The sequence below is a fragment of the Scleropages formosus genome, chromosome 15, assembly GCF_900964775.1.
Source record: "Scleropages formosus chromosome 15, fSclFor1.1, whole genome shotgun sequence".
Classification (NCBI taxonomy): domain Eukaryota; kingdom Metazoa; phylum Chordata; class Actinopteri; order Osteoglossiformes; family Osteoglossidae; genus Scleropages; species Scleropages formosus.
In genome coordinates, this window is record NC_041820.1 from 18,624,695 (window position 1) to 18,767,966 (window position 143,272).

At 44.8% G+C, this 143,272-nt stretch overlaps 6 protein-coding genes across 12 annotated transcripts in view; 3 read left to right on the forward strand and 3 right to left on the reverse strand.

Moving 5' to 3' along the window:
* Positions 1 to 1,184, reverse strand: part of si:dkeyp-72h1.1 (LBH domain containing 2) — a 9,950-nt gene extending 8,766 nt beyond the window's left edge. The window contains exon 1 of the mRNA XM_018727479.2: positions 928 to 1,184. The gene's annotated coding sequence lies outside the window, so the exon portion shown is untranslated. The remainder of the gene's footprint in view (positions 1 to 927) is intronic.
* Positions 1,185 to 17,834: 16,650 nt separating this feature from the next.
* cdc42bpb (CDC42 binding protein kinase beta (DMPK-like)) lies at positions 17,835 to 67,779 on the forward strand. Of its 5 annotated transcripts, none has more exons than XM_018727631.2 (38): positions 17,835 to 18,703; positions 33,541 to 33,632; positions 37,581 to 37,664; positions 38,599 to 38,694; positions 40,684 to 40,832; positions 41,079 to 41,172; positions 42,758 to 42,958; positions 43,534 to 43,782; positions 44,147 to 44,390; positions 44,473 to 44,583; positions 45,043 to 45,176; positions 46,217 to 46,459; positions 47,204 to 47,314; positions 48,413 to 48,660; positions 48,919 to 49,024; positions 49,127 to 49,251; positions 49,339 to 49,444; positions 52,264 to 52,412; positions 53,350 to 53,447; positions 53,641 to 53,720; positions 54,703 to 54,753; positions 56,108 to 56,185; positions 56,325 to 56,402; positions 56,628 to 56,733; positions 56,942 to 57,078; positions 58,137 to 58,276; positions 58,707 to 58,788; positions 58,874 to 59,090; positions 59,548 to 59,610; positions 59,821 to 60,417; positions 60,669 to 60,766; positions 62,227 to 62,311; positions 62,670 to 62,790; positions 63,587 to 63,704; positions 64,048 to 64,239; positions 64,766 to 64,874; positions 64,990 to 65,060; positions 65,879 to 67,779. In XM_018727631.2, exons 1-38 carry the CDS (start codon positions 18,529 to 18,531, stop codon positions 66,008 to 66,010), a joined length of 5,370 nt encoding a protein of 1,789 aa, XP_018583147.1. In that variant the 5' UTR covers positions 17,835 to 18,528; the 3' UTR covers positions 66,011 to 67,779. The 5 variants fall into 5 exon arrangements, with proteins under 5 accessions (XP_018583147.1, XP_018583148.1, XP_018583150.1 ...); XM_018727632.2 differs by having other exon boundaries at positions 64,051 to 64,239; XM_018727634.2 differs by lacking the exon at positions 64,048 to 64,239 and having other exon boundaries at positions 17,836 to 18,703.
* A 3,831-nt stretch (positions 67,780 to 71,610) lies between these two features.
* Positions 71,611 to 74,846, forward strand: LOC108919431 (DNA excision repair protein ERCC-6-like; the record flags this gene model as incomplete). Its single annotated transcript, XM_018727395.1, has 2 exons — positions 71,611 to 74,226; positions 74,796 to 74,846. Coding segments are annotated over 2 exons (2,667 nt in total), but the record flags the coding sequence as incomplete, so codon positions are not given.
* A 1,169-nt stretch (positions 74,847 to 76,015) lies between these two features.
* LOC108919574 (neuroblast differentiation-associated protein AHNAK-like) lies at positions 76,016 to 95,358 on the reverse strand. Of its 2 annotated transcripts, none has more exons than XM_018727641.2 (4): positions 95,329 to 95,358; positions 95,083 to 95,233; positions 94,819 to 94,991; positions 76,016 to 94,696 (listed from the first exon to the last, which is right to left on the reverse strand). In XM_018727641.2, exons 1-4 carry the CDS (start codon positions 95,341 to 95,343, stop codon positions 76,751 to 76,753), a joined length of 18,285 nt encoding a protein of 6,094 aa, XP_018583157.2. In that variant the 5' UTR covers positions 95,344 to 95,358; the 3' UTR covers positions 76,016 to 76,750. The 2 variants fall into 2 exon arrangements, with proteins under 2 accessions (XP_018583157.2, XP_029114608.1); XM_029258775.1 differs by having other exon boundaries at positions 95,083 to 95,236.
* Positions 95,359 to 117,169: 21,811 nt separating this feature from the next.
* Positions 117,170 to 122,264, forward strand: LOC108919394 (uncharacterized). Its single transcript, XM_018727358.2, has 6 exons — positions 117,170 to 117,264; positions 117,821 to 118,279; positions 118,741 to 118,895; positions 119,412 to 119,550; positions 121,648 to 121,731; positions 122,077 to 122,264. The coding sequence occupies exons 2-6, from the start codon at positions 118,016 to 118,018 to the stop codon at positions 122,197 to 122,199; spliced, it is 765 nt and encodes a 254-aa protein (XP_018582874.2). The 5' UTR covers positions 117,170 to 117,264; positions 117,821 to 118,015; the 3' UTR covers positions 122,200 to 122,264.
* Positions 122,265 to 126,451: 4,187 nt separating this feature from the next.
* LOC108919597 (SERTA domain-containing protein 2) overlaps positions 126,452 to 143,272 on the reverse strand; it is a 16,925-nt gene continuing 104 nt past the window's right edge. The window contains exons 1-2 of one of the 2 annotated variants that reach the window (XM_018727699.2): positions 135,611 to 135,796; positions 126,452 to 130,964 (exon numbers count right to left, since the gene is read on the reverse strand). In XM_018727699.2, the coding sequence (XP_018583215.1) occupies positions 130,172 to 130,960 (789 nt within the window). In that variant the 5' untranslated portion in view covers positions 130,961 to 130,964; positions 135,611 to 135,796 and the 3' untranslated portion in view covers positions 126,452 to 130,171. Of the gene's footprint in view, positions 130,965 to 135,610; positions 135,797 to 143,272 lie in introns of those variants that run through there. The other variant, XM_018727698.2, reaches the window with a different exon arrangement.

A 143,272-nucleotide genomic window follows, 5' to 3' on the forward strand; every position in this document is an offset into this window, starting at 1 on the left:
CTTTCAAGGAGGCAAGTTAAAAGAGACAGATGTTGCCTCATTCAGGAATGAGCGCACTTGTCATGCTGTCCCCGCAGCAGTTGCACATTCCCTTGATGGAAAAAGCCGGAAATCTCAAGGACTGCCGGGGACAATTCTTAACCGGTCAGCTGGTTTTGAACAAATGGTCATTACAGCAAGGAGTGGGCTACAGAGGAATAAATCGTTTCTAAAATGATGGAAACGGTTCCTCTCTGTACGTTACGGAGCTCTGGGGAGCCCTGAGGAGCTCACACTGATCATGCGAACACACACACCAATACACACATGTCACGGTCAGAGACGGATGTGGACCAGCAGCAGCAGGAAGGGTGTCTCAGCCCATTCTCGAACCCTACCCTCCACACCATTGATCTGGGCTCATTCCTTCACATGATTTTATGTTCACACTGCTGGCATTTCAACTTTCACATCTCAGCTCATTTACATGATCAAAGTACTTTGCTTTTAACACCATGGGCTCCAGAACTGTCAGAGGGATTCCTTCTTCTTGGAAGTGAAAATGTGTCTGTGGAAATGACCACGGCATGTGTCTACAAGGTGTGTACAGCGATCAGGAGACTGGAACTTCCTTCGGGTAATTAACCATTCGGGTAACATGATAATTAACAGTTTCCAAGTGAAGGCGCACTCAGTATTTACTTGGATACCACAGTATTACTATAGTACCATACTCATACTGTAAGTCACCCGACAAAAAACATCATCACAGCTCGGAAATAACATTTCATTTGTCTCCTCAACAAAACGATCCGTGCTAATTCGGTGTAATCAGTTTTCTTTAATGACCATGCTGGTGGTGTAACACACACAGCGAAACAGAGTAAAAGCCGCGGCTGTCGGGTTTCGGCGCGTCTCCAGCTCGGGGCGCCAAGGCTTTCCGCTTACCTGTGGCTCGGGGTCCCTCCGAGTCCGGCTTTCCGTCTCTGCGAGCCTCTCTCGAGGGTCTCTCTGTGTCTGTGTGTGTGTGTGTGTGTGTGTGTGTGTGTGTGTGTGTGTGTGTGTCCGCCACAGCGCTGTACTCCGGGTAAAGACGCGGCTCCGCGATCCAGCCGAGATGTGAGTGTCAGAGAACAGAGATTCTCCTAACGTGTGTGTGTGAGCGAGTAAGGTGAGCATTCAAATGACAGACACACACACACATAGAGAGAGAGAGAGAAAGGGAGAGAGAGAGAGAGAGAGAGAGAGAGCGTGGGACGGAGAGAGAGAGAAAGCTAGGGAGAGGGTGAGAGAGAGACAGAGAGAAAGAAAGAAAGAAAGAAAGAAAGAAAGAAAGAAAGGGAGGGAGGGAGGGAGGGGGGAAAGAAGAAAGAAAGAGAGAAAGGGAGAGAGAGAGAGGAGGTGAGGGATGGAGAAAGAAAGAAAGAAAGAAAGAAAGAAAGAAAGAAAGAAAGTGTGAGATGGAGAGAGAGAGAGAGGAGGTGAGGGATGGAGAGAGAGAGAGGGAGAGGAGGTGAGGGCGTTAGAGGGTGATAGAAAGAGAGAGGGGGAAAAGAAGGAAAGAGAGAGAGAGTGTGAGATGGAGAGAGAGAGAGAAAGAAAGAAGAGAGAGAGAGAGAGGAGGTGAGGGATTGAGAGAGAGAGAGAGAGAGAGAGAGAGAGAGGGGAAAAGAAAGAAAGAGAGAGAGAGAGAGAGGAGGTGAGGGATGGAGAGAGAGAGAGGGAGTGAGAGGGCGTTAGAGAGTGACATGAAGAGAGAGAGAGAGAGAGAGGGAGAGAGAGAGAGAGAGAGAGAGAGAGGAGGTGAGGGAGAGGAGGTGAGGACGTTAGAGGGTGACAGAAAGAGAGAGAGAGAGAGAGAGAGAGAGAGAGAGAGAGAGAGGAGGTGAGGGAGAGGAGGTGAGGGCGTTAGAGGGTGACAGAAAGAGAGAGAGAGAGAGAGAGAGAGAAAGAAAGAAGAGAGAGAGGAGGTGAGGGAGAGGAGGTGAGGGCGTTAGAGGGTGATAGAAAAAGAGAGAGAGAGAGAGAGAGAGAGAGAGAGAGAGAGAGAGAGAAAGAGAGAGAGCACACACAGATGGAGCTATTTTCTCCAGTTAACCTGGTCTGTGACCAAAAAAAAAAAGGCTCAGAGCTCAGGCTCTCTGTCAGAAATTGCATAATGTTGCATCTCTGTTGTGGAAAATTCAAGTTCATCTTTGTCAGCTTTACTTCTTCTTTTACCACATTTCCTCTGTCGCTGTGCTGTTTACACTGGTTTTGTTTCAAGGTGAAAGGCGATGAGTTCATCAGGATAAATATACTTCTCAGATGTCCAGCCATCCATCCATTATCAATACCTGTTTGTCCGGTGCAGGGTCACGGTGGTCCAGAGCCTATTCAGGGTACAGCCTGGACAGGATGCCAGTCCATCACAGCTGGCACGTCCACTGAACAATCTGTACAGATAATCAGAACCCATACCAGCTGCCCAATTCTTTTCATTTCTGCACGAAAAGTTAAATCACTGATAATTTGATCATTGGGAAAATGACGTGTGTCTCCCGTGAACTCATATTATTTGTGTCTTCACTTGGTGTAGCTCGTGTCAGGCCTCATTTTCCAAGCAGTTACAGAGAAACAGAAAAACTGTACAGCACAATAATCCAGAAATAATCAGTGCACAAGTTAGTCTCTGCAATCATCTTGCCTCATTTTTAGTGCACTGAAGATATAAAGGAATATTAAAAATTATTGGTATCCTGCAGATCAATGATGAATCCACATTTTATTTTCAGAATACCGTCAATGTGTCTGATAGAAAAGAAGGTATAACTCGTCAGGGGACCTTCTGTGACAAAAGCGCATTGCTTATAGTAAAGGGTGTTGTTTGGTGCCTGGGACACAAAGACTTCTTGTTATTCTGCTCTCTACCGAAAGGCATGTTTGCTCAATATCAGAATGCAAATTTCACCTAGCAGGAAAAAATAGCACTTAGCAGGAAATGTGTCAGCGGGTGTGCCTCTTGAAGCAGTGGCATCAGAATATATACATACTTTTTAGCAAGTCTAATCCAAAAATATTTTCTTTCAGCATTCACAGTTTTAAATTTATTCAACTACATCCAAGTCACTGACAACCGGTGTCATAAAACTCGCTTTTTGACATGCTCAGCTGTACTAATTCCATTAGCTCAAAACATTCAGCCTACCCGGCTCTGCCAGGCCCTGTCTTCTCGAGTGTTTGGATTTAATACTGCATTTCATTTAGAAAAGAAATTCAAACTGAAAATAAAATTAAATTTACCCTAACTAACCTGAAGGAAAACTGATTTTACGTGATATGTCTTATTGCCACACCAACATGGTCCAGACATCCTGTCTAGTGGTCAGGAGGCAGAAAGCCAAACATGGTAAAATAAAATGAAATATACACACACCCACACACACACACATTGCCTGAAACCACTCGTCCCAAGCGGGGTCACGTCGAGCTGGAGCCTAACCCGGCAACACAGGGCGTAAGGCCGGAGGGGGAGGGGACACACCCAGGACGGGACGCCAGTCCATTGCAAGGCAGCCCGAGCGGGACTCGAACCCTAGAACCACCAGAGAGCAGGACCTGGTCAAACCCACTGCGCCACTGCACTGCCTATAAAATAAAATAAAATAAAATAAAATAAAATAAAATGATAAAATAACCCGAGACTCCAACATCCAAGTGCACATATATTTCCTCTCCAGGAGCAGATTTTAAAACCGCACTTCTATAAAATGTGTAAGTTTTTTAAACGAAACACCAGTTTACAGGAGTGAAATATGCGTTCATGTATGACTCGCGGTGCTGGCAAGGTGGGATCTTGGGTCTGGTGTCAAAGATGTGCCTGACATTAGTGTTCCCCATGTCCAAGGTATTTCACAGATGCTGTTTTCAAACCATCAAATGAATACTACCTGGGTGCAGCCTTTGCTTCCTCTGTCAGTCACAGAAAAATGATAAACTTCACTGTTTCTCTTGTCTAGAATCCTTGAATTTGTATCCAAGAATTACTAAATTTGACCACTGTCATGCTCTTCTTGCTTGGGGTCCCAAACAGATCTTAAGTAAAATACAGTGTACCTAGAGTACGTCAGATGCATATGATGTAAAGGTCATATTTACTGTTACGGTCATCATTCTGACCTCCCATTAAGTTTCAGTTTGTGTCTGGAATCTGTCTGGTTACCTCCAAAGCAGCAGATGAACAGGTTCATCAGTGTCTGGCTGACTCAACCACTCTGATTACCTTTGTTCAGAATGTCCTGGCGGTTATTATTAGTGTTCTTTTTACCAGCCTCCGAACCGCTTCATTGTCCCCTGACACACCGTTGCACCTCTCACTGTGTTTTCTAAGCTTTGTTTGAAAGCTTTTCACTTAATGACCAATGTAGAGTGCTCTCTCCTGTTGATCACAGAGTAAGGATGAGCCACTGATGTATTCATCCAACTAAATAAGTCATGAGCTCATGTATAAATGCTTAATAAGTACCTGTTGATCCTATTTCAGTCACTGGGACAGACTGATTACAGTTTGAGGAAAATCAAATGTGACTTCCTATTTGGCTTGGGGTCTTTATTCCGCCGGGTCTCCAGGTACGTCCCTGATCCATCTGCTTTCATCATATGACCCAAGTCAGCTGCGGAGCCACATTTTAGATCTCTGCGATCACAACTACTTAGCGTTCTGCGTTGCATTGGTTTTAGTCATCGTTCACAAGTCTGGACTACACCACCACCGTGCCCCTTGTGAGTCGGAGGCGTAGAGATTCAGATTCTTTCTTGGTCGTCGGTTGCAAAGTAATGGAGCAAGGTTAACTTGGCTTAGGGATACTTTCGCAGACCCTTAGGAACTCACAGCCTTCTGCTTCTCTCTGCTCATCTTTGCTCATGTCTACTGAGAAATACTGTATAGCTGCTGCCCCTGAGGTCTGACTCGTAGTTCCAAGGCTTCCAAAGCTCACTGTCTCATGACTGGCCTCTGCTGACGGTACACAAGTCAACACATAGTCTTCAGCGCCATCAACACCGGATCTGCTTTGGTTTAACGATTTGCATGCTGCCAACCCTGGCTATTTTCAGTTTTTTACTTGTATAATACATTTGCATTACATTTACATTTATTCGATTAGCAGATGCTGTTCTCCAAAGCAATGTACAACTCAGTACGCTTTTTCTCAATGAACTTTCTTAAAGTATCGTGTTGGTTGTTTGTGTCTGCTGAGCAAGTAAATCAAGCAAGCAAACGGATCTACATTTGGACCTATTAGGTCCATGTGATGTGAAAACTCAAGTCGCATTTGAGATCCAGGGTTATGAGCAGCTAAGGTGAAAAAACCCAACGTGAAGGGTTCATGAACGTGAGGAAATGATTGGATGTGTGCCAGTTTACCTTTCCGAAACCTCACAGATTCCAGGCATGAACTCATCCAGTCGGTCAATACAGCCAGGTAAACGCCTACGTGCATGAATAGCCCTGCCACCCCACACATACACACACGCAATCTCAGAGACCGGAAAATTTTCTGACCGATCTTCTTTCAGTGCATGCAAGCGTTAAGTGAACAGCGCTAGAAGGTAAGCAGGAAGGGTCAGCTGTGTGTACGCATCTTTCTGCAACCGGACCAATCTGCCTGCGCGGTCTCAGCTCGTGCCACCACTGGCAACAACCCAGCTGTGATGTCATGGCAAGAGCTTGCAAGTGCTGAGAACGTAACCGGAGAGAATGTGCCACTCCTCTTCTGACGGCTTCTTTAGGCTTCTTCAGGAGATTAATTGCATCTGATGGGACTCAAAAGATGAGCTACCACTGCTTGGCAAGTAAAATTTTCCAGCCTATCCGTGACTCAAGGGCCAGGGGGCGATACAGAATGGCTGGCCACGCTGACATATACACCTCCGGCCAGTAAATCTTTAACCAGATCGCCTATTCGGAATTTCTCAAATGTTCCATCATGAGAAATGACAAGGGTGAAGAGGATGGAGGGGAGTAATTAATCTCCACCGACAGGGGCAGCAACACCTGAGACAAAGCAAGACATCAGTTACACTGTGCCGCTGGGTGTTCTCGAGTGACCCGACCCTAAACCCACGATTGGTAACTGGGGACGACTGAGTCTAAAATAAAGCTGGCACTCTTCCTCTTAGCGTGCATAGGCAGTGCGGGGGTCTGGTCCAGCAGGGGTGGAGGTTATTATCTGTGAGTCAGCCAAGCAAGTAAGAGAAGCGGCTCAGCTGGCGCCCTTTCTCCAGCGTCCACTCCTGATGCCTCGCTGTGTTTTCTGTGCATTAGTCCAAATTGCGGAGGACGGTAGCCCCTCGCTAGGCAGCCAGAAATAGCTTTTTATGTTCAATCAGAGCCTAATTGAGAATGACCAGTTGTGTGAGCAAGACACTGTTTTTTATTTCTGCACAATCATACCACCAATTACATTTCACCTTGAAGGCAGGAGCTTTTGGACAAGACTTTTTTTTTTTTTTTTTTTTTTTAATTTTATTGCGGCTGCCTGCTTGCACTGGACCACGGATGCTGTGCGCTGCAGTTTAGCTGTCTTACAGCTCGCTGGAATGACCCTTACAGAGAAGTTTGTTATTGTGAAATCATGTCTCTTTGCCTTAGGCCTCTCTCCATTTGGGGTGGTATTAAAAGCAACTGGTGACCAGGGGATGCAACCGAAATTCCCGTTTGTGTGTCGGGGAGCTGTGGGGCACTGCTGCAAACACAAGTCAACACTTGTCATCGGGAGCTCTAGGCATTCATCTTTTTTAGCAGAAGCTGTTTACTCCCGAAGAGGACGTCACTTGATTGTGTTATTGTCCTTTTTCCGACATTGAATGTGTTGCTGTGATTCATAGGAACGGCCCACAACTTCATTGACATTCATTTCTCAAGTGGCGGTCTCACGGTGGTGAGAGCTTCGCTCCGCAGCGATTGTTTCTCGGTCAGTCCGATTGGTGCCGCTCCAATGAGGACTCTTCAGCCCACAGAGTGCGAGCTATTGTTTCTTCCACCGCTGCCCTCCCCTCTCCCAAACACCAATGCAGCGTGCAGCATTTTCCATTAAGAACTAGAAGATGCACGAAATCCAGAATCCACCCCTCGGCAGCGCCACGCGCATAGCAACCGAAGGACTCGATCGAGCAGTGTAGGCTGGCACGATGTGGAAGGCTACAGACTTCAGAGAACGAAGTCATGACGATGAGCTGGCAAAACGATGCATTTATTAAAGCCGTGACCATATGTCAGAAGGGGGCAAGTGGAAATTCCACAACCTCTCTGGTATGAAATATATTAAAACAGTCAAACTCGTCCTGCATCTTCGGTTTTCAGCGGGATTCAGTGTCTGCCAGAGTAGACTGCCGTCTGCACCTTTCTCATGAGACGATTGATATATTGGGGATTATGAGCATGGGAAGTATTTCCCAGTATCACAACTTCTGTGACATCATCTCCCTAACGGATCCCTCCCAAAAACACACAGGACACAATCTCAGAAGTCCTCCGTCAGGAACACCGAGACTGCTATGAGAAGTCAGCGAGATGCCGTTGACAGGTCTGGGTCCCATGCTGGCTGTGCCGTAACAGTTCAAACGACTTCGGAACCTGGGGCTCTGTTCATTACCGCAACACCCGAATAAACACATTTCCCAGAATAATGATTTTGAAATAATTTGGGCATTAATTGAACTGCAGGGATCCGGTCAACAATTTACCAGAGAGCCACAGAGCTCATGTCTTTTTGATACTGACTCTTTTACAATTAATTGGGATCTGGTGGCAATAGTTACAGGAGGATCCTGTTTTCACACATTTGCCCTCAGTGCTGTGACCCTTGTTATTCATCCCACGGAAACCTGTGTGCACTGTTATTCGTTCAGGGTTATACCTGTGCAGTTAAATCCAGCTGAAGGAAAACACCAAGCTTGTAAATCCACACGTACAATACGTCAAACCCTTTTTTTTTAGTTTTGATCGATCCTTTTATTTGAGAGTTTGATTACTGGATTTTCCTAAATTGATTTTCATATCCTGCTCTGTGGGCAGTTTCCAGTGAAGCAAAGTAGATCGTACCAGGGCTTAGCTGACTGGGTACTACACGTCATGGCAGCACAAGGACACCCAAAGGGACTTAACCAGGCTTTCAGGACAGCACAGACCTGGGCCGTCCAGTCAGCGATCTGCTCAGTGGACTCTGCCACCTGGATATCTTCTCCGTGGCTTGGCATCTCTGCGAGGAGAGAATTAATCGCGGTGACAGCATGCAGCTTTTGAAACACAGGTGTTCTTTTTCCCTTTTTTTATTGAATGATGCAGCATTTTCCATTAAAAACAGTTCGACAGAAGGGGAGGGGCCAGGGAGTGGGTGTATGTGTGTGAGCGTGGCCACAACACGGAGATTTAAAATTCAAAGCTATGAGCCACGATGTTACCTGAGCAGGCGCTGAACAATAATGCTTAGTCACTGCGTCTTGTTTTCAGTAGTCATAGTTGCTTGTTACCAACAGACCTTTTTTTTTTGTTAATACCACTTTATAGAAGGCAGTAATTCCATTTATTTATTTAACAGACACTCTTCTCCAAAGCAACTTCCAGTGAACTCTATGTAGTGTTACCCTGCCCACACACCTTGTTCCCCAAGGTGACTTACACTGCTAAATACACTACTTACAATGGGTCACTCATCCATACATCAGTGGAACACACACTCTTTCTCTGTCACTCACACACTATGGGTGAACCTGAACAGTATGTCTTTGGAGTGTGGGAGGAAACCAGAGCACCTGGAGGAAAACAACACAGACATGGGGAGAACATGGAAACTCCACACAGACTGAGTGGCGTTCGAACCTATGTCCTCTTGCACCACCCAGACGCTGTGAGACAGCAGCGCTACTTGCCGTGTGGCTGTGCCACCTACATTATCCATGAAGCTACATATTATGGCTATACATATAGGTAAAAACTGCAAGATATGTCTCTTGTGATAAGAATATATGCCCTGATCATGAACAGTATCATACACTATCATGCTTACTATACATGTCCATAGGTATTACTTGACACTTAAAGTGCCACCCCATCTGTTGTTCATAAATCCCTCTTTCTGTAAATCAAAAATCAGTGCCTATAACACTTTAGTTATCTAAAAATACTGACATCATTAAAACGTACATTCTAATCATGGGCCACACACTGCCAGCCCCCGTGATCCTCTGATTGTGTTGCAGCCCCCCCTCACAGTGCCTTGGGATTCTTCTCCCGTGTACACTCTAAATTGATTATTGCCTTAATGGCATCTGCATGCTTTTAGATACACTCCCTCCGAGCTGCCAAGGTAATATCAAGTCATTCTGTGTCATCTTAGCAAATCTGATATCCGGTCAAAATTCCCACGATTAAGGCCCTTCTGACAAAAAGTAATTCAGGGCTCCAAGGCTGCCGTCTAAATCTCTGACATCAAGCGTTGCTTCTCTGGCAGAAATATACGGGACACAGAGACTTCGGAATTCAGGCAATGTCCAGGATCGCTGCAGCTCTTTTTGCCCCCTGACCCAGGACATCGATGAGCGTTGTGCTGAGCAAAGCATCATTGGTTCCCTCAGCATCACTGCTACCTATTATACACATACACACACACACATTTTCAGAACCGCTTGTCCCATACGGGGTCGCGGGGAACCGGAGCCTACCCGGCAACACAGGGCGTAAGGCCGGAGGGGGAGGGAACACACCCAGGACGGGACGCCAGTCCGTCGCAAGGCACCCCAAGCGGGACTCGAACCCCAGACTCACTGGAGAGCAGGACTGTGGTCCAACCCACATGTACCTCCAAAAAAAAAAATTACTAGGAAGGTAATTTGGAATCATGGATGTGCTGATGAAGTTTTATGCAGCCACTCGTGTGATGAACATTGATTCATATGGTGGAGAGAAACTAACTGCACTTAAGGATCACACGTATGCATCTAAGCCTCTCTTCTTGCTAATATAATGCAAACATTGTATTTTCTATGAGACGCATGTTGCTTCGGAGAAAAGCGTGTGCTAAAGGAATAAATGTAAATATAAATGTACCTGATGTGAGTGAGGTCGGGATTGGATGCTCAGATTTATCATGAAACAGAGCTGTGTCTGAAATACTCTTATGGCCACTTCTTTGAAAATACAAGACATACGTATAACGTAAGGATGAAGGGCAAATGAGTTGGAAGCTTTCTAAAGCACATAGCTTTGACCTCTATTACATTTTTGTCAGTAGCATTAGCTGATAACGTCTATAATCCTGATAAATATTTCACAATGTATTCAACAGTGTAATAAGATCCCGGGGGGTGTGAATGTCTTTAAAAAAATATGCATTTGAGCAACTAACAATATTGTGACTAAAGCTTTTGTAGGAGAGTGCAAACACTATGCGTCACACACCACAAGTATTTATTCACATTCGCATTTACTCGTCACCATTCCAAGGTCCTGTGAATCAGCGCGAGAGAACGGCTCACGTACTGCTGAAATACTCACAATCGATTTCTGCGGCACACTTCGATGTTAGTTCTTATTGCCTTTTCCTGTCTTAATTTCTGTTGTTTTGTATTTACATTTATTCATTTAGCAGGTGCTTTTCTCCAAAGCGACACACATCTGATACACACACACATCATCTGAAACCGCTGGAAGGCTGGAGGGGGAGGGGACACACCCAGGACGGGACGCCAATCCATCACAAGGCACCCCGAGCGGTACTCGAACCCCAGACCCGCCGGGAACAGGACCCAGTCCAACCCATTGCACCACCATGCCCCCTCTCACAGAAAATACAATTTGTGAATTACATTAGGAGAAAGAGACATAGCTTCAGACATGTGTTTCTTAAGTACAGTTAGTTTGTTTCTTTCCACTTGATGCACCGATGTTCATCACATGAGTAGCTGCGTAAAACTCAGACTAGACGAATCCTGATCACCTCCCTACAAATTTTTTTTTAGGTACACAAACATTTACGTACAATACAGGAGTAGTGACTGTGTAAAGGCTTATCTGGGCATGATCATAAAGTTACGGTGCATGAACATTTACACCATACATGACCTTGAGAGATCATAAGCAGAGTGAGTCCGGAAGAGGTGAGTTTTCAGACCCTTTTAAAATGTGGACGGAGATTCAGCAGTTCCGAGTGAGAGGGGGAGGTCGTTCCGTCACAACGGAGCCGGAACCGAGAACCTCCGTACTTTACCTTTCGTGCGCCGGGCCACCAAGCAAGCGGATGTGGAAGAGCGTAGCAGTTTGGTTGGGGTGTACAAAACCGAACTGAATGCACCTCATAGTGATATTAATTTGGGAAGCTGTATTCAACGTGCAACAGACCCATTTAAGAGACTCGGCTCACTGACGCATAAAACACAAAAGCAACAGCAGAGCACAGCAGTACGAGACGTTTGGACAAATGAGCCGCACTATCAGTCTTCTCCATCCCATGTATTTTTGGAACTCGGGCTTGCTAGCACGATGTCTTATCAGGACGACAGATTAGCAGTCACTTCCTCAACTTGTCGCGGAAGGACAGAGCAGACTAATGAGAAGTGAAGGCAGCGGCTTGGTGGAAGATGTCGAACTTGCTCAGGCGCTTAATAACAGGGTGTCTCTCAAAGTGACACGGTGCTTGGAAGAAGCGGGGCCTCTGGACTCCGCAGAGCCGGGCACAGTCAAGCTGTTCTTATTCACAGGCTACAGCAGGGTCAGCTGGGTGTCAGCAGGGTGCAGAGAGGTTAAGGGACTCATCTTGTAACCAGAAGGTTGCTTGTTTGAGTCCTGGGGGGGGTCGTGCTACTGGACCTTTTAGCAGAAAGCCAAACTGAACAACTTCGGTGAAAATCCCGTTGTATACGCATGTAAATGTGCGAACTGTGGATGCTGCCTTGTGCCAGTAAAGTCGTGCAAAGGCCCGCAACTTTTAACTTAAACTGCGTGCAATTTGGGAGGCATGGTGGTGCGACTCCCGAGCTCTCCTTTAAGACATGGGTTCGAATCCGGCTCGGTCTCTCAGGAGTTTGGACGTTTTGTCCATGTTCACAGGGGCTTTCTTTCTTGCTTGCTTGCTTTCTTTGCAGGGATTCCTGGGCCAGACCCCAAACCCCCATGACCCAGATTGGACAAGCAGTTGCTACGGATGGATGGATACAATGAACCAAAGCAACAACATTTGTGGCTATGAAGTCATTATTTTTAAACATCGCTGCATGTAAAACTTAATCCTTTTCTCACTCAAATAGTCTCCTTACAAGTGTATTGGTTTACCAGATGCATCAGATTTACCATCAAATACCTCCATCTGGGGGGGGTTGCAGTGGCGCGGTGGGTCTGGGGTTCGAGTCCCGCTTGGGGTGCCTTGTGATGGACTGGCGTCCCGTCCTGGGTGCATCCCCTCCCCCTCCAGCTTTATGCCCTGTGTTGCTGGGTTAGGTTCCCGCTCCTCGTGACCCCACATGGGACAAGCGGTTTCAGGTGATGTGTGTGTACCTGCATCTGTCAAAAATGTATCTATTAAACGATTGCTAACATATGGTCAAAAAGTGGCTTGAAAGCACAGAATGGATCCTGAATTATAACTTTCTCCTGCATCTTCTTTGCTTACATCAGTGTTCCGCAATCAGTTTTTACTGTGTGACAAGGCCATTGTGGAAAAGGAACATTAAAATACTGGACTGGTAATCGAATTGTTGACTGTAAGTTGCTTGCAGTGTGTCTGTTTGTGAGCAAATGAGTGTGTGAATGCCCTGCAATGGACCAGTGTCCTGTAAAGGGTGCATCCTGCCTCATGCCCTGTGCTTCTGGGACATGATCTTGATCGCTGCAACCCTGAAACCGCTGCAACACACTGGCTGAAACCGCTTGTCCCAAGTGGAGTCGTGGCGAACCAGAGCCTAACCCGGCGGACACACCCAGGACAGGACGCCAGTCCATCATAAGGCACCCCAAGCAGGACTCGAACCCCAGATCCAACAGAGAGCAGATACACAATAAACACCTGTGCAGTATGTACAGTTTTGAAATAATGCAATATACAATATCCATTGTTAGTGGTAAAGCGCGGTGCATGGGAGGTAGAATGGGTTGTGCGTGTGGTGGTGTTATTAGTTATTTGTTAGAGTTCAACAGTCTGATGGTCTGTGAGAAGATGCTGTCCCTCAGCCTGCTGGTACAGGATCTGATGCCGTGATACCATCTGCCTGATGTAGCAGCGAGAGCAGTCCATGGCTCAGGTGGCTGGAGTCTCTGATGATCCTCCGTGCTTTCCTCACACCCCGCCTGGTGTAGATGTCCTGGAGGGAGGGAATATTTTAGAAAAATATTCCAGATTCTCGACATTGTCATATTTTGGCACCAGGTCCAAGCACCGAATATTACAGGACCTTTTAGGAGCTGATGTTTTCTAGAATGTTTTGATATTTTCTAGAATGTTCTGGTGCATTCTAGAATCTTCACATGGCTACAAAGTACCATACATACCACTTTGGACCCAAAGGTTGCTGGTTCAATCCCCCTCCAGCTGTAGTACTGCTGAGCAACGTACTTACCCTAAATTGCTCCACCTTATTCACCAAGGTGATTTACACTGCTAGATACACTACTTACAATGGGTCACTCATCCATACATCAGTAGAACACACTCTCTCTGTCACTCACACATTACAGGGATCCTGAACAGCATGTCTTTGGACTGTGGGAGGAAACCAGAGCACCTGCAGGAACTAGACACAGGGAGAACAGGCAAGCTCCACACAGACTGAGCAGGGACTGAACCCACATCCTCTTGCACCACTCAGGTGCTGAGACAGCAGTGCTACTCGCTGTGCCACTAAAACTACCCAGCTGCATAAATGGGTAAATAAATGTAACCTTAACATTGTAAGTCGCTTTGGAGAAACGTGTCAGCTAAATGAACAACAATGGGCTGTAGAAGAACTAGTGGGATTTTTGTAATCAGTATAGTGTGTGAGTGATAGAGAGAGTGTGTTGCACTGATGTATGGATGAGTGACCCAGTGTATTTAACACTCTAAGTCACCTTGATGAATTAGGTGTGTGGGCTGATAACACTACATAGAGTTCATTGGAACTTGCTCGGGAGAAACGTCTCTGCTAAATACACACACACACACTGAAGCTACTTGTCCCAATCAGGGTCATCGCAAACCGGAGCCTAACCCAGCAACACAGGCTGTAAGGCCAAAGGAGGAGGGGACACACCGCGGACGGGACACCAGTCCATCACAAGGCACCCCAAACGGGACCTGAACCCAAGACCCACCGGAAAACAGGACCTGGCCAAACCCGCTGCACCACCACCCCACCGAGCCACTGCACCCCCTCCTCTGCTAACTAAATAAATGTAAATGTAATCTCGAATGACATAGTCAACCCAAAAAATTCTATTTTTCTGACTAATCATAGTCAACGCAAAAATCAACATAACTAAGAAATTGGAAAAATTTTGTTGCATTGTGTAATGAATGAATGAATGAATGAATGAATGAAAAAGCTCTCCTCTTATTGGTCGTACAATCCACTAGAGGGCACTAAGGCTAAACACCAACAGCCTGAGCTCACTGACCTAAAATTACAGCCACACCAGTGTACAGTCCTGGCCACTAGATGGCATCATGTCCAAACATCCAATCTGTTCAGTTTGGATGTTTGCAGTAAAAAGAAGTTCAAAAGTCAATACAAGTCCATGCAACTGGGTTGCTGCACCACTGTATAGATGCCCTGGCCAGGATTCATCAGTTCAAAACCTGACCCCTTTGAACCTGAAAATTAAATAAATGGCTGTTTGGCCTCCTACACAAAACTGATGAGCTGCACCTGAAACACCTGAACTGTTTATATCTGCGGTGGAAGTTCTAATTAGAACTGGTGTCATACTTGCCTTACTGCCTAAGTCTTAGTGACTTAGCTTGTGATTTTCTATTTTACGTTCAGCCCTCGTTTCTAACTTGGAGTTGTGCTCGTGGGGAAAAAGATGTGCACAAAATTAGCGCAGAATGTAGACAATATTAACAAGGTGTATACCTAATTAGATCTCCTTGTATTGACAACAGTCGCAGTGTCCACCTCCCACCTGTCGAGTTAACATGATAATCTGCAGCTCCCCTGGCGCGTGGCCACGGCTGCTGACTCAGAGCATAACGTGTAAACAGCAGGCCGCCCCACCCCACGCTGCCGCTGCTTATCCCCTCGGTCGAGCTGGCGAGGATATACAAAGTCCAAGCCAAGCTGATAGCAGGGCCTCAGAAGCACTGTGATGTGAGACAAGATGACAGAGGCGCAAATAAACAGAAGGACAAAAATGATCAGGTCACAGCCAGACAAGGGCTCCCACCCTTTAACCTGAGTTTTGCAAACGCGTTCTGCCGAAACCAGTGTCAGCCTGGGAAGCCAAACAAAAGGGAAACTAAAAGGAAAACCACCGTTACTACGTTACATTTAACTCGGTTGCACTGACAGGTACGCAAACCCAGAGGATGTTTTTGAGGCAGTTTGTGTACCATCCACTCCACCATCCCCTTGATGTGATGCAGTGGTTCTTCTGATTTACATTTACATTTATTCACTTAGCAGATGCTTTTCTCCAAAGTGACTTCCAACGAACTCTATGTAGTGTTACCAGCCCACACACCTTATTCACCGCGGTGACTCACGCTGCTAGATACACTACTTACACTGGGTCACTCATCCATACATCAGTATAACACACTCGCTCTGTCACTCACACACTAGGGGGAACCTGAACAGTATATTTTTAGACTGTGGGAGGAAACCAGAGCGCCCAGAGGAAACGCACACAGACATGGGGAGAACATGCAAACTCCACGCAGACTGAGCAGGGATCAAACCCACGTCCTCCTTCACCACCCAGACACTCTGAGACAGCAGCGCTACTCGCTGTGCCACCGTACCACCACTGATTGTGTGTTTCGTCACCACTCTGGTGTCTCACCTTGCACTGTGTCTACCACTCGTGTCCATTATCACAGCCTTGCTTGTGAGTTTTGACTCGAGGCCAAGGCACAGCGCTCGCTCTCTCTCCATCTATCTACTGCGCTACCCTTCACTTGTGTCAGTCAAGCTGGCCTGCAGCAAGGAGCCTGGCAACCAGAGCTCTGCGCTGACATTCGGGAAGCTGCCATGTTCCACTTTCTGCCCCCGTAACCTGAATAAAAGACACTGACAATGACAGAGAGTGGAAAGCCGAGGCCGAGCTGCGGACCGTAGCTGTCAGGGATGGACGCCAGGCCCCCACCCAACCCTGCAGCGTGTGTGGAAGTCTGAACCGGTCTTGACTAGTGTGGGAAGCTTTGTGAGAAAAACTGTGTGCACTCTGCGTGAACCACTAGTACAAAAGCAAATGTCTGCATTGCGTGAGACACTTTGTTGAAGTTTCAACCAGAGTTATAATGTGCCAGGCTGGAGTTTGTGTTTGTGTGTAAGTGAGGGAGGGTTAAGTGCAATGAACACAACTCTTGATTAGTGGTTCCTGAAAACAAGGGGGGGGGGGTGAGTGTGAGGATGATGGAAGAGTGGTAACGCTGTGATTGCGGCACACAGCATGTCCTATCATTCATCTGCCCAGCGCATGACATCTTGCCTCTCACTCTGAGTGAGGGAACGGCAGGGCCACCCTGCAGGACTAGCAGGGAGGTGTGCAAGACACTTCCCGTTCGCTTAACTCACGTGGGGTTCACCAGAGACTGATTCGGTTACGTTTGCTCCACTTGACTGTCAATCGGCCTAAAAGAAGAAAACAACGTACGAAGGCAGCGGGCATGCAGTGAAGCAGAGCAACAGCAATGCGTACATTGTGCCTCCTGGGTCTCAGACTGAACATTGTGCTTTTCTCAACGGGTGGCAGTTACGGATGCGGCAACAACGAGGATTGCTGAAAGCTCAATGGCCACATTGTCACGTCACATTTGCCAGTGTGCTAGTGCACGCCTTTGACCCTACCGATCTAACAAACAAAGGCCATCTAGAGAGGCCGTCTATTTGCAGCTAACTTCGCAATGACAGGTTGTTAGTTTGGACAAACGTGTGAAGGTAATCGTGTATAAAATCTTGTTTTACTCATGACAAACTGCAAACAATGTTGTGTCAAGCAGGTTTCTTTGCTCTCCAGTGTTTGCCTGCCAGATCTGTGTCCCTGGTGTTTGTTTGCGCCGAATGACTCAGTCAGCGGGAAGTTAGGCAAAGGTGTGCAACAACATGGTGCATCTGCTGTTTGGAACCAGACCTTGATGTGTTGTGCACGGCTGATAAAAGAGTCTACAGGGGGATTGTGGTTTTCTGGATTCAGGTAATGATTAAAAAAAACCAAGAAGACATTGCGCAGGCTGTTTTCTGCTGGATATACATTCAAAAGGAACAATTTGTAAGTGTTTTTTAAAGTAATATAAAGTGGAAAAAATCTTTGCTTTATTATCATTGTTTAAGCACATATTGTCAGTTCAACCGTGTCCTGTATGACTTATCCCTTATGATGATTACACGTGAAAGAAAGTGCAGTGATTTAGTTTGTCTGTGGGAGAAAGATCATTCAGGTAGTCTCCCAGCAAGTCATACTTTTTGAGTGTCATTTCTAAATAAACAAATATATTCAATGGGGGAAGGAACGGGACAAATGTGCATTGCTTTGACTACAAGGTTGCGTCTTCGCTATATTGCCGGTGTGTTTGTGTCGCTAGCATCATCCAGCGATGAAGTCAGTGCCAGCTGTATCCCGGCGTTTTTTACACGGCGCGATGACGTCATTAGCGTCAACCGCGTTTCCGGTGGGCAGGGCTCCGCGAGCCCGGTCCGGATTCCCTGGAAGATTGTGAGTGCGCGAGAGTGAGGGAGCGAGCGCGGGGCTGGACGGCGCTTCAGCCATATTCCACACCTCTAGCCAAGGCTCCGGTCGAGAAAAGGCAGCTCAAAAGCTATAAAAGAAACTGGAGCTGACAAAATAAAGAACGCGAATTACACAGTGCGGGATTTTGCGGTGATTTGCTCGGATTAATTGGCACTCCGGATTGCGGCGAGCGGACGACGGCGCTGAGCCTGAAAAGGGGCGCAAACGACGAGACGAAGTAGTGCAAGTGCCTGTTTTTTGGCGGAAGGCGCAGACCGAGGCCGATGGGAGCAGCTGGTCGTCCGGTACGGGGAGAAGGAGCGTGATGGCGGCGGGAGCGCTGCCGAACAACGGGGTCGAGGCCACAGAGTGCCCCTTTAACAAGATGTCGGGTTCGTTGTAGCTGAAGGAATCAGTGCGGGATTTCAGCGGCGCTCCACCTCGGACTCATAAGCCGCAGTTTTGTAGTGTTTGTTGTTTTCGCCCGGGACTCGAGGAGGAGAAGCAGGAGGACAAGGAAGGAGAGAAGCAAGCAGGGGCCGAGCTGTCGGAGCTCCTCGCGGGAATATATTTGTTTTCTGAATATTTCAGTGTCATTTCTGAAGCGACTCTCTAAGACTAAGTCTTAGTTCTGCGGGCGTCGGCCAGTCAACATGTCGGCCAAGGTGAGGCTGAAGAAGCTGGAGCAGCTGCTCCTGGACGGCCCGCGGGAGGCCGAGGGCCGCCTCAGCGTGGAGACCCTGCTGGACCTGCTGCTGTGCCTGTACCACGAATGCAGCAACTCGCCGCTGCGGCGCGAGAAGCACGTCTCCGAGTTCCTCGAGTGGGGTGAGTGGGCCTGTGGGCTCCCGGCGAACGCCGTCGTCGGCGTGGAGGTGATCGCTGTGGGAAGTGTCCCACGGGACGGCAGAGGTGGTGACTGCTAGTGCCACTACCCATTTCCCTTCCAGTGTGTGTGTGTGTGTGTGTGAAGGTCCAGGGTTCGAATCCCACTCTTGCTGTAGTACCTCAGCCAGGGGCTCATGAATTGATAGAGTAAGAACATCCTCTGCATAAATAAGCAGCTTAGAATACAGATCTAAGCGTAAACGGTCTCGGAGGAAGGCGTCCACCAAAGCAACAAGTATGTGTGAAGCCTGTGGGAACGAATGTTTCCTGCACGAGGCCAGCTACTTACATGTGCTTTGTCTTGTAGTTAAAATTAATCTTGGTGTAACTTGTATGGCAGGATCAATAATGTGTGAAGCCAGCCTTTGTATTGCAGGTGGGTAAATGTGTTAGTGTGTGTATGTTTTCTTTTCCCAGGTAGAACGCGAGGCTATTTGCACGGGTGAAGGACATGCCATGGCCGTAGTCTTGTTTCATGGTCTGTCAGGTGCACGCTTTACGGTGTTTTCTTTTACCTTGTTTATTGCCATACGAAGGAGGAGACCAAGAACGGGAGTGACCTCTGTGATACGCAAGATCACACTAATTTCCTGCGACTCCCTGTGTGGGACACAAGGTGATGGCTTTCCTTGTCAAATTAAACATGGTCAGACTTGTTGGTGATCACTTTAAGAGGTGATCAGCCTGTACAGAGAAGTCTTGCTAGGCCAGCAATGGAACTCATGTTATCATTGTCACTTACATTTCCTCAGATGAATAAAATTGATGGACCTGTTTGCCGGTCAAATCAAAGCCGAGCTCGTCTTTGAGAACACAGCCATTCTCTGCGGTGCTTTTTCTGGGATCTTGGGGTATAAGTTTGTATGGTTTGTCCTGTAGTAACCCCCACCACTCCTTTGGTCCCAGTGCAGTGACTGGCCTTAGCTTTACAGTCCTACAGTAATGAAAGGATTCGCTTCCAGGAGTGTCTTACTGACGTCATTAATGGGATTAAAACCTGAATGGTTAACTGTTGAGTTGCATCTGTTCTTCTGGTGTGGGCGTTGCTTTGGGCCCCTCCAACACCTGACCCACAGGGTGGCATTTCTTGGCTACATGGAAAAGGCCACTTTTTGCAGGGCACACTCATGCCTCCCTGAAGGGAGAGAGTGCTCTGGTGCTTTTTTTTGGGGGGGGGGCGGATGTGCTCATTTGTAACCGAGTGGAACTGGAACGCAAAACCCCGCCTGCCTTCTTGCTCGCTTGCATCCTTAAGCCCTCTGTTAGGACCTGCTGTGTGCTGAAACTGAATTGGTTCCCATTGGTCCCCTCATGTCAGATGTGATCAGCCCCCATAGGCCTGTAAGGGACAGTCTGAGGGGAGTGGTGCACTGTGTTCATTCTGTGGATGAACACTATGGAGGGCAGGATTCGATTGAGTGCTCTGTGTGCTGTTAATCCTCCCTGGTTGAGTTCTTCTGCACTTCATTGGGAGAAAGGATCTTGAGGTAGACTGTTCTCTAAATTGCTTTGCTACTATATATAGCAAGATGCTCACCTACAGAGCCATCAATACATTACATAGGTGTTATAAAATGCAGGTTTGGATTGGGGCAGTTCTGATTTTGTCATAAGCTGGACTCTTAGCCTGGTTACAAAAATGTTCAGTGAACAACTTCTGTTGGATTACTCATGTATATATTTCAATATGTCATTCATGCTAAAACACAGGCTTCAAGGAAAAGAATGGTGTCTCTTTTCATTTGGTTTCTTTGAGTTGAAGCACTGTGAAATGCTATGGAAGAGCACTCATCTGTTACGGAGCTTCCTTATCTCTACATGATGTAAGCTTGCATCTTTGCAGGAATACTTTTACGTAGGGGTTCCTAGGTCAGAGACAGTTCTGCTGTTGTGCCTTTGAGAGGTTCTCAACATGAACTGCCTGAGCATACATGGGTAATAGTATGCGCTGTTACTCGCTGTGGGCCGAGGGCTCCCCCAGGTACATAAATACAAATATTTGGGCCTTTACAGAGTTTCCCCCTCCCACTGCTTTGTGCTTTCCACCATCCTGAGGCACAAGCTTGGTGACCAGCCGGCCATAATCTGAGCTCAGCGAGTAACCCTCCAAGTTCAATTGAGGGAGAGGTGGGTAATAGGGCTGATCGTATGAGGAAAGTTCTGACTTGGATCTGGATGAGCAGCTTTGTTCCTGGTTCTGGTTCACCATATCCAGTCTTTGCACTGCTGCTCTTCCACTTGCTGATCATATTAAGGGGAGTACAAATTGGTGACATTGTTGAGAAGTACTAGGCTCTTGCTGATATCAGGATCAGCCAGTCATATCTGCAGTTTGATTCAGGCTGGTGGGAGTGGTCGAGGATGGCTAATGTTTGTCAACTGTAACAGGTGGGTACCAACAGAGTGCCAAACACTCCTTGTCACCATTTCTCAAGTCTTATCTGAGTCCTCGTTTCCGTGGCAACAGATGCTGCCAAAGCACATTGCCGCATAGCGACGTGTTGTCTCTGCTTCGTGTTGACTCCTGTGGCTCTTGCTCAGCCGGAGAGCGGAAGAGGCTCTTCATAGGCCTCCTGGAGACTGTCCAGGCTGCTACACCGCAACTCATGTTGCAGACAGACAGAGGACCTGCTGGCTCCACTCTTGGTTTGAGAAGTCCTCTGTGAGTCCTGTCCTCTTAACTGAGTTCATGTTTGTGTCCACTGTGACTGTCTGATGTCCGTACCCATATTCTTCCATTCTAATGCCAGGTTAAATTCTGTTCAGTAAAAAGCAAAGATGGGCAAGTGTTGAAAGATCTAATTACTTCAACATTGTGCCCCCCCCCCCAACAGTCATCTATTCAATCTGCTTGTAGTGCCTGTAATAAAAGCTGTTATTTGCAGTGTGTCATTGTCATTTCCATGTTGGAAAGATCTTGCTTTGGTCGTTATCCACAGCAGTTTTTGTGAATCACTGACAGTGACTCCCCTCCCACCCATGCTGTCCTAGTACAGTGCTGAAAATGTCAGTTCTTTGTCTCCAAATGCCTCTGTTCGACTTAAGTCTTTACTGTGAGTAGCCTTGTGCTATGTGTCCTCAGCAAAGATGGCTAAACATGTCATATTCTGTACACCTCGGTAATCTTCAGCAAGACTCAGTGGAAACCCACCAGGGGGGGAAAAAAAAAGTACCACAGTGTTACGGAATGGGACTCTTGACCCTGAGAACGTTTGTGGCGATCAGAAGGAAACAGCCTGGGCGGCCCCCGCTCCACCCTCCTCTTCTGGGATTTGCACCAATCCATGTCCAAGAAATTTTGTCCATTTTTTTTTTTTTTTTTTATAAATATGTGGCAGAGGAAGACATTCTACAGTCAGGTTGTAGCATTGTAATTTCTTGGAAGAAGTCTTGCCCATGTGCAAATTGAAGTCTTTTCAGAAAAGGGGGAAAAAAAACCTCCACATCTGACCAAAACCTGCATGTTTATTGCATGTAGTGTCTGCTTCTTCTTAAAGTTGAAAATGCACACAGCCTTTAATGAGCACGCTGATGCAGCTGAAAAGGTCCTCAGCCAGCCGAGACCTTAAAATCACAGGAGTTCTTGTGAAACCAGCAGGCAAGCTGCTAGGACCCTCTGTCAGCACAGGACAAGCATCTTGCTTGTGTAATTGAGCTATAAATGATTTCAGGGAATTTACCTGGAATCATGCCAGTTTCTCGTTACAGTTGCCTACTAATTGCCTGCTGGTAGCTAGATCCCTATAAATGGTACAATTTGCTATGTGCATGAAGGTGCTGAGGTTCATGATTACAATTCAGTTTCGAGTTAGGGCGCAGGTTAAGTCGGGGGGTGGGCGACAATGTTTCACTGCAAAGTTTCCAGGCATGGTGTCTGACAAACTGAGTGGTTTCTGTGAATAAATCTTGTCTATGGAAGACCCAGTGAGCTGACACATTCATTTAATGGGCACTTTTATTCTAAGAGACTTAGAATGTTAGGTTTGTACATGAAACTCCCTACAGTTTAATCATTTGTATTGCTGTTTCCCCCCCCCCCCCCACTAGCAGGGTGTACCATGATCAAGAGTACTGCAATGGGATTTAAACCTGGACACTTCAACTACAAGGCAATGGCACTAACCACTACACAATCTGCTACTCTGGTACTTGTACCATGTAGCACTACAAAATAATTTAGCTGGTGCAGAAAAAGGCTGCTGCTGCAGTTGCACTCACACATTTCATTATAACTACTACTTGCTCTGATGTAGTGTCACCAGAGGTTATCAAACAGATTTTGAGGGTATCCTAGTGAAATATTTTTCCAGAAAGTGGCTGTAAGCAGTTTAAGATATGTTTAAGCTTAGTTTTGGACTGTGTTACCCCTTATGGCCCACAGCGTTGCTGTCCTGATCGCAGCGGATTGTAAAAACAGCAAAGGTTCCGATTCCATAGTTTAAGAGCTTTTGAACTGGCTTAGGAGAATCTGACAGCCCTGCTGCTGAACACTTTACATAACACAGCAGTGCATCTGTAGGCTTAGAAAATGTAGCAACACGACCCTGCTTGTCAAGGAATGCCCATTTAGAGTTGAGGGAAAAAAACACTCTCGATCTACAAGATGGAGCAGCCTTTAAAAGGCACTCCGCATCCCTGGATGTGTCTGACTCAGGGACAGTTCCTGTGCTGCCCAGCACTGATTTCCTCCAGGAATCAGAGTCACCAGACTTGCTGACCGTGGCGTGACCAAAGAGAATTCCACTCATTATTGTTAATTTCCTCCCGCTTGGCCCAAACTGCAGAGCTGTATGGAGCACCCACACCCTACTGCAATGGTTCACCACAAGGCCCAGGCATGACATGGATTAGAAGTTCAGCTGGACTCTTGGAGCTCCAGGTTTCTTCTGTCAGACACTAAAAGCTGTCTAGTGGAAATGTTTTTGGTAACACGGGTAGCTTCAGCACCCCACACCCCCCAGTACTGGCCACGCCTCAACAGCCAGTGCTGTTTTTCTCTGCTTGTTCAGGTTGCCAGGCAACAAGGCCCCTGTGTCTGGCTCAAGGTCACTCTGCACAGTAGAGCTCCAGCTGACCTTTGACTCGTTGAGTAGCGCCTAGTGTGCTGGGCTGTGGCGGAACATGTTCTCAAGTCTGTCCATATTTTGCCGACGAGGTTTTGCAGCAGCCCTTCCTTTTTGATGCTTGATCTCTCAGGAAGCAGCTCCTTCATAGAGCCTTGGGCTGGATGGGTGGGACTTTCTGGGGGGGCGCGGTTTGCAGTGTTGGTGAGGGACTGATTTCCTAGATATTCAAACGGTACAAGTAAAGCAACTGCTTTTAATGTTGTCATTGGCTTTCTTGTGCAGACATGTCTGTCAATAGCATTAGCAGTCTCTGAAATGAGTAAGCGGTGAACTGGAACCCTGGCCAAAGGGGTGGAGTGAAAGCATTGGGCAACCAGCTGCCCCAGGCACTCAGGGAAGGCGTTCACCTCCCACTGCTGGGCGTCGTCTTGATAAGGTGCCACTTGGGAATAGCCCCATTAGAATCCTTTGCGAGGCTTTAGGGCGTGTGTGTGTGTGTGTGTGTGTGTGTGTGTGTGTGTGCGGGCGGGCGGGCGGGCGGGCAGGCACATTGTCTGCATGTTTGAGCTTCTGGTTGACTGTCCCTAGTGCATGAGCTCAGGAAAAGACAGCTGCTCAAAGGAAGTGTGTCAGTTGCCCCAGGCTGCCCTCTAGCTACTCGCTGAGCTTGTTGTATTGTCCCCTTAAGCTCTAAATGCAACCGGAATAGCTTCCATAACATGTCTTATTCCAATGGTTAATGTGTTTAAAAAAAAAAAAAAAAAAAACAAATGTTTTGCTTTTATGAAAGTGGCTACTGAGAGTGTTAATACTATAATGTATTTTGAAAAGACCGAAGAGATTAAACTGACTCGTGCCTATCCCAGATGGTTCCCTGATAGTAAAAGGTTGAATTATTTCATAAATAAGCCCACAAAGTCTTGGTGTTCCTACATGTGGACTGCTGAGATGCCAAGCAAGATAGTAATAGCAGTTCATGATTATCAACCGTGGTGTTTTACTGCTGCTGATGCAGGTGGTGTTTAGGTGTACTCTTCTGTGCCTGCACTTTATGCTTCTTACCTAATCCTGGAATTCTGCAGCAATGAGCACCTCCAGGGTGGGTTTTCCTAGCTAGAAATAAAGCCCTCTGTTACTGGGTGTTTTGAATGCACCCCATAAGTCACTGTCAGGAGAAATGACCATTGTGAGAAAGGATCTATTTTGCTGCTTGAAACAACTGTCCTACCCCTCCCATTCATCACCTCTGCCAGAAGGTTCTCATCGCCACGGGTGCAGCTAGGGAAGCTGGGAGCTGCTCACGCACACTCAGGATGAGCTCTGGATTCCCCATTGGGGGAAGTGGGCAGGAACGTGATGGATTTCCTCTCAACACCAGATTACAGACTCAGTGAAGAAGCAGAACTGAAGGTTGCTGAAATTTTGTGGATGCATTAGATGGTCAGCAGGACCTCTTACAGATTTTCTGTTTTTTTTTTTTTTTTTTTTTTTTTTTTTACTATTATTGGCAGAATAATTGATGTCAAGTATCATTTTCAAGGTTACAGCAGAGCCCTCTGAGCTTGAATCTGTGACCTTTGCCTTGCCATTAGGCATCTGACCTACAGTCAGAGTTAAATCAACTTTCTTCCAAGCAAGTTGGCTGTCCTTCTCTAGACAGCAGCTTTCAATGACTGACAGTGTAGTAAAACAGGGCATGTACAGAGAGACGCCTGGAAAGATTGAGTAGAATCCATTTTTGCTCAGTTTTTTAGGACGCTTCTTAATTTAGATACAAGTTCTCTTGTCGGACATCTGTCTCTGGGGAAGCAGTTCACAGTTCCATGTAGTCTTTTTCAATAGAGAAAGTCTTTAGGGGTGCTTGGAGGTGCTGCCATCTCTATGGAAAACAGCCATTCTGTGATACACCTCCCTGGCCAGGTGTCCAGATGGCCAACTATAAGGTCTTCACTGCCAGTGACCTGACTCTATCTACCTTATAGCTCCAATTCTTATGCATAGCACATGCTTTTCCTCAGAGAGACTTACAAGACTTCATTATGTATGCTTTGTTTATTCAGACGGATGTTATTGGAGAAGTTCAGGTTATGTACCAATTCTCAAGGATCTGGCAGCAAGTTGAATCTACAGCCTTTTGTCCTGGATTCTGCCAGTGACACCCAGCTCCTGACCACTGCATGGAAGAGAAAGCTGTGAGGATCCTTGGTCATGGATGGGGGTAGTGGATGGTGGCAGGATGGAGCCCAGCAGGGGGTTGCTAAATGGCCTGTTCAGTGGAGACAGGAGGAGCCGGAAGGGATGCACTAGAAGCATGGCAGCTGGCGCTGGATAATAGATTAACCGCAGGCAACAGAGGATTGGACCCCTCTGCTTTTAACCACAGCCACCAGCTTGCCCCCCACCACCACACCCTACTCTTATCGCTTATCCATGCGCAGACAAAAATTGATGTCCACATCAATGTTTAATGACCCATTTGGGTACTACACTCTGATGGGCTGTTTGCAGGACCAGTTGGGTAGTGATCATTAGTTGGACTCGAGCAGGTCACACAGGTTAGTCTTGCTCCACCAGCAGACCTGGGATGCTTCTGGACAGTGACAAGTTCCAAACACAAATGGGAGGTCTTGTTGCACTGCCTTCTCTTCAGGGTGGAAAGGTTAACATCAGACTTTTTGCCAGTTCATGTACTGCATCCCTCCATTTCAACTTCATGTTCACTCTGTCTCATGCCTGGAAGATAAATGGCTCCTTGCTTGAGGCACACCTGTTCTTGCTCAGTCAGTCGCATGGGTCATTGCAGGTCAACAACCTTCTGAAATGGAGAGCTGTTTCTTTGTGTTTGAAGACTCATGCTTAGGCACAGGACCAGGGTTTTAACTGTGCCCTTTAATTGAGAGCTGGTTGGGATGGGTGACGATTCCAAACAAAAAGGAACATTGGCGGAGCTCACCAGTGGAGGCAGGATGTGCTCTCTGCCCATTTCTTCTCTGAAGATCTACCTTTTTATGGCAGGGGTGTATAGTTCGGGGTATGTGCTGTTAAGGGAGGTGTGGAAGAGCTGTGAGCTCTGAGGTTGACAGCTGAGCATTACATTTGTTTAATTAGCAGATGCTTTTCTCTAAATCCACTTCCAATGAACTCGAGTATTACCAGCCCACACACCTTATTCACCAAGGTGACTTACACTGCTAGATACACTACTTACAATGGGTCACTCATCTATACATCAGTGGAACACACTCTGTCACTCACACTATGGGTGAACCTGACTAGCATGTCTTTGGACTGTGGGAGGAAAGCAGAGCAGCTAGAGGAAACCTACACAGACATGGGGAGAACATGTAAACTCCCCACAGACTGAGCCTATGCTCTTTGAACGAATGAAGGGATCCACGTCTGTGCTGTGAGACAGCAGCGGTACTCGCTGTGCCACGGTGCCGTGCCACAGTGAAATGAGGTAAAACAGCCTACAGTGATGCAAGACATGGCCCCTTTGTTTGTTGAAAATAGAGAGGATTGGTGGAGAGGCAGTCCATTCCACCCTATGATGTTAGGACGATGCATACGTTCCAGCTGCGCAGGACTCGTTTTAAAGTGGTCCAGTGAATTAACGTTCACGCAGACATTGATTCAGAACTTTTGTGTCATAGAGGGTAGGAGGTAGGGAGTTTGTCCTCAGTTCTGTGTCTTTAAGGTTCCCAGGTCTGCTGGCAGGGCTTTGAGCTCCTTGAACCGTGGTTCCCTGCTGTTGTGCAGCCGACAGAGCCCGGGCGTCCTGCTGGGACCCAACCCACACTGTTTCATTTAGCCGCTCAGTCGGCACTTTCATCCAAAGCTGCTTATGGCATTCTATTAAAAAGCAGAATATGTTTTACTGAAGCAGTTCTGGTTGTGGGCTATGAGTAAGGGTACAGCAACTGGGTGTATCTTGATATTATGATGTGCAGCCCCCCACCATTTGCAGGAGCTAACTTACGGTGATTGTGCAATGGAGTATAGACTGGGGAGTTAGTCACAGTGATAGTTTATCAGGGTCATATCCCAAGACAAAGTCAATCTGGTTTAAAAATCAGCTTGGTGGAATCAGGTATCAAGTCATAAGCCTGCTGCCCTGGATAATGCCATCTCCAAAGAAAATGAATAATAAATGGATGTTGCATGCACATTAACAGTGGACATTTTGGGTTGATCTTCAGCCACATTCCGGTGGTCTCGCTTATCTTGACTCTCCCTTTTTGCATCCTAACTGCCCTGTGCCCCACCACTTTTGTCACAAGGATCAAGATAAAGACATGAAGTCAGCTGGTTGTTCTTCCTGCCTTCTAGAGCTTGTTCTATGTGAAACCTCATGCCTGGTCAGTCATCTGGGATACGCCAGGGATTCCAATGGCTCTTTGCTTTCTTTAACCTCCAGGCCTCCATCACACTTCTATACCATGAGTGTGTTTAGCATAGGAGGAGCAATACTGGCCTTTAACTTCCAGGTTCTTCTCTGTTGTGGCCCTGTTCTTTTCCTTGCTTACCTATTTTTTAAACCACAGAATGATATAATGTCCAATCAGAGATTAAACCAACATTCTTGGTTGTGAAAGCAAAACATTGTTCTGTTTGACTGTGGCAAATGATGCCAGCTTTGCTCACTGGTTTTGACCCGAGAGAGGTTCCCACAGAGACTGCAGTGTTAGGATGGTGACACCATGACCTCTGCAGGCGGGAGACAACAGCCCTCTCTCATGCCGCCACAGACAGTTATGATTCCGTCCGAGCTGGGCCTTTTTTTTTTAAATTTAAAAAAAAAGAAAAAAAAAAAAAAACTGTTAGGGGAGTGGTAATGCCTGCTTGGTGGTCATGCTGATTTATCATGGAGAGATCACTGAGTGAGAGGCACTAAGGTCTCTCACCACACTAAGTGCAAAATTACAGTGCTTAGATGTGCAGTAAATAAGCAGTACAACTGAAATGGTACCCTTACAAACACTGAAATGAGGACAGGGTCTATTAGATTTACAGTCCAGCAAGGATGACTCGCAGTGGCATCTAGTTACGCTGATGGGAGTATTCCAAGTGGATCCGTCTCATTTTCCATACGCACGCAGTCAGAAGCTGCTCGTCCCACGGCAAGCCGGAGCCTAACACGGCGCAAGGCTGGAGGGGGAGGTGACGCACCCCGGACAGGACACCAGTCTGTCACAAGGCTCCCCAAGCAGGACTCGAACCCCAGAGCTACCAGAGAGCAGGCCCTGGCCAAACCTGCTGCACCACTGTGCCCCCCTCTCATTCTCCAGACTTGCTAAAATAACATATCTCATTCATTTGGAATTTTGAAAAATTTCCTGCATGCATAAACAATTTTTTTAAAGTTTATATCGATCTTTATAGTCGAGCTTGCTGACTATAAAAATAAATTGTTGTAGAGTGTCAGTTGTAGTTTGGTACTTTACAGCTGTTGGATGATTCTAGAATGCACCAGAACATTCTAGAACGCATCAGATCTTAAGACATTGGAATTTTTGGTGCTTGGAACCGGTGCTAAATTTAGGTAATTTTGGAATATTTTAAAAAAAAAAAAAGAAAAGAAAAAAACTGTCATAGTATGAACTAACACCAAAAGTATGTTTAATCTAACAAAATTTATATGGAAAATGCAAAAAATCAATTATGTATTTAGAAACTTAAACAATACTGTTGATTTTTCTGATTGAAATCAGGTTTAGGTCAGCAGTGTCAAATGCCCCACACCCTCTTAAAAAATCAAATTCCAGAATTTAACCCTATGGACCTGTGTTGTCCATCCTTGATCTAAGTGTTTACATTGACCATTTAGGTTTTCCTCATGCTGTCACTTTGTGGTTGGGTCACCTTTGTGGGTTAAATCCTGCAATGAACTTTTGATCTGGGAAATTCTCATAGACTTTGCTGGTCTCATTTGGTTGGTGGCGGTGAACAGATATGCTCCACATCGGGGGTGGCAGAGATCAGTGGCAAGGTGTCAGGTCCAGGTGTTGGGTCTATTTCTGTGCTGTAATTCCAACCCAGAATGGTCAAGTGACAGACAATGTGTGAAAATGATGGTTAGGTTATAAATAGAGAATGCCAACTGCCTGTGCCGTTCTGGTCAATGTGCAGATTATTGGGAAATTATGGGGGCTACATAGTGTCCAGGGTCCCACGGCAAGAGTGCATTCGTCCTTGCTGTGCACGCTGCAGATGCAAGGCCCCTAGTAGGGGTCGTCCCACTTCCTATACCAATCACCCTGCATGGCAGCTAGTGATCGGCATAGCTGTGGAACTTTGCTGGACCTGTGCGCGGTATGAAGGTAATTTGCCCTTTCCCTACACCCTTGATCAGAGAAATTCAGGCTTCCAGTGCCCTGCAGCAGCAGATGGATTGCTACCCAAAGTGGAAAGTCTTGACATGTGGTGTAGTGGTCTCTGTCAGGCTTTATATTCTGCTGAATTATAGTTAATGTGTATCAGAAAGGGAATTTCAGAGTTCCATAGTTACAGTGAAGTGGTGTACATTCCACAATGGGTGGTTTCATACTAATAGTGTACAATGTAGTGTAAGCAGTTTTTGTCACATCCTTCCTAAATATCTTATAAGCATGTTTATCTATACTTCCTTGTATCTAGGGCTTGACATTAACATTTTGGCTCACTGGCCGCTGTGGTTAGTGATTTTCCAAAGTCACTAGCCAAAATGTCCCTCCCACCCCCCTCCCCAATAAATCATGAATTAAAGATAACTGGAGGCTGTAACTGCGTTTTTTGATGATATATTTGAACAAAAATTAGTTGCGCCTTTTTGTGCATCCGCACTGTCAACAAAAATGACAATTTCATATTGCTTCATGAAATAGGTAACCTTTTTTAAATTAGATTTATTTTTTTTTGCTAGGCTTAATTTAGGCTGCTCAGACCTCTTCTCTGCCCCTAATGAGATTGCCTAGCTGACAGTACTATTAACGTGTAAACTGTTTGTGTCTTAAAATGTGAAATTAGTGTAGTTACTAGCAATCAAGTACAGTAATATTAGTTTCGATTAATTTACTCACACATCTACAAGTAATCAGTGAAGGGTCTTCCATGCTTCCCGATCGCGTGGATGTTTTGGAAAAGCAGCGTCATCTTTTGAAACTGACGACTTCATTGTGACAAGTGCTTTGATAGCAACGCTGTCTTCACACCCTCAATATGCCGCCACATTTTCAACTTTTCTTCCCTTCTCTGGCTGGAGTCTGGTGCCGAAGTCCCCAATAGTATACACGCACACACTGTAGTAAGTGCTCATGGGAGTTGTATTATTTAGGGTGACATTGACTTGATTTGATTGTCTAAGGAGAGTTTTGTGAGCTATGTTTTTTTTCATGCCACCAAAACGTCACATGCTAAAGTGGCTAGTAGGGGGGGATGGAGTTGCCTGCCATTGCCATTTTCTACCTGCGTTTGGGGGGTGGCGGGTATTAATGTCAAGCCCTGCTTATACCCCATTATATGTGTCAGTCCTGTCTTTTAAACCTAGTTTGAAGTAACTTGTCTGTTTTGAAATGTAAGGCAAACCAACTTGGTCTAACTGGACCAACAGAATTCTTTCTCAGAAGAGACCTAGTCAGCTGAAGCAGGTTGATACCCACTTTAGGGTGGTCCTGAGTATCACTGTGGGTGGAGCCAAGTCACCCCTTCCCCCAACCTCACACACCGCCTACTGACACCCAAGAGTAGGGATAAGCTGGCTCGTACTGCGGCCCGCCATGCTCCGGCTGCACCTCTCTCTGTAGGATTACCCCAGGATTAGCTGTTTCTATCCCTGTAGGTCTCTGCTGGGGTCACTTTGTGCCCGTAGCAGCCCTGTGAGTTGGCTTTCCTTTTATACTAGGAATTAATTCTGTGGGAACAGCAGGTGGCATAGCAGTTTTGGAACTAGCCACGTCACAAAAATTTTAGAGGTTCGTATCCTGTGACGTACACTGAAATGAGGTGTTTAACACACTGTGATCCAGGAAATATCTAACCATTGTTAAAACACTACCTGCTGTTTGATGGTTATTTTTTTTTGGTTGTTGATAACTGATAGGCATTTATCCTTCACACATCATATCTGCAGGATGAGAATTTAGAATATTTATTCTTGGGAAGGTGTGGGGATGTAGACCTTAGGATTCCACCCAAATTTATTTTGCTTTAATTGAAGCAGCCTTCATGTCTACTGACTTTTTTGCGTTGTTTCCTTTGCTACAAAGAGGCACCTGTGATGTTTGTTTGAGCTCATTTGTTTAGTGTACAAAGAGTTAGAGCCTGACTTTTCATTCTGATTCATAAAGGTGAGCACAACATATTGTGGAAGTCAGTTACATCATGTGGGGATCTTTGAATAAGAAATCCTTGATGTTTGATATCATGGTAAGGTGTGTGCATCTGAGGTGTTGATGACAACTATTGCTGTGCTTGTCAACTACCTTCAGTGCAAAGGTGTACAGACAGCATGTGGTAGGCAGTCAAGCAAAATTCTAAGAGCAACCAGAATTCCTGTCTTTTCATTCTGTGGCAACGTGACCACTTTGAAGGCTTGGCTACTTTAGTGGGAGGCAGACTAGCTCTGTCACGCCTAGGTCTCTGGCCCTGTGGACCTCATGTCTATTGATCGGTCTATCTTGTGCCTGTGGGTTGCACACTGTGGGCCTTATTACAGTGTGCTTTGTCATACTTCAGTGAGGTCTCTGAACTATGTCCTACCAGGGTCTGAGTCTAGTCTACAGGAAGTCATCAGTCTGATTGGTCTCTGATCTTCCTCACCTTACAGAGCCAAACAGTTGCTCCTTGATCTCAGGTCCGTGTCCCCCCCCCGTCTTATCTCACATGGTTCACAACAGAAACTTCCATAGAGCTAGAGGGTCCTGCAGGGCTCTAGTGGACTTAACAGGAAAGTCCCCTAGATCTACAGCTGTGTGTCATCCCTGATGCCTTTGCCCTTGTGTGAGGTACATCTGTCCTGGTGGCTCCCAGGGAACTCAGTACCTACGCCGGGCATCTGCTCAGGTGGGTGGTATTACCGTACTTTTACTGCATATACAAATGGGGGTTAGTGTTTAAAGTAACCCAGTTAAAGGATAAATACAGCTGGAGAGCCCCCTCAGCCAGTCTGCATGTCCTCTTATGGTAAAGAACAGCTGTGCTGTCCAGTGGGCTGAGAGCCATGGCAACATGGGGGGTGATGAGATGGTGAATGCTTGGGACATATATTGTATTCCATGCATTTCTTAACTGAAGGTGGGATTGCCTGGTGACAGCATGGTATTTATCACCTGCTCTACAGGTTCTTAACAGTGTTGGAGTAGGCAGAGGATTGATCGCTTCTGTGCTTCACTCTAGACTTGGTATCACTTGTTACCTGAATTAGGCAATTTTTAGACCAGTTCTGGCAAGCAGATCAGCAAGCAGTGGTATGGAATGTAGTGTGCCATGATGCATAGAAAAACTGTACTGGAAAAATTTGCTCTGGCACTATGAGTTTTCCTGTTTTTCAGTGTGGTTTTGTTTTTCCTCCTTTACTCCTCACTAACAAGCCTTCTGGCCAAGAATTGATTCAGTTAGTAGATTCAAAGGTGCTGCAGGGGAACAAGATAGACTGGTTCATTGCAGAGACATCCTTTATGTTGTCAGTCAGAGATTAAGTCACCCTCTTTTGTTTCTCCCTTCCTCCAACTACAGTGAAACCATTCACCACAACTCTGAAGGAGATGCGGCTGCATAGAGATGACTTTGAGATGCTCAAGGTGATTGGCAGGGGGGCTTTTGGAGAGGTAAGCAGCAGATTCCATTTTATTAGTTGATACATGAACTATTTAAATAGGTTTAATTTTTTACCAGGATAAGTACCTTGTTCAGTGCTACTATAGCAATAGCACATAGTAGGAACCAGCAACTTTCATGTCCTTGACCACTGTCTGCAACCCTTCGTAGGGTTTGCCTTGAAGGTGTTGCCTTGTCATCTGTAAGATGCTAGATCAAGTTCCACTCCTACTACATTTCCCTTAAATTGCTCCAGTGAAAACACCCTGATGTTTAATTTGGTTACTTTAGATCAGGGGTTCTTAACTCATGGTTCATGGACCCCTTGAGGATACTTTAATGGTTTTCAAGGGATCCATAAAATGGAGGGTAGCTTTGAAAAGAACACTTAGTAAAAGTTAATCAGTATTTATGACATAATTGAAAGTAGTCAATTTCTAGTGCATTGCATTGAACTCAGTATTTTATTTCTCATGGAATTTTATCAGTATTTTTGTAGGAGGGTTGCTTAGCTTCCATTAGGTTCTGAAAGGGGCCCACTGCCATGAAAAGGTTAAGAACCTCTGCCTATATAAAGTCAAGAGTTAAATAGCAGATAACAATAATTCTGCTGTTCATGCCATAGCTGCTTCTTGGTTGCTTAACCTGGTTTGGCAGAGTCACATGTCCCAGAGCCACACACTTTTAGTAAATGGACTGATGGAATCTACCCTGTGACAGGATACTGTGCTCTAGCAGTAGACTGTGAAAGCCACACACTTGATTGATATTCTGGAGGTTCTGTAAGTTTTGGAACATTCAAAGCAGTAGCAACCTGTAGTGTTTGTCTCCAGATTCTTGTTCAGTACATTGCCTGCTCCTTGGTACACTTGGAAGCCTGGAGCCCTGTAGGTTTTGCTCATTGTCCCTGGGTCTGTGTTTGTCTGTATACACTTGCATGTGTGGGTATGGGGTTTGTGCCATAAATGCTGACTCACTAAGGATTGGTTACACTGTTCCTTGCATGATATGTATAGCAGCACTCAAGGGGTGAGGCTCCAGGAGATATACAGGAAAAGGATTTCCCCCCCAGAGACAGGAAATGGATAAAATTGGGTTTCCTTTAAGTGATGATGTGCCTCACACTTGTACACACAACCACTGGACACAGTCCACCAGTGCTTTGGCAGATACAAGTCTCACCATGTTAGTGTGAGAATGATTTTTTTTTTTTTTATTTTATTTTAAATATAAAAGCTCTAGCTTCCTGTTTAACCTATTATGTTTACATGTTGAGAACTCTTATTCACTTACCTGATCCACATCATTCCAATGTTTGACCTTCAGCTTTGTGTGTCCTCTTTCCTTGCTGTAGTCCTTTTCAGGTACCTCTGGATGTCACAAGCACTTTTTGTAGTCAGTCATTTAAAAATAAAATTTGAGGATTGCAAAAATTACTGCTGCTATTTTTTGACAAGACACAAGTCAGTTTTCTCTCTTTTTTTTTTTTTTTTTTTTTGCAAGGGACATCTAAAGCCTTGCTCTACCAATGGGGCACAGAGAAACCCCAGCTAGCAACATGTTGTGACTGGGTGATTCTGGTATGGGGTTGCCAGTTGAACATCTTTACGACTGCTTTCACTCACTCTGCCTAGGATGTCTCTATCTGCCTCTACCTGTTGTCTCTCATACATATACAACCTGACAACCTTCCTGTGTGTTCCTGCTACTAATTGCATCTTTACACTAAAAGCTTTCTTTACTAAACAGACAGAGTGTTGGGTGGATGGCATTTGCTAACTGAGCTTTAGATTTATTTAAAAAAAAAAGTTTATATTGGTCCACTTTGCATCAGACTTCCATCCATCCATCTTCAGTAGCCATATAACCAGTTCTCAGGGTTATGGTGGTCTGGAGCCAATCCTGGGAAATATGTATAAGTGGAATACACCCTGCATGGGCCACCAGTTCATTGCAGGGGAGTCCGTCTCTCTCTGTCACAATCTCAAACACATGCAGGTCAATGTAGAGGTTAATCTAAGACATGTGTCTTTGGACTGTGAGTAGGAAACCCATGCAAAACATGGGGAGATCATTTAAACTCGACAGACTGAGTGGGGTTTGAACCCATGCTCACAAACACAACCTGGGTGCTGTGAGGCACAAGCATTTCCTGATGTGCCTCTGTACTGTCTCACACAACAGTATTGGTGTTAATGAAAAAAGAAATTTTTTTTTTCTGTGTATAAATCTGGAATTTCTCACTAGGATCCTTCACAGTGGGCAGTGTATAGTGTGGAAGCCTGTCTAGTCAAATGATCTTACCAGTACATGTTGCAATACATAGTTTAATATGCATTTGTAACCCTTCAGCACTGGGTTGGAAGTACATGTACCTGTAGCATGCTTGCCTGACCAATGTAGAAGCATCTAACAAAGTTGATTGTTTGGAAGCTTTTAGCTTATGTAAATTTGAGCAAATTTACTTTCTGGCCTTTCTGCACATATGTCATTGAAGTAGAACACGTGGATAGGCGTTGTGATGAGGTGTGCCTGCCCCTGGGGCGTCCTCTCTGGGCCCAGGTCATGAATCAGAGCAGGCAGGTGACACCTTTTGTGTGTGTGTGTGTGTGTGTGTGTGTGTGTGTGTGTGTGTGTGTGTGTGTTTTGAATGGAGAAAGGACAGCTCCTGAGCTCAATGTGTTTTTCTCTAGAGAGGTATTGGGTGGAGTGCAGCACTGAATGTGTGGCTGTTCTACTTAAGTGTCCTGCATTTTTGTACCTGTGTTTGTGTGTGCATTCCTTTTAGTCTTGCCACTGTATCTGTGGCATTTTTCTGTTTATATTGGTGAGCTGGTGTGCTTTTGGTATGACAGCAGGTCCATCTGGAAGTTGAAACGAAGCTGATTGCAGAGTGATCACAATGAGGCTGCAGTGTTGTTCTATCGTTTGATCGGCTGTCAGAATAGAACCCTGAAAAATGGTCATTGAAAGATGTAACAAGCACTCCTCAAGTAGTGTATTATAAATCACGTAACTTCTTGTATGTAAGAAGATCTTTCCAGATTTTGGTCGCAGCTGGGAAGTTGATGTGGTGTGGCTTTGATAAAGTTATACTATATGCTTAGCAGACACCTAGAAAAATTTTTGCTCCTTAGAGCACCAGGACTGTTGTGCTATTCACAAGCAGAATTACTATACTGTTTTGAGTAGAGCTGTGGCTCCTGGCATTGGAGAAGCACAAATAGGCATATGTTTTCTCTTTTCTGAGCCTCTTGTGTGTGACGTATGTGCAGGTCTCCCTGACCGAGGCAGACTCTGGGGGAGTGCCAGCTTGCCCCTTTCTGAACGACAGCCTGATTTGCACTTCCTCACTGGGCTGTAATCCTGCTTGGGCTTTGCTTCAGTGCTGTCAGCCTTAAAGATGACAGAAGCCACTTAGTCACATGGACTACAAGTCGAACCAACCCTGACCTGGCAGCAGGAGGGTACTCTGGGACATGTTAGCTATGCTTGGCCATGACCCCAGAGTGATGTACTTCCCATTAATTTTTACGTGGGATTTGTAAATGCTCACCATTGCCTTTCTGTATGCAATGCCAGCTAATTTCTGAGATAGATTTTGACTTGCTGTCGCAAGCTGTATGTCACTCGGTTCTGTCTTCTTTCGTTCTCACCAGCCACTGGTTTGGCCTTTTTCTAGAGGCAAAGCTAGGACTTTACAATTCAAGGCACTGATGGCAGTTTGTACTGGTAGCATGCCAGCTGTACCAGGCTGGGGAAAATGACTGCTGGTTTGGCGTGTCTCTGCCTCTGAGAGGGAAGCTATCCCAGTGCTAACAGGCCCGAAGTAAGCTGGTGTAAAAATAAAATGGTGCTGAAATCCTTCACGTCTTAATCTGAAGCCCAGAAATAACTGGTCGCTGATCATTTTGTGTGTCCATGTGAACTGAGCCTTTCTCTTCCTTTCTTTTCTCCAGGTTGCAGTGGTGAAGATGAAGAACACGGAGAGGGTGTATGCCATGAAAATCCTCAATAAATGGGACATGCTGAAGAGGGCTGAAGTGTGTGTCGAGTTCTTTCAGTTCTGTTTTGCCCTTCTACAATCACAATTATAGTCTCCCATTGCCTTAACTCGCATTGTTTGCGCTCGCAGCCTGGTTCGCTCTATCTTTAATCAGGTTTACCCTAAATCAATTAAAAATACAGCATGAGTACATGGATTTATATGTAGTTCATAGGGCTGCTAAGTGTAATTTAGGGTATGTTCTTTTAAGTCCAGAATCAGAAAGTCTGTTTTTCTACAAGCAAATCAGTAATTTGCAGCAAAAGTTGCTGGAGTAAAATGAAAACCCTAAAATGACACCTGGGAGCCTTATAAGGAGTTTAATCTTGAAAGTAGGATATTTCTGTTAGATGTGACAAGTTTATAAAATGATTTTTCTTTCTTTTGCCCAGTATGTGGTGGCAAGGCCTGGTGCCAGGAGATTTCTGTGCAGCTTGACCTAGTTTCCCCCACCGTTGACTTTGACGTTTTCTCCAGGCCTCCAGCACTGCTGCCCCATCAGGGCAGCTTTTGTCGACGACTCTGGCTAATCCCTCAATCCTGTAATGTCGCCATTACAGAACGCAGGCCAAGGGGATGTTGTCCCACCCTGCCCCCAGTCCAGACACTGATGGCTATTCGGCTTATTCATTTAGGCCACAGCATTTGCTTGTTCCCCCCCCATGCCTTCCGTTATGCAATTTTTTAAAATTCAGCTAAATTTGTCAGTGTTGGTCATTTCAGAAGTGGCTTGTCTCATGTCTGAACAATAGTGTAGGTGCATTAATGTGTTTTTTTTTTTTCTCCTTTTTCAATTCAAGAATCTGTCAAAGTTAGTTTTTCATGTATCTCAGTTGCCAGTGAATGTCAGTGCTTTTTCTGTGTGTTAGGAATGCATTTGTTACTATGTGTGGTTGTCCTGTGTGAATGACCAGTGTTTTGTTCACATGCAGACAGCGTGTTTCCGTGAGGAGCGGAATGTGCTCGTGCATGGAGATTGCCAGTGGATCACCACACTGCATTATGCCTTCCAGGATGACAACTACTTGGTGAGAGCAGGCGGCCTCATCCCTCATTTACCTAATCCTTCTGTGGGGTGGCCTTGGCTTTCAGCCCTTCAAGTTGTACATTCATCCTCCAGTTTCTAACCAGTTTACCCTAGATGAAATTACCTATTCCTCATCTAATGGGGTACAACAACAAACAGCTTCAATAGCTTATCAAAATGTATATCTTTTTCATTCAAGAGGCTTATTACAATGACATTTTGCCTGGTATATTTTACTTCCACAGTAGGCATGTTATTATATACAATAGTGTTGCTACTTGTATCAGATGTTTTGGAACAGAAAGAAAACATGCTTGCTTTTTCAAAACCAACAGATTTTTGTCCATCATTGGTGTCAGTCTGGCTGTTTTCTCTCTCAAAGTACTGTTAACCCACATTACGCTGGAAACAGTGACCACTAATGTACCAGTGGGGTTTGAAGAATGGTGCTGGATGGAGACAATTTTCCTTCAAGTAGTTTATTAGTCACATACTGTCGTGGGCAACATGGCGCAGTGAGTAGCACTGCTGTCTCACAGCGCCTGGGTGGTGCAATAGGACATGGCTTCAGTCCCCACTCAGTCTGTGTGGAGTTTGCACGTTCTACCTATGTCTGCGTGGGTTTCTTCTGGGTGCTCCGGTTTCCTCCCACGATCCAAAGATATGCTGTTCAGGTTCCCCCATAGTGTGTGAGTGACAGAGAGAGTGTGTTCCACTGATGTATGGATGAGTGATGAGTGTAAGTATGTATCTAGCAGTGTAAGTCACCTTGGTGAATAAGGTGTGTGGGCAGGGTAACACTATGTAGTTTGGAAGTCACTTTGGAGAAAAGCATCTGCTAAATAAATTATTGTAAATTGTAAATAAAGTACTGTATATACTTCCTCCTTTCTATCACACTCTTAACCAGTTACAACTGTTAAGATAAATGTAAATCAGTGGAAATTGTAGAGTCCTTTGAAATCAACTATAAATGTTGTTGAAATCCTATGAACTAGTTTAATGAAGTGAATATCCTTACATGAGCATTATTATAGCTTTAATGTGGTGATCAAATTAGTGTTGTCTAGTGTCAAATACTTATTAATGCAACACATTTAACAGCATAGCATCTTCATTCTTTGAAGAGTGAAATACATGGACAGTGGCAGGCATTAAGTCACCTGAAGTGACTTTAAAGAGTAACTTCAGTCAGACCACTGAGATGGAAACAAAACCAGCTCACACTCACAGGGTTCAAAATTTGTGCACCCGTCCTGTAAAGTGTTTGTTTGAGTCATGCTGCAAAAATAGTTCAGGCAGCACTGGATTCATGTTTTCTCTGGAATGTTTTTTTTTTTTAAAAATAAGTCAAGCAATCTCATAAGGAACAACAGGCCTTAAGAACACTTATTTTGTAAACCAAAACCATGGTTATAGGTTTGAGCTGTGAAACTCCTCTTCCCTTACAAGAATAAGTACCAGCAAACAATAGAGGGTACAGTTTCATTAATCATTACAAATATCTTTTTGTATTGTTCTTCTAAAGAGTAAATTGTCAACTCCAAAGTGCCGGAGAATCTGTTATGGCTTGTGCTAGGTGAGTGGGTTAGGAATCCTGTTGCAGAGAATTGTAAACTTATCAGGAGTAATCAAGTAATTGTTTAATAAATTGAATGTTCTCCAGAGGCAGGGAGACAGGCAGTCATGCAGCAGCTATTTTCCTCATTTATGGCTGTCCTAAGCTTCTGAGGCCAAGCCCAGCCATTTTTTAGGTGGTATTTTTCCATTGTGTAAAGATTTTTCCATTGTCCTTTTCCTAATTTGTCTGTCCACCCTTTTCATTTCGTTTGACAGAGGTTTAGCATGGATTGTTAATATGCCACAAGGAAAGATGAATCCCCTCATTCTGTGAGGCTGGAGTCTGTGAGATCTCATAGATGACAAGAAATTAAAATTATTACTTAGTGCAGCTGGGTCATTCACTGAGTTTTGATTTTTCCCATTGCAGTATTTGGTGATGGACTACTATGTTGGTGGGGACCTGCTAACGCTGCTCAGCAAGTTTGAAGACCGCCTTCCAGAGGACATGGCCAGGTTCTACGTGGCCGAGATGGTTCTAGCGATTCATTCCATCCATCAACAGCACTATGTGCACAGGTGAGAACATCTACGGTGTGGGTCTTCATGGATTCGAACTCCAGGTATCCTTTCTGTCTTCACATAGTGGTCCTCCGCATTTTGATTCTGGCTTATATGCCAAGAATAATAGTCAGAAGAGTCAATACAATTCCTGTGCTGGTTTAACTGACTTTGTTTTGAAGATTAACAGTTGTAAGAGGTTGTGATTCTGAAACTACTCCAGTTCATTTATAAGTCTGAGTGATAAGCTCCTCTCTGTTTCAGAGACATAAAGCCGGACAATGTACTGCTAGACATGAATGGACATATTCGTTTGGCTGACTTTGGATCCTGCCTGAAGATGATGGACGATGGGACAGTAAGCACTGCACATGTCCTCTGTATACACGCACGCACGATTCTGTGTGCTTTCCAGTTCTCACTCCACATAACTAGGGAGATGATCTTAAATTCTTTTTTCTGCCTGATTCATTAGGCACTAACGACTAATTAAAAATAAATGGGTCATGAAGTTTAATTTTTGAAGGAGCAGAGGCAGTAGAAAAGAGCCTTTTGCCTTATGTTTCTGAAATAAGCTTGTTTGGACAATTCTTTGCTCAAAGTGACTCGTGCAGACATCAGTGAAAGGGCTTTAAACAGATGAGCAATGATCTCCATGTTCCCTGTTTTTAAATTACATCTGTTTATATTACCAGTTAAATGCTAAAACTAGTATGTATACCTCTGATCCGACCTGTGATGCTGCTCACATAACTTGTTTTTAGGAATTTTTCCCACCCCACATCTTATCACTCCTTTGATAGGTACTGTTCCTTTTGCTGTAATTTCAGTGAAGCATCACAGAAAATATTTTGGTGCCAGTGGCACAGGAAGTAGCAATGTTGTCTTAATACTGAAATGTTGTGAAAGGTTGTGGGTTTGATCCTCTCTGTCTGTGTGGAATTTGCATGTTCTCCCTGTGTTGGCATGGGTTTCCTCTAGGTGCTCCAGTTTCCTCACCCGTAGTCCAAAGACATGCTTTCAAATGAATTAGTGACTCCAAATTGCCCATATTGTGTGCCTGAGAGAGTTTCTCTGATCAGTGAATCTTTGTACCTAGTGTTTTCAAGCATTGTAAGTCTCCTTGGGTGAAAAGGTGTGCTTAAATAATACTACATACAGTTGTGGTCATTGAAAGATGCTTTTTCTGTTAAATAAACAAATGCAAACTGTTGCTTTAAACCCCACTGCTGCCCTGTAAACGCAAATCCAGAACTTATTGACAGAGGTGTGACTGTATGTGGGGTATCTTGTTTCACAGAAATGGTACATCACGAGCGCATATTTAAAATTGACACAGCTGTTTGCCACAATATAAAGAAATAAATTTTACTTTACTGTTTTACTACTTAGTTTGTCCTGTGGCAGAAGGTATTTGATTTTTGTAGGAATGAAAAGATGAGAAAATTCTGGAACAATTTGCAAATGCAAAGAGGATTAACCATCAAGGCTGTGTTTCTCAAAATATGATTGCACAAGTCAAGCAAATGAGTTTCAAGTTTTGGTGTTGACCTTTTTCTGACCCAAGCAGGACTGAGCCATTGCAGACCATACAGTGCTTCTAGTTTCTTCCAAGACTTCACAATGTTATTTAAAAGGCACCGTGTCCAGGATCTGTCCTTTAATCAGCTACTACCTCTGTTGCATTCTGTTAGATGTGTTAAATTTAATTTAGCTAAATCGTGACTGTGTTAATAGAAAGCATTGCAGCAGCTCATAGTGAAGTGATGTATTAATGGCAGCTGGGAGCAGGTTGGGGGTTCTAATTGGCTCACAGATTAATGATTCAGGACATCAACACTACTGGTAATGCAGATCTCCTTGTAGGATCCCTCCTCACTAATTTCACACTAGTAGGGTCCTTCACTGTTTAGTGTCCTCATGTTGGTCTTTGATTGGCACAGGTACAGTCCTCAGTTGCTGTGGGAACCCCAGACTACATCTCGCCTGAGATCCTACAAGCCATGGAGGATGGCATGGGGAAATACGGACCGGAGTGCGATTGGTGGTCATTGGGCGTCTGCATGTATGAGATGCTGTATGGCGAAACGCCCTTCTATGCCGAGTCCCTGGTGGAGACCTACGGAAAGATCATGAACCATGAGGTGAGCTGTCAGCCATTGCTCATGTCACGTGTTTTTTTTTTTTTTTTTTTTTTTTTTTTTTTAGCTTTGTCGGAGCATTTGCTACTGATGATTTGCCTGATGGAAGTATATTTTATGTAATCTGCCCCGAAGTTAGTATAGTTTGATTGGTTTTGCTCATGATTTGACTGCACAATGCCTGTTCTTGAGTAATGCAACTCTGGGTGATTTCCCCAGGGGCAAACATGTAGAAAACAGAGCATAATTGGCTGATTTAATCCTGAATTTGCATTGGCATGATGCAGAGAGAAATGCATCAAAGTTAGCCAGCTGTGCCTCCTTGTTTGGGAAAAGTCCTTTCGTGGCTGAAATGTTTATGTTGATTGTAATTATAAGCAGAAAAACCAAGTAACATTTAATGGGTGGTAGGATCTCTGGAAAATACCACCCAATAAGAAATCTGAATGATCTACCATTTGTCTGTCAACACAACTGTTGACCCTTGAAGATGTTATATATGTGATTAAGTATGTGTTCAATGTCACTGTGGGGTTCTCATTTTATGTTGTCCTCTCCCAATCCAACACCACACCAAGGAGCGTTTCCAGTTCCCCTCCCACATCACGGACGTATCAGAGGATGCCAAGGACCTGATCCAGCGACTCATTTGCAGCCGTGAGCGGCGCCTGGGCCAGAATGGTATTGATGACTTCAAGCGGCATCCTTTCTTCTGTGGCATCGACTGGGATAATATCCGGAGCACTGAGGCACCTTACATTCCTGATGTCAGCTCCCCCTCTGACACCTCCAACTTTGACGTGGATGATGACGTGCTTAAAAACCCGGTGCGTCTGGTCAGAGCATTCTATCAGAGGCCTGACACCGTTTTACTTAATTTTCTGTTCTAAACCTTTTTGAACCTTCAGGCGCTTAAAGTACCCGTTAAGGAAATACAGTTAACTCACAGCTAATAACAGTATATCATTTTAAACCTTTGGCAAGATTTACATCTGGATATTTGAGTTAAATACCTTTATAATGTGTGAAAACAAGAGCTCACATGGACCAGAGATGGTACTGTTTTGTGCAAGTTTCATTATGTACACCCATGTGCATCACCCAAAACGATTAGTCCTATTCAGACTCTCTGGGTTGCACTTTGTAGCTGTCTGTTCTATCACTGACTCACCCAGCTGTCTTCTCTTTTAGGATGTGGTGCCCCCTGTGTCGCATACAGGCTTTTCTGGGCAGCACCTTCCCTTTGTTGGGTTCACCTACACCACGGATAGCTGCTTCTCTGACTGTGGGAGCTTGAGGCGGGCTGCAGTAGATGGTGCTGGCCAGGCGGGCAATGCCCAGCAGGATGTGGGAAGCAGCCCACAGGTTGAGGCCTTTGAGCGGCGCATAAAGCGACTAGAGCAGGAGAAGCAAGAACTGAGCCGCAAGCTGCAAGGTATTGAGTCCCCACATATACAAGCATGCCCATGCGTTCACATACACATGTACGTTTAACTTTCTCTCCACTGCTCCTCTAGAGGCCGTACAGTCCCTCCATGGTTCAGCGCGTGGGGTGGGAACTGTTGGGAGAGACAAGGAGATTAAGAAGCTAAATGAGGAAATAGAGCGGCTCAAAAAGAAGTTGTCAGGTTGGCCTCTTTCCCTGTCAGTGCTGCCCCCCCCCCCCCCCCATAAAGCAACAGATGCTGAACAAACAGTGATGGTTTGCGACACTTGCCATTTAGCGGTTTTTAACTGACAGGTTATTTTAGGGAGAAAGAGTTTACCGTCCAAGAGTAGATGTTATTTTAAAATGGCTTATTGCCCCATACCAGTAGCCTGTGGCCCATGAAGTGCATTACAGAAAACAGGTGAGGTCTGTTAAAGTGTTGTCATAAGGACCACAAATTCCTGTGATTTGCTTGTTTTTAACTGCTGAGCTACATTGCTGGAAACTGATATTTAGGATTGAAATTACCCCACTTGCTGTTCTAAGTGTGAATTATTCCCTAATGAAAGGAAATTGGAAAACTGACCAACATGGCATGTAATTGGTGGGCTGCACATGATCTGATAGTCAGGGCTAAAACCCCTTTCCCTCCCTCCAGATTCTGACCGCCTGGAACACCATCTGGAGGAAGCTGTGACGCTTCGCCAGGACTACGAGACCTCCTCCACCAAGCTGAAGGCCCTGGAAAAACAAGTGAAAGCACTACGGCAAGAGAAGGAGGACATTCACAAGGTACCTACCCCTGCGTAGGATTCTCTGCGCTCTCAGTGATATGGGCAATGTGATGTGTTTCGGGCAATGGTGAAGCAGGAATAAATAACTCCAGTTCATAGAGGCACACCTCTGCTTTCGTCATGTGTAGGTCATGGGTTTGCAGTTTATTGGTGTAGGTGACCTTTTTCTGAAATTGTGTTGCATTCTGACGAAACGGTATAAATACAATTTATTCCAAAATGTTATGTTCCAGAATATATAAACACTGCTTTCAGCAGGAGTCTGTATTTACAGTGTACACACTGAGGAACAAAAAGATTCTTCTCGATAGCCTATTGCTGAGATGCATTTCTACCCTTTTGTAGAACCCATACCTCCTTGGATGCTTGGTGGAAAATGCTAGTTAAGGTTCATTGACTGTCCAGAGTCCATGTTTGGTCAACCTTTCAAAAGTTTTTGTTCTTTTTGGGAACAAAACAACCTTTTTGTTGTTTTATTTAGTTTAGTCATTGCTATTTGTGGAAGAAGAGATGCTTTATTGGGGGAAAATAATTTAATTTCTCTGAATTTGACAGGATACAGATTTTGCATGTTAATAGAATTAGATTAGTCAAGCTGATTTAAATACCCACTTAGTTGTTACTACAGCTAAATGTAGAATCAAGGCCTGATTTAGGTTGAATGGGTTTCTTCCATCGTTCCTCTTAAACACACATTCTCTTCTCACAGTTGTCAGCTAGTCCCTTTGGTTTTGTCTTGTTCTTGGTGCATGTGCACATTTGTCTGAGAGTAATGCCCTTCAGCTGTGTTTGCTCCTGTATCACTCTTTGTTTGTCTTGATAACCACTGTTCCACATCTTCCTGCCCTCATATCCCATGTTTATTCATTTGTGGCTGTTGTCATTCTTTATGCATCCTCTTCTGGTTTGTCCCTCTTTCTGCAGTATCCAGTTGACTCTTCTACATCTCTGCTGTTCATTCTGCTGCTCTTTCAGCACAGACTTGTTTGTATTTATATATGTCTGTCCTGGGTTTGATGGCACTTTCTCCCCTTCCAGCAACTGGCTGAGTCCCTTGAGCGGCTCAAATCCCAGACCAAGGAGCTGAAGGAGGCACACCAACAACGCAAGCTGGCTATGCAGGAGTTCTCCGAGTTGAACGAGCGTATGGCGGAGCTGCGCTCGCAGAAGCAGCGCCTCTCCCGCCAGCTGCGTGACAAGGAGGAGGAGATGGAGGTGCTCATGCAGAAGATGGACAGCATGCGACAGGAGATACGCAGGACAGAGAAGGCCCGCAAGGAGGTAACTCCAATAATAGTGTGAGAAAGCAGGTGAAATCATTGGAATCCTGTCTGCTCCTGAAAAGTCTTGTCTCCTTTGTCCTGGAATCCCAAACATTTGCATTTTTTTTCTTCACCCCCCTTGTATCCTGCCCAAGGCTCCTATCTCTTGCTGCCTATTGCCTGATGAAAACTAATGTCTGGCGCGTGCTCCTCAGCTTGGAATGCACAGTCTGTTTAACCTCATTTGGGGAGTGTATCTTGCAATGAGATGGGAGTTAACTCCTTCAACAGAAGCAGTTAGAGGAATCAGTGCTGGCATCACCCTCTTCCTTCTTCCAGCTCATGGCCAGAGCCCTCCCAACCTGCCTTGGACAATTTAACTGTGTCCAGATGGCCTACATTGACCCCCTGGGACTTCCTGGTCAGGAATGTGCTGCAGCAAAGCAGGAGAGGAAGGGGCAGTTACCTTCCTCCTCTACTCTCATGATCTAGCAAAGCTATAAAGTTTCTTGCTTGTTCTAGTTCTCCAGTAACATCAATTTTAATAGTAAAAAGTGCCGCTAATAATTGTAATAGCCTTGCTGGTGAAGGTCGAGGTTTTAATTTTTTTTCAAGTGGGGTGCAAGGTTCCAAGCCTTGTTTCTGAAATTTTTATAGTGCTGTTGTCATGTAACATGTCTACAGTATATGTGTACTGTGTGTGTGTGTGTGTGTGTGTGTGTGTGTGCACGCGCACTGCTGACCCACGTGTTTGTCATTGCAGCTGGAGGCGCAGCTGGAGGATGTGAAAGCAGAGGCCTCCAAGGAGCGCAAACTTCGCGAGCACAGCGAAATCTACTCCAAGCAGCTGGAAGGCGAGCTGGAGGCACTCAAGGTCAGAGACACCTACCCTCTTCCTCACCAGCAAACCACCAGAGACAGACAAGGGTTGCTGGGAGGGCTTCAGGGGATGAAGAGCCACGCAGCTCATTGTTGAGGGAGCATGCCTCTGTGCTCTTGGGACTATCCTGCTATCACAATTATCAGACTTTTTGGGAAAAGGAAAAATTTTTCTAAACTTTAAGCTTCATGTCCAACTTCTTGATTTGAAGGAAGTTTCTTGGAGATCAGAGGAATTAGTTTTTTTCTTTTGGTCTGGGAAAATTTGGGGCACATTTTTAGTTAATTGCCACCTAGCTAGCAAATACATAATTTGCTTTACATTTATTCATACGCTTTTCTCAAGTGACGTTTATTTGTGCTTTGTATTAATATGGTTTTCATATGTGAAAATATTGAATCTTGTGTTAGCTGGGTGTTCCATCTGGCTTTGATTAGTTAACAGATCTATAGCTCCTGGCCTTCACACCTTCCTCTCAGCTAGGTCTGCTGTCTCTCAGCATTTTTACTTGTTTGGTCTGGTCGTATTCCATTCTGACAGCATCTAAGTTTGCAGTTTCCCACAGAAGAATTTTTATTTGTGAAGGTTTTTTTTTTTTTTTATGTTCTGATACCCATCAGGCTTTATTCAAGCTGTGCTGAATTTGTGTGCACACTGCTCCTATAGCCATAAATCAAACATAGCCATGGGAGTGAGAGAGGCTTGTTCCTTCCATCCCCTTATCCTATAGTGACAGCCACTTGTGACATGGCCTTACTTGAATTACGAAGAACACTGGGTACTAACTTGAATGGACTGAAACTGGGTTCATTTAAATGTCGAAGTTGATCCTTGGAGAGAAACATTTTTTAAAATGTTTTAAAAAAAAAAAAAAACTCTCAGCTCAGTTGGTCTGGTGTCTTCATAAATCACCTCTTTGCACTAGAACAGCAAGGCTTTATCAATAACTGGACATTTATAATAGCCACAGCAAAATGGATGCTTTTTTGTAATATGAAGAAAATGCACCCCACGGGTCATGGTCACCTGCGCCTTTGTAATAAGCTACTGTGGAACGTTGCTTACATGGTGACTTTTTTTTCCCTTGACTAGGTGAAGCAGGGGAGCGGCCGGGTGTCTGCCTCCAACCTGGAGAGCCAACAAGAGGTTGCCAAGGTGAGGGCGGAACTCGACAAAAAGGTGGTCTTCTATGAGGAAGAGCTGGGAAGGCGTGAGACGGCGCACTCTGCTGAGCTGAAGAGCCTCCGGAAGGAGTTGCATGACTCAGAGGGCCAGCAGCTGGCACTGCACAAGGAGCTCCTGGTGCTCAAGGACAAGCTGGAGAAAGCAAAGCGTGAGCGGTACGGCCCTGTCCTACATATCAAACGATACCGCCAGGGTGCTGATGGGCAAAACTAAAACTTGTTAAGCTGAATCAGTCATTTGTTTTGTTGTCAGTGTGTTGAGAGTTTGATCTTGTTATCCAACTTGGTGAATAAAATGAGTAGACAGAAATTCTGACAAAGGCAGCCATGGCATGCTTGTTTCTGTATAGGAATGTATTCATAAGTCTTCTACTAAACACAAAGCAGGTCTAATGAGGGGTGGTCTGGGTGCAGGCAGAGCGAGATGGATGAAGCGGTGGGAGCACTGAAGGAGAAGTACGAGCGTGAGAGGATCATGCTTACCGAGGATAACCGCAAATTGACTGGAGAGACCGACCGGGTGAGGCAGAACTCTGACAGTGTGAGGTTTTTGGATGAAGGGCAGATGGGTTGAAAGGTGGCTCAATTACAGTTACTAATACTAAAAGCTCCTTCCTCCTAGTTGAGCACCTCTGTGGACAAACTGAAAGCCCAGAACAGGCAGCTGGAGGATGAGCTGCAGGACCTGGCTGCCAAGAAGGAGAGCGTGGCCCACTGGGAGGCTCAGATTGCAGAGATCATCCAGTGGTAAGTGTGCCCACTTCAGCCTAGCAGGATATGTCTGTGGGAGTGAGAGGGTAAAGGTTGGGAAACATGTGCCTTATTCCCCTGCAGGGTGAGTGACGAGAAGGATGCCCGAGGCTACCTTCAAGCCCTTGCCTCCAAGATGACAGAGGAGCTGGAGTCATTGCGCAGTTCGAATCTGGGCTCCAGACCCATGGTATGACTGCCTTTGATCCCTGTCACTGACTACTGTATAATGGAATGGAACTCCTAAACAGCTATTCATAAGAAATGTCATTTCAGTGGAATTAGTTTTTTTCCCTGTTTTGAACATGTATTTGTAAACTACTTATCTTGACTACCATCCCAGCAAGGTTCAGGAGTTAACAGCCCCTTTCAGAGGTTCATGTTGTCTCATGGGGTTGAAAAGCTGGTGAGTAAATGTCTCCCACCATAAAAACAATGAATCTCTCTAATCAGAACTGTGAAACACCTCTGTCGGCTGGACAAGCACAACCTGCCTTAGCAGGTAACCACCTTGGATTTCTGCTTCTTGTGTTTGGCTGTCCTCATCGCTCTTTTAGAGCTTGCAGTGATCTCTCTTAACCTAGGAGTTACAGCAAGCAATGCCCTCCATTCAGACCAAATCAATCGCTGTTGAAGTGTCACACAATACTGGCAGACAGAAGGAGCTGTTGCTGCTTTTGAATGGTGTAGCATATGAGGCCATCACAGCCACTCAGAACAGCCTTAAGGGAGACTTTCTCATCATCATGGCAGTCCCAGCAGTCAGTGGGTTATGTTTCTAGCTGTCCTCCCCAGGACTTGGTCTGCAGTTGCCATGGTAAATTTTAGTATTCAAAACAACAGATTAGTAAATTATAGACTGTGGCTAATCGTTAAGATTTATGGCTGTTCTGTTGGAGCTGTCGTCCTACTTCTAAAAACATTCAATAAATGGCCTTAGTTTTGAAATGTTGGGTCCTTATCTTGCCTTCATTCTCAGGACATAAATCATCTTTCACATCACAGTAATTTCATTAACCCAAATGTAGCGTGAAGAGATTTTAAAGACATACGTCTATAACACGAACTTTGCTCTCTGTTAGGTAATGTTGTATATTTATACTGAAAGTCCATATTAGGAGAGGCTGGATATCTAGATTTTAGTTTCTTCCTTGTGTACGAAATAGTGCCATAAAGAACGCAGACAAAAAATGTCTACAGACAAAATGATTGACATTACATTTACATTTATTTTCATTGATTCATTTATCAGATGCTTTTCTCCAAAGTGACATACATCTCATAGAAAATACAATGTGTGCATTGCCTTAGGAGAAAGACAGCTGCATGTGTGATTGTGATTCTTAAGTACAGTTAGTTTCTTTCACCATATGCACTGACATTCATCACACAAGTAGCTGCATAAAACTTTACCAGAATATTGCCAGTTCCTAATCACCTTCCTCTTAATTTTTTTTAATACATATAAACACTTATGTTACGTTGCAGAAGTGGCTTTGTAAAGCATTGATCCGAGCATGATCATGAACATGTATACCTTATGGGCGTGAACATTTAGACCTTACGTGAACTTAAGAGATCGTGGGCGAAGTAAGTCCGAAAGAGATGAGTTTTAAGATCCTTTTTAAATGTGGGCAAAGATTCAGCAGTTCTGAGCGAGAGGAGGAGGTCGTTCCACCACGGTGGAGCCAGAACCGAGAACCTCTGCGCTTTACCTTTCATGCATGGGACCACCAAGCAGGCAGATGTGGAAGAGTGTAGCAGTCTGGCTGGCATTTTGCAAATGATCAAGTCCTCTAAAAAGCTGGGAGCAGTTCCGTTAATGCATTTGTATACCATAACCAGGTTCTTAAATTTTATCCAGGCAGCTATGGGAAGCCAATGCAGAGAAATGAGTGGAGGGGATACATAGGAACGCTTGGCAAGTCAAACGCAGCTTGGGCAGCAGCGTTCTGTATCGGCTGTAGAGGTTTGATGATAGTAGCAGGAAGGCCAGACAAGCGAAAGTTGCAGTAGTCCAGATGGGATGTCACCATGGCCTGGACAAGTAGTTGTGCAGAATCTGTTGCGGTATGGCCCTGTCCTACATATCAATTGTTACCCCCAGGGTGCTGATGGGATTTGCTGTGCATGTGAGAAGCAGGCTTTAATCACATGTCTGAGGTCAGACCACTCACATGCCTTGGTCTCAGACATTCCACTAGTCTGACACTCTGCTAGTTAGTGGCATTGCATATAAACACCTGGAGTTTGAAAGCATAGTCAATGCTGCAGTGGTATCCAGAGTGATTTTTTTTCCTTTTTTTTAAATACACACACTGAAATCACTGCATGTGGAAATGATGCCTTTCTATAAATCTGGTGATTTATTATTCTCTTCTGCTGAGAGATTAATTGATCGGTGATATGTGAATCAACACGTGGTTTTGTTTAGTCATGATTTGGTAAATGACATTTGCCCACTGTGGTGTCTGACCTCACGGTCTCATGGTAGCCTTGAAAAGGTTGCAGGTCATTGACGTGCAGAATCTCTGGTATCACCACAGTCCTGCTACGAGGCACTGGTCAGCTGCCATTAGTGAAAAGAAATCCATACTGAAACTTGGAGACCTCTGGAGAATTAATAACATTCCTGCCGAGAACTTGCCTTGCTACCTGAACATACTGACCATTAAAGAACCACACATGAAGAGTAAATTTGCATGATATTGATTTGCTTCCCCTGGTGCCATTCAACATTCACGTTTTTTTTTAAACAAATTAACTTGAAGTATGTTCATTGAATTTATTGTGTTTATGGATGGAGTTACATCAAACAGATTTTAGACCAGTGTTCTGTCCCAGATTTAAGCCTAACGGGACAAGCAGTGCTGGCCCAACATTTATTTTTGGGCCAGAAATCTGTGAAGAATGTTTAATATGCAATGTGGTATCCTAGGGTCCTTGTCCCTCTGGACTGGTATTGAGTTTGAATCCCTTTTTCTCCTGCCCTCCAACTTCATAAACCAGGACCCTTTGTGGAAGGTACGACGTAGCCAGAAGCTGGACATGTCGGCCCGGCTAGAGCTGCAGTCTGCACTTGATGCAGAGATCCGGGCCAAGCAGCTGGTGCAGGAGGAACTGCGTAAGGTGAAGGCTGCCAACATCTCCTTCGAAAGGTCAGTGTGGACACCACCTCCTGGGAAGTCAGTCTAGAGCTTGCTCCCATGGCATTTTTGGTCCTCCAGAAAGACTGTAAAAGAATGACATCTGTATATGACCAATGAACAGTCCTTCAAAATCCCTGGCACACAGCTACAGAAATGCATATAGAGCACAAATACAATCAAATAAAGGGCATGAAGAGTGACAGTACTGTTTGCCCTGCTCTTGCCACCCTGTAAGTGCCTGGTTAACTGAAGGATGTTACTGTTAGCAAGAATGCTATCCTTGGCCTCTTACTACATCCTGCTGGTGAGATTCAGCTACACTTCCCACGAATTCCTGCTGTCACACATGTGGGAATTTACTGATGCACCACTGGGGTTGCTGCACTGGAATGAAGCTTGTAAGATGTGTAAACTGAATTTTAAATAAGAGGCTTCCACTGTTTCTACAGCTGGCCCTATTTATTATGCCTCTTCACTGTGTGATGATTGTAATTACTATTGAAGCACTGCAGAAATGTAAATCTTGAGGCAAATTACCACACAGTTGGGTCCCTATCAGCCAAATAACAGTTTTATCTAGGCACAGCTTGATACTTTTCTGGTGAAATAGAAAACTTGATGATCACTCTTAATTCTATTCAACATGCTGTCATAAAGCTTGTAGCAAACTTTCGTCAATAGAATGACAACATTGAAATATGATGGACATGTCGGCATATAAGTGTGCCGTTTGTGTATTTCTAATTAACTGTTAGGAACAGGTTGGATAAATTGAATCCTCAGTTGGTTATTGTAACAATGTATTCAAAAACAAGATTAATATGAACGTGCAGCACTAATAGTCATGTGTTGGTATGAGGAACCATAAAGTGAATTTCAGTTAATTCTGATAATGCATAACATAAATTACACATCGTGACACTTCAAACACCTGCCTATCATCCAGTAAACTGAAGGACTCGGAGGCCAAGAACCGGGAGTTGGCAGAGCAGTTGGAGGCCCTCAAGAAGGAGATGGAGGACAGTCGCTCTCGAACAGACAAAGGTAACTTACTATGACAATATGGAAGTCGCCTGTTAGTTGTTAATATGGAGTATGTGTATGTAAACCTTAAGGAATGTGTTAATCTTCGAGACTGGGACGTTTCAAAGTCGGTTAACACCACTGTGTTAACCGTGTCTTAAGATGTTCAGACAACAGCTTCGACATTGTGAAGGCCACTCTTGTCACTTTCTAGGGTTGAAACTGCCAGACTTCCACGACTCCATCTTTGAGTACTTCAACACCTCCCCACTTGCCCGTGACCTGACGTTCAGAGTGAGTCCCTCCTACCTCTCCCTCATTAGCACACACATAGGGGGAATATGACACAGAGCGGTTTTACTGAATTGGAGAGGGGCCTTCTCACATTACTCTCTTCTCACATTACCCCTACCCCCTTCCTCAAACACTCCGACATGCACACGCCAAGGGAAACATCAAAGAGCCCCGGCCTAGAGGTCATGTCACCCGGCCTCTAGGCCTCTCCTGTGATGTACCTCATTGCCTTCTCTCCAGCCAAACTTCAAAAGCCTTCACTGGGGAACGAATGGGCAGAACGTACTGTACAAAGCCTTCTTACAGAGGGCAACCCACCCCCATCTGAGCCCCGGGGGTGTTTTACGATTAGCCACAGTTACTGTAGCTGGCATGGCCAGGGGAAAAATCCTTGTCAGGTAAGTAATGTAATACTTAGGCTTTAATGGCACAACGGAGGAACTGTGCTTAGTATGTGTTCAGCCGAACAGAAAAGTAACTATGACCTAAGTCTTCATAAGGGAGCTGTGGGTTTTGCCTGTGAACTAACAAGTTTCCCTGTCTGATCAGTGTTTTTCACATCAGCTAGATATTTGCATGTGATGTGGTAACTTGCTGAGTCCTAGTTTTTGGCATCATGAGGGCAAGAAAGACTCTTATACTGTTGTACCACAGCAGACCCTCATCATTTGTAATAAACAGCTGATTTAAGATTGATATTGATTACTTACCTTCCATAAGGGACCAGAATTATTTTGATGATTTTTCAGGACAAAGGTGCAAAAAGTGTCACCTGTAAATTTAGGTCCTTGGTGCTTTTTGGCCTGAACTCCAGGTTAACCTCTAGAATGTTCCAAGCATCAGATGAATATTTCCCCATTTTTCCTAAAATCTTTTTGTGCCTGTTTCTAATGAAAGCATAAATACACAAAATGACAAAAACAACAAAATCAAACCAAGCAACGTGATTTTGTTTTTGTCCTTCACATCTGTCACCAAAAAGGATTCTGTCTCTTCCTCGTCGGCATCCTCCCTACTAGCATTTTGGGATGAAGTAAGTTTCCCCCCCCGCTGAAGAGCCTTCCTTGTGCAGACCCCCCACTCCTTCCCCTACCACTTCATTTTGTAGCTTTACCCCCAACCAAATAATCTCCCCCTCCACAGCAGTGCCTAGTTACTTGTTTTGTTACATGTTGGGTAGAGTGGGGCACGGATGCAGTTCAACACAAGAGCCCCCTTACTGAAGTCACTAACCTTGCTGTAGTCTCTAACCACCCAAACCAGCAACTAACCCCCACAGCGTCATTACTACTGTGTTGCTACCTTGTTAGTCGTGATGGTGAATAGCATCCTTTGACTCTTAGCATTGCCTGTTAGTGCCCTGTCATGTATATGTGCTCATTTAACAAGCAATATCTAATGGAGTTGGGATCATAATTGGATAATCCATGATGGATTGTTACCCATCCAAAGTGGATTTTGAAGCTTAAATACCAGCATGTTCATGGGATAGAACTTTTTCCATTGTCAAAATTTTAGTGAAACGTCAGTTAAGTATTAAGTTTCTGCTTATGCATTTTATGTTGATTTATTATATTTGCGAGTTCATTTCAAAAACCTGTTGACACTTTGAAAGCTCTTCCGGCTTGTTCGTACAGCCTCTGTGAGAAACCAGTGTGGGTATGCTTGGCATTTTGGTATTCACTGGTGATGCACCTTCCCCTATCTTTGTAGTATGTTAGTGTGTGCCAGTGTGGATGCTTACAGCTGTTTAGTAGAAAGTGCCCTTTACGGTGTGTTTGGTACCCTCTGCTGACAAAATGTGGTATTAGTCAGACTCAGCAGGGGGCAGTCTTGGTACATTTACATTACATTTATTCATTTAGCAGATGCTTTTCTCCTAAGGAACGTACATCTCAGAGAAAATACAATTTGTGCATTGCATTAGGAGAAAGACATGGTTGCAGACATGATTAAGTAAACTTTCTTTCCAATTTATGCACCAATGTTCATCACATGAGTAGGTGAATAAAACTCAGAATAGACGAATCTTGATCACCTTCCTACAAAATTTTTAGTTGTACACAAACATTTACATACAATACAGGAGTAGTGGCTGTGTAAAGGCTTATCTGGGCATGATCAAGTTACTGTGCATGAATATTTACACCGTACGTGAGCTTGAGAGATCACGGGCAAAGTGAGTTTGGAAAAGGTGAGCTTTTACACCCTTCTTGAATGTAGACAGTGTTTCAGCAGTTCTGAGTGAGAGGGGGCGGTCATTCCACCACAGTGGAGCCAGAACTGAGAACATCCTTGTTAGATCCAGCACATAAGCCAAACCCCGTGATGTCGGCATTCTAACCTCTGATCCGACCATAGATCTCCATGTTGTCCATCTCTTGCAGACCAGCTCCGTTACTGAGCTGGATTCCACACCCAAAAAGGCGGACATCCCCTCGTCCCCTTCAGCACAAGAACAGGATGTGAGTGTGGCCTCTGGCACAATACTGATCAGTCAGGTCCTTCCATGCAGATACCTCTTGTGTAATTTGTATTCGTCTGTTTAAATTCATCAGTTTTGATTTATAGATGAGCCTCTAGTCATTTCTTTTTGCCTACTAGGAGGCAGATAAAACACCCTCTGCTGCTCCAGTGACCACCCCCCTTGTGTACCAGTCATCACTGTTAACAGCACCAAAGGTATGCCTCTCTCCCCTCAGATATGAGCCCATATGTATATGTATCTCCTTTGGGTCATTGCCAAAAAATGGCGACATTGTTCACCCTTGTAAGCTGCATCCAGTTTCCACATCTGTTGAGCAAATGCAGCTCTCTTGGAGGTGTTATCTTTAATTGCATTGTGGGGGCTAATTTGTCATCTAGTCACTTTTTTGTGCTTGCTTCCCCCTTCTGGACTTCCTGTAGCCCAAAGCTCACCAACTGAGCATCAAGACCTTTTCCAGCCCCACCCAGTGCACCCACTGCAGCTCACTTATGGTGGGCTTGATCCGCCAGGGTTATGCATGCGAAGGTGAGTATGTTTACCTTCCACTGGCATTTCAGAGCCTTTCTTCAAAACTTCAAAAGTGACTGACCTGGAATAAAATATGTTCATACTCTGATTTGTTGTTTTGGTACTGTTTAGTGTTTTTTTTTTTTTTTAAATATTTTTTTGGGATATCTGCAGTGTTCCCCTTCCTTCCTAACTGTCCTATCTTGCTGTGCTCCTCACCCTACAGTGTGTTCCTTTATCTGCCACGTCTCCTGCAAGGACAATGCTCCACAGGTTTGTCCCATCCCCCCAGAGCAGGCTAAGAGGCCCCTGGGCATCGATGTGCAGCGAGGGATTGGTACAGCATACAAAGGCTTTGTCAGGGTAGGTCTTCGCAGGTGGGTTGGCACCCATAGTCTTTTACACCACAGCAGTGTGTGAGTAATGTAGGTCCAGTTCTATGCACTGTGCTTTTCAACACAGTCTTCTCTGATGTGTGGCCATATTTTTGGTTTAATAGTTATTGTAGTTCAGATGAATGGTTAAATGAACATCAATACTTTGTGCCAACACCCATGGGAGCATGAAATATGCACTCCCTTATTTTTTGGCAGGCGTCAAGTCTGCAACCAAACCATCACATCATTGTCACCTAGGAACACTCTGTTAAAGAGCATGTCACGAAAGACATACCTGTACCCGATTAAAAAGACAAGCCATCTCTCCAGACGCGAGAGGTCTTAAGGAAACAAGTTCTTCTGGTTTTTTTGGTTTTCATTTAGCAACAGGACATTTTGCCTTCCATGCTGACACTTACTGTTTAAAATGTATTGATACCTTATCCGTGTGACCTGTAGGATGTTGTACTCTTTTGATTGGTTTTATCACCATGTTTTCTACTGGTACATTGAGGAGCTCCATGCTTCCCCAAGAGTCTGTATAAAACCATTTAGATGTCTAAATTCTATCAGCTTTGCTTGTCCCCATGTCAACAGTGTTTTATTAGGTGAAAGTTGCTAGTTACTGACCTTTGGCCTGTTGACTTTCCTGCTCTGATAACCTGCCAGAACAGTTCTGGCAACCACTATTAGACCCTGTTTAAAATGTGTGGGTTTGAAGTCCTTGGCAGGGTTAAAGGAGAATATGTCCTATGTTGTGTGCAAAGTGTTTATGTGCTGGAAGTCTAGCAAATCTGCCGCATGTAAGAACTGCAGTAAACCTTACTACTGACAACTGGTCTATAGTTATATTTTTATATATGATATGCAGTGCTTTTACCTCTCCTCTATTGGCAAGAAGCTCAACACAATACCTATGTTGGCATGCACACGTCATGCAGCCCACCCATATAAGGATGCCCCTTTATAAGCTTCAGTAGATATTCCAGAGATCTTCCAGAGCTTTGCCTGGTTCTGAGGGATGGTTTCTGCTCTCTGTCTCAGATCCCTAAGCCCACAGGGGTGAAGAAGGGCTGGCAGCGAGCCTATGCCGTGGTGTGTGACTGCAAGCTCTTCCTCTATGATGTACCTGAAGGGAAGTCTACACAGCCCGGTGTGGTGGCCAGTCAGGTGCTGGACCTCAGGTAAGGTCTTCCCGTTGTTCCTCATATCCTGCTTTTCCCAAAAACTATGTGAAAGCTATGCTATGGCCATATTTTACAGAAGACTTAGTAGCACAATTAATGTGTTGATGGTTCATTCGGTTTTTGATAAGTCCTGCATTTACAGCGTGCTGTGTGAGTAGGACTATAGTGGTTTTCGTGTGTGACTACTTTGTGATGGACTGGCATCCTGTATACGATGTACCGCACACACCCTTATGCCTCTGTTATAGGCTCAGGATGACTGGCATAGCCTTGCGTTTGACAACCGCAAAACACCAAAATGACACAATTTACACTAAATTTACATTTATTCATTTATTCTTCAAAGTGACGTACATCTCACAGAAAATTACAATGATTGCATTAAATTTCTTGTCTTATGTTTACTTCCATTTCCTATGTTTGGCAGAGATGAAGAGTTTTCTGTGAGCTCTGTCTTGGCGTCTGATGTGATCCATGCCACCCGCAAAGATGTCCCTTGCATATTCAGGGTACGTCCGCTGATTTTTGTTTTAGATGATACAAGATGGTGTAGTGGTCCTTTTGTGCTTACCTAACTGGGCCTGACCTCGCCAGGTGACATCCTCAATGCTGAGTTCACCAGCGCGTACAGCATCGCTGCTGATTTTGGCAGAGAGTGAAGCGGAGAAGAGGAAGTGGGTGGGCATCCTGGAGGGCCTGCAGAGCATCCTGAGCAAGAACCAGCTAAGGAACCGGCCTGTGCATGTGCTGCATGAGGCCTACGACAGCAACTTGCCTGCTATCAAGAGCACGCTATCTGCTTCTATCGTGGGTAAGACCCCATTAAGGGCTCCAGTAGAGGCCTGGTTCAGGCTCTCACCTCCATTTTGGTCTTTGCTTTTTTCCTCTCATGAACTAGTGTAAACTGATGGGTGGTATGCTGTCTCTCATTTCAGCACCATCTGTCTGGTTATTTCCTAGCTATTAAAAGCAAAATGCAGAGTTGTAGTTCTTTTGAATTCAGTATAATTTATTCTGAATATTAAAATGAATCAAACCTTATTTCTTCCACCTACTCTAACGAAGAAAGTTATGATAACCCTAACTTTAAGAACAAAGTAGTGGAGTAGGAATGGAAGAAAGGAAGCAACAGATTACTTATTTTCTATTACTGTTTGTATTGGGAATTTTTTTTTATTATTTATTTATTTATTCAGAACTCAGAATGCTACCAGTGTGCAGGAAATTAGTTATTTCTCTGCTCTTATGTGTCTTTTCCTTCCCTACAGACCGTGAGCGTATTGCCCTGGGCACTGAGGAGGGCTTGTATGTTGTGGAGGTTACCAGAGATGGTAAGAAAATACTTTTGGCCTCTTGCGCCGATGCAGGCCCTCCAGGGGTCAAATACGCTGAAGACTTTAGTTTTCTTTAACAGTATAAATGTTGGTTCCTTCTTCTGGATATATGTCTGATTTATTGTCTTTCTATTAGACTTTGTTTTTATTTAGTCTTACCCCTAGAGGGTAAGGTGTGTGTTTAAACTGCCATGTGTTTTTTACCAGTGATTGTGCGAGCAGCTGACTGTAAGAAAGTGCACCAGATTGAGCTGATCCCCAAAGAGAAGATGGTGGTTCTTCTGTGTGGGCGCAACCGACATGTACACCTCTACCCCTGGGGGGCACTAGACGGTGCTGAGGGAAACTTCGACGTTAAGCTAGCAGAAACTAAGGGCTGCCAGGCACTCACCACGGGTAACTTGCGGCCTGGTGGCCCCGCCTGCCTCCTGGCAGCTGTCAAGCGCCAAGTATTATGCTACGAGTTAACCCGTGCCAAGCCACACCACCGCAAGCTGTGGGAGGTGCAGGCCCCGGGTGTGGTGCAGTGGCTGGGGATTGTGCGCGAGCGCCTCTGCGTGGGCTACCCATCTGGCTTTGCCCTGCTTGCCATGCAGGGTGAGTCTTCACCTGTCAGCTTAGTGGCACCTGGAGATCCATCGCTCTCCTTCCTTAGCCAGCAGCCACTAGATGCTCTGCATGCAGCTGAGGTTGGGAACAGCGAGGTCCTGCTGTGCTTCAGCCAGCTTGGTGTCTATGTGGACCAGCAGGGTCGACGCTCGCGTGCCCAGGAGCTCATGTGGCCAGCCACGCCCATCGCCTGCAGTACGTGTCTCTAGCTCCTCCGCATTCACATCTTACCCTGAATACTGCTTAGATCAAACTACATCACACCCATCAGTGCACCTTTAACTTCTTAAATAATTTGCTAAATCCTTTTTAATGACCTTTCTTGGGTTTTATTTTTTCTCTTGATAATATCCAGAGTTAACACAAGCTAAAGCATATTTTATTATGAAAGTCATAAGTGAAAGGATTGTTCTGGCTTGTTAAGACATGTCTTTGATTTCTTCCAGGCTCGAACCTTTCTTACCTGACTGTTTATAGTGACTACGGTATTGACGTCTTTGACATGAATACCATGGAGTGGGTCCAAACCGTATGTTTAAGAAAAGTGGGTACCTCCTAAACTGGCAGTTCAGCAGTCTTGGTCTGTTCTGTTAGATGTATTGTCTGTGTGCGCGCTTCACGTCTCACTGTTACTGCTGTTTTCAGTGTTTTTGCTCCACCGGTATGTTAGTGTTTACTAATCAGCCTTCATATAGTGGCATCTCATCCAGTGAAAAACCACTAGAGTGGATTGTGAAAATGTATAGCCCTTCATACAACAGGCTGCATTTTTATGAAGTTGTCATTTTAATTCCACAACAGATATTTTATTCACTTCCTACTATATTTTTTGCTCTGCAAAGCATTCAAACACTGCTGCTTATAACGCCAACTGTGGTCATTTTCTGAGATACACATTCAAGTTACAAGTGTTTGACGTTACAAAGTATTTGATATAATATCCCCAGTTAAGCTTAAACATTTCTTGATGTTTACAAGGACTGAATTTGGATTTTGTGGGCCCAGTGACAGCTGAGCAATGTGAGATTTATTCATTTAGCAGATGTTTTTCTCCAAAGCGATGTATAACTAGTATCTAGCTGGCACTTTTTTCCAAGAAGAGTTCAGTTGCTGGATACAGTACATGAAAGTTACTGCAGTCATTCATCCATTTGTACAGCAGAGCAATTTAACACACATATTCAGAAAATCCATCCAACTACGGTGACCACTTGAAACATGTCTTTACACTGTGGGAGGAAATTGGAGCAGGTTAGATGGCCATACTGTCACATTATAGCATAAGTAATTGAGGGAAAATGTGCTATGTTATATGTTATAACTGTTATTTGCATTTTAATGCAAATTGGTGATTTTGGAATGTAAATGGGTGTCAATTTAGGGGCTCAGGAGTAGATACTTTTTTTTAACCATTGAATCTGATAGTAAAAGCATTAACTTTTAATTGACCTCAAAGGTTTTTCAGGGCCATATTAAGTTTATAAGGTAGGGAATGTTTATCCTGTATATACTTCCTGCTTCTTCTCACATTGAGTCTCAGCACTACAAAGACAGTAGATGTATCCAGTAGCCACCATCCAATATACATTGACTTGCATAAAACTTTGATCATTGGAGATTGGATGATTGCTTGATGTATTGTACACTCCCTTTTGCCATGTACACACTGTTAATGTGTGTATAAGGGCACAGTTTAGAGGGAACATTGCTTTGCACCACCGAGGCTGTGCATTGGACAGGTGGTTATTAAAGAATAAATGAAAATATAACAAGATAGCGAGAAATAGACATAAAATATGTTGGCATTATTTCTATTCACAAAAATACCTTTTACTTTGATATTTTAATTTCACCCAAGAACGGATTAAATTTTTCTGTAAGAAAGTGGTATTTCAGCCCCGTCACATCAGGAGCTCATCTAATGATGATTTCACAGAATCGACTTAACTGTTGTATGTGAGGAATTGGTGTGTTGTTACCCAGCATGACTATTCCCTTCTTCAGATCCGGCCTCTAAATGTGGAGGGCAGTCTTAATCTGCTGGGTTCTGAGCAGCCTCGACTCGTCTACTTCAGCAATCGTGCCACAGGTACAACCACCACTCCTTTCCAGGTTTCAACCCCCTTCTCCAGCACCTGCTGTAAGCTGTGACTTGGACTGTGAATTCTTAAACCCATAAGGGAGGATTGTTGTTCAAACAAACTGTCAATACCTGGTCAGTCTGCCTGATCCTTCTGGAGAGGAATATGAAGATCCTTTGTTTGAAACAGATTGGGCTTTTTTCTGAGATATAGCATTACCGTTTTCAATTGACTGTGTCCAAAGATGTCAGCAGAAGCATGGATGTGAAATGGAATTACATTTCAGTAATGGAAATGTAAAAATTCTGTGATATCTTAGAAATGAGTCATGGCAGGGCTGTGACACTGCTGTGCTCCTTTCTGCAGAGGCCTCTGACCTTGCAGTCCCAGAGACCTCGGACAACAGCAAGAAGCTAATGGTGCGGACACGCAGCAAAAGGAAGTTCCTCTTCAAAGTGCCCGAGGAGGAGCGTCTGCAGCAGAGGAGGTGTTTGACTGGATATGCTCTTTGTGCATCACCACTGTTAGACATACTGTTGCTCAGTCAGTCATCTTTTTATGCATACGGTAAAATCTTGCAATAAAACAACCTCTGATATAAATGTAATTGGCGATTAGCCCTTGCTTTCCTCCTGCCCCCATTCAGCAAATGCAGCTGTACTCTTACTGTTAGTGAGTGCACCCTAAGAGGGTGGGGGGGGGGGGGAGGCTGTATTGTTTACCTTGCGTTTTAGGAGCGGATACCAACCTATAGCAGAAGAAAGTTTTCTAGGGCCAAAACTTAGATTCAGCTCTTTACCAATCGCTTGCTGAAGCTTGTTCAACCAATGTGTTGGTACCATATGTGTCACGTACGTTTTGTTTGCAGTAATCAGTCCAATTCCTACATGTCTTTCTTTTTCACAAAGTAACTGGAAGCCCAACTGGGGGGAAAAAAATTTACCTTGCAATAACATAACCCTACATTTTGTGTGGTTGAATTTTTTTTGGACCCCGACCCTGCTTGCCGTGTTCACTACTTCAGCCTTTCGAGTCGAGTACAGTTTATAGCATATTTCACAAGATTTTTGGAGACCCGTTTAAATTTTTTTACAAACTGTTTATAAAACCAGGAGACAATGGGCGAGAGCTCAACTTAAAGGAGCAGAAGAAAAAAACCTTTGTTTCAAGACTAACTGGTGGCCCATCATTTATAGGCGTGCTAATATTACAGAAAATAAATTTCTCTAAACATCTGTCTATTCCAAGCTCTTACTATCATTTTCACCTTGTTTGCTTCACAGGGAGATGCTGAGAGACCCAGAGTTGAGGTCCAAGATGATCTCCAATCCCATCAACTTCAACCACGTGGCCCACATGGGCCCTGGTGACGGCATGCAGGTTCTGATGGACCTCCCTCTGGTAATATGTGCCTACCAAAGGGGCTGGGATGTGTGCTGGGGAGGGGCGGTAGTGACATACTTGCCACCGTGATTACACTGGGTGTGTTTGTGAGTGTGTGAGAGCAAGACCCATGTTTCCTCTGACACATAGTTGTATCTAGTGTAACGCATTGTATCATGAGGTCAGTCCGAATACCCCCCACAAACATGAACACGTTTTGGCAGTAGACCATTATTGCAGTCCTAACTTTGTTCCTTTTTCCCCTTTTAGCTTTCTCTCTTTCCTTTTCCCAGAAATGTCTCTTGGTGCCTCTCCTTCACTACCTCTTTCTCTTTCTCTCCCCCTTCCTTGGGTGACCTAGCAGAGTGAAATTCCCTCCCCCTCATCCTCTCGACACCATGCTCTGATATCTCCTCCAACCAACTTTGAGCACGTCTATCACATGAGCCCTATCTCTGCAGAAATTTATCTCCAGAAAGAGCCTTCTTCCCTGCAAGGCCTGTCTCAGCTCTCCTCCTGTTCCTCCTCTCCCTCCACCTCCTCCTTAGGAAGGGTAGGCTAGCATTCCCTCACTCCCTCACCACCCCTACCCTCCCATACCGCCTCTTCTCACTTCACATCCTGATGCCCATGTCCCCTTGTGACCTGTGTTTCTCCTCTCTGTCCAATGGTTTAACTGTCCAAGGGGCTGCATAGATCAGTCATGTCTGTCAGAACATGTGGTTCTAGTTGGCATATTCCTGGACTTACACTTTCTGTCTGACAGAGCAGAAGGGGTGGGTGGCTGAAATCACTTTTGTCTTCTGTTTGTGACATTCCTGCAGTCAGTCATCACCTGTTTGATGACCTCGCATGTAGACTGGTTATCCTGTACAAGAGTCAGCAAGTATCTGTGGTTTACTGATAAAGTAGGGTATTTCAGTTTTTGTTTAATGGTTTCTGTGGCATGACCTGAACACCACAAGTTAGATATCATGGAGTTACCATCAGCTGCTGGATATCAGTATGTATGTTTATTTCTAAGTCTTGACAGGAAAGAGCTCCTCAGTTCATTCTCTTTCACTCTCTCTTTGGTATAGAGTGTGGTTCCGCCCTCCCAGGAGGACTCAGGGAAGGAGAGAGTGCGTCCAGTCTCCAGCATTTCCAGGCAACAAAAGAGCAAGACCTACATCACACGCACTGCCTCAGGTGAGTCCTACCACATATCTTCACGTTATTATGTAAGTATGCCCAGATCTTTATTTCATGCGTGCCAGAAGACATTTAAAATGTAATCTTGCTTTGTTTGCCTGTGTGTGTCCAGGATCTGGAGACATTAGTGGAGGTATATCATCCAGGCACATCTCTGATCCTGACCAAGACTTGGAAAGAGAGGTGAGACTCCTATTCCCTATTTTTTTGAACATTCAAGCAATTATTCCAGTATTTTCTTCACAGGCAGAGGAGGTAAAGTCTAAGATTTTGGAAAAAAATACTGCAAGTACTAGCAGCTAAAATAGGGCCACGGGAGCAGCAGGTATGAAACATTGGGAGAGCAACTGATTGTGCTTTTGTTTATTTTACTGAGGAGAAAAAAAATGTGCTAAATCAATACATTTAAACATATGTAAGGCCATAAGCAGAGGTTCACATCTTCTTGCACTCGAGTCAACAAAAGGAGTTGAGATCAAGTGCAGAAGCTCTCTGTTTTGAATATGACGGGTAAATGACCTGCAGAGAGCAGTTTTCACTGATTAGAAGGCTGGTAAGAACAACACAGGAGGGTAAAATGGCTTTGAATAATTCAGCCAGAGGAATCCTGAATAAGAAGTTTTGGTTAAGGTAAAGACAGGTCAGAGGGCACAGGCAATCTGAGGCAGCCAAGGTCAAAGATAAAACCTTTTGAGGTCATTGCAGCATGCTTAGGTCCCAAAGGCAAAATCACTACTGGAAGGAATCAGGAAGTGGGCAAGTATAACAGCTTTTCTCCAGAATCAAGAGAATGTGAGTGTGAAAAGAAATTGAAGAGTTCTTTAGTGGTTCCTCCTGTTAACAAAATCTACAAGGACAAAGGTGAACTAATCAGGAGCTGAATAGGTTTCCTGCTGTGCCAATATAAAATACAGGAAGTACAGACTAAGGGTTACCAGCAGAAAAGTACAAAAGCCAAGGCCAGTATGTTTTCTCATGACCTGTCTCTCTTCCTGTAACAGCCGGACTCAGACTCCACAAAGCACTCAACCCCCTCCAACAGCTCCAACCCCAGTAGCCCGCCGAGCCCCAACTCACCCCACCGCAGCCAGCTCACCCTGGATGGGCTCGACCATGCCACCTTCGATGCCTGACTCTACACGGCGGCCTCCGCCACTTCGGCCAACCACATGCCCCTGCCACCCATTCCTCTTGAACTTGTTTTGCTGCAGAGTGCCAAGAAAACGTTCACTGTTGCTCCTGCCCTTGTATCCCTTCGCCCCTCTAGTCCATTGTAATTTTGTACATTCCCTGTCCAGGCCAAGTGCAGCTCTTCCCACCATGTACCCGGCACACCAAGGAGCTGTCGATAGGTGACCATTTGATTGTCACTTTGTATAAGCAGTTATGGAGTGTAGGTTAGGAGATGGGTGGTTTTTTTTTTTTTTTTTTTTTTTTTTTTTTTAAAGAATTTCCTATTTATGCTGTGAAATGTTAACTGCTAAAGAGGTGGTGAGTCTGTTCAGTTGCGCTGGGACCTGATTTCTTGGCAAGCCAGAATGGTGTTCCAGTTAACTTACACCATTCAGTTGGGCACATGCTATGCTCAAACCTGGGCAGCTTGTGAAAGGGTGCCCTTTGCAGGTGAGGAAGAGGTATTTTTAGCTACAGGGTTAAAAAAAAAAAAAAAAAAGTCCATCATTAGATTACAAGAGTTTTTACCCACAGTTATTTTTAATTTTTTTTTTTTTTTTTTTTTTTTACTGATCAGTAATTATACATAAGGCTACAGAAAGCTAAATTTGCTAGTTGTGGGTGTCAATGGATCTGTCACTTGAGGGTGTCAAAGTAAGAATGAGATAAATACTAAGATGAAATGCCCTTACCATAGTTTGTTTTGGAAAAAAGGAAAATCTTTGTTTTTAAATGTACAGTATATGTTGAGATGTTTGGGAGGTCTGCACAGGATGTAACTGTCTCCAAGGAGCAATGAATTTATTCCTATAATCTGTGATATCCCTTCCTCTCATGGGACAGATAGCGAAAAAACAAATGTCATGCTCCTTTTGGCACAAGAAATTGTACTGCTTCTGGGGACAGTTGTAGAGTTTAAGTAAAGATTAGTGTTTCACGCTCTAAACCTTCACCTTTGCAGCAGTCTACTGTAGGTGAAATGCTGCTCATTACCAAACAAAATGCAAAATGGCTGCCCATTATATTAGGAGCTTAATCAAAACTAATCTCAACTCATAAAGTCAGCATTACTCCTAGAAATTTTTACTGTTCTCAAGCTGCTGCTTCTTTTGGTTACCTTTTTAAAGAAATGCATGAAGAACCAACTCACAAAATCCCTCCGCTTCACCCTTATAGATGTATCAAACTTACAGGAACAATGTTGCACAGGATGGTTGGCTCCTGTGTGCAATGCAGCCATTTCTCTGCCTGTCCAGCAGGTGGTGCAGTTTCATGTATATTTTACTCTGTGTATTATAAATTGATTCCAGATGTTTGTGACTATTTCAGTACAGACACATATAATTTAAGGCCATTGTTGGCATATCCTGTTTGTCACTCGTGTGCCTTCAGTGCCATTTTATAAGACCATATGACATCAGTTCGATACTTGCATAATATATCTTAACATTATGGGCTAATAGTAACATACTGCAAATGGTGGTTGTTTTTTCCAGTTTCAGAAACACTGTACCAAACTTGCACATTTTTATTAGTTTACGGAACTTAATTTTGTCATGTCACCATAATCTGTTTTTATTTTCCCCTTTCTCTGTTCAGCCTCTGGAAATACTTCATTTGTCAAAACACTACTGCTTTTTTAAATCACATGTTGAAATCTTTGTAATTATTGAATTGTGAACAGGTATTTGAATAGGCAATAAAAAGAGGGAGGTACATGTTGCCATTATTGGTGTGGTGTTGCTTGTTGGTCTTTTATAATCTGCCAGTGAAATGGCTCTGACATTGGATGACATTTTTAGAGAACTCTTGACACTTGCAAGAAAGCAGTGTTCTTACTGTGGGTTATGAATCACAGGAAATATTGCACTTTTGAACAACATCAAGATCCTGGGAATCACAATGCTGCTCCCAGTGCACTGAAGCCATAACTTCTCAGTACATACCTCCTCTATGATATCTGCAGCATCTTCCCATATCACTTTGTACAGTTCCTGATCCTGGCCATGTTATCTCACCTGGACTACTGCAAACCTCTCCTGTCTTGTTTTTTTGACCACTTCCATCAAACTTCTCCAACTGACTGAGAAGTTGCTGCACGAGGTGTATGACCTGCCCAACCATTCCAGGGTATCTCTCCTCTACATTAGCTGCCTGTGTCAAATTCAGGATTCTGGTTATGACATACAAGACTATCAAATCATCTGCACCCCAATACCTATAGGGCCTGATTGTTACCTGTGCCCCCACAAGAGTTCTACTCTCTACCACCTCCCCCCGGTTGCATGTTCCTATCATAAGAGATACAAACCTAAAGCAGGTTTCTTTTCAACCCAACAGTTTCTCCAACATATCACTTTTATTCTTGTCCTCTACACAACCTAGTTTTCCAGGCTTCACCTTGGACCTACAGACAACATGAAGACCCTATTATTGTTGAAAAGGGGTTTTGATGAAATTCTGGTGTTTATGCTGCCACCTGTGGTAAACAATGGTAACTCACTCGTACTCCTATATGATTTATTGTGAAAATGAAAGTAAGACCACAAAAAGATGTTTCTGGTTGTTTCCAGATAAAGTGATGTTCAGATCATGCAGCCTCTGTGCATGGAATCAGTTATGATGCTTTTGTATCGTCTTTCTAGTTGATGAAATCTTGCTCAGTACAGACACTCAGAACATAATTCTACCAGAATTTCAGTTTGCATTATGGAGTTTCCGTATAGGCTGTGTCACTCTTATTGCAGGCTGAAAGTTCAGTTTTAGTTGATTTCCAGTTTGTTCATCTAAGAGAAGCACACAGCTGAAAACATGTTGGTGCTGGTTTACTGCATATTGATAGAATTAACGTCTGGCATCGGGTGGTTCTGTTAACTAGAAGCGAACTAAACCAGATCAGAATACTGGGATTACAGGGGAAAACCCATAGTATTTGAAGCCATCTTTTTGCCCAATCAGCAGTTATACATTTGAGTTCAAAATTCAAATTTGCCAATGAGACACTCTCTCTGTGGGTAGGAAAGTTATATAAGGCAGAGAAGAAATGTTCGTTAGTTCATTTTCAGTCGATTTCAATTTCCAGAGCGAAGTGGTATGGATCTGCAACTAAATATCTGCCTCTTCTAGTCACCTGAGTATAAAGGTGAGTCCATACACAATTATTATTCAAGTAGTGTAATTCTGTATTACTATTCATCTGTTTATAATTAAAGTGGTATAAGGCTATGAGAACAAACCTTACAGAGGACTTAAACTTGCTTTAATTTACTGCAGTGTTTTAGAGATGCTGCTTTTTGTCCATTTTAACTTGTAACCTGTGAAATAAAAAAATAGATGCATTAAGGCAGAGACCTTCCAAAATATATCACTTAATTTTTAACTGCCCCTTTTGACTTTATTTGAGGATAAGAAGCTAATTTAGAAGTGGGATCATTCTGTGTGCTCACTTTCCAGTGTGTGTAACCAGCACTATGAGTATGATCAGGCTTTCAAGCATGTAAATCTAAGATGAAATGCACATGAAAAGTGGCATTTTCATTTGAACCTTAAATCTGAGTCACTTACAAAATGCATAACATTTGTATTATGGGGGTAGAATTTACCTCTGGAGGTAAACATCACAACACTTACACTCGTAGGGAGATTCATTGTATTGATAAATGGAATACAATTAACTTTAGAAGTGGATGATGTTGGGGGGCGCAGTGGCACAGCGGGTTTGTCCCGGGCCTGCTCTATGGTGGGTCTGGGGTTTGAGTCCTGCTTGGGGTGCCCTGCGACGGACTGGTGTCCCGTCCGGGGTGTGTCCCCTGAACCGTGCGTTGCTGGGTTAGGCTCTGGTTTGCTGCGGCCCTGCCTGGGACAAGCAGCTTCAGTCAATGTGTGTGTGTGTGTGATGTGGACAAATACATGTAATTTCAATTGAGATAACCCAAAAAAAATTGAAATTGTTTGATTGACTCAGATTATATTTTGTATTAATTGATTCTGCACACATCTCTTTAGTATACAACAAAATAACTGAATATACATGCAAAATCAGCAGGAGGTATTTACTTTTTTTTACAATTAACTGCTTTGTTAAGTTTATTATCAAGATGCATACATTTACATTTACATTTATTCATTTAGAAGAAGCTTTTCTCCAAATCCACGCATTTCATATAAAATACAATGTGTACATTACATTAGCAGAAATAGACTTAGATGCAGACTCATGATTCTTAAGTGCAGTTATTTTGTTTCTTTCCACCATATGAACAAAGATGATGGAAATAAACAAAATAACTGCTCTTAAGAATCTGCATACAATCTGTCCATTCCACAAAGACATTGTGTATCTATAATTCCCTGACAAGTGATCATGAATATTAATCTGACATGAGTGGTCAGCAAGGCAGGAAAAACAAATTTATTTTCATCTTATATTCTTTTAAATACTACTTTTGTTTCCATGTTGATAAATTCCTGTGTTACACAAGGAGGGCTGACACTCACTTCTGACGAAGTACATATTAGTGTGTTCTCGATCTTGAAGCACGGATAGTAGGATATGTGATTTAAAAAAAAAAAAAACCTAAGCATCACATTAGTAATTGTGATGTGCGCTTAAAATAATGAAAGATGAAATATAGTACAAAACTGCTACTAGAATGAATAACACAAGGGAAATGGCAAATGATTAAAAGACAGTAATTTGAAAATGTGCAGTATTTACTCAAAGTTGTTTTTTGCATTTAGTTTATATTTTTTAATTCTAAATTATTTTTATTAAATATTTGGCATTTGTAGAGGTTTTAATTTGGGCAATGTCACATTGCTTTGGGAACTTTAATATTTTAAGAATCCTCTACTAAAAATTATTGCTGCAATTATGGCAAAAAATATAATTTATGAATATGTTTGAAAATTAATTTCATAATTTGGCATATACAGATTGGAATTTGTTTTACACGGAATTTTGATGTTCTATGAAGTTACAGTGTACTATATTTTCTTTTACTGCTGGATTGATATTAAGTTTTAAATTTAACTTTTGGACAGCCCAAAGTGCTAGTGGTTGTCCATCAGATTCTCCAAATAAAGAAAATAAAATAACCATTGATAAATATCATCTCCACGCACTTCTTTCAAAAGGTTATTTCTGACATGGCACAATATCTTAGAAGGGTGTAGCAGGTAGCTTTTTGATACGGGCTGTTGTTTTGAAATCATATGTCGCCAGTGTAGTACCCCAGAGCAAACTAGATACCATGAATTGAGTAAGTATTATTAAGTATCATTAATACCCTGCTGTATTAATGATAGATCATTCCAAGCCACTTATTGTACTAATCTAATACTGTAAGCTGTCTTAGGCAAAGTGTCAGCTACATTATGATTTGTGAATGAACTATGTGCATCAAGTAGTAAACAATTCTGACACACAAATACATTTTTAACTATTAATACAGTATTTGTATATAAAATACATATTTATATGTATTTAAAACATTTTTATATTTTGCAGCTTCTGGACACCATCAAAAAATAAAAAAGCATGGCCCAAGTCCACAAAGAAAATTTTGACATGGAAGAGGAAGAAGAACAGTTTGAAGATGTTTTGAACAGTGGATTTAAACTTTATAAAGAGTTACATGACCAGCTGTATGATTACCAACTCTCAGGCTTGGTCTTCTTATACAAAGCCTATGAACAGGGCAAAAAAGGAGTGATTCTAGCTGATGAAATGGGTTTAGGGAAATCCATCCAAGTTATTACATTTCTTTCTGGAATGATGGACACAGAACAAATAAAAAATGTTCTTTTAGTGATGCCCATCACTTTGAAGAAAGATTGGACTGACAAACTGAACAAATGGACTCCAGGAATTAAGTGGCAATTTTATCATAAAACAGAGGAAAATTCAACCAGGAACTTACGGAATGTTCAAATGGGAGGGGATGTCCTTCTTACCTCTTACAGGATGCTGGTCCACCACCAGACGTCACTGTCCCGTTATAAAAACAAACCCTTTACCTGGGACTGTGTCATATATGATGAAGCTCATGAACTGAAGAATCACACCACCAAGACCTTCATGGCAGCAACTGCGATCCCGGCTAAGTTCAAAATCTTACTCACTGGCATGCCTGTTCAGAGCAAGCTGCAGGAGTTGTGGGCACTTTTTTCCATTGTTGCCCCATCAGGCCTACTGGGCAGCTACAACGATTATAAGAAGCTTTACAAAGATCCAATAACTAGGGCAACAGAAGCATATGCCTCACCCAGAGAGAGAACCTCGGGAAAGGAAATATTGTGGAGACTGCAAAAGAAGATAGAGCCTTACTTTCTCAGAAGGACAAAGGACAAAATCCTTCACTCTAAGAACAGCTGTAGACTTGTTCAGCTCAACTGTAAAGAGACACCTCATCTGCCCAAAAAAACTGAATTAGTGGTCTGGATCAGACTCAGTCCCGAACAAGAAACCATGTACCGAGAACTGATTTTGTCAAGAGGGCCTTTGAATAAGGCTTGTTATTCACTGCAGGATGTTAATACTCTGAAGAGTATCTGCAATCACCCAAGACAACTCGAAGAAAATTATCTGCACCATCTGCCCACTGATATCCTTTTAGCAGAATCTGGGAAGTTAACCTTTCTGATTTCTCTGCTCAGAAGACTCATGGAGGATGGTCACCGCATTTTAGTGTTCTCTCAGTTTCCAAAAATGCTTGACATCATCCAGTATGTCTTGGAGAAGAAGAAGCTTGGACCATTTTTAAGAATCGATGGGAAAACACATCTTCAGGAACGGGAAAGGCAATGTGAGTTGTTCCAGGAGAACAGCTGCTATAAAATTTTTTTCTTCACAACTAAAGTTGGAGCCATTGGCCTGACACTTACTTCTGCCAGCCGGGTTGTCATTGTGGACCCATCCTGGAACCAAGAAGTAGACTCCCAGGCTGTAAATCAAGCTTACAGAATAGGCCAAAAAGAGAAGGTGGTGGTCTACCGTCTAATCACCTGTGGCACAGTGGAGGAGAAGATGTACCGGAAACAGGTTTTTAGAAGTGCTTTGTGGAAAAATAAAAACCTTATTCCACATTTTACCAAAGATGATCTAAGGGAGTTGTTGCCCTTAGGAGAGACACGATTCTCAGTAACTCAGCGACTGTTGGACACTGATTGTCTACGACCACATCAATCCATGGATGAGGATCTGAAATTTCATGAAACTTTCCTACGCACCTTGAATGTGTGCTCAATTTCAGACTACAGATGTCTTTCATCCACTAAGCAAGTGGAGGACCTGATGGAGGAAATAGAAACAGTGTCTTTTAGGGTCAAAAGCGATGCAGAGAAAAATATGGCAGAAGGCAAAATTCAGAAGAAAAAAATAAGAGGGGTTAGGGCTTCTCTTGGGCAGATTGGAACAAAAAAGGTTTTGAAAAAACATGCAAATCACAGAAAATCAAGCGTAATTCATGAGCGTAAGTATGCTGTTTCTCCATACAGTTCAAATAGACAGAGACGGCTGCTAAAAAAAAAACTATTTTATGATTTAGAAGATGGGAGCTATGAACACTCAGACAGGCAAAGCATGGACAGCAATAACACAGACTGTAGGACAAATACAGAAAACATCAATACAGTGATAAAGACCTGCAGACTGGGCAACAAGAAAAAAGGTTATAATACAGCAAGCAACAGTGTTGACATCTACAACTTTTCATGCATTGCAGATGACAGTATTTCAGATACAACTGATAATATGGCATGTAGCAGAGCTACGGAACTGGAACACACACGTGACCTAAAAACTGAAGATGCTGATGAAACAGCCTTTGATTCTGAAATTGCTTTGACTCCACTGACTGAGTCAAAAGCACAGGAAAATAGGCAGCTTCCTTCTTTTACTGTCTCATCAAGTCCCTACCTAAAGTCAAATGTCATGGACCATTTAGTCAGAGAACATCAATGTAGTCCACAAGTGGCTCTTAATTCACCTGAACATCCATCTCAATGTGGTTTTAAACTGCATGGTGCAATCAGGGGCTTGTGTGATTATTCCCTCACTCCCAGCAGTATGTCTCCAAGCTGCTTGCTCTCTGAACATGAGTACAGTGACCAAGGAGGGTCCTCTAGCAAAGCAGAGAAGGTCCTCAGGAAGCAAAGCAGAGAGGAAGAAATTGAGGTGAATTCCAGTGTATGTGGCTCATCAGCAATATCTAAAAGAGTTACTTTTGGTGATGTTTCTTGGAAAAGGGCCGCTTCAAAAAAGAGGAAAAGTTGTAGAAAACCTCAAAGGTATGTGTACTTCACTTCTCCACATGATGCAGACAAATGGAGAGGGCCGATTGGCAGCACCCCAGTGTTTTCTGATTTGGAGAATGAAAGTTTTGATCTTGCAGAGTCTGAGGAATCACAAGCTGAGGATGGCAACAACACAGAAACTAAGAGGATTACTCAAAGCATTGACACTCCCTCTGAACCTCAGACCAATACAGAAATGGCTTCTGTGAGACCCATGCAGACCACTTTTTCTTTTGAGAGCCCAATGCCTGCACAGAAGAGAAGTAAAAATAGTAGGATGCCATCTATACGGTGTTCACAAATCACCTTCTCAGCAAAACCTGTTTCTGAGAAAATAGACAAAGACCAGCGACAATCCCAGCCTCGTCTCATTTTGGGAGAGCTGCAGCACAAAGATCTGAAGCAGAATTGTTCCTCTGCCTCACCTCTGCTGATGGACCACCCTTTCAGAGCACCAACACCTGTGGATACAGGTTATCTGGAGAACTTTCATCGAAGTGAACTCAGCACCCACCTCAGTGGTCAAAGCACCTCTAGCGGAAACATGGTGTGCCATACTAGCCACCTGAAAACCTCAGTTAGTGTAGCTGAAAAGAAGATTATTTGCAGCGGGGAAGCAAGTGCAGATCATACTAATGGGCAGTACATTGAATCCAGAATGAATAATTCTCAGAACAGAGCTGGTGACCTGGCGACAGACGGAAGGCTCATTGCAGTGCTGGAGAATCTCCTGCAAATTCTGAAAAAGTGATTTTTTTAATATGTTGGTGTGATGTGTTTCAACTATATTGTGCAATTATTTTCTTACCTAATTTTAACATTTTACAGCTTGTGTGTTTAATAGTTTTATTTCTGTGTAATTGCTTTAGACTAATCTTAGTAGAAGGAGAAAGTAAAGAAAACACTTTGCCATTATGTTTTGGCAATAAACACATAAAAGTGTTGTATGTTAGATATATTTTCTGTTGGATTAAATCTGAAAATTAAATGAATGCGACTCGTTTTTTCAGTGAAATGACCAAGGACATAGTCTGACTAATCGAATGGTATAAAGCTTTTCTCCAGAACACCTTTTTTCACAATGTGCTTAAATTCTGAACCTGTCAACTTTTTCTGTAAAATGATGATTTTTCATTACATACAACTTCTTGATAATTTAAATAAATCAGTGTAATATTTCAAAAATAATCTTCTGAAAATGTTCTTTAGTGCCATCCTATAAGTACATCATATAGTCTATCTATTTAAATATTGAATTGATAAGTGGTGGGGTGGCATGATGGCACAGCAGGTTTGGCCTGTGCCTGCTCTCTGGTGGGTTGGGGGTTCAAGTCCTGCTTGGGGTGCCTTGTGGTGGACTGGTGCCCTGTCCTGGGTGTGTCTCCTCCCCCTCCAGCCCCATGCCCTGTGTTGCCGGGCTAGACTCTGGCTCACCGTGACCCTGCTTGGGACAAGCAGCTTCAGTCTGTGTGTGTCTGATCAATAAGTGGTACTTGCACTGAACCAGATGAGAATATAGCAGGAGATCCTTTCATATGAAACAAACTTGTATATTTGACAGGTGTCTTACAGAAAAAAATGAGAAGGAAATCAGAATGCTAAACTTCAGAGATATTTAGTAAATGAAAAATATAAAATGAGCTGAAGAAAAATAAACAGAACCCATGGTGTTATGTTTTTGCATTTCCATTTTAATATTTTGTGCAAATGCAATTGATTACATCAGAAAGGAAAAATTACAAACAACAAGCGCCACCATTAAAGAAACTTGCAAAAGGTTAATAAAATTAGATATATTTACACTATATATTCTATTTCCACACTTTACATTTTTCAGAACAGAATTGTCAAAGCTGTTAATCTGTTTTACTTTCGTGATTTTTTTTCTCAGTGTTTTAACAACTGATTGCATTTTTCTATTTATCTAAAACAAAGCTTTAGCCACCTTTAAAATGTATAGAACTGTTAATTGTGTTAAGGTACATGTTAGTGTAAATATCATTTTACTTCTTAAAGTAATTTTTAGTCAAGCTTAAAAACAATTAAAAACAATGAATCACTTGCATTCTTGCATGTTTACCCCAAAGTTGCTACTATAAAATAAAGACACAGTGTGAAGTTCTTTCTTACTAGAGTTCTTGAATATCCTGCTAATAATTTCTTTGGCAGTGGAATTTTAATCTGTATTAAAATAAGGCTAAGAGTTGCTTAATTACACATTCACATAAATGAGTACATCTGGATGTTATGCAAGTGATATGCTGTCTTAAGACATAATAATAAGGTGTTACACTGTAGATGCTGAGACTTACTAGCAGATATATGCAAATAAATTGGGCTTTATAGCTGCTTAGAAAGAGAAGGTTATAGTGATGGTATGACTGGAATATCATTTCCTTGCAATCTTACTTATTCTCAGTGGAGGGCTCAAACATCTGCGTCTCTATACCATGAGTACTTACAGTGACCCTTAATGTTTCATCTCCTTCAAAGAATCTCAGCTTTTCAGAGTGCATAGTGTCTTTCAGCTTTTTGATTGCAGAGGCTGCATCATCAACAGCGGGCTCCCCCAGGTCACCACGGACAACATGAGTTACCTTCTGCGTTATGACGACTGTGCCCTTCTCATCACCTGACTTCTCCTTCACTACACACTTCTCCACCATAATGTGTTCTCCAGGGGTTTTGCTAAGGCTTTCAGTTGGAGCCTCAACAGTCCAAGGTACAGTGGCCATTTTTACAACTTTCTTCAGGGACTCATCTTGTACAGAGCGGGTTTCCAATTTAGTAACTATAGTAACTTGCTCAGTGTCTGGTACTTTCTGTATGTCTGGTGTGATGTCATGTGTGTCGCCTGTCTTCTCCCTAAGAGTGTGTTGTAGCAATGATGTCTCACCCTCAGCAATGGGAATAGTGTCTGTCTCAAACTTTTCAGGTAATTTTGGCTCCAGACAAATCAGTTCAGTTCTTGCTGTTGAGGTAATCACATCACCAGGGACTTTAACCTCTCCAACACCTATGATAACAGCTGGTTCAGAGTACTTTACCATTACTTTTGTTGGTGATGCTTCTGAAGGACCAACCTGTTCACTTGTAATTGTGGAACTGATATCTGCAAAGGCATCTGATGATCTCACAGATGAGGTCAGACTGAAGTCTTCTTCTGCAACCTCACCCTCGTTATTCTTGTCAAGATTTTCTTTGGGAAGACTGATGACTTTCTCTGATTCTTTGATAGTTTTTGAGGGTGAAGTTGTTCCAAACTTAGAAAACTTAAACCAGCTGCCCTTCTCTGTATTTGCCTCTGGTTCTTTATTGTCTTCAGTTTCCTTCTTTTCCTGAGGATGTGTTAACATGTCCTTCTTTTCAGTCACCACGTTTGAAGTCATACTTTTGCTTTTCTCTGTGGACTCAGCAAAACTTATCTTTGGAAACCAAAACTTAAATTTTGACATTTCTTTTACTTCTGCTTCTTTAGTGAAAGATGAGGCTTCGGCTGTCCCTTCAGTTAGCGTACTAAATTTGGGCTGATGACCAAGGTCCTTTCCTACACTCTTACCATGGATATCCTGTTCTTCTATAGCAGAAGGACCAATTTCTTCTTTTGGTGATGTAAGAGTTTTCTCATCTTCATCTAATTTTGGAACATGAAATTCAAGTTCAAATCCTCTAAATACATCCCCAAATGAAGGTAAATTAAATCTGGATGATTTTTCAGGTTCCTCTACTTTCATGTGAATTCTACCTTTATCCACTTTCGGAGCATCCAAAACAATCCCACTTGCATGATGTTCTCCACCTTCAAGAACAGTCGAGGGCTGGTCTACAGGATGTTTGCCCTTTTCAAGTCTAGTGGAAATAATGTCTTGACTTTTGATTTCTGGAAATGAAAGGCTTAAGCCAGATGTTTCTTCTTTGGAATCGTGAGAACTGTCAATTTGTTTGTCCAATTTTAAAGTTGTTCCCTCCAAAGGGATTCCTGGACTTCCAGGATCTGTTTGCATGGTGCCTGTGTCTTGATCAGTGGATTTTTCTTTAGCTGATGAAAAGCCAAATTTAGGCATTTTAATTACTGGTAGTTTATATTTCCTTGGAGAACTTCCAACATCAGCTTCTACTTTAGGCTCTATTTCAGTAGCTATCATGTCAGTTTCGGACACTTTGATTTCAATGTTTCCTTCTGCAAGGGAACTATCTCCAATTGGAAGACTGACATTTACATCAGATGATTTAATGTCTGGTTTTGAAAATCCAAACTTTGGAAAAGAAATCCTTGGCTTCTTTCCCTTTGCATATATTTCTTTACCTGTTATTTCAGTTTTACCGTCAATAGAGGGACCTTTAAATTCAACTTCAGATTTAGCCGTTTCCTTATCCAACTCCAAATTTATTCTGACATTCTCAACTTCAGAGGCCTCAGCTATCATCCCTTCACCTGTTGATGAAATATGTGCTTCAGACACTTTGTTGTCAGAATTTAAATCTTTGCTTTCAACTGTCATTTTTGGTCCGGTTATTCCAAATTTTGGAAATGTGAATGTGGGAAGCTTGAATTTTCTGGAAGAGCCTCCAGTGTCTGCATCAACTTTGACGTCTATTCCCCTCAAATTTTCTTCAGTAGACGGACCCTTCATTTCAGCGGCGGGCTTTGATACCGCAACGTCCATCTCAGCCTTTGGAGTTTTGAACTCTATTTCAGGTCTTGTGATTTTAGGAAGGGATATGTTGATTTCTGGCATCGTCACTTCGGCTGTTGTCTTATCCAGCTCCACATCTGGCCTATCAATGTCAATGCCTGGGGCTTTAACTTCCATTCCAACTTTTCCTGAGGGCGCCTCAATTTCCGGTACTTTCACGTCTACCTGTACGTCTGTCAATTCAGCTTTACCCTTTGGTGCCGAAGCTCCAAATTTGGGTAACTTAAAGTGGGGCAGTTTGAATTTACTAGGAGAACCTCCGACTTCTGCGTCTGCTTTTCCATCTATTTCAGGAGATTTAATCTCCACACTTCCCTCTGGGACAGGCACTTCCCCTTTGGAAAGGCTCACATCAACTTCAGGAGCTTTACCATCTTTGGAAAATCCAAACTTTGGGAATGATACCTTTGGTTTCTTCAGCTTCACGTCAATGTCCTTAATGTCTGCTTCAGGAAGTTCCGCTTGTCCTTCCGCTGAGGGGACCTCAACATCGACACTGGGTAACTGAGCTGTAGCCTGTGCCTTTGGCAGGGAGATGTCAACGCCTGGCTTTGAGATGCTGATGTCCACCTCGGGGCCTTTCACTTTTGGCATAGAGATTCCAAATTTGGCCATCTTAAACTTGCTCCCTTGTCCTTGCAGGTCAGCTCCTTTACCCTGCATGTCCACATCTACACCTGGACCTTCAATGTCAACACTGGAGCCTTGGATATCCAAAGAAGGTGTCTGTCCTGAAACCTTAAACTGAGTTCCTGGAAGTTCCACATCTGCTGAGCTTCCGTCCACGCTGACCGTTGGAACGGCAATGCCAGCATCCGGTTTTGTGAGTGAAACATTCACCGATGGTAGACTGAAGTCTCCAGACAGCTTAGGGCCTTTCACATCAGGCTTAGAAAAGCCAAGAGAAGGCATTTTAATAGAGGGCATGTGGAATTTTGCTTTTCCTCCCGCTTCAATATCAGGGATCTCAGTTTTTCCTTCAATAGACGGACCCTTCATTTCAGCGGCGGGCTTTGATACCGCAACGTCCATCTCAGCCTTTGGAGTTTTGAACTCTATTTCAGGTCTTGTGATTTTAGGAAGGGATATGTTGATTTCTGGCATCGTCACTTCGGCTGTTGTCTTATCCAGCTCCACATCTGGCCTATCAATGTCAATGCCTGGGGCTTTAACTTCCATTCCAACTTTTCCTGAGGGCGCCTCAATTTCCGGTACTTTCACGTCTACCTGTACGTCTGTCAATTCAGCTTTACCCTTTGGTGCCGAAGCTCCAAATTTGGGTAACTTAAAGTGGGGCAGTTTGAATTTACTAGGAGAACCTCCGACTTCTGCGTCTGCTTTTCCATCTATTTCAGGAGATTTAATCTCCACACTTCCCTCTGGGACAGGCACTTCCCCTTTGGAAAGGCTCACATCAACTTCAGGAGCTTTACCATCTTTGGAAAATCCAAACTTTGGGAATGATACCTTTGGTTTCTTCAGCTTCACGTCAATGTCCTTAATGTCTGCTTCAGGAAGTTCCGCTTGTCCTTCCGCTGAGGGGACCTCAACATCGACACTGGGTAACTGAGCTGTAGCCTGTGCCTTTGGCAGGGAGATGTCAACGCCTGGCTTTGAGATGCTGATGTCCACCTCGGGGCCTTTCACTTTTGGCATAGAGATTCCAAATTTGGCCATCTTAAACTTGCTCCCTTGTCCTTGCAGGTCAGCTCCTTTACCCTGCATGTCCACATCTACACCTGGACCTTCAATGTCAACACTGGAGCCTTGGATATCCAAAGAAGGTGTCTGTCCTGAAACCTTAAACTGAGTTCCTGGAAGTTCCACATCTGCTGAGCTTCCGTCCACGCTGACCGTTGGAACGGCAATGCCAGCATCCGGTTTTGTGAGTGAAACATTCACCGATGGTAGACTGAAGTCTCCAGACAGCTTAGGGCCTTTCACATCAGGCTTAGAAAAGCCAAGAGAAGGCATTTTAATAGAGGGCATGTGGAATTTTGCTTTTCCTCCCGCTTCAATATCAGGGATCTCAGTTTTTCCTTCAATAGACGGACCCTTCATTTCAGCGGCGGGCTTTGATACCGCAACGTCCATCTCAGCCTTTGGAGTTTTGAACTCTATTTCAGGTCTTGTGATTTTAGGAAGGGATATGTTGATTTCTGGCATCGTCACTTCGGCTGTTGTCTTATCCAGCTCCACATCTGGCCTATCAATGTCAATGCCTGGGGCTTTAACTTCCATTCCAACTTTTCCTGAGGGCGCCTCAATTTCCGGTACTTTCACGTCTACCTGTACGTCTGTCAATTCAGCTTTACCCTTTGGTGCCGAAGCTCCAAATTTGGGTAACTTAAAGTGGGGCAGTTTGAATTTACTAGGAGAACCTCCGACTTCTGCGTCTGCTTTTCCATCTATTTCAGGAGATTTAATCTCCACACTTCCCTCTGGGACAGGCACTTCCCCTTTGGAAAGGCTCACATCAACTTCAGGAGCTTTACCATCTTTGGAAAATCCAAACTTTGGGAATGATACCTTTGGTTTCTTCAGCTTCACGTCAATGTCCTTAATGTCTGCTTCAGGAAGTTCCGCTTGTCCTTCCGCTGAGGGGACCTCAACATCGACACTGGGTAACTGAGCTGTAGCCTGTGCCTTTGGCAGGGAGATGTCAACGCCTGGCTTTGAGATGCTGATGTCCACCTCGGGGCCTTTCACTTTTGGCATAGAGATTCCAAATTTGGCCATCTTAAACTTGCTCCCTTGTCCTTGCAGGTCAGCTCCTTTACCCTGCATGTCCACATCTACACCTGGACCTTCAATGTCAACACTGGAGCCTTGGATATCCAAAGAAGGTGTCTGTCCTGAAACCTTAAACTGAGTTCCTGGAAGTTCCACATCTGCTGAGCTTCCGTCCACGCTGACCGTTGGAACGGCAATGCCAGCATCCGGTTTTGTGAGTGAAACATTCACCGATGGTAGACTGAAGTCTCCAGACAGCTTAGGGCCTTTCACATCAGGCTTAGAAAAGCCAAGAGAAGGCATTTTAATAGAGGGCATGTGGAATTTTGCTTTTCCTCCCGCTTCAATATCAGGGATCTCAGTTTTTCCTTCAATAGACGGACCCTTCATTTCAGCGGCGGGCTTTGATACCGCAACGTCCATCTCAGCCTTTGGAGTTTTGAACTCTATTTCAGGTCTTGTGATTTTAGGAAGGGATATGTTGATTTCTGGCATCGTCACTTCGGCTGTTGTCTTATCCAGCTCCACATCTGGCCTATCAATGTCAATGCCTGGGGCTTTAACTTCCATTCCAACTTTTCCTGAGGGCGCCTCAATTTCCGGTACTTTCACGTCTACCTGTACGTCTGTCAATTCAGCTTTACCCTTTGGTGCCGAAGCTCCAAATTTGGGTAACTTAAAGTGGGGCAGTTTGAATTTACTAGGAGAACCTCCGACTTCTGCGTCTGCTTTTCCATCTATTTCAGGAGATTTAATCTCCACACTTCCCTCTGGGACAGGCACTTCCCCTTTGGAAAGGCTCACATCAACTTCAGGAGCTTTACCATCTTTGGAAAATCCAAACTTTGGGAATGATACCTTTGGTTTCTTCAGCTTCACGTCAATGTCCTTAATGTCTGCTTCAGGAAGTTCCGCTTGTCCTTCCGCTGAGGGGACCTCAACATCGACACTGGGTAACTGAGCTGTAGCCTGTGCCTTTGGCAGGGAGATGTCAACGCCTGGCTTTGAGATGCTGATGTCCACCTCGGGGCCTTTCACTTTTGGCATAGAGATTCCAAATTTGGCCATCTTAAACTTGCTCCCTTGTCCTTGCAGGTCAGCTCCTTTACCCTGCATGTCCACATCTACACCTGGACCTTCAATGTCAACACTGGAGCCTTGGATATCCAAAGAAGGTGTCTGTCCTGAAACCTTAAACTGAGTTCCTGGAAGTTCCACATCTGCTGAGCTTCCGTCCACGCTGACCGTTGGAACGGCAATGCCAGCATCCGGTTTTGTGAGTGAAACATTCACCGATGGTAGACTGAAGTCTCCAGACAGCTTAGGGCCTTTCACATCAGGCTTAGAAAAGCCAAGAGAAGGCATTTTAATAGAGGGCATGTGGAATTTTGCTTTTCCTCCCGCTTCAATATCAGGGATCTCAGTTTTTCCTTCAATAGACGGACCCTTCATTTCAGCGGCGGGCTTTGATACCGCAACGTCCATCTCAGCCTTTGGAGTTTTGAACTCTATTTCAGGTCTTGTGATTTTAGGAAGGGATATGTTGATTTCTGGCATCGTCACTTCGGCTGTTGTCTTATCCAGCTCCACATCTGGCCTATCAATGTCAATGCCTGGGGCTTTAACTTCCATTCCAACTTTTCCTGAGGGCGCCTCAATTTCCGGTACTTTCACGTCTACCTGTACGTCTGTCAATTCAGCTTTACCCTTTGGTGCCGAAGCTCCAAATTTGGGTAACTTAAAGTGGGGCAGTTTGAATTTACTAGGAGAACCTCCGACTTCTGCGTCTGCTTTTCCATCTATTTCAGGAGATTTAATCTCCACACTTCCCTCTGGGACAGGCACTTCCCCTTTGGAAAGGCTCACATCAACTTCAGGAGCTTTACCATCTTTGGAAAATCCAAACTTTGGGAATGATACCTTTGGTTTCTTCAGCTTCACGTCAATGTCCTTAATGTCTGCTTCAGGAAGTTCCGCTTGTCCTTCCGCTGAGGGGACCTCAACATCGACACTGGGTAACTGAGCTGTAGCCTGTGCCTTTGGCAGGGAGATGTCAACGCCTGGCTTTGAGATGCTGATGTCCACCTCGGGGCCTTTCACTTTTGGCATAGAGATTCCAAATTTGGCCATCTTAAACTTGCTCCCTTGTCCTTGCAGGTCAGCTCCTTTACCCTGCATGTCCACATCTACACCTGGACCTTCAATGTCAACACTGGAGCCTTGGATATCCAAAGAAGGTGTCTGTCCTGAAACCTTAAACTGAGTTCCTGGAAGTTCCACATCTGCTGAGCTTCCGTCCACGCTGACCGTTGGAACGGCAATGCCAGCATCCGGTTTTGTGAGTGAAACATTCACCGATGGTAGACTGAAGTCTCCAGACAGCTTAGGGCCTTTCACATCAGGCTTAGAAAAGCCAAGAGAAGGCATTTTAATAGAGGGCATGTGGAATTTTGCTTTTCCTCCCGCTTCAATATCAGGGATCTCAGTTTTTCCTTCAATAGACGGACCCTTCATTTCAGCGGCGGGCTTTGATACCGCAACGTCCATCTCAGCCTTTGGAGTTTTGAACTCTATTTCAGGTCTTGTGATTTTAGGAAGGGATATGTTGATTTCTGGCATCGTCACTTCGGCTGTTGTCTTATCCAGCTCCACATCTGGCCTATCAATGTCAATGCCTGGGGCTTTAACTTCCATTCCAACTTTTCCTGAGGGCGCCTCAATTTCCGGTACTTTCACGTCTACCTGTACGTCTGTCAATTCAGCTTTACCCTTTGGTGCCGAAGCTCCAAATTTGGGTAACTTAAAGTGGGGCAGTTTGAATTTACTAGGAGAACCTCCGACTTCTGCGTCTGCTTTTCCATCTATTTCAGGAGATTTAATCTCCACACTTCCCTCTGGGACAGGCACTTCCCCTTTGGAAAGGCTCACATCAACTTCAGGAGCTTTACCATCTTTGGAAAATCCAAACTTTGGGAATGATACCTTTGGTTTCTTCAGCTTCACGTCAATGTCCTTAATGTCTGCTTCAGGAAGTTCCGCTTGTCCTTCCGCTGAGGGGACCTCAACATCGACACTGGGTAACTGAGCTGTAGCCTGTGCCTTTGGCAGGGAGATGTCAACGCCTGGCTTTGAGATGCTGATGTCCACCTCGGGGCCTTTCACTTTTGGCATAGAGATTCCAAATTTGGCCATCTTAAACTTGCTCCCTTGTCCTTGCAGGTCAGCTCCTTTACCCTGCATGTCCACATCTACACCTGGACCTTCAATGTCAACACTGGAGCCTTGGATATCCAAAGAAGGTGTCTGTCCTGAAACCTTAAACTGAGTTCCTGGAAGTTCCACATCTGCTGAGCTTCCGTCCACGCTGACCGTTGGAACGGCAATGCCAGCATCCGGTTTTGTGAGTGAAACATTCACCGATGGTAGACTGAAGTCTCCAGACAGCTTAGGGCCTTTCACATCAGGCTTAGAAAAGCCAAGAGAAGGCATTTTAATAGAGGGCATGTGGAATTTTGCTTTTCCTCCCGCTTCAATATCAGGGATCTCAGTTTTTCCTTCAATAGACGGACCCTTCATTTCAGCGGCGGGCTTTGATACCGCAACGTCCATCTCAGCCTTTGGAGTTTTGAACTCTATTTCAGGTCTTGTGATTTTAGGAAGGGATATGTTGATTTCTGGCATCGTCACTTCGGCTGTTGTCTTATCCAGCTCCACATCTGGCCTATCAATGTCAATGCCTGGGGCTTTAACTTCCATTCCAACTTTTCCTGAGGGCGCCTCAATTTCCGGTACTTTCACGTCTACCTGTACGTCTGTCAATTCAGCTTTACCCTTTGGTGCCGAAGCTCCAAATTTGGGTAACTTAAAGTGGGGCAGTTTGAATTTACTAGGAGAACCTCCGACTTCTGCGTCTGCTTTTCCATCTATTTCAGGAGATTTAATCTCCACACTTCCCTCTGGGACAGGCACTTCCCCTTTGGAAAGGCTCACATCAACTTCAGGAGCTTTACCATCTTTGGAAAATCCAAACTTTGGGAATGATACCTTTGGTTTCTTCAGCTTCACGTCAATGTCCTTAATGTCTGCTTCAGGAAGTTCCGCTTGTCCTTCCGCTGAGGGGACCTCAACATCGACACTGGGTAACTGAGCTGTAGCCTGTGCCTTTGGCAGGGAGATGTCAACGCCTGGCTTTGAGATGCTGATGTCCACCTCGGGGCCTTTCACTTTTGGCATAGAGATTCCAAATTTGGCCATCTTAAACTTGCTCCCTTGTCCTTGCAGGTCAGCTCCTTTACCCTGCATGTCCACATCTACACCTGGACCTTCAATGTCAACACTGGAGCCTTGGATATCCAAAGAAGGTGTCTGTCCTGAAACCTTAAACTGAGTTCCTGGAAGTTCCACATCTGCTGAGCTTCCGTCCACGCTGACCGTTGGAACGGCAATGCCAGCATCCGGTTTTGTGAGTGAAACATTCACCGATGGTAGACTGAAGTCTCCAGACAGCTTAGGGCCTTTCACATCAGGCTTAGAAAAGCCAAGAGAAGGCATTTTAATAGAGGGCATGTGGAATTTTGCTTTTCCTCCCGCTTCAATATCAGGGATCTCAGTTTTTCCTTCAATAGACGGACCCTTCATTTCAGCGGCGGGCTTTGATACCGCAACGTCCATCTCAGCCTTTGGAGTTTTGAACTCTATTTCAGGTCTTGTGATTTTAGGAAGGGATATGTTGATTTCTGGCATCGTCACTTCGGCTGTTGTCTTATCCAGCTCCACATCTGGCCTATCAATGTCAATGCCTGGGGCTTTAACTTCCATTCCAACTTTTCCTGAGGGCGCCTCAATTTCCGGTACTTTCACGTCTACCTGTACGTCTGTCAATTCAGCTTTACCCTTTGGTGCCGAAGCTCCAAATTTGGGTAACTTAAAGTGGGGCAGTTTGAATTTACTAGGAGAACCTCCGACTTCTGCGTCTGCTTTTCCATCTATTTCAGGAGATTTAATCTCCACACTTCCCTCTGGGACAGGCACTTCCCCTTTGGAAAGGCTCACATCAACTTCAGGAGCTTTACCATCTTTGGAAAATCCAAACTTTGGGAATGATACCTTTGGTTTCTTCAGCTTCACGTCAATGTCCTTAATGTCTGCTTCAGGAAGTTCCGCTTGTCCTTCCGCTGAGGGGACCTCAACATCGACACTGGGTAACTGAGCTGTAGCCTGTGCCTTTGGCAGGGAGATGTCAACGCCTGGCTTTGAGATGCTGATGTCCACCTCGGGGCCTTTCACTTTTGGCATAGAGATTCCAAATTTGGCCATCTTAAACTTGCTCCCTTGTCCTTGCAGGTCAGCTCCTTTACCCTGCATGTCCACATCTACACCTGGACCTTCAATGTCAACACTGGAGCCTTGGATATCCAAAGAAGGTGTCTGTCCTGAAACCTTAAACTGAGTTCCTGGAAGTTCCACATCTGCTGAGCTTCCGTCCACGCTGACCGTTGGAACGGCAATGCCAGCATCCGGTTTTGTGAGTGAAACATTCACCGATGGTAGACTGAAGTCTCCAGACAGCTTAGGGCCTTTCACATCAGGCTTAGAAAAGCCAAGAGAAGGCATTTTAATAGAGGGCATGTGGAATTTTGCTTTTCCTCCCGCTTCAATATCAGGGATCTCAGTTTTTCCTTCAATAGACGGACCCTTCATTTCAGCGGCGGGCTTTGATACCGCAACGTCCATCTCAGCCTTTGGAGTTTTGAACTCTATTTCAGGTCTTGTGATTTTAGGAAGGGATATGTTGATTTCTGGCATCGTCACTTCGGCTGTTGTCTTATCCAGCTCCACATCTGGCCTATCAATGTCAATGCCTGGGGCTTTAACTTCCATTCCAACTTTTCCTGAGGGCGCCTCAATTTCCGGTACTTTCACGTCTACCTGTACGTCTGTCAATTCAGCTTTACCCTTTGGTGCCGAAGCTCCAAATTTGGGTAACTTAAAGTGGGGCAGTTTGAATTTACTAGGAGAACCTCCGACTTCTGCGTCTGCTTTTCCATCTATTTCAGGAGATTTAATCTCCACACTTCCCTCTGGGACAGGCACTTCCCCTTTGGAAAGGCTCACATCAACTTCAGGAGCTTTACCATCTTTGGAAAATCCAAACTTTGGGAATGATACCTTTGGTTTCTTCAGCTTCACGTCAATGTCCTTAATGTCTGCTTCAGGAAGTTCCGCTTGTCCTTCCGCTGAGGGGACCTCAACATCGACACTGGGTAACTGAGCTGTAGCCTGTGCCTTTGGCAGGGAGATGTCAACGCCTGGCTTTGAGATGCTGATGTCCACCTCGGGGCCTTTCACTTTTGGCATAGAGATTCCAAATTTGGCCATCTTAAACTTGCTCCCTTGTCCTTGCAGGTCAGCTCCTTTACCCTGCATGTCCACATCTACACCTGGACCTTCAATGTCAACACTGGAGCCTTGGATATCCAAAGAAGGTGTCTGTCCTGAAACCTTAAACTGAGTTCCTGGAAGTTCCACATCTGCTGAGCTTCCGTCCACGCTGACCGTTGGAACGGCAATGCCAGCATCCGGTTTTGTGAGTGAAACATTCACCGATGGTAGACTGAAGTCTCCAGACAGCTTAGGGCCTTTCACATCAGGCTTAGAAAAGCCAAGAGAAGGCATTTTAATAGAGGGCATGTGGAATTTTGCTTTTCCTCCCGCTTCAATATCAGGGATCTCAGTTTTTCCTTCAATAGACGGACCCTTCATTTCAGCGGCGGGCTTTGATACCGCAACGTCCATCTCAGCCTTTGGAGTTTTGAACTCTATTTCAGGTCTTGTGATTTTAGGAAGGGATATGTTGATTTCTGGCATCGTCACTTCGGCTGTTGTCTTATCCAGCTCCACATCTGGCCTATCAATGTCAATGCCTGGGGCTTTAACTTCCATTCCAACTTTTCCTGAGGGCGCCTCAATTTCCGGTACTTTCACGTCTACCTGTACGTCTGTCAATTCAGCTTTACCCTTTGGTGCCGAAGCTCCAAATTTGGGTAACTTAAAGTGGGGCAGTTTGAATTTACTAGGAGAACCTCCGACTTCTGCGTCTGCTTTTCCATCTATTTCAGGAGATTTAATCTCCACACTTCCCTCTGGGACAGGCACTTCCCCTTTGGAAAGGCTCACATCAACTTCAGGAGCTTTACCATCTTTGGAAAATCCAAACTTTGGGAATGATACCTTTGGTTTCTTCAGCTTCACGTCAATGTCCTTAATGTCTGCTTCAGGAAGTTCCGCTTGTCCTTCCGCTGAGGGGACCTCAACATCGACACTGGGTAACTGAGCTGTAGCCTGTGCCTTTGGCAGGGAGATGTCAACGCCTGGCTTTGAGATGCTGATGTCCACCTCGGGGCCTTTCACTTTTGGCATAGAGATTCCAAATTTGGCCATCTTAAACTTGCTCCCTTGTCCTTGCAGGTCAGCTCCTTTACCCTGCATGTCCACATCTACACCTGGACCTTCAATGTCAACACTGGAGCCTTGGATATCCAAAGAAGGTGTCTGTCCTGAAACCTTAAACTGAGTTCCTGGAAGTTCCACATCTGCTGAGCTTCCGTCCACGCTGACCGTTGGAACGGCAATGCCAGCATCCGGTTTTGTGAGTGAAACATTCACCGATGGTAGACTGAAGTCTCCAGACAGCTTAGGGCCTTTCACATCAGGCTTAGAAAAGCCAAGAGAAGGCATTTTAATAGAGGGCATGTGGAATTTTGCTTTTCCTCCCGCTTCAATATCAGGGATCTCAGTTTTTCCTTCAATAGACGGACCCTTCATTTCAGCGGCGGGCTTTGATACCGCAACGTCCATCTCAGCCTTTGGAGTTTTGAACTCTATTTCAGGTCTTGTGATTTTAGGAAGGGATATGTTGATTTCTGGCATCGTCACTTCGGCTGTTGTCTTATCCAGCTCCACATCTGGCCTATCAATGTCAATGCCTGGGGCTTTAACTTCCATTCCAACTTTTCCTGAGGGCGCCTCAATTTCCGGTACTTTCACGTCTACCTGTACGTCTGTCAATTCAGCTTTACCCTTTGGTGCCGAAGCTCCAAATTTGGGTAACTTAAAGTGGGGCAGTTTGAATTTACTAGGAGAACCTCCGACTTCTGCGTCTGCTTTTCCATCTATTTCAGGAGATTTAATCTCCACACTTCCCTCTGGGACAGGCACTTCCCCTTTGGAAAGGCTCACATCAACTTCAGGAGCTTTACCATCTTTGGAAAATCCAAACTTTGGGAATGATACCTTTGGTTTCTTCAGCTTCACGTCAATGTCCTTAATGTCTGCTTCAGGAAGTTCCGCTTGTCCTTCCGCTGAGGGGACCTCAACATCGACACTGGGTAACTGAGCTGTAGCCTGTGCCTTTGGCAGGGAGATGTCAACGCCTGGCTTTGAGATGCTGATGTCCACCTCGGGGCCTTTCACTTTTGGCATAGAGATTCCAAATTTGGCCATCTTAAACTTGCTCCCTTGTCCTTGCAGGTCAGCTCCTTTACCCTGCATGTCCACATCTACACCTGGACCTTCAATGTCAACACTGGAGCCTTGGATATCCAAAGAAGGTGTCTGTCCTGAAACCTTAAACTGAGTTCCTGGAAGTTCCACATCTGCTGAGCTTCCGTCCACGCTGACCGTTGGAACGGCAATGCCAGCATCCGGTTTTGTGAGTGAAACATTCACCGATGGTAGACTGAAGTCTCCAGACAGCTTAGGGCCTTTCACATCAGGCTTAGAAAAGCCAAGAGAAGGCATTTTAATAGAGGGCATGTGGAATTTTGCTTTTCCTCCCGCTTCAATATCAGGGATCTCAGTTTTTCCTTCAATAGACGGACCCTTCATTTCAGCGGCGGGCTTTGATACCGCAACGTCCATCTCAGCCTTTGGAGTTTTGAACTCTATTTCAGGTCTTGTGATTTTAGGAAGGGATATGTTGATTTCTGGCATCGTCACTTCGGCTGTTGTCTTATCCAGCTCCACATCTGGCCTATCAATGTCAATGCCTGGGGCTTTAACTTCCATTCCAACTTTTCCTGAGGGCGCCTCAATTTCCGGTACTTTCACGTCTACCTGTACGTCTGTCAATTCAGCTTTACCCTTTGGTGCCGAAGCTCCAAATTTGGGTAACTTAAAGTGGGGCAGTTTGAATTTACTAGGAGAACCTCCGACTTCTGCGTCTGCTTTTCCATCTATTTCAGGAGATTTAATCTCCACACTTCCCTCTGGGACAGGCACTTCCCCTTTGGAAAGGCTCACATCAACTTCAGGAGCTTTACCATCTTTGGAAAATCCAAACTTTGGGAATGATACCTTTGGTTTCTTCAGCTTCACGTCAATGTCCTTAATGTCTGCTTCAGGAAGTTCCGCTTGTCCTTCCGCTGAGGGGACCTCAACATCGACACTGGGTAACTGAGCTGTAGCCTGTGCCTTTGGCAGGGAGATGTCAACGCCTGGCTTTGAGATGCTGATGTCCACCTCGGGGCCTTTCACTTTTGGCATAGAGATTCCAAATTTGGCCATCTTAAACTTGCTCCCTTGTCCTTGCAGGTCAGCTCCTTTACCCTGCATGTCCACATCTACACCTGGACCTTCAATGTCAACACTGGAGCCTTGGATATCCAAAGAAGGTGTCTGTCCTGAAACCTTAAACTGAGTTCCTGGAAGTTCCACATCTGCTGAGCTTCCGTCCACGCTGACCGTTGGAACGGCAATGCCAGCATCCGGTTTTGTGAGTGAAACATTCACCGATGGTAGACTGAAGTCTCCAGACAGCTTAGGGCCTTTCACATCAGGCTTAGCACCCACCTCTTGCATTTCAGTTTTCACTTTAGAGAGTTTTTCAAACAGATCTCCTTTGTTCTCAGAATCCATGTCTTTTTTCAGTCCTTCTGACTCTGCTTTATCCTTTTTGATGTCAACTGTCTTTCTTGAGATTGTCATCTGATGTTTTGAAGGTTCAGCATTATCACTGACATCTGAAATCTTCATTTCAGTATCTGATACTTCTGGAAGTTTCAATTCAGGTTTAGATATTACAAAAGAAGACTCTTTAACAGTATATTTTAGATCAGTCCTTTCCATTTTTACTGTTACATCTTGAGCTTTACTTTGTGTCTGCTTTGCTTGGGCTTCTGGAGTTTTTGCTTCAACTGATTTTGTAGTTGTTATGTCTGGTCTAACTTCATTTCCTGGTTTTTGAACTTTTATCTCAGATTTCAGAGTGGGAATTGATATGTCATCGTATGGCATTTGGGGTACTTTGAATTTTCCTTTCTTGACCTGTGCTACTAATTCTTTGTCTTGGACATCAGTATTTGAAATTTCATTTTTCAGATCTGCTTTTTTTCCCGCATTAACATCTGTCTTTGTGATCTGCTGATCACGATCAGGCCCTGAAAATTCCACTTTGGGCAGCTTCATTGCTGAAACACTTATCTTAAAGTCAGTATCTTTAATTGCATTAGCACTAATATCTGCCTGAAGCTTTTGCATTTCAGTATTTCCAGTTGCTGGAACTATGACCTCTCCAGTTTGAGGGTGCTTGATAGCTAGTGACCCAATACTGTCTGTAGATGCAATTTTAGCTTCCCTACCTGGTATCTCAAAATCTTCTCGGTTTGGTAGTTTCATTCTAATTTCAGGCCTGTTAACTTTAAGTTGCTCAATGCGTATCTTTTCACCCTCCCTCTCTTTTTGTATGTTTACTTCACCCTTCGGGCCTAGGATTTCAGCATTAACTTCTGAAGACTCCAATTTTGTCATCAAAATAGGTTCATGGGAATCTGCATCAGGAAATTTAGGTTTTGGAAGTTTAAATGTGGGAGCTGATCTTTTTGTTAACTCAGCTATTGAATAATTCTCTGTCTGTTTTGGCATTTCAAAAGCTTTTATTTTACCCTCAGTTTTATCACCCATATCATAGCTGCTAGCTGTATTTGGTACAGTTTGAGGCGTAATGGCACTAACATCTTGTTGCTTTGTTATCATCTCTGGAGTTTTGGGCTTTGGAATATCTGCTGCATCCTTTAGTTTCACCTTTTCAGCAGTAATATCTTTCTTTGTGATGTGTTGGTGCGTATCAAGGTCTGGTAGGTCAATTTTTGGCAGCTTGACTGTGGACAAATCAGTTTTAGGAGATACCCCCTTGACGTCATCAACACCTGCCTTCTGCATATGGATGTCTACAGTCATCTTAAGAGCTGACAATGGAAGAATTCCTTTTGATTCTGTGGCTTCCATACCTGGTATCTCAATGTCTTCTCGTTTTGGGAGATGGATCTTTTTTTCAATTTTTTCAGCTAGGATCTGTTGATCTGTATTTGGTACCTTAATTTTAACCTTAGGCTCCTTGCGTTCCACATGTGTTATATCAGTCTCTGTCTTTGCAATGGGTTCATGTACACTGAAGTCTTTTAAGTCCATCTTTGGCACTTTGAATTTTGGAGATATACTTGTGTCAAATTTACCTTTGAAGTCATCAGTGTTTGTCTCTGCTGAGAGGTCCGAATCATCTATGTTTAACGATGAATCTTTGATGCCTACATCAAGTGCCTTTGAGTATCCACTGCCTTTATAATCAGATACTTTCTCTTGGGGTTTTTCACTGAGGAAGGATGCAGCAGAGGAAGATTTGGAGCTGTTCATGTCAGAGATGTTTTGAAACAAACCACCTGATGATGGCACAATTGTCTTTAGAGGACTAGTGTCCACCTTAGTCGTTGGAACCACAAAATGTGTTTTTGTCAAGTCTCTGTCAGTTGTTGAACTTCTGCTTCGGATTCCATATCTCTCCAAGTCAGAAATTAGTATACTTCTTTCTTTCCGCTGTTTTCCAGATGCTGTCTTTTGATATTTCTGAGAGGTGCTAACATCTGGCATCCCAAATGATATGTCTGCTTTTGTCTTGTTAGCATCTACATTCTCCTTTTTGGCCATGATTTGTGAAGAAAGTTTTTCTCCTGCACTTTTTTGGTCTACTAGGGTTGATTGGCTGATATTGATTCTCTGAGTGGTAATATCAATTGCCATTTGGTGTTCCTTTACCTCAGCATGTGATATTACTCTGGGACTCACTGTGCTGTCCAGTACTATGGAGAGATCAGGAGCCCTGTCCTCAGTATCTGGTGTTTTTGAGACTTTGGGAGATGAATGTGCCACCAGTGGTTGAAGGGATGTTAAGAGACAATCTGGACTCCATTCTTCCTTTTCCTTTCCTTGAATATTTACTTTAAGTTCTGACCTCTCTTTCTTCTTCCTCTTTTTTCCATCTGGGGAGTGCTTTGCTGACTGATGTTTTTGATCAGCAAGAGATTTTGTGATGTCAGTGGTTTTTAATGTCTTGTCCAAGCTGATGAGCTCTGATTTGTGCTGGCCGATTTCCGCCTCAGTACCAGACACACTAGGAAATGTACATTCATTTCTGATCCTTGCTGTTTCCTTTCTCCCTGGCTCATCAAGCAGAAGTGTCTGAGGTGTCTCTGTTAACATTCTCTCCTGAGGCTCTGGAGACTGCAGGTCTGAGGTTTCCTCTAAAGTCTCTTTCTTTTCCACAAATCCCAGTGCTGCTTCTACAGCAAGGTTCTCGTTCTGGTCAGCGGATTTGCTTCTCAGGCTCATCTTTCCCTTTGAAACTTTAACTTTTTGTCTCTTTGTTTTGTCCTTCGCATCCTCTTGAGTCTTGATTGGTGACTCAGTATCACTGGTTGTTGGGCTCATTTGCAACTTTTCCTCCTCTGCCTCAGATGTACTGTGAGACCTTTTGAAGTAGGCTTTGCGCCCCCTGCTAAAGGAAGGGAACTTTGGCCATGAGATTCGTGCTTCATGACGTCTTTGTGTCTTTCTGCGTCCTCTTTCTACTGGACTTGCTCCTTCTTCCCCCTGATGATGAAAATGGAAATCATTCAAATGTTTATGATAAAAGAAATTGAAAAACTACATAGCAACATGCAAGAAAACTTAGAAAGACACATTTTTGCTTAGGTAGAATTATGAATTCTTACTGAGATCATCTCCAAATGTGTGTCTGTTGATCTTTCCAGTGTTGATTGTGTAGAAGGGGTCTTCCGTTTCAAACAGAGCTCCATTTTGCATGCCTGGGCATGCTCCAGGATCTGTAGAGCATCCTCGTATGAGACATCATCAAAATAAACTGTTGCACTGAGTATTTGGTCACCTGTAGAGATAGATATACATGAAACATATTGAAATATTCTAAGTACACTTTCGGTGTGCTTATGTAATTTGATTCATTACATTACATGTACCTTCTTTTACACCAAGCTGCTTTGATGCCGGTGACTCTGGTTTCACTTCTTTAACAAAGATTCCCTCCTTTCCCCCTCCTCTCACTACCAAACCTTCAGCACCAGCCTCTTTTACTGCTTTCACAATGACACCTGACTCAATGTCCTCCATCTCCTGAAACAGATCAGAAATGGTCACCCTGTTGTTCGTGTCTCTGTTTTTAAAGTTGGCTCCTGTGTAACCACAAGCAAAAAAGTGTTCCTCACCTCAGTCTGACTCATTTTGGCAGAGGAGCGCTTTTCAAAAAAGGAACCAAATCCGACCCACTTTCCTTTTTTTGTGCTACCACTCTTCTGGTATGGGTCATAGATCTCCTCCTCAGCCTAAAGACACACACCAATAACAGAAAGAATACTTACATCAGCCTACCATTGCAAGGTCAGTGCAGGGCTGCCCTTGACACAGTGAGTGGAAGTCATACCTGTTTCTCAGAGTACTTTTCATTCACTGGGTACTCGTTGACTGGAGATGATCCTTGCGGGCGAGGTCTTTCCCCTTCTAAAAACTCTTGGGGCTCCTCACAAATCTAAAATCAATATGTAGAATGAGAAAAACTGCTAAGATAAGGCAAAGCTCAGCCAAATTTCCAAATGGCTTGAATTTGGGTCAGTTTATATATGTGTTAAACAATACTGCAAGCATTACTATTACTTCTATAATTGGTTTTCATAATTTAATTTTTAGGAATGTTATACTGAAATCAAACTAACGAATCCATGTGCTACTGGCAGTTGTTACTGTGAATGTGGCACTAAACAGATTAGACACATTTACATAACCTGCATGTTTCCAAAAGCCAAATGGTTTTTTTGTGTTGTGTGAAACTCACAGAGTCATCTTCTGCAGCGGACTCTGGACCCTTCAGTCTCCTCCCTGGCCCTGGGCAGAAACAGAACACAAGCCAGAAATAATGTTGCTTATTATTATTGAAAATTTAAATGTCCAACAACCGCAAATGGAGTGTTAGTGTAACTGGAAATTAAGAGTAACCATTTTATGAAAGTAGTGTTACTTTGCATTTGCTTTTAATTTCTCACAAGTGATTGGGAGCATACCACTGCCCACTGTGAGTGGGAATAATAAGGGAGCAGTGTGGGAGACACAGTGGAACTGCTGCGGCTTTATTAGCCGCAGCGCAAAAAGGCTACATCTACCTCTGTCTCTGAGTCCAGCAGGGAGTCTGACTGACACTGCTGTCAATGGCTGTCATACTCAGACAAGGGTTCGACCAGACCAGAGTACCTCTCTCTGATCAATAACAATAAACATCTGCCAACAAGCTTGTGAAAAAAGGAAAGCTTTGCACAAGCATTTTTATAGGAGCACCTGATAAGCAAAAAACAAAATTTCAAAATTCCCAGTTCTTGGCTGTACTGAAGAAACCCTGTTATTCATTCATCTCTGTTCCACTGTAAGAACAGACTCATGCAATGAGATTTATGGATACACTTCCAAGATTGGAACCCCCAAGGGACACGTATGCCTGCCAGTTTCCTCATATGACGTGAGCAGATCCTCACCATCAATCCACTGTATTGACTTTCAACCACTTGATCTGGCTGGGAAATAATGGTGTATTTTGCCAATCAATTCAATTATTACCACACTGCAGAAAAACTATAATTAGATTAGAACGCTACTCCACTTTATAATAGGCTGTGTTTTTATTCTGTAATGCTGAATCTTGCGCTCACTGGGAAAATCACTTCAGATATTTATTTATACTGTAGATTTTTGCCAGTGATAAAGTAAATTGGGCCCTACGACTCATACAAATAAACTCTCAGATAAAGAGAATGCGAGAGAGAAAAAAATTAACCCCACAATGGAAACAGGCTATTTACAGTACACCCCTTTAATAGTAAATTGACCTCCAAGAAACTGCATGAAAATACAGTGTGAGATTATGAGAAGCTCAGAAGAATGATTTTTAAATTCAAAATAGTACTTATATATATCAGTTTTTATATGTGTGAATACATAAAAAACAGGTTGTTCTCTTGAAAGAATGGTAGCCAGCTTTGTAATGGACAAAATTGTTATTATCTACCTCATGCAGTTTAGGGATCATTTCTGAAACTAATCGTGTGTATGCCAAAATACAACACCACCATCACACCATCACATGCCAGCGAAATGTATATCCAAGCCAATGACTTTGTGGGATTCCTTTAGAAGGAGCAAAAAAGTAATTAAAGAGTAATTTAAAAGTCTGCAGTTTCTGATGATTTTTGCAACGTAACTGACTCTCATTGTCTTTATTATGACTGTGAAAGTACCGAGTTGAAAGATTTGAGCTACATTTTATCCATTTCAAATATTTTCATACATCTCCTCATAGATTTGCACGGGAAGCCTCACAGCACCTGTGCTGTTTGAGAGTAGGTTTGACTTCAGCTCAGTCTGTGTGCAGTTTGCATGTTCTCTCTGTGTCTGTGTGGATTTCCCCTGGCTGCTCTGGTTTCTCCCCACAGTCCAGAGAAATGAGTTCCAGGTTAATTGGCAGCTCGAAGTTCCCCGTAGCACGTGACTGGGTGTAGGTGTGGCTACTCTGCATCGGGCTTGGATTCCATCCATAGTGTACCCCGCCAGCCTTTTGCCAAGTGATTCAGGAATAGGCTTCAGACTGCCACGACAAACAATTGATGAAAGTGAGTGACTGACTGACTGATTTGCATAAAAGACACCTCTATCTAGTGTAACTTGCATATCTTACATATTTTACCCTTTCCTTACACCAGGATAAGTAAGTACCCTGTAGCACCCTCTAAACACACCCAGGACAGGACACCAGTCTGTCACAAGGCACCCCAAGCAGGACTCAAACCCCAGACCCACCGGAGAGCAGGACCCAGTCCAACCCACTGCACCACCACGCCCCCCATTGTAAACCATCTACATTTACTAATATTCCTGTGAACACTTTTCCCACTAGATTGCATTAATAATGAAACAGAACTTGGTAGGTATTTTTTTCTATATTAGTTGCATTAACAATATAAGTAAAAGTTCTGCTGCCTCACAGTGCCTGAGTGGTGCAAGAGAACTTCCAGTCAGTACGGAGCTTGCATGTTCTATGCATGTCTGTTTGGGTTTCCTCCAGGTGCTCTGGTTTCCTCCCATGTGCACTTCAGACAGATTGGTGACATGAAACTGCCCTTAGTGTGTGAATAGGTGAGTGACTGTGTGCGTGTGTGTGATTACCCTGCGGTGGACTGGCATTCCATCCAGGGTGTACCCCCCTCAGGTCTGGATCACCACAACCCTAATCAGGACAAGCGGTTTTTCAAAATGTATGGATTGTCAGCAAAACAGAATGTTTTTGAATGTGTATATGATTGACGCATTAGTTTTTTAATTATTCCTTAAAACAAGATGGATGTTGATTAAAGGAATTCTGTCGGAATCTAATAAATATAATTCATACTCTGTGATCCAGGGGCTCACTCGCAGTCATACACAGCCACCAAACTCCTACATAAACTGGAACAGCATCTAAAGTGATTTAGTTGTTTTTGTGTATGATCAAACTGCATTATGTACCCTGGAGTACCCTCTAAACACACCCAGGATAAGACACCAGTCTGTCACAAGGCACCCCCAAGCAGGGCTCGAACCCCAGACCCACCGGAAAGCAGGACCCAGTCCAACCCACTGCACCACCACAATGACCACACTGCATTGGGGTTCATAGCACAAGCTCATAACAGCAAAACCATGTGAATGTCTGTCAGTAACCCATGTTTTAAAAGAGCTGATTGTTGAAGGAGAAAGTATTTTGGCAGTCTTTGCACATCCAGTTATGTGAGATATGTAAGCGTAGGCGAGCAGCAATACCCAGACCAAGCCTCTGTAGGAACCAGCCTCTGCTGGAAGGGAAGAAACCATCACAGAAAGGATGTAACTGTAATCAACTGTAATCATATACATTCCCTCACTTGTTGCCATGTCAAGTTGATCAAGAATTTTTGTGAATGATTCACTGCAAATCGTTTGCTGTATTCACTAGCTTGATGGATTTATGATGTTTATGATATTCTGCTCAGCGATGAGCACAGTCACCATACAGGTCTTTTCTCAATAATCGTATTTTTGTCATAGAAACTGTATATGAACTCAACACTGCAACTTGTTACTCTACATGATCTATACAGCAAAAACATAGACTGAGAAATATTACTTTGGAAATTGCAGCCCCATCGGAAGTAAAAACGTCACTTATGTACACTCAGCTACTGCGACACGTGAATGGAAGGATCCAAACAATAGCTGTCATTCAAAGCTCGGTATACGAAAGTAGTGAGACCGTTTGGAGTGTGTCGTGTTTGAGAGAAGGTTCTCCACACACTGGGGTGATCAAAACTGCATCAGCAGCCATTCTGCACTAGGCTTGGCTTCTACTGCTGGCTGCCAGGGATCTGACTGCCCCACCCTCAGTCTGCTTGTGAGGGCTGTTGTACAGACCTGCAATAAACACCCACCTCACCTGCCCTGCTTTGGGCAGCTTTCAGCTTGTTAAGCTCACCGACATGCGCAGCAACAAGATGACAAGGCAAAGATACCCTGGATCATTATTCTGCTTTGAAAGTCCTCTGACCCTTCTGATAGTTATTGATGTCTCAGTCTGACTACAAATATGCATGGTTACATTTGGGGGCTGGGCTGTTTTTCCTGAAGCAAAGCCAAAATTACAGGCAGAAAAGTGACAATTTCAGCTAGTGTTTTTTTTAAACCTGTGCAGTGTAAATACACACCCAAGCAGGAGACAAGAACAAACTGAGTGGTAATGTCCCCATGCTATTGTGAGACACACTAATGCTGGACTAGCTGGGGAACCTGACGATACCATCTGCCCCTCTTTTTGTCTCTCGGTCCCTCTCTGGGACTCCAGACGTGCAGAATAACCAAGCAGAGGTGCCAGTGTCAGTGGGAAGGGGATAATGGATGATGTCATCTCAGAGGCTGGAGGTGTCATAAGAGAACAGCAGGAGAGCACAATCTAGTTAACCCGTCTTATAAACAGACTTCTTGAGTTTTCCCCACCTTCTCTTACAAATTACACACACACACATGCAGTGGCTGAAGCCACTTGTCCCGAGCAGGGTCACGGCAAGCCGGAGCCCAGCTGGCCAGCACGGGGCATGGGGCTGGAGGGGGAGGGGACACACCCAGGAGGGGACACCAGTCCATCACAAGGCACCCCCAGCAGGACTCGAACCCCAGACCCAGCAGACAGCAGGACCCAGCCAAACCTGCTGCACCACCACCTTAGAAATTACAGCATTTCTAAGAACCTAGCTGCTGCATTTGTTCACAGTAGTTTCGCGGTCTGAATCTTTATGCTGTTCTCAGAGGAGAGAACATGAGCCTGCAGTCATCGAGTCATGTGTCCTGCCTTTCAGTTGTTGCTCCACTCTGCTGCACTAGTTTAGTTGCGGTTTGTTACTGTCACACTAAGGACTTGTGTTGTCAACCCAGTACTAAGGATGTCACAGCTGTTTATCAACACTGGACGCTTGTCATAGTCAGCATCTACCAGCCAGTCAAATCATTTTCAGCAGCTGGAGTTTTAGATGATAACAAGCAGCCAAGTGGGACTTTGGGTCTCAATCTACTCGACAAATAACAGCCAAAAATTGCAACACAAAGGAATATCCTGAATTCTGAGTAATAACTATCACCAACCTTTAGTTCGGTGTCTGAAAAATCTCCATTCTATCCCATTTTGGAGGGGAGTGGAGGACTCATAAAGTATTGATTTAAATGACCTTTCATTTGTGGTTAAAAGTTTGAATAAACATATTTCCACTGCAAGGAGGAATGGAATAACCATGAAAATTGTTTTTTTTCCACTGTAAAATATGACTCTCCTGAGAGCCAGCTTTCCTTTGAAGGATGCTGGAATAATACTGACTCTCCGACTATACATAACCTCTTATTTCTGAATGATTTGTCTTAAAAGCAATGCTACTTCATCACAGTTAGGAATGCTGCACAAGTGGAAAAACACTCTGCACACTCTGTAGCAGCAGATTATTGACTTCTGCCTTTGTTTTTGTTTTCTGCAAAGTGCTTTCTGGACAGCTAGATTAGCACGGTCCATTGCTTCGTATGCACGTTGCATTGAGCGGTTTTGCAAGGTGAATGGCCGCCTGTCCTGTCGGATGCTATGTCAGATGAGTCTGGACTACAAAAGGAGGTACCAGTTATGTCCTGTAAAGCGGACCCACCATGATACTCGTGTGATGAACATTGGTGCATGGAAAGAAACAAACTTACTTTTCTTAAGAACCACATGTCTGCAGCTGTCTCTCTTTCTGCTAATGTAATGCACAAATTGTACTTTCTCTGGGATGTACGTCGCTTTGGAGGAAAGCATCTGCTAAATGAATAAATGTAAATGTAAATTTAAATCATGCCCTTTGAGTCTGATTGCTTCCGATTCAATCAGAGCCTCTGTTCTGAATGTAGTACTAGCCGTGACCAATAGGAGGCGGTGTTTTTGATGTTGTTGTTATAAGTAGAGGCCATAAAACAACATGGCTTTCTATACTGTGTGTGTGGTTTACATGTTCCCTCTGTTCCAGATGTGCCAGCCACAGGCTCGTTGGCACCACTTTAACCCATGCGTGCTATGAATCACAGCACCTCCATAAACCTGTAGCATAAAATTTCTGCTAAGTTGCAATCATGTTTAGCAATAATGTTAATGCTAAAAGTAACGTTCTGCATGTCAGCAATGCATTAGCGCTGTTGTGGACCCATCTTGGTCTGGGACAGATTACATGCTAGAACCCTAGGATCCAGATAAGGACGAGAGATGAGCAGAGCTGTCCACTGCAACACAGTAATAAAATCAACAAGAGGTCTGCAAGATGCATTTCACAGCACCTGGTAAAGGCTCAAAGGCACAAAGGAGTCCATAGGTTCAAAGGCACAGACACAACCCCAAAAATGTTTGAAACAAAGCCATTAGAAAGAGACTGTGCTGAGCGGAACAACAGTGTTTGCAGTAATTATGCTATGTGCAAACATAAAAAAAAAACATAATTTATGACTTTATGTCAAACAGTCCAGGAACCTTAGGAAGTTGCAGCATTCAGCTCACTTGACACTGAGGCCTCAGTCATCAAAAGTTTAAGTGTACATGGATAAATGTAAAGCAGTACATGTGGCATCATTTCTTTTACTGATGCAAACAATAGACTCACCTGGATGACAAGCGCTCACTTTATGCTTGGGGTAAAATCCCAGCAATTCGGAGGAGCCGACAGCCTTGGAGTTGGAAACAGTCTGGCACCTATTCACCCCACTGTTCAGTCTCACCCTGCTGTGCTCTGCTCCGCAGGAAATCACGAAGAGACTGTGAAAAAACTTGCCACACTCTGTCCTAGAGAGGTGCGGGATCTGCCTGCGCAAGCTAAGTCAGGCTGGACATGGCCTACGAGGCTTCTCAGACCCTGGCTCCGCGTCCACTCCTGTACGCGTCAGACCCACACAGCCAAGCAGAAAACGGTATCCCCGAATCAGAGGTGGCAGGAGACGTGCAAGAAGAGCTTTAACTGTTAGAGAGGTGTCACCCTTCCCTCCCTTCGTCCCTGCGCTCGCTCAGCCCCACCCTGCTCTCGCTCTCTGGCTCCTCTCCCTCTCACCCTCCCGGCGATTCTGCATGAGTCAGAGCTGAAAGTTTGGAGACTTTGCAACAGGACCTTTCCCACTTAGAAGCAGACCAGGATCTCCACCATTGTGTCTTTTCTATTTTGTTTAAATCTCTCGTTTGCAGGGTGGAGGCCTTGAATCAGAAAAAAAAAAAAGGAAAAGCCCTAGTGAGGGCTGATAGCATATCGCTCCTTCTGAAGGAACCAAACAATGCCTCCCTTTTTTCATAGTCTTCAACAATGTAGACACTGCGCAGTTGCTGGATGAAAACCAGTGTGGTTCTGGACGGAATGATGAAGTTTTGAGTGAGAGATGACTCAAAGTTCCTCCAGCCTGAGACAAAGAGACAAGCCCTTTTAGTACTGACACTCGTGCTGGGATGGTGTTACGAGCCGACCTTATTGGGATGGCAGTTTTGGGTTGGGATCATGACTCCTGTCAAATTGGCCAGTTAGGACGGCGGCCTGCTGACACCTGCACTTACTGCCCCTCTGCACAAATAATCGGCATCTTGTTGCTCAGTTGTTTTATTTTCTATGAAACCTCAGTTTGAAATATTGCAAAATAACTTTTTAGTTCGAGGTGTGAAATAATGCCATAGGTTTTTGTCAGATGCCACATTCTTCAACAGAATATGCTCTCAGACTCAGTGATGCGGGCAGATGATAAAATGTCATCGTGTACCACGAGCAACCGAAATGCCAAAGTACACAGAATAATCTGGTAATTAAATGTTAAGCATTTTTCATGCATTTTAAGCAATATGTCACTTGTCTGATATCAATATCAATGTGGTTTTTTCTCACAGTGGGTGAATTTGTGGTTCTATGATCCAGCAGGCAGTATCCCAGTACCTGGGATATTGGTGCCACAGCAGCCAGCAGTAAGAATGATGTCATCTACTATGGGTCATCTGCTCAACATGGGAGGTGTAGGTGGGCTTGAGTAAGAAGATGATGACTTCTTACTTTTCACCATCTGAGACAGCCAGAGTCATGTTGAATTGCATCATTATTACAAACTGTCAGCACATGGCTATAGCCGTCCTTGTTTCTTTTTCGCCGAAAATTGTTTTATGATAACCAGCAGGGGATTTTAATGTGAATAAATGTTGTCTATTCAACAAAACACACGTTAAAAATATATATCAAAAGATAAGACCTGCTCTGGGCCAGAAGAAAGTCTCTCTGTTACTCCCTCATCAAATATTTGCCATGGGGGTGCTGCTCTGGTGTGATAAGAGCACTTTTTACAGCAGTATGCCTTATACTAACAAAACCAAAAGGAAGAAAATTAGTATGTTGACAAGGTAAACTTTAAATAATTCCATGGTAATTCAAATGCTTTTTCCAGGCCTAAAGATTTACTAGACTGGATATTAGCAAAGCACCTGGCCGTTGGCTTTCAGATTCCAAGTGTGAAAATAACCAGTCAAAGGGCACTCAGCATGCAGTGTGCATCTACACTCAAACATCCTCCACTGACAGCATGCAAGACTGGGGAGGGGATCCACTCTGGGGTCCTCCATAGCGTCTCCGCCCAGCCTCGTACTGTCCCACCCACAGGCATATGTAGGAAGAGTTTGATGGGAAGCCAGAACCAGTTGGCTAATTGAGATAAATCTGCATGAGTCACACTGGGTGTTATGCTATTGTTTTGAACGTGGTTAACCCTGCCCAAGGATTAGTGTTAGCAGGACAAGTTGTCTTAGTGTAGCCTAAAACAGCCCTGTATGCAGCACAATTAAAAAAAAATGTGTATGTACTGCAACTAGGTGTATAAACACAGCTCCATGCACCCTTCGTGTTTTGTGCCGTGTGGCCTAAAATGAACGGTTTACTGCATTGCAAACCCGAAAACTCCACAACTCAAAAGTCACCTGTAGAAATTTGGAATTAATTTTGGATGGTACTCATGATCTGACAGGCCATAACAACTTTTAAGGTGTTGAGGGACATTAGCAATGGCACTCAGAGGAACTGAAATATTAGGGGGAGGGAAACTATAAGCCAAATAAGCTGGTTTGATTGAACACTGGAGTACATGATCCCCTTTGATACATCTATGTGACATAACCATGTGTCCTGTCCCATCACAGCTAATACTTATGTATGTGTGCCTTTGCAACACCGGTGATGATCCCCACCTCAACCTATTAGTTGAGTTTGCTGAGGTTGTACAGTTACAGTTTAGTGAGCATGGAGAACCGGGACACTGACTGCAACTCATATGGATTGCAGACAGAAGCACCTTTCACCGAGGATTTGTCTGTATCCAAAATATAATTGGATTTTAGCCACAAAACGGAATTGGATTTTCCTCCATTTGTGTTAAAAACATGGAGTTTTGAGTCCACATGCCTTCAATATACAGGAACATTAATGAGGCATGTTTATATAAAAGGGTTCATCTGTAGTTTGGAATCTGTGTCGAGGACACATTCCCACGAGGCAATCTTCCCAGAGGGTAACAGAATCATGTATTGCGCCATCATCACCCTTAAATCCATCTGTGCAGCTTAGAGCTGACCTGTTCCTGGGTTGCAGTCACATTGGAACTTTGACAGCCCTGCCCAAGGTAAACACCAATGAGTCGGATGAGTCAGTTTCTCAGCGAATATGTGTGCGTGTACATGCATGCGTGTTCACCAGTGTCTGTGAGTCTGTGTATGTGCAGCATGTCCGTCGCAGCAGCAAAGGTGTGTGCAGCTGTCGCAGTGTCGCAGTAGGTGGTTGCATGTGGGGAAGTAGCCAAGGTCAGGATGCTCGGATATGGGTGTCCGCCAGCTTGCCGAGCAACACGGCGCCTGGCATCAAAGCACGGCCCCAGCCGGAGCACATGACAGCTGTGTCGTTCCTGTGGTCATGGGTCACACTTCAAGGCAGAACCCATTAAATTCAAATTTCACACATGGGTCACAAGCGTAGGAGCAGAAGTCATGAAACAATCTTACAACAACAAATGAACAAAAAGGTCCATTTAAATATAAGGAGGACACAAGATGGCTTGATGTCCAGCTGACTTGAATGGGGTCAAGAAAAGAAAATTCAATGGCTGTTACAAAACGACAACTTTCCTTCCATTAACGTTTGATGATTAAGCTGTCTCACCATGACTGCCCCGAATGCGACTGTAGATAGGTTTGCTATCTTTCTCAGATCCAAAACTCCACTAATAGCAAGGTCTGAGACAAGAAACTCTCTTTGCCTCAGTCAAGCAGAAGTGAGGGGTAGCTGGGAGTGTAGTGGTTAGATATCTTGCTTTTTGAACCCAAAAGTTGCAGGTTTGAGTCCCACCTCCAGCTGCAGTACCCTTGAGCAATGGGATTTCCCTAAAAAATTGCCTTGGCAAAAATTACCCAGTTGTATAAATGGGTAAATAATTGTAAGTTGCTTTGGAAAAATGCATCAGCTAAATGAATAAAAGTCCTGTAATTTCAGAACTTTAATGCTCATGGTTCTTCTCTAATACCTTCATGCTGAGATACAAGAAGAACAGCCCAGTCACACAACAGCTGTCTCGATGCACCAGCTAAGCAGAGTCCCCTCCCACAGGTTGGGTGGTCATGAATTTCAGATCTTAGGATCATTCTGCGCATAATAAACTGTGACCAATCACTTAAAAACATTCACTAAATCTTTGCATCAAACCTAAAGTGATCATGGCTTGCATTTCATGACATGTGTGCCTTAACTTGGTCGCGTTAAAAATTAGTACCCGAGGTAAATTAACTTATCTCCACCTCCTCTTTCAGAAACATTTGAAATTACCATCAAATGACATTTCTCTCCGTGATACCAGAAGGAAATAATTTATTTGACCCTATCCTTCCCTCTGTACCAGCAGAACTGGGACTGCAGCATGTGATGTTGTTTTGATTTCAGTTAGGGAGCACTGCTGGGAACCAGCGCAGTCTCCAGTCTGCTGTGTTCACGAATGTCTCCGTCAGCAACTCGGAGACGATCTACTGTAAACAGAAAATCCAAACCCTAGCAGTCTAACGGTGAAGGTTAAATCAGCTCCAGAAGTCTCCGACTTATGAAAAGGGATGATTCACCTGGGACAGTCTCAGTTTTAGGAACAACAGAAAGAATCCCAACGAATATAAACAGTCCAAAACGTCCATGACCCCCACAACTGATAAATCAAAAAGTCACCATCAGCCATGTGTTATTGGATGTTTTATTGACTAAATAGCATCAAGAAATGTGAGACAGAGCTGCTCTCTTTTTCCATTTTAGGGAGGTGTATGGGGACTATAGTTACTTATGACTGTTTTGCTAACTGGCCAATTTGATGACGCATCTTCTAAGTGTCGGTAATTCACCTCACAGAGCATCCTCTCTACAGGGAGCTAAAGCAAGACAGCCGTTGTGCTGAGCATTATGTCTGGACAACCAGCAGATCGTGGCTAATCCTCAGAAAGCTTGAATAAACAGAAAAATCTGGGTGAGTTCTGTCTCTCTTCATACAGCGTTCTTGTGTTCAGAATCTGGGGAACCAAATGTTTGGCACAGAAGTAAAACCCACAGGGAGGTGAAGACCAAGAGGTAGCAATATAGGGCACCATAAAGAAAACACTCTATATAGAGAGGACAGCTGGTAGTGCTACTGCATTTGGACCCAAAGGTTGTAGGTTCAATCCCCACCTCTGGCTTTAGTACCCTTGAGCATGGTACTTACCCTACAAGTGCCCCAGTTTAAAAAAAAAAAAAAAAAAAAAACAAACTACCCAGCTGTGTAAATAATTGTAAGCATGTAATAATTGTAACCTTAACATGTGAAAAAGAATCTAGTGTGGCATTTACAGTGATTGTGCAAAATTGTTACAATGCACAGATTGCATTTAACATAAACTCAGGTTAAAGAGACTCTTCTACCTGTCCTGCTTAGTGGCATGTAAACACAAGGAATAAGCCCATGATTCACCACACGTGAAGCCTACAATAGCAGCCGCTGAGTTTCACTTCACAACAGTCAACTTTGGATCATTAAAACCCCGGAGCAGCGACACCCTGAATCGCATGTAGTTTTTGTAGCCAGCCAACAAAACAAGCAGGTTCCCCTTCCAAATGATTTAGCCGAATGAAGTTAATATGTGAGACCAGTTGGTTTGTTTACCTCGCCCAATTGGTTCTTATTTAATCTCCGTAGCGCTGATCTGATTGCGACTGTTAGTGGAACAAGAGCTGCAAGTACTTTGTCTGTTTACAATGAAAAATGCCAGGCTGAGAGGTGTAAATCCAGCTTTTCAAACAAGAACAGCTGCGTTGCTCTACCTGTCCACGGCAAAAGAGCAGTTATTCACTTGGTCCGCATCAACTCACACTCATGTAAATGCTTAAAATAAAAGAAATGTCATTTTTTTGCATGTCATTTTATAAAAACCTTGCGATGAAGCACATAGCAAAAACAGAGGCAATGCTTCTCCCCACCCCCACCCATGAGTGTGACCACACCCTGGCATGCATCAGCGGCAGACACACCCCACTCGCTGCAGGAGGCCGGCGCAGCACTGCAGTGCCTAACTCTGCGCGTCAGCGGTCCTGCGGCAGCTGCTCGGCCTGCATCCGTGCTGGTTTTGCTGCCGCCGGCTCCGAGCGGGAGAGAGGAGGCAGAAGGACGAGGGAAGAGAGAGGATCACGAGCAGTGGAGGATAAGGGGAAGCAGAAAGGGATGCGCACCCGTGCCCGGCGAGCCATGCCAGTTGGGGAAGGCCAGGTGGAAGCAGTCACACATGGTGGCGGTCCGGCTCAGAGGTCCTGGTGGACGATGAGTGGTTCCTCGGCGGGGCCTGGGTGCTCCCTTGGAGCAGCAGCCACCTCGAACGGAGCCTCGGGCTGTCGGTCGCAGGGAGTCGGAAGGACAGTTGCAGAGTGTGAGAGAGCAGTGAGCGAGAGAGCGAGTCGGAGAGAGGGAGAGAGATGTCTGTGACCACACTCAGCGCAGTCCACTCTGAAGTGAGGCAGGGTTCCCCTCTCAAGTAAACACCAGCTCCAACGGGCTAACCCAATTAAAGAAGGGGGCGGGGGGGGGCTGCCCTTGCAGCGCCACTTAGCATCAGTCAATCAGGCACGTGGCTAAAGACATTCAGGACGATTTGCTCAGACGGCTTGTCTACAGAAAAATGAAAAAAAAAAAAAAAAAAAAACTTTTTTGGTGACATATAGCTGGATGTAAATACAGAGGGGCCAGGCTGGGTGGGGTGTGGAGCTCATATTCAGTAAAGGGACTGGCAAGGAATGAGACACAACAGGGAGCTATAAAGCAGGACTGCAGGATTGACGCAGTCCAGAAGGCTGAACCAAGCCCAGTGCAGGGCCAGCCGACCCAGGGCTGTCCTCACTGCCAAGATGTACCGCTGGTGCAGTAGCGTGGCATCACCAGAGCCCCCTGACAGATGCTCCTTGTGGCTGGGCAGGTAACAGGCCTAGGGATGTCTCACCCAGAGAAGGGATCTGAGGTACATGCCATTAAATTATTTAAAGCCAACCCTAAAAATAAAGCATAATCTCCCATCTCAGAACCCCTGTGAGACAACCCCAGGAAACTGGTGTGGATTCCTGCATCAGCAGGAGATGCGCATCACGCACGGCACAGCGAGACTCCGACAAACTGCCCGTATGTTTATCGTGTTCAAGGTCAGCATTTGTTAATGAGGAGAATAGAACGACACTCTTCAGCATCAGAGGAGCCAAGCTTCATTCGCTGATGGATAGTTACGTTCGTGCTCCACAAAGCCACACTATGTGTTTTTTACCTTTCAGCTGTGCTCCGTCTTTATCGCTCCCTTCACATGTCTTGACCGGAGCACTGTATACCTCAAGAAGAAAGCAGCATACCAAAAGCATGTGTCAGAAACAGGGCTGCCAGCTGGAACACAAATTTATAGGTGTGTTTCTCGAATTAAGCCTCATGAATCTCACACGGGCTGTTTTATGGTAACCTCAGACCTCTCCCTCCTTGAAAACACCTGATCTGATAAACGCACCTGAAACATGGGCGTGTGATTCTGAATTTTTAATGTTTTTTAAAAGCCAGAAAATGTGAGGGTGCCCTGGGTAAGGGGGGAGGACAGAGGTGTGTTACCAGAAACAAGGTGGCCAGTGATCAGGGCGTAAAAGGTTGATTAGTTGAGATTAGCAGCTTCCTCAGGTGTCTCTTACTCTACCCTGTTCCACAGTGAAAGCAGTAACACAGTCAGCACTACATTGTCTCTCTCAATGGTTGCGTTTTTATGTTGCGACACACTCTAACCCTCAAGAGGGGCAGGAATAGACTTGTTGAAGCCTCTCAATAAGTTGTTAGTTATTTGGTAGAGAGCCAAGAGCATGTAAGCCTCGGCCAATTAAAAAAAAAAAATCACAGAACATTCCTGTTTCCCAGCACCGACTTCAAGACATGAAAACAACAAACTGAGAAAAAAAATAAGTAAATAAACCAAAGCGCTAGCACTTTACCAAGGGAGAAGCACTTTGTGTCATTTCATGCCATTCACTGACCGTGCCTGTGCACAGCTGAGCATGGTTTGGCCTCGTGGACCTAAACCCCACCGGATCAAGTGGGCGTGGCCTCTCGATACCTTCCACTTTTTCCACGTGCGATTTTCCACATCTCACAGCATCATCAATATATTTCTGATGAACACGTAAAGGTGAAAGGGCAATATTGAACGGTATTCAGTACTCAGCACGGTACGAAACAATGTCAAATCACATAATCACATGTACATGTCCCTGCATCTGAGATGCAAACCTGTCTGTGCTCCGCTGCCAGTTTTTTTATGTCTTCTTTCCTTATATCCAGTTCAGACTGAGAGGTGATCCTGCATTAGCTCCTGGCACTTGACCAAAAAACAGCTCCATCTAAAAATCAATATTTGAAGCGAGGGAAAACACTGTAAATTGTGGGACTTGCGCCTGTCTGCTGATGAGTCTATGCGCCAACATCCTACCCCAGACCTCCCGCTCTAAAGCTATCCTTCGCTGGCTAGGAGGTGGGGGGGCAGGGTCTGAGGTGGAACAGTTCTTTGAACGCACTACATGCCTCCGCACTGCTGAATTCACATGGGCGTGGGATGAGCGAGAAGGGCCGAGTTCGACACAGCTATGGGCAACTGACGCCGACTGGTGTGCAAAGCGCCGATGTCTGTACATGGTACAAGTTTATGAAACGAAATGGCCGAAGACTAACTGAGAAGTTTTAGGTTCTCCAGTCCATGGAGACAAGAAAGCAATACACATAAAATATACCGAGGCTTTCCATGATTGCCTCTTATTCCTTGATCAAAATAATAGAATTTAATGAGACCCAAGGGCATTTGTAGCTTTTCTGTTTTCAGTTCTATCCATCCATCCTATAATATTGCTGTGTTCAGAATCCTGTCTGCAATGATATTTAATTTTCTTTGGTTTGTTAGCAATATACTGTATTTCACTTGTGATATGATTTCTAGGTGACCTGGTGTCCTAGATATAAGCAGAATGTGCTGGTGAAAAAATCACGTACCTACTGTGTTGTTTCTTTGCATTTCCTGTAAGGTACAAAAAAAAAAAGACATTTTCAGAATTTGTGACTCATCGAGTTACACCCAACGTATCTAAAATTTCCCCCTCCTCAACACATTGGCATTTATTTTCAGTGGTGTCAATACTAATGTCAAATTTCCATTACTAATAACAGAAGTAGATTTACAGTCAATAGTAGCAACGTTATCCTGTCGATCAGATGGAAATTTTAATGCGTGATGTGAAACAATAATATAGGAATGAACAAGTCTGTTACTAAATTCCACAAATTTTGGCAGAGATCTATACAGTAGATCTCATCCCTGGATATTTACAGTGCACCTGGTTTTTCAGCTTCCTGCATTTACAAAGTTGTTGCATCTGTGACCTGTGAGGTACACACCAACTTTTTACCCTATGATACACACACACACACATTTTCAGAACCGCTTGTCCCATACGGGGTCACGGGGAACCGGAGCCTACCCGGCAACACAGGGCGTAAGGCCGGAGGGGACACACCCAGGACGGGACGCCAGTCCGCCGCAAGGCACCCCAACCGGGACTCGAACCCCAGACCCACTGGAGAGTAGGACCTGGTCCAACCCACTGCGCCACCACGCCACCCATCTACCCTCTGATAATAAAGGTTAAATCTCAAGCTCTAAGGCATGTGATACTGTGGCTTTTGAATGGCAGTGGGTGTTTTGGGATTCCTCACATAGCACCACATGAAACTCCCAATACGATCTGAAGAACCTCATGCTCAGTCCAAGGGCTGAGGAGGGGCTCCCAGAAATACCTGCTCTCGAAGGCCGACACATCGCCACTCTTCCAGACGCAAGAGGTCATGTCTCAGTGGGTCCTGCTGACACTAAGTAACCGCTGGTCCTATGACTTTGACTGAGTTGGAATGAATGAAACAAATACAAACATCATGCCGTTGATGAATTGATCCACTGTATTTTTCCCTGGGTTCCCGGAGGTCAAATTTTACGACTACAGCTATGCTTTAAATACTTGGTTTGTTTTGCTGATTACTGGACTTGGCCCATTATGGACAGACTCTTTATGATGCTTAATTGACATTAAAAGTTGCCTAACTGGAGTACAGGAAGTACTTGTTCTGCAGCAGAGACACACACTGAGTAATTTGAAACACACCTTGTTTCATTGCTGCAGTGGCCTGGAGAGGTGCCTTTGTTGATCACATATTTTTATTGTCTGCAGCTAACATCTCTTTCGTAAAGACACACATCTGTGGTGAACTGTTTCAAATCTCTGTTGAAAAGACACACACACACAGTCTGAACCGCTTGTCCCATATGGGGTTGTGGGGAGCCAGAGCCTAACCTGGCAACACAGGGCGTAAGGCTGGAAGGGGAGGGGACACACCCAGGATGGGACGCCAGTCCATCACAAGGCACCCCAAGCAGGACACGAACCCCAGACCCAATGGAGAGAAGGACCCGGTCCAATCCACTGCACCCCCTCATTGCTGAAAAACATATGGAAAAATGTGCATTTTGCATTCAGTAACACACACACATTTTCAGAATCGCTTGTCCCAGATGGGGTCGCCAGGAACCGGAGCCTACCCGGCAACACAGGGCGTAAGGCCGGAGGGGGAGGGGACACACCCAGGACGGGACACCAGTCCGCCGCAAGGCACCCCAAGCGGGACTTGAACCCCAGACCCACTGGAGAGCAGGACCCGGTCCAACCCACTGCGTCACCGCGCCCCCCTGCATTCAGTAACATTAAGGAAGAATTGTATATGTGTCTCATTAAAATTATTGGTCCTTTTCAAGGTCAGCTTTATATTACTGAATTTTTTTTCATTTCCAAATTCTATTAAAACCTATTTATGTTCATTAGCAAAATTGTTAATTCGTGTATATGAATTATTTATCTGCAACCGAAAGCAGAGGCAGGGATTTTCTGTATTTTGTATGCATTCTATAAACTTTCATAGCTTCTTTAAGTCTTGCCAGGAATAACAAGAACTCTGGAGTTGGAAATTATTTGAATACTTATATGATGGTCTGCTCATTATTGTTGATTAAATCTGCAATGCAGGATTTGCGCTGAGATCCAGACAGAGCTCGTGGCAAGTGCTCTTCATCCATATGTTATTGGAAATGCAATTTTTGCCCTCTTTGCCCCAGATTTGTTTTTTTCTAGTTTAAGTTTAGTTTTAGTGCCTAATACTATTTAGATTTCTCTCTGTGTGGGATTTGCTGGGTTCTTTTCTTGCAGGAGTGTTCCTCGTGTTTCTGAAACAAGGGATCCACCATGCTGCTGTGGTAAGAAAACCCTGTAATGGAACAGCTCTGTACTACGGTAATATCAGTGCAGCAGCTCCTTTAGGATGCGGAAAAGCTGTGATGTGACCCATTGTACCACAAAATTTGAATTCATACCTCTTCCCCTGATTTTTATGGCAACGCCCCAATCGGTCAAAGGTTAAGCATTGTTTCTGTGTTGTGTTTTTCCGAAAAGCCTTTTAAAAGAAAAAGTATGTTTTCCCATTGAGGAAGCATAACACTGAGAAAGGCTCACTGATACAATTCAGACAAGGAGCATGATGCAAAATAAAAACATTACTGTGGAATGTACATGAGAGCTGCACACTGCAAATAACTCCTACCATGTGCTTAATTAACCTGGTTATAATTTGTTTTGAGAAAACTCAATTGTGTAGGTTAGCATAATTAGTTGTGACTGTATCTCTTGTATAGGGGGGGCGTGGTGGTGCAGTGGGTTGGACCGGGTCCTGCTCTCTGGTGGGTCTGGGGTTCGAGTCCTGCTTGGGGTGCCTTATGATGGACTGGCATCCCGTCCTGAGTGTGTCCCCTCCCCCTCCAGCCTTGTGCCCTGTGTTGCCGGCTTAGGCTCTGGCTCCCTGTGACCCTGTATGGGACAAGTGGTTCAGACTGTGTGTATGTCTCTGTCTCTTGTTCCTAGACAAGCTGGGAGATGATCTCCAGCTCAAATCAAAAAAAAAAAAGTGGGATTTCTCTGCTAACTTCCAGCCCAAGATGACAGAGGGCACCGTGCAGTTCCCTTGAATAACAGGACACCCGGTGCACGACAATGAACAAAATAACATAAACGCACATCATAATGTATACAAATTTATTCGCACTCTGCGAAGAAACAACTTTGAGCTGAAGCTTTCGGACGAGTCCTTAGAAAACATAGCAAAGTGCATTGTTTTCAAACAAAACAAACAATTATCATATCGCTACCGCTAAAGAGAATGCATAGCCGATTATACATAACAGACCATGAAAGAAAGATTTAGAAAACGAATCCTGGCTGGGGTATTGTTTGTACAATGACAGGCAGGATTTGTATGCTTCCTTTACAGTGTCAGAGGAAACTGCAAGGTCACAGTGGGGAGCGGCAGGGCGACACGCACGGCAAAGTGGAACTGCAGAGACTCCCTTCTCACAGGCCTCTTCGTACCCGAGCGCAGCCCGCTCTCAGCCCAGCCTTAGAAGCACACAAAGGGCTTTCTGCTAGCGACAAAATGTAAAATTGTTCTCAGACGTGTATCAGCTTCCCGTGTTTGACGCTCAACGTTATCGTCCACTTTCCCTGGCAACGGTTTTGAAAACTACGGATAAACCCGTTTCGCTGTTATGACCTAATTATACAAGTTTTATACAAGTTCCGATTTTCTTTTCACGGAAGCAAATCTCGTGATTATCTGGCCGCTCTCGGCTAGATCGGTTCCGCACTGGCGGCATTTGTTTCTACTTTAACGCGCAAACATATTTTTGCGAGCTATTGCATTTTTGAGGGGAAAAGGAGTTATAATGTCAGACACATGTGAGGCTAAAAAAAGAAGGGAAAAAAAAAAAAAACAGCTTTGAGGCTGCGACTTCACTCTGGACGCGGAGGCAGAGCGAGTCCTTTAAGGCAGAAAGTGCCCAGTCATGACAGCACCCAGCATCCAGTCTGATGAATTATTGATTGTAAATCTCTGCAGTTCTGCTGAATCTACTTCCCTGGGAGTGTACAGGGCTTAGCGCTCCTGTTACCGTTCACTTCGGTCTTCTTCCCTCCCTGTACTCGTAAAAAACCGATGTGCTCGGATGAAATTCTCTCTGTTGCAAAAATCACACAAAACTGAAACAAGACGCAGTGTATTATATTCATACGAAATTGTGCGATACGAGACGCTAAAAAATCTCTGTAATCTGAAACTGTTTGCTGGAGCTTTGACCTGCTTGTTTTGAGAGAAAAATACATTCAGGTTTTCTTCACGTGAATATTGATGTTTTTGTATTTATGCCATGTCCTGATGCGACAGTTTATTTCACAAACTGCGTTGCTGTAAAAAAGCGAAATTTTTGTTACATTTGCATTTATTCATTTAGCAGACGATGTACAATACGTCTCAGAGAAGTTAAACTGAGGATCAGATGAGCAGAGTGGATAAACGCACAAAGGTTGCCAGGTCAATTCCCTAAAAGGGCCTAAAGAAAACTTCCCAGATTTTTAGTGGTTTAAATAATTAAAATTTCTCACCACATCTGATACTGACCTTGTACCCCATTGCTGTAAGAATCGAGCTCCTGTCAGGTAGCCTGACCTTCAGATGCCTGCATGAGGCCTCCTCTCAAACGGCTGAGATGCTCATCCCTCGCCGGTGCCGTGGTAAGGTCCACCATGCCTTATGCGACCACCTCTCAGTACCTCCTCCCCCCAGACACACTAGTAAGGACTGATCCTCCCTTCTTCTAGCTCCCAAACTGAGGAACGAGCTTCCAGTTAACATCAGGTCTCTTACCAGTCTCCTGATTTTCCCTCACCTTTTGAAGATCCCTCTCTTCACACATCAGTTTGGAACAGTCTGGGATCTGCTCTCCTGGGCCATTAAATAATATTTCATATCTCACTGTGCTCTCAGTCATACATTATATGTATTACAGTTAGATTTGGTTAATTGATCCAGGCATAATGATGTAGTCCTGTGTTGATCTTGTGTTAACACAGTGCACGGTGTTAAATCTTAGACTGTCATCATGTAATTGCAACCTGTAACCTTGTGAGCATCTTACCTAACAAACCTTATGTGTCCTTGGACAATGGTGTCAGCCAAGAATAACAAGAAAAATGCTAACCCAGTAAGTTTTGTGTTTCGTAGCATCACACCAACTAAAGAATGCATTCTACAAAAAGATTAAACATGCACATAATAACACAGCACTTTGTGCAGAAACAGATGGGCTGTTTTTGCAGAGATGGCGATGTGTCACGCGGACCAATGAAACCATCAAAATAAGAACGCGATGACGTCACATGAAGGATACTGAGTGTATGGCGCCCCCTGTCGGTTACAGTTCGGTGTTTCAGGCAGTACTGTTTATCCTCTTTTGTTTCGCCGACAGCTGTTCGATATAAATCACAACCAGACGAAAGAAACTTCTGGATCTCCCTAGTGCAGTATCAGATGTTGTCTGCTGGTAGTGTGAAATTGAGAAATTTTACATACTGATAAAATACCTGACGTAACGCGCAAAAATAAAGAGAACGCGTTCATAAACCCGTATCGAAATCCCACGCTTCTGTAGCGCTGATTTTTACAGTGTTATTGAACGTGAGGCTGTGGAGTTCATGAAACTTTTAAACCGAGTAGTTAATCTAATTAGTCCACAAAAGAATTGGGGCGGCTTAGAGGAGTCGAATGGGATTTTATTAAAGACAATGCTGCGCACACACTCTGCGAAACGAAAAGTGCACGAAACTAAGACGTGCGCTGACGGGAAACCAGGGTAGAGCAGGGTGTCACACCGCGGACCCCACCCCCCCGTCCCCCAAGTCTCCACCTGAGCCAGGTGCCCCACGTGACCCGCGCTCCGCCCCCTGCGTCACCTGGCCTCCCTTCGCAGTCTGGGGGGGACCGTGAGCGACCTTCTCACGAGGATCAGGTGCACCTGGTTCTCCGGTCGCCGTAGCGGCAAGGTAAGGTGAGTGAGTGAGAGAGTGAGAGAGAGAGAGAGAGAGTGGTGTGTGTAACGGCCGCGTTACCGAGACGACGGAGAGAGTTTCCCCGTGAACGAGCCGGCGGTGTAAACAGTTGTGTTATTTCCTGAAATGCAAATCAATCGGACAAACAATCATGATCCCCGCCGACATGTCATGATCATGTTGCGTTCGCTTGTGTGTCTCCACATCCGCGTCCCGCAGCCCTCGTCTCGAGTCAAACAAAGTGGATTTCCGTCGTGACCCAGGAGGTGGCGAAGGTCAAGGGGAGACGAGTGTGTGACACGTGCGTTGGCGGCGCGCGCAAATCTGTGCGCTGAACAGCCTGGAAGCCCATCTGAAAAGTTCACCCTGTCCGTAGGGCGGCACAGCGGCGGGGCCCTGTGGACGGAGTTCCGCCGTACCCCCGGTGACGCTGCCGCGGCAACCTGATGCTCGAACAGGCCCCTAAAAATGTGATGTTTTCACCAGCGCGGCGACTGCCACGGGAGTGCGGCGGGGTCCCTCATCTGCTTCCTCTCCGTGTCACACGCAGGTCACGCAAGCTGCGAGATGGACTCGGTGTGATCGTCGAAAGTACGAGACGATCGAGATCCGGGGACCGCGACGGGAGTGAAGAGGGGAAGGGCTCCTGGAGCGTACGTTGCCCGGAATGGCATCCGTGAGCTGAGCCCTTCTTGCACGGTCTTCCGGTTGGGTCTGCTGAAGAAAACATCTCCGGGTCTCTGCCATGCTGGAGCCGGGGGTTCCCGAATGCACCAGTGGGCTTGATGCCGACCAGGCTGGAACCAATGCTTTGGATTTCGAGGATTTGCGTTTCCAGAGTGCCCTGGCACCGGACACCTCCTTCGGAGAGTGGAGCTCGTTCGGGAACGACGTCCACCCAAGCTTCAGTGACCACAGCACTTTGTCGCCTGCTTGTCTTCCCTCGAAACACCAGGATGTGAAGAATCCTCATGTTTCAGGTGACCAGTTCACCTGCTCCAAAAAAAAGGTTTGACATCCGCCATTCCTGCTCATTAGCACATGAATGAATTTCATGGCCCAAGTGTCGTAGATGCAGCGGTATAGCAACTTGTCAGGTAATTTGGCACCAAAAATATTAGCTGTACTCCTCAGAGTTACATAGCAGACTAGCTTGATCCTTGGGATGCCACGTCCGCACCATCCCCCCCCCACACTGAATTGTATGCATTTTAGAAATGACTACGAACTGACTATCCAGAGACTCACCTTAGAGCAGATGTGCAGAACTTGCAAAACCCATCAGAGCATGGCGAAATCAACTAGCTGGACTTTCGGGTTTTACCTGTTGTGATGAATACGTGTGGAATCTCGCTGACGCTCGTGGTCCACCTCTTAATCTGTTCTCCTTATGCGATATTAAGATTCATCGCAAACTGTTCCGGCACTGTCCGCACTGGATGCAAGACTGCGTTTATCATATGGCTGCAGATATTTGAGTCATCAGACCTGGAGCAGATGTTCCACAGCTGCTTTCCTTGTGCGGGAGACTCATCAGAAGTGCCAGCCACCGCAGAGGCAAGGCCCTTGTCGGAGTTGTTGTATGGTGCACCAGGGAGCCCCGCCTCCTGTTCAGAAGTGTCACGGTAACGAAACCACCATGTGAACCTCAGCTGTGCAGTGATGTATTCTCATACACACACACACACAGAGAAACCGCTTGTCCCCTATGGAGCCGCGGCAAACCGGAACCTAACCCAGCAACACAGGGCACAAGGCTGGAGGGGGAGGGGACACACCCAGGACAGGATGCACCCAGGACGGGACGCCAGTCCATCGCAAGGCACCCCAGGCGGGACTTGAACCCCAGACACACCGGAAAGCAGGCACAGGCCAAACCTGCTGCGCCGCTGCGCCACCATGCCCCCATGCCCCCCTGTCTTTATACGCCCTTCCAATTATACGTTCTTTGTCTGAAAACACACTTTTGTTCATTCCAGAGAAGCAGCATGGTGGTTGAAGGCCCATCCTTTAATGTCACTTCAGCCCGGTTGTGATGCTCGCCCCCATCAATGAGAGGTGGAACCACGTTAAGCATGACTGACAGTCAGTTGCTGGTCTGTGAACGTTCAGCTCGCCCTCTTCTCTGCCTCTGTGCTCAGTGCTGCAACCTTGTGGAGCCGCCTGCTGATAGAACCCCGCTGTCCGGAGCTGTCCCGACCGAGCCGTCGTCCGCCACGCTCTCACTCGGCTCTGCTGTCCGCTCTCAGCATCGCTCCCGCCGTTGTTGCCGCACAACAGGTGAGCGCGCGGATGCGTTCCAGAAGTCTTCCTCCCCCTGAACAGCGTGGACAGGCGTTTACAGGAAACCCTCGCTACTTTTTAACAGGATTTATTCCTGGCTTTCAGCTCATGTCCGTTTAATGTTGCTTTAGATTTACAGAGATTGCATGTCTGCTGAAGTGAGCGCTGCAAAAGTGCATGTTGGAATTTTACCATTTTTTCAGCTCTAATATTTGTAACATTCTGCATCTACTAGGAGAGGGGCGCAGCGGGTCGGGCCGGGACCTACTCTCGGGTGGATCTGGGGTTCGAGTCCCGCTCGGGGTGCCTTGCGACGGACTGGCGTCCCGTCCTGGGTGTGCCCCGTCCCCCTCCAGCATTACGCCCTCTGTTGCCGGGTTAGGCTCTGGCTCCCCGCGACTCCATATGGGACAAGCGGTTCAGACAATGTGCGTCTACTACTTCGCGTTCTCATTTTGAACAAAACGCTGGATGTCCACCAGGTGGCGCCCTCTGATCCTGATTCTAATTCTAACTGAGAATTAGAGGCCTGTGCCTTGGGAGAGAGAACAGAATCCACTGGAGTTTAAGGCCCCAACCCAAGCAGAGCTGAATGTGAATGGAAATGTATCTAATGCACTCCATATATGCATGCAAGGTCAATTTGTTTGTCTAAGGCTTTCCAGCTGCTGTCAACCACAATAATATAAAAGGGTAACAAAGGAAAAAAATTCCATGTTGCCTGTGCTGAAGGTAAACAGTTTAAGCGAGTGGTCTAGGACCACAGTCTCTGACCTGCGGTGAGCAGTACACAGAAAACAAGGTGCTTTATAATCACACTAAATATTAAAAAAAAATAAATAAATAAGCTTGATGGTTAAATGAAGAGTAAACACAGTGATATCTTTCTACTTTGAAAAGGATGAGGTCTTTGCCGGTGTTGTGCGTGGACATGGAGTGGACGCTGTCTTCTCTACCGTATTCATGTGCCAGCTGTCCTCTCTGTGGACACACACTGGAGCTGGTGGGGTTCCCAAGCAGTACAGGTCCATGTCTGAGAGCAGAACAACCCACCCGACCCGTCCATCCTGCAGTCGCATCCACAGCCGATCCTTGCTCAGTTGCGTATGGGACCTGCTGTGGTGTGTGTGTGTGTGTGTGTGTGTGTGTGTGTGTGTGTGTGTGTGTGTGTCTGTCTCTCTCTCTCTCTCTCTCTCTCCCTCCCTCCCTCTCTCAGTTCTCTGTCTTCCGGCTGCAGATGAGAGTAAGGCCCACTCATGAAATATTCAGGGGGAGTCGACATGCAAGCATCCACACTAGCATTTAAAACCCTTTTGGCGTCTTGGGTACGGGTTGGGGGGGGGGCGGGTGGCCTCGCAACTGCGGCACAGACCCTAGGGGCCCCGGAGACAACGCCTCGGTAAGACGGCCGACGAGGGCTCGGGTCGATACTGAAGCTTTTGTCGCCGCTTTCTCTCCCAAAGCAGTGTGCCGCTCAGCTGTAACATGCGTCTGTGACGCGTGCTCTTTGTTTTGACTCAGACGATGGGGTTCGATCTCGGGTTCCAGACATCCACCTTCTGCATTTCCCACGAACAGTACCCGCCACTGATGTTAGACCAAAGCTATAAATTATTACCATGTTAATGTGTCCTGTGCCATTATGCTTTCTTTTATTTACTGCTCTTATTTAGTCTGCTCTCCTAGCTCCTGTAACACGCACACACACACACGCACACGGAGCTGAGACGAGGCTCTAAGGCACTTCAGAAGTTGCTTGCTGTGAGAATCGTTTTTGATATCGAGAGGATTTTGACTTCATGAAGCTTTGTCAACACTTCACAGTAATCGCATTCATCTCCGATGCGTCTATAGGCATCATTTATTGTCCTTATGTTTTTTTTTTTTTGATGTCACACAATGAAGGGGTAACGTGTCCCCATATCGTGCCTGCGAAAGCGCAGTAAACCCGTTCACCTGCCGCCCACTCTTAAGAGACACCGAGGGGCCCAGTCGTGTTTTTTTTTTTTTCCCCTGCTTAGTCCTGCCCCATTTTCAGGCACCCCCCCCCCCCACACACCCACCTCTGAGACTCCCTTCCCTTCTTCTCCGCAGGGGGCCCTCCCTGCTGAGAGAGACCCAGAGGAGAATGACGGGGAGACGACGAGCCCTCGCACCGTCGCGCTCATCCAGACTAAGGTGGGGTGGGTGGGGCGTGTAGACAGCATCCGGGTGTGTGGCTGTGGGGGCTTTCCTTAACCAGTAATGAGCAAGGAAGTTCTGATGGGTGTATGTGTGCAAGTGTGTGTGTGTGTGTGTGAACTCCAGGTGAGAGACTAACGAAGAGAACATGCATTATTCATGTTAGCATGCGTTAAGCTGGAGGGGGGCTTCCCGAGGAAGTTAAGGGGAGGGAGAAGTGAGCTTCTTTGAAGACGACAGGAGCTCCTCTATTGAGCGGTTTAGCAAAACATCTGCCTGTGTTCACAGCCCACCCTGCCATGCCCCACCATACCCCACCGTGTCCTTTCTCTCTTGCTACAGCTTCTGCCGCCCCCCCAGTTTCGGGAAGGCCGAGGTTTCCTCTACCAGATCTCCCACCAGTGGCTCTCCCAGTGCAGCCTGGGCCTCCAGGGCCGCAACCCCCAAAGAAGCTTCCTACCTTGAGCTCCACCTGCAAGCGTGGCTCTTCCCAAGCAGGAATGAGGCAACTGCAACACACACACACAATACTCACAAAACAATACGTATAATACACACACGGCATAACGCACACATAGTAACAAGCTTCACAGTCACAGCATGCAAAAGGTAATGGGGCTCACACACACTTCAGTGTGTATTTATTATGGTGTGCGTAACAGGCTTTGCACAGCATAGTGTACACAGCTAATGCACAGAGAATAAAAGACCTCTTATGCACACAGAGCAACACTCATACATGAATAATTTTCACCCCTACTGTAGACCCATGTACTCGTACACAACACACGTACAGCAAAGGGCTTTCATTACCACAGCACGCTGAACGTATCTTTTAATTCTGTACACATGCAGATTTTCATAGTAATAATAGGATTAGTTTTTATATGCAAATACTTTCAGAATATGCAGATTTCTTGCTGTCAATGGAGATGAGAAGTGCCTTTTTCGTGAAGAGCCTGTGGCTTGTCAGGCTGGACCTCTAGTTGACAGCGAGGCCAACGAGGGGTTCGTCTTCATCGCAACGAATCTTGAATGCTGGAGATCAAACCCGTCCACATTCCAACACAGCAGAGGAGCGGAAGGTCCTTTGAGTGGGGAAAGGGAGGTGCATCCATGAACGAATAATCGGAAAATATGTCATCTTATTTTTCTTTTGATATGTAAAGCTGACCCTTATGGCCATGTACTGTAATTTAGGAGCCGTAAAAATTGCGTGGCAATTAAAGTGATATATCTGAAGAATCTGAGTTGGAGAAGGTAGCAATGTGGTGTCCGTGCGAAGGTTAGTAGCATCAGAGTTGGAGATGAGGTTCGTGTGGTCTGTTCAGAATTGTGACAGCCTGCGTTCAATGGCCTGTCGAGCGGAAACTTAGGTGTATCGACTCAGCAGGAAGGAAGAGAAAGGTGGTTTAAAAGAAGGAATTTTAAAACAGTAGACTTTAAGAGATCCGTTTCTAAGGAGCTCAATCTTAAACCACTCATTTACTCCCATTACTAGAGGACAACTGTGCTATAGCGGGATTCAGATCTCCTTCATTACTCCTTCCTCAAATGTACGTGAGCACTGGGTTGGATGAAATCGTCACCTTCTACATCTATTATTTTTGTCAATTCGGTTCCATCATCCAAGCATGGAGTCTAAAACTGGTTGTGGAGGATGAAAAATGAAAAACTTGTGCCCTTAAGTACTGACCTACTCGCGAAATACGTTCTTCAGCGACACAACGTAAAGCTGAGATAAAGCAAAAAGCAGCATAAAGCGCAGCCGTCGAGGACCATTTCCTTCGGGCCAGCTGATGCAGTCTGCTTTCATCTCACACAACCACCTTTTTTGTGCAGGTAATAGTCTGCGTGTGAAGATTGGCGCTTCCATCCTTAAAACGCAATTTTTAGCAGCCAACATGTAGTATGTCTGACGTTGATACTGTGGAATATAGCTCATGGGGTCCGGACGAAACCCCCTCTTTTGAAACACACAGTAGGACAAAACCTTAAATTAAAAAAAAAAAATGACAGAAGCCCCAGTTTTTTCTGTTTTTGCACTTTAATGCCATTATAATGAAGAAAAAATATGAAAAGTGATTTAATACTGAAGCAATCATAAAAAATATGTGTTTCTTCGATTTCTGAATTCTACATACCATGTAAAGTAGTCGTAAATGAAATTTAAATAAACTTTAACACGCGATGTTTTTAATATTGCTTTTTTATTTTTCAGTTACGATATCTTTTATTTATGCTTTTTTACAATGTACAAATAACTATGTTGTAAAACAGTGAGCTGTAAATTTATATGCAAGTATTAATGTATGCTATGTAGTAAATGTAGTATTGTACAATTCAGAGGAATAACCTACAAATAATGAAAATAAAAATTTTAATTATTTGTGTGAAAGGACTATTGTCCTAAGGGGCCATTGTCCTAGAGGGGTTTTATCCTACACTCATCCCTAACATTAACTATGTATTTAAATGAGATACGATATGAATTTTTTTTGTTTTGTTTTGAACAAAAAGTCAAACAGGCTTTTGAACTACCACCAGCAGTGGTGACTGAGTGTGCCCAGTCCTATAAAGTATTGTGGGCTCTCAAAAAAGGCCAGTGAAAGGAGCTCATGATTCCTTGAATTAATTTACCCTAACTACCACAATCAAGTGATTAGGGCATGGAAGGAATAAAAAGTACCTAAAGCACTTAAGGACCTGGGTTGTCTACCCATGCATGATCAGAAATAAGATGACAGCTGTCACTGGCATGCTTCTACCTACAAGGGTAATGGGTGATGCTGGTCCTGCAAGGTGTGCTGGTTTTTATGAAGTCCTTGTACACACAGCATGAAAATAATTATTTGAACAGTTATGTTAAAAAAATCCATAGTCTTCGAAGTGTGAATGGACATGAGCCAGTAACTTACCAAGAAATTAATGCACCAAACTGACATTTTGAACCATCTTTAGATGAAGCTTCTAACATTAGCAGCTGTTCCCAGCTTTGCCTCACCACTGCATGTGAACCTGCCAGGCAGACGGCTTCTGTCCAGCTGGCCCTTGGAAGAGGTTTCCTTCTTCCCTGCTTGGGAAAGCTGGACATCATTTACATTCATTTGTTTAGCAGATGCTTTTCTCTAAAGCGACGTACATCTCATAGCAAATACAATGTATTACATTAGCAGAAAGAGACATAGATGCAGACTTGTGATTCTTAAGTACAGTTAGTTTCTTTCCACCATATGCACTAATGTTCATTACACAAGTAGCAGCATAGAACTCAGAATATCAACGGTTCATGATCTCACACACACAGTGTCTGAAACCACTTGTCCCGAGCCAGGTTGCAGCGAGCCGGAGCCTAACCCGGCCACACAGGGTGTAAGGCTGAAGGGGGAGGGGACACACCCAGGATGGTACACCAGTCCAGTGCAAGGCACCCCAAGCAGGACTTGAACCCCAGACCCACCAGAGAGCAGGACAGCCAAACCGCTACGCCACCGCACCCCCCCCCGAGTCCTGATCACCTTCCTACTAATTTTTTTTTTTTGAGACGCAAACATTTATGTACATTACAGGAATAGCTGCATAAGGGCTTATCCAGGCATGACCTTAAAGTTATGGTGCATGAACATTTACACCTTACATGAACTTAAGTGAATCTAGGAGAGGTGAGTTTTAAGACCCTTTTTAAATGTGGACAGAGTTTCAGCAGTTCTGAGCGAGAGGGGGAGGTCGTTCCACAACGGAGCCAGAACCAAAAGCCTCTGTGGTTTACCTTTCGTGCGTGGGACCAGCAAGCGGGCAGATGTGGAAAAGCGTAGCAGTCTGGTTGGGGTGTAGTGGATTATCAAGTCCTGTAGAGATCTGCGGGCAGTTCCATTGATGCATTTGTAGGCCATAACCAAGGTCTTAAATTTGATCCAGGCAGCTACGGGAAACCAGTGCAGAGAAACGAGTAGAGGATACATGGGAACGCTTCAGCAAGTCCAACAACTCGGACAACAGCGTTCTGTATCAGCTGTAGAGCTTTGATGGCAGTAGCAGGAAAGTCAGACTGGCCTTCGAATCATACATCAAGTGATCCAGTTCATATTTATCACTGTATTGAAACAGTCAGAAAGTAAGCCTGCAAGAGTGCACCAAATGGAACAGAAGCAAAGCCCGATACGTCCTCTTGATACGTGTTATTTTAGCATGTAGATGACGTGTACTGCCGATCCTTACATTCATTTATCCAGGCGCCTTTCAAATCCCAGACTTCAACAGTAACCTTTTACAAAAGACAGTGTCTCTTCTATTTCTAAAAACACCTCTGAATTCCAGCTCCCAGTAGGGAAGAGAAAAAAATCCTCACCAAGATGATGCAACACACAGTAAATCCTGGAAGACACACACGTTATACCCACTGTCTACCACTAGGGGGAACACAGGGCCTTTGTTTCCTTCACCACACCAGCAGTTATTTTATTTATGCATGTTTTTGCTCTTTGTTGCCCTGTGCGGACTGCTTTTCATTTACTTCCCTAAAAATCCTGCAGGTCCGTGCCAACCCCAAAGCACCATGCACACCAGATGTAACACTGTAACTGAGAAGGGAGGTTAAGGGGGACAGCAGTGAGGTGGTGGAGAAAGAACAAATAAGGAAGCTGCTCCCATCCTTCAACACCAAGGCCCTAAGAAATCACCCAGAAACACAGAGCACAAAACAAGTTTTTTTCTCCCCTTTTAATTAGATTTACTGACCTGCTACAAGAGTATTGCATAGAATATAAAGGTGTCAAAAAGTAAATATTAAATTATGTACATTTAATTATGTACACAACACACATACACAAAGTTTGAGGTCAAAAGCAAGAACCAAGAAACAAAATGGAAATCTCATAAAAACAAGATGAATAAATTCTGAATTCCTCATGCGTTGCTGTTAAACGGTCCATTGTCAGTCATGTTTCTTTTGTAACACATCTCTATTTATTAAACACAATTTTCCAGCCATGAATGGTCTTGGGTTCACTGGTAAATGAACAGCGTTGTCAGAGAGGAGAGAAGGCTGATGCCAATAAGGCCAAGTAAATCCTGGGACCACTGCTGTGTTTGTATTGCACTTAGGACAAAGACTAGTTTTTAGTTTAAACTTTCTTCAGATGAACGGGTTTACACAAGTGGTACTTCATAATTGCACAAAACCACAGGCTCGCTAGATGAATCTGTCCTCAGTAAACTCTGCGTCCCAGGGTGGATAGTGAGTTTAGTCAGTCATACCCATTACCATAGCCAGGAAGGTTTGGCCTGCTGGCATCTCCTTGCACCTTTAACCCAGACCCAAAAAGAAAAAAATAAATAAATAAATAAATAAAAAAACTGTGCATCACATTCTCAAAGCTTAAACACTATCTCAGGGAGTCCAACCCAGCCACCTTTACTGCAAACTACTCGTTCCTCAGAGGCCCGTGGACCTCAAACACAGATGGGTATACGGTGACAGGACAATTCTCGTCTTTTTTCTAAAGCGATTCCTCACACTAAAATGAGGGTCAGACAAGCGATCGTAAAAGAAACTTAGCCCAACTGGATCATTTATTACATTGAACGAGCCTAGTTTGGTAGACTTGCAGCTCAGGGTTAGCTGGGTAGCAAACTGTGTGTTGCTTACACCATTTCAGTCGTAAAAACGTGTTACTATTAAGAATATACTTATGCACAATTTCTTATGATTAAAAATACGCAAAACAAACTAGCTGGGATAACAGATCAAGAACGTAGCAAAAACTGAGTTTTATGACATTTAATCACTTTTTTGGGTTTTTAGCTGCCCAAGAACTGCCTGCCTGCCATAAGGAATACTTGCTCTCTCCCCAGCGTAAAGGGCCAAATTTTTTTTCTTCTTTTTTTTTTTTTTTTTTTTTTTTTAAAAGGCCCGAATTATACACACCTGCTTTACCACACATTAACCGAGATGCAACGGGAGGAGCCTGAGAACAGCAAATTCTCTCTCACTTTCTCCCAGGGTTGCGCTACCTGACTAAATATCCTGGACCACTTCCATTAAATAAACAAAATATATTATTTAAAATCTGCTCAATGACACCACTCAAACTAATAACATAATTTAACACGGATTTTTATGTACACAAGTATGTACAAAACAAGCTTACAAAGCTTACACATTTCTCCTGTAGCCTACAGCTGGCCAAACCCAAGGCCCATGCGAAGTGGACAAAGCAGAGCCCCCACCTCTGATGCAGACCTCAGTGTCAATTCTTAACACACGTTATCCGGATCTCGACTTAAACGGAAAAACGAGAAGGAATGGAGGTTGGGAGGTGGTTCGCAGTCGTACGGTAACTTGTAGAAGCAGAGCTGTGCAGATACAGCTGGGCGGGTCTGAGTACTGTGGTCAGCCCAAGTGGAGAGCGCAACCACAAGCTCGGCTGCCTTGTACACTTACCCACTACAGTGGGCTTGGAGACTAACCCCCCTCCCCGGTCTCCCTGCTGGGTGGGTATTTTCACCACACCGCAGCTAAAGATACTCGTCTGCGTTCGTCTGACAATGAGCGCGCCCTTCATTCCGCTTCATTTAAAACATACGATGTAAAAAATGGCATTTTTTTTCTGAATGGAAAAATAAGGACGTTTTAAAAAATATATTTCAGGAGGAAGCAATTGGAGGCAAAGGAACGGCAACAGACAGAACAGTTTGTCTCTAACTGTTCGAAACAGTTTCTAAGCAGAAACTCTGCCAGGCGGCAAGCATTTGTTTTTCAGTCTAACAAAGGCTACGGGCTGGGGAGTGAGTTGGGGGAGGAGGGGGCTGGGCTTTCATCCAACCCCTTCTCGCCTGATTGGCCAGAAGGGGAGCCAATGAATAGTGATCATGGGCCCTGTGCAGAGTGGGCGGGGTCAGCTCCCAGCGCTGCAGCTTTGTGAAGGCAAGCAGCTCCACGTGACAGTAGCTGCAGCCCACCTCCTGCTCCCCCTCCCCCGCTCGCTCCCTCTCTCCAGCACGGCCGCACTTCCAGCTGGTGGGACGTGCAGATTTGTTGTCGCTGCATGCCATTAGAACTGCAAGAGTTAACAGGGCTTAAGGGTTAGGGGAAGGAAAAAATTTTTAAAAAATAAAGCCGTCTGCCATTGCTCTCCGCCATTGGAAATGCACAGAAAAATTTGCAGTTGTTTACACATTCCGACAGAATCCAGAGCTAAATATATGTGGGCGGGAAGCCCCTCTGACACAGTCAGTATTGGGAGGGGAGACCGTTATTTGAAACTCCCCGTCCTGTTAGACACTTTGCTGGGTAAGTCTATTATTCATCCTACTTTTTCGAACCTGAAGCGGATCCAGTTATCGTGCATGGGATAAGGAACAAGTGTGAAATATGAATGGGCCTTGAACGTCGCTGCATGTTAGTTCAGGAGCTGGAGTTGGGTGGGGAGGGGACTTGGAAGAAGAAGGGTATCCACTTCGAGCGTTGTGTGGAAAATGCCATCTTAAAAACAGAGTGTCACCACAGAAACAACAAAAAGGAACACCACATAAAACCACCATCAAAGAAGAATAAAAGAAGGCAGACACCATCTCCTCGTGCCAGTCTGTCCGCATGAGCCCCCCTCTGAACTGTGAAACCAGCCCTTTCTCCACCATGCAGGCAGTTTTTTGTTTTGGAGGAGACGGGGGTTGCCATAGAAACCAAGAACTTCCTTCAGTGCAGGGCCACAGTCTCCAGTGTGAGAGGCTGACATGGCTGGTACGTGTGGGCTGCACACTCGCACCGGCATGCATGCACGCACACAGGCAGAAAATGACAATCACGTGTTCTGCCATAGTTAAAAAAGAGACAAGACAGAACGCAGAAGAACACTGAGTGACAGCATTCGCCTGCAGGTAGAGCTTGGGGCTTCTGGGAGCAGGCAGCCGCCGAAGATCTAGAAGAGGTAGAGTCAGTCTCATCTGGTGAGTGTACCTATCACAGTCAGCTCAAACCCATAAAAATACATTTTAATGCTGCAGAAATACATATCAAAAAACTGTTTTATAAAAATAAAGATTGATTTCATTCGAAAAAGGACTGAAGATGTTATGCAACTGATTCTTTCCTGGGAAAGGTTGCTTCTGTGGCTGCTTTTCTGGATAAAACACGTTTAAAAGTTCAGCTAGATGGCCTACAGTGATAATACTGTGGATTCGGGTTGTCTTTGCACGTTCAAGCTCAGTTCATATAAATTAGGAAAGATTGATCTCAACACAAAATGCACACTTTTCATCTACAGTAGGTGTATGTCAGGCATATCTCGCTCTTTTTATATAAATAGAGTATTCTGTATAAAAATATAAATAGACTATTCTAACCAAATATTTTCATTCCCATCCCAAAAAATTAATTGGAAACTGTTTTTAAAAGAACAGAGTAAGGAGAGGGTAGCAGTCAGGTTCCCACCACAGTTCAAGACCCCACTAGGATCTCCATTATGTGGTCCAGATCATTAAGGTCCGTTAGACAGAGTTGCAGGGTGCTAGTAGAGGTGCAGCTAGGGAATGGCTTCAGACTGTCCTCCGGTCCAGTGGTGGTGCCAGTACCACGTGCCGGGGGCAGGGCCAACACAGAGAAATCAGAAGAGTCATACATGGAGGTGTCGATGTCCTCAAAGATGTCATCAAAAGCCAGATCTGTCAGGTAGCTGGTAGAGTTTGTGATCTCGAAGGATCCAAAGAGCGAGTCTGAAGACCTGGTGTCTACACTCAAATCCCCACCACATACTTCTTCGTCAGACAAAGATGAGGTGACACTCAGTTCATCACTATCACCACACCCTGGACAGGTCAGAAGCCCCGTCACCTGAGAGCCCCCTATAAGCCCTGGCTCCTTCATGGCTATGGGCAGGCCAGGCCAGCAGCCTCCAGTTGGGCTACAAATGACACCACAGTCTGGGGGAATGGGCGGCATGTCAGGAGAATGCAGGGGCGTGGCAACGTGGGGTGGTGCAGGTGCCAGGATAGCCGGCGGGTCCCCACCTTCCCGCCGCAACTCCTCCTGGATGTGGCGCAGGGTGTTAGCCAGCAGTACAGAACGGTGCAGGCTGGGCTCAGCCCGCGTGTGGCAACCCTGCAATTTGTTCAGACACAGGTCCAGCACGAGCTGCCGCTGCTGTGGGTAGGGCAGGTCCGGCAGCGGACCCAGCCCCCCAGACGCCTCGTATTCGCTCATCTTGCGCTTTACTCCACGACCCAACATGTATCTGGTGAGAGAAAGAGAGGAACCTCTGTCACACACAAATGACTGGAACTGCAAACAGAGAATTTAAAAATTAAAAAGAAAATTGTCCCATTTTACAGCCAGTTCCTCAACAGAAGTCACATTTAATCAAGTATATATACCTTATTGCCATGAAAACATGCAGAAAACATTTATTCATTACGTGTCATCTTCAGGTATGTACTGGCAAGTGGACCCACAGACCTTCTCTATCAGCAATGCCCCTCTGTTCAAAATGGTTTTAAACAGAAGATGTAAAAAGAATCACCCAAATTTCAAAAAATACCTATCGGGTCATTTTTCTGCATTTACTGATATACACTGGCAATAAATAGTCCCTTTAATAGGTCACTTTGCACAGGGTGGACTATGTACATTTATCTTTCTATATATAATTTTCTCAAAGATGGCACTATATGTAAATAGATTATACAAGTTATAATACTGAATGACATCAAATTTCCTGACACAGTGGAGGTTATCAGCAAGCTCTGCTGAGTGAAACCTTGGTCTGAGGTGCTTTGTTAAGTCGAGCCGTAGCTCTTTGCTTGGCTATGCTGGTCACATGACACTGCGTCCCCCAGGTATTAGCTGCCACAGACCACTGCACAGGCCCATAAATCAGTCTCTCTGTGGCTTGCCCAGCTCCCTGTGCCAAAGAAGTAAAATAAAATGCACCTTCAAACGAGGGTTCGGGCCAACTTGTAACCTGCACTTTGGTCCTCCGGCCACAAGAGGTAGCCAATATGAGCCTGTGTCAACATCTTTTTGCATGAGCTGTAATTGTGAGTTTTGGACTTGTGTTGACACATCGGTAGCATACTTACTGTACATTGTACACTGTTGTCCGAATCCTGCAGTTTTCTGCAACATATTGAGGCAGCTACACACCGTGCAACACTGCATATTAGTGTAAGCAAAACCCTTATTAGGCCTGTGGTTAGCCCTTTCATTTTAACCTTATATGCTTACGCTATCCAATTCCTCACAGTGATTTCTGTTCCTAACAGCCAATGCATCATCATCATCACACATCATCGTCTGAAACCGCTTGTCCCGTGCGGGGTCGCGGCGAGCCGGAGCCAATGCAGACACAAACAAAATGAGCACAGTATTCCTTTGAATTTCATATGGCAAACACACAAAAACATGTTATCCACAATATTAAAAAAAAATGTTAGCTCTTTCTAGGGTTCTGTCCATCAAATATACTTGGGGTGAACGTTAAATGCAGGTGTGATGCTGGAGACAACTGTGGCCAGAACTGACAAGCACCGACTCTGGACATTACTGTGATTATGAAAATGGATCTGCAACTATAAAATTAAAGCGGAATCATACAGAAACCTTGCATGTACACCATGGCTTACTGAGCTCATTGGAGTCTGTTCCTTGAGAAAGGACTTTCTGCATCATGTATCAGCTCCAATTCATGACAGGACTTTGACAACAGAACAGAGACAAGCGTGCCCCAGGAACAGGTACAACATACACCTCTGGCCATAATGGAAACGGGTACATCGTCTTTGCTGTCCAGGGCTAATGGCTCTGGTTTTCTTCTCATGGTTCTCCCTCTTTTCTAAGGCCTGCTGTCCATCCATGTCCTCGTCCCCACTTGTAATGGGCAGCAGGACGCAGAGGAGCAGCTGTCCTATGGAGTTTTAGCAGGTCATCGCAGCGATGTGTTTTGCGCACGATCCTGAGAGAGCAGGCACAGAGCGTGCTTCTGGAGCCAGGCATATCCACCTATGTCGTCTGTGGTCTGCAGACTGGACTTTAACCCCCAGGCCAACACATAACGCAGGCGCACTCCAGACTGGCTGGTTCTCATTCTTATGACAAAGAAGTCTGCCTATTCAGTTCTAATTTTTGAACTAAGATCAAACTACATCTTGACAAAAATGTGACGATTACAGATTTGAAGCATAGTTTAATATGTTTAACGTATTTTAGTAAACAGCTTTAGTTTCATCTCTCTTGGTCATTACGACCCATTCCCGAATACTCCTATGCAAGAGCTAGCAGAACACTCTTACGGTTTATGATGGCCCTTGTCACCCAAAATGCTCTGCTCAGATGCCTCATGGTTCTTTTGCCATCTTTCCTTTTTCTGCACCGCAAAAAGAAGGAAGGACGCGAATGGAAAAAAGCTCAGTCGCGGAGTGAGAGACAGGGAGAGAGCGAAAGAGAGAGCGGGAGAGGGAGACAGCGACGGCGACAGACAGAGAGTACAGAGAAGTGCCCAGAGAGGATTTTAGTGTTATGTAAAAGAGCACAGGGTGTCCGTGGCGACTGTGCAGCTGCCGTCCAGCTCAGGCTGGAAGCGGGAGGGAAAAAGACATGGGGAGAGTTGTCCAAAGGCATGGAGATACAGATACTCTGAGCTCTACACTGATAGACAAGACCAAGAACATTAGCCATGACTCATTTTCCACACTCACCATTCCTATGGACTTCTGGCCCGGAAGAGACCCAAGTTCCATGTTACCTCACCATACAGCAAGACAAGCTGTTCTGCAAATACTAAATTTCACATACCCATATACAGCCATGATCGGGTTGGCACACGTATTCGGCTTTTCCTTTCTAGTTTCTCGTAACTATGCTCTAAGCCTACAATAAACAGAATGGTGCCGAATCTGGCAACAGCTTTCCTCCTACGTGGGTGCCAACAGGTAGACACTCTGCTTCTGCAAACATCTTGGACAGGTGAATCCCTCCAAAAAAAACTGGGACAAACAAAGGGATTCCATAAAGCCAACACCCCACGATCAATAAGTGTCTGCTGTTCCTCAGCATGGGACTCTCTTACAAATTTCAGCTGCTGCCACGTGACCGGTGGGACACTGGCAAGACCCAGAACCCAAAATACACAAAAACTGGAGAATTACACGCCACATGATGTCAGAGCAACTTAACCATTGCAAAAACCTGCAATAACCTACATGCTTTTCTAATATATCATTTACCAGTTTAAGTGGAAAGCTTTTGAAACAGTTCAAAAGCATTGCATTATGACAATTTGCTCCTGCTGCTGTTAGCAGTGGAGAGTGACCAGGGAACCAATCGATGAATGTGGTTCACACTCCAGGCTGTAAACAGGAAGCCTGGCAAGGCAACCATGACCCCCCCACACCATCAGCCCCACTCTGCTCCCTCCCTACCACTGGTGCTTTCTCAATCCTCAGTTCTTTCATCTCATGACAACATGTGATGAAGGGTATATCCACAACCACACACTAACATCCTCTCCTGACCCCCAGCAGGGGCCAGCTTGGCCGCCAAACAAAAAAGTTACCCGTTGCGCAATGCGCAAACCCAACATATACGTCAAAAGTAGATGTCAGTCAATATCAGGGGACACACAATGTGTGATTTTTTTTGATGCCCAAGTATAAGGAACCTGTTTCATTCTGCACTTTTGGGACAAATCAGAATGATTCTGTGCAAGGAAATAAACGTGGCCCATAAAAACTGGGGGAAAAAGGGCAGTGTAAATAAATCAATGAGTTTAGGGAATGTCAAAGTATCACAGGCATGTCACAAGGCACCCTCTTAAAAGTGGATGGGGAAAAGGGGTTGTTTAAACTTTAAGCGGATGGAAAGGGGTTTGCAGTAAAACAAAGCCATCTAAACACAAACGCGACACACAAGAGCGGTGCGTGTCTGTCGTGATCGCGGTCGAGACGTTACAATCGGTTGCAGGAGCTCTGCTCTTACATTCTGCCAGTGAGGAGTGACAGTTAATGGACTGTCTGAGATGCAGAGGGACGGCGGGAAAGCAGTAATTATTAAGAGCGAGGAGACAGTCGCACTCATCATGCTGCGGAGGAGCGACAGCAACAACTTCCTGGTTACTCAACAAGAGCAACTGGAACTCGTACTGAAACACCTTGTGTCGCCGGTGCACGGAAAATCTCGCACTCGCTCGCTCAATATTTTCATGATTAGAGAGAACACTTCCCGTGTCAAACCCGAAGCAATATACGAAACCCTTTCCGTTCGTGCTCTTATGTTTCCGCACTTTTTCCGCGCTCCGATCAACCTGTTCACACTCTCACTCTACAGATGAAAGCGCACTGACTGAGTGCAGCAGCGCTTTACACCTTTTCGCCACAGTATTTCACGGAAAGCGAGAAAAGTGCTTGTTGGCAACAGTGGACGTAAAAACGGGGCCGCGCAAACCGGCTCCCGAAACAAGTTCTTTCAATCAAAGATTCGCTGAAAAAGAGGAAAAAAAAAACAAAAAAACAAACACGTATCGTGGCAAGAAGAGGAGAAATTATTCGTAGTAATGTGTACAGTCTGTTTGTCTGACAGGACTCGACGTGTCACTTTTTAGATTAAAATCCAAGTTCGGTACGAACGCACCGAGGTGCTTTTTTTTTTTTCCCCCTCATCACTTCAGAGCTGCGTCAAAACACGACACGATCGATCCGTCCTCGAAACGCACACGGAGGGGGAGACAAGTTGTGTGCTGAACCACCATTTTTAACACAAAAGTTGTGTGTGAAGTAAAGAAAGAGTGAGCTGTTTTTTTCCGTCATTCTGTTATTTGTGTCATACTGCATTGGAAAAGACACAGGAGCCGGAGTCTCGTGAGAGTGGACCGGGCGGTCGACGTCTTACCTCCCGTGTGTAGTAACGTCAGCTCGCGGCCAGTCCTCTGTACCAAGTTGCCGTTCATGGTGAACACTGGGAAAGAGCACTTGTTCCCTTCGCCGTCCTGCACTGCACTCCACTCTACCGCGTTCCCGTTTAAACTGTTGAAAATCACACGGGCGGAAGCTCGGAGCACATAAATTAACATAAGAGAGCGGAGGCTGTCCGCGTCAACGACCGCCTGCTTCTTCCTAACAGCTCACGAACGCGTCCGCCGTGTAGGAGAGCGCTGCCGTCCGTCTCCTGGAACGGCGTACTGCCGTGAACGGGCGGAGGGCACGGGGCACGAGCCCGAGGGAGGAGGAGACACGGGCAGAGACCAGGAGGAGAGGGGCGGAGCAGGGAGGAGGGAAGAGGCGGGGCTCAGCCGACGTGCCCGCCAATCCTCCAATGTGCCCGTTCGCAGACTGTGGCCCCCGGCCTCTTCAGCGCGCTCACGGGGCTCCCAATGTGCAGGCGCTTCACATCTCCTTCCCCTATAAACCGGCCTTTATTTTTTAATTTTCAACCAATTTCAACAAAGTTCGCACTGTTCTCGCTATGTGTCACCACTCACTGCCGTCCTGCCTGCTTATTTATTCTGCTTTAATAAATCCACTTAATCTCTCAGTGGACATCGCGGCGCGGAACGGAGCCTCCTTTCCTGCGTGACTAACATTCACCTCACTGCTTCCCGTAACACTATATCATATACGCCACTCGAGCGACACGTTTCGCTGGTTTAAAAAACGCCAGAAGAAAAACTAGTTTATTTAAATGTTGAATTTCGGGGGGGGCAATTTTAAAGTGCATCCCTGTCGATAGTTGTTGCCTCGTGGAAACCTCCTTTACTCGCCTGAAAGACCCACAAAAACCGAACAAAATAGTTTCGTGTCACCGTGTGCTAGGATTTAGCGAAACTGACGCGTGGCCGTTCCCCCCCCCCTTTACTCTTGGTGTCCAGCTGATATATTATATGTAGATGTGATGAAACGGGTGTGCAGTGGTGAATAACTATGGAGTTCGGTGTATGTAGCATTATAAGTGGCATTACACAAAGGCGTCAGAGAAACACGAGTTAATCATCTTTGGAGAAAAGCGGCTGCTGAATGAATAAATGTAAATACAGTGGTGCTCCTCATCCTGCTGACTGATCCCCAGACTGGTCTGCACAGCACAGCCCGTCTCCGATAGCAACAGCGCTCTATAAATGGAACAGCGCTGCTGAAACTCAGTCAAACGCCACGAAAATGACTCTCCCGCTCCTTTTTAATCCAACCCTTCAAATAAGGCCGACAAAGCATCCGCCAGCTCGTCGCTAACGGAAGAGATGGGTCTTCCCTTCCGCGGTAAATACTACATCATGAGCGGCACCAAAAGAACTAGGTTTTTTTGGAAAATTTCAGCTTCGTGAACGCCTACGTTTCTAAATAAGACACCAAAACAGACGCATATTTAGAGCGAGTGGGGTCTTTTTTACGTGGCGTCTGTAAGAGAAGCCTGGGTCGACAGAGACCTGTCCGACCAGGCCGAGCACAGGGGCCACCTCAGAACAGCGCCCCTACCTGGGCCCCGGTGTCACACTGGGCACTGCTTTCCCACTTTCCCGTGGTGTACTTCACCATGGCAACCAAGGTAGAAAAGTTCTGGCCCGAGATACATGTGGTTTGGTCAAACATCTCACTTAGCTTGATGAATGTGAGCATCCCCCCCCCCCGGTCCCAGACAGGCTTACACTGTTAAACAAACCCACGTTTCAATCAATGTGGGTTTTAAGACACCGAGTTCAATCTGCACCCCAGTTCTCGGTGTGTATGAATACAAAAAAAAAAAAAGCTTTTGTGCGAAGGAATTTGCGCACACTGCAACGGAGGACAGTCCGAATTACAGCGGCGAGGACTTTGTCTCTACGTAATAAAATATGTGATAGCACTCGTATTCTTCTATTGTTCCACAGTAAATTTTTTGGGAAAATGCGACAAACAGCTATGGTTGCCAACTATCAATTATCAAGCAATGCCATGCAAGTTAGAGGTCACAAATCATTAATAAACCAAAAAAAAAAAACTAAAAGTCGGGAAAACTGCCACATATCGCCCTTTGACCCCACGTCAAAGTGGACATTCTCCGTTATAACTCCGGCTTATCGCAGCATTGATGGGGCCTCCCAGCTCTGTGACAGTCCTCCCCACATCTCACCATGCCCTCTAATCTAGAGACATTGTCCTTTGCTCCAGGAAGTCACGTTACTTGTTTCCCCTCTGGCTACATTTAGTTGTCCAGTTAGTTTCTCCAGTAAGAAAGGCTTTACTTCCCTTTCCTGTTTTAAAACAGATTTCAACCTAAAAAAGTAAAAAAAAACATGTTTATACACATATTAAAACACTGAAGGGGACTGCTATTTTAGAAGGAGACATTATCATGACTGTACAGTAAATCTCCTTGTAAAACCACGCTACACAAGTTTACAGAAAGTACAGATGTGCCGTTTCTCAGTGGCACTAAAACAAGGAAAGCCGTCTTTCCCTCAGTCACGACTCTTCATCTGCTTTTACTAATAATACACTTCCTTCCTTTTTCCCCTCACTCATCTTTGGTGGCAAAATAAGCCAAATGAGTGTCATCATCCTGACCATCTATTCCGTGTCTGTTGTGAAGCAGAGGATCAACAACAGGATCACATGTCATGCTTGAAAAGCCAGTTGTCTCAGTGCACCCCCCCCACCACCAACCCCACCTGCTCCGCTCCCCCACTCCCCCACCCAGAGGCCAGACAGTGGCAGAGCAAGACAGAAATGGCCCCCGAGCAGCAGCGAGCCTCACAGTGTAGAGAGGGTGAGGGGGGGGAGAGCGGGGGAGGGGGAAGTGGAGAGAAGAGACTAGAGGCTGCGCTAATAAGTGGGAGGAGCTCCGCGCAGCCGAGCAGCAGAGCGAGCTGGCAGACCGAAGCGGACGCCTTTATATGGACTGCCCTGTCACGCAGTCGGGTGCCTGCAGGAGCTGCGCAGTCGGCAGTCGGGTGCCTGCAGGAGCTGCGCACACCATGCCAGCTCTACCAAGCGAGCGTGCTTCCGCGGCGCAACAGGTCTGCCAAGCTATCGGAGCGAGGGGACGAGAACGGTGGCTGCGGCAGGCTTTGAGTTCAGGGGTTTGGAGTCGGTGACGGAACCACATCCGGGGTGCCGTGCAAGTTGTGCGCAGCACGAAACGGGGAGGCAGGCCGACACAGGGGACGGATGCAACCCAGTCATAAAGAACCGGGACCAGACTCCCCACCATTACGGTCACATTCGTCCGATACAACTGGTTGACAGTGAAATGTTCCTTCTTGTAAGAAATCAATTTTACACAGGACTTCAGCAGTTTTGGGGTTTTATGTATACACATACATATACTTTTCTGTCTTCTCATTTACAGGAGATGAACTGACTGTGATGAAACATGCATTTAAGTCCTTAATATTCCTCTGCAACTAAAACCTTACGATTTTAGTCCATCTGACCCTTTCCAGCTGAAGCAATGTCATATTTGGCTCTTGGATGAATGACCCGCCTTTTGAATTTCTACCATTATTTGCAGCATTGAATATATTGCACTCTTCAGCTACTGCACATTTTCTTATTCGCCCTTTTACATTTTGCGCCTGTCCTTTTTTCTGTTATTATTACCGTTTCATCTTATGAAGTAAGAAATACACAGGGTGTGGGCAAAATAAAGAAAACGCAACAATAGAACGATATCCAGGACTTAATAAGGAGTAGGCTCACGCTTTGCCTTCAGCTTCAGTCCGTCTTGGAGCGCACTCATACAGATTCTGAACCATGTATACTGAGATATTGCACCATTCATACAAAAGAAAAGCTTCCAGAAGAAGGTGTACATCTCTGCACTCCAGAACTTTCCGTAAAGGTTTAACGATGATTAGATCTGGTGATTGGGGCAGCCACAAAAGGCGTTTGACTTCATCTTGGTGTTCGTGAAAGCACTCTTGAAATTGCTTAGGGTCCACCTGATCCTGTAAAATGTTCTCACGTTCCTTGGCCTTTATACAAGTATGCAGAGCAATTATCAGACCTAATGACTACAAGATGATGCTTATACTATTATAGAAACCATACCATGTTTAACAGTTGGTAACAGATATTATGGGCTGAAGGCATCCTTTGGCATTTTCCAAACATAAATCTGTCCAGATGTAGAAAATAGGGTGAAAGACGTCTCATCCGCCTCCATTGCTCAGGGGTCCAGGTTCCGCGCTCCTTAAATCAGGTGGGAGATTTTGTGCGTTGGACTTGAAAACAGTTTCTGAATGGTAGCTCTGCCATAAATTCCAGCTTTGAGAGGCTCACTATGTACATTTATAGTTGATACTGGGTCACAGAGTTGATTCAGTGCTGTGGTAATTTCTGAGGCTGTACTTTTGCAGCATTTAGCAGCATTGTGTGTGAAACACACACACACACACACACACACACACACACACACACACACACACACACAAAATGTCTACAACCGCTTGTCCCGAGCAGGGTCGTGGTGAACCAGAGCCTAACCCAGCAACACAGGGCGACAGGACACACCCCAGACGGGCATTTACATTTATTTATTTAGCAGACGCTTTTCTTCAAAGCAACTTCCAATGAACTCACACACACACACACACACACACACACACACACACACACACCTTATTTACCAAGGTAATTTACACTGCTAAATACAATACTTACAACGGGTCACTCATCCATACATCAGTGGAACACACACTCTCTGTCACTTACACACTATGGGGGAACCTGAATAGCATGTCTTTGGACTGTGGGAGGAAACCAGAGCACCTGGAGGAAACCCACACAGACATGCAAATTCCACACAGACTGAACAGGGATCGAACCCACATCCTCTCGCACCTGTGAGACAGCAGCACTACTCGCTGTGCCACCGTACCACCCATTTCTCCACTATTACACTTTTATCGATTTGTCGGTGACCTTCGACTTTCAACCAGGTTTCCACTTTGTTAATGCAGTTTTTTTCACGTTTGGTATATGCTGTCATTATTTTAGAGACCGTTCTCCTTGACAGATTAAATAATTTAGCAGTTTTTGTAACTCATGCACCTTGCAATGCAATCTGGGAACGGACTGTTTGGCCTCTTTAGAGCTCTGGTAGTTACCTCTCATTGCTTTTAAAACTCACATACCAAAGTGCTAACTGTAAGACCTATTTAACAGCTGAGAGATTCTGTTAACTGGCAATCTGCTTAATATGATTCACCTTTCCAGTCAAATTTGTAATTGTGATTTAGTCACACACACACACACACACACAGAACTGTTGAAAGAAATATTTTCATGTCATGTTTCTGTTATTTTGTCCATCTCCTGTATTATTTTTACAATTTCAACAAAAACACTGGGCACAGTGCAAAAATGGAAGAATACAAACATAACCATAAATACAGGTACGCAACATCCTGCTAAATGCTCTAATCATCAAGGGCCTATATTGACTTCATCTTGCTTGTCTCAGCCTGAAAGGCCTCCTTAAAACAGTTTGTGGTTTTACCTGCCATTTGTTGGCATCAAAATGTAGCCAGTGTAACACCGCTGAGAGAACAGAGGGATAAAAACAGTGTGACCTTTGCAGTAGCTCTGCTTTGTAGAGGTACAATTGTGTGTGTGATGGTTCCACCTACACTTCTTTCTACTGTCCTACACAAAAAGTGGGGTTGCCTCCATCCTTCTTAAAAATAACAGTCTGTCCACCCACCTCCATCACACCTCATGCTGATTTTACTTTTCTTTTGTGCCTTTCTTCCACATTCCTCCAATTCTTCCTCACTTCATATTTCCCCATATTCACCTACATCTCGCTCTGTCCCCACTTACTCAGCAACCAACCCACACATCCACCTCCACACAAACTCCTCCGATTCCCACCCCCTATCCACATATCAGATCCTGCCTCCAGGAAGTGAAGGGGGTTTAGACCCTCTTGCTCTCTTCAATAGGCTGCCAAGCCTCCTGGGGTCATGGAAGTCAGGATTCCCATCAATCTCTACTTTCCAATTCACCTTCTCCAGCTACAGCAATGAGCCTCACAAAGTACAGTTAACCTAGAGCAGCATCACCTAAGTTGCAAGTTAGATACAGCACATCCTTGGAAAAAATGGAACTGACAGACATACATGGGTGGCGTGCTGGCACAAGTAGCGCTGCTGACTCACAGCACCTGGGTGATGCGAGAGGACATGGGTTCGATCCCTGCTCAGTCTGTGTGGGTTTCCTCCAGGTGCTCCGATTTCCTCCCACAGTCCAAAGACATGCTGTTCAGGTTCCCCAGTGTGTGAGTGACAGAGCGAGTGTGTGTGTGTTCCACTGATGTATGGATGACTGACTCATTGTAAGTAGTGTATCTAGCAGTGTAAGTCACCTCGGTGAATAAGGTGTGTGGGCTGGTAACACTACATAGTATCCATTGCAAGTCACTTTGCAGAAAAGCATCTGCTAAATAAATAAATGTGCACATAAAATGTTGTTACAACTGTACACTTTTCAACCCTAAATTCCTGAGTGCACGCATTAAAGCTCATGATCTGAATACGGTTCCAGAGGTCAGTAATCAAGCTGTTGCCCAGTCACTTTCACAGAGCCTATCAGACTACGCTCTAACACAAGGAACGTGTCAAAGTCCATCGCTGTCACGGCAGCACGTGCATCACCAGCTGCTTTCAGGCAGCACATGCATGTCCAAGGTGTTCTTCGAGGGAGCGGCCTGTCTAAAGTACTCACGCCTTCAGCAGCCAAGCTGTGGGACGTTGAAGAGGTAACCATCACCGCAGTCGCTGTACAAGGACAGCAAAGCGGAGAGGCACGGTCGGAGCGACTTCAAAACGGATCCCTTTTTCGGGACAATCTCCACCATCCGGATCCAAGCGTGCGTGCAGAACCGGGGCTGCGCCCCAAAGAGATGGTGTTTTTCAGCGAGGCCTCCCAGCACAGCACACGCTCCAGCATCAGAACTGACAAACAGCGAACTGTCATTCAAAGGCCTTTGTGGAAAATGACCCCTACTTACTGAGCGTTTTAAGCAAGTCGTACACAACAATTTCTACTTTTCATGGCACAAAAGAATCTTTACGCCACTGGTAAAGTTAGTCTGACAACAGGTAGGAAATAAACTCTGCACACAAAGCAGAGTGAGTGAATGAATGAATGAATGAACCGCAATACAACCTCAACACTGACACTGTGAGTCAGACGGACGGTTGGCTGAGTAGGAAGTGTGACAAAGTATACACACCTGTTAAAATTCCCTATATTATTTACTTAAAAAACTCGTTAAAGAGTTTGGATAATAACTGTTGGCCGTGTACATGTGTCACAGAGCATCTCATCTGGCATCGTCGTCCCGCCAAATTCATGCCGGATCACCGTTCGTTTCATAAGGGAGACATGGATGGAGCAAACCTTAGGAACTTCACCGCACCGTTTTTCGACGTTTGCAGCCAATCTTCATGTGTTTAATCATGTGTCGTCTGCTAGCCGTTCTGCTTAAGAGTTAGAAATTACACGAAGCACACAGCTAGCGACTGCTCTCCGAACTGAGAGCTCCTTTCCACATGATTCTTGTCTGAGCGCAGCGCAG

What these genes read in the sequence shown, in the direction of transcription:
- cdc42bpb (XM_018727631.2), top strand. Translation starts at nt 18,529, where the DNA reads ATGTCGGCCAAGGTGAGGCTGAAGAAGCTGGAGCAGCTGCTCCTGGAC. An exon ending in AGATGATGGACGATGGGACA is followed by an intron (nt 41,173 to 42,757) that starts GTAAGCACTGCA and finishes TGATTGGCACAG; the next exon opens with GTACAGTCCTCAGTTGCTGT. An exon ending in GCCAACATCTCCTTCGAAAG is followed by an intron (nt 52,413 to 53,349) that starts GTCAGTGTGGAC and finishes CCTATCATCCAG; the next exon opens with TAAACTGAAGGACTCGGAGG.
- LOC108919574 (XM_029258775.1), bottom strand. An exon ending in GCAGCTTGGTGTAAAAGAAG is followed by an intron (nt 94,992 to 95,082) that starts GTACATGTAATG and finishes CTATCTCTACAG; the next exon opens with GTGACCAAATACTCAGTGCA. An exon ending in CACATTTGGAGATGATCTCA is followed by an intron (nt 94,697 to 94,818) that starts GTAAGAATTCAT and finishes TTTCATCATCAG; the next exon opens with GGGGAAGAAGGAGCAAGTCC.
- LOC108919394 (XM_018727358.2), top strand. Translation starts at nt 118,016, where the DNA reads ATGCTGGAGCCGGGGGTTCCCGAATGCACCAGTGGGCTTGATGCCGAC. An exon ending in TCACCTGCTCCAAAAAAAAG is followed by an intron (nt 118,280 to 118,740) that starts GTTTGACATCCG and finishes ATATGGCTGCAG; the next exon opens with ATATTTGAGTCATCAGACCT. An exon ending in TCCTGTTCAGAAGTGTCACG is followed by an intron (nt 118,896 to 119,411) that starts GTAACGAAACCA and finishes CTCTGTGCTCAG; the next exon opens with TGCTGCAACCTTGTGGAGCC.